The 122,818-nt window shown below is 42.5% G+C and overlaps 3 protein-coding genes and 2 pseudogenes across 6 annotated transcripts; 4 read left to right on the top strand and 1 right to left on the bottom strand.

Moving 5' to 3' along the window:
- Nucleotides 1-2,570: 2,570 nt before the first annotated feature.
- LOC139422861 (S-phase kinase-associated protein 2-like) lies at nt 2,571-6,972 on the bottom strand. Of its 2 annotated transcripts, XM_071174283.1 has the most exons (10): nt 6,825-6,972; nt 5,931-6,175; nt 5,678-5,789; nt 5,223-5,366; nt 4,975-5,109; nt 4,775-4,873; nt 4,480-4,607; nt 4,329-4,380; nt 4,074-4,181; nt 2,571-3,971 (listed from the first exon to the last, which is right to left on the bottom strand). In XM_071174283.1, exons 1-10 carry the CDS (start codon nt 6,836-6,838, stop codon nt 3,770-3,772), a joined length of 1,239 nt encoding a protein of 412 aa, XP_071030384.1. In that variant the 5' UTR covers nt 6,839-6,972; the 3' UTR covers nt 2,571-3,769. The 2 variants fall into 2 exon arrangements, with proteins under 2 accessions (XP_071030384.1, XP_071030385.1); XM_071174284.1 differs by lacking the exon at nt 6,825-6,972 and having other exon boundaries at nt 3,724-3,971; nt 5,678-5,724; nt 5,931-6,030.
- A 2,024-nt stretch (nt 6,973-8,996) lies between these two features.
- LOC139422860 (rapamycin-insensitive companion of mTOR-like) lies at nt 8,997-24,630 on the top strand. Of its 3 annotated transcripts, none has more exons than XM_071174281.1 (37): nt 8,997-9,753; nt 9,890-9,937; nt 11,156-11,253; nt 11,876-11,940; nt 12,120-12,251; nt 12,343-12,406; nt 12,588-12,714; nt 12,795-12,964; nt 13,082-13,149; nt 13,273-13,340; nt 13,482-13,564; nt 13,811-13,898; nt 14,031-14,121; nt 14,212-14,278; nt 14,420-14,500; nt 14,670-14,770; nt 15,453-15,618; nt 15,710-15,811; nt 15,916-15,962; nt 16,080-16,215; nt 16,435-16,634; nt 16,866-16,992; nt 17,206-17,370; nt 17,512-17,588; nt 17,675-17,753; nt 17,857-18,054; nt 18,148-18,240; nt 19,228-19,334; nt 19,469-19,707; nt 19,830-20,931; nt 22,351-22,528; nt 22,724-22,808; nt 22,990-23,184; nt 23,321-23,479; nt 23,602-23,725; nt 23,814-23,952; nt 24,030-24,630. In XM_071174281.1, exons 1-37 carry the CDS (start codon nt 9,705-9,707, stop codon nt 24,102-24,104), a joined length of 5,193 nt encoding a protein of 1,730 aa, XP_071030382.1. In that variant the 5' UTR covers nt 8,997-9,704; the 3' UTR covers nt 24,105-24,630. The 3 variants fall into 3 exon arrangements, with proteins under 3 accessions (XP_071030382.1, XP_071030381.1, XP_071030380.1); XM_071174280.1 differs by having other exon boundaries at nt 19,469-19,722; XM_071174279.1 differs by having other exon boundaries at nt 8,997-9,937.
- Nucleotides 24,631-28,750: 4,120 nt separating this feature from the next.
- Nucleotides 28,751-36,086, top strand: LOC139422398 (leukemia inhibitory factor receptor-like; annotated as a pseudogene).
- A 1,332-nt stretch (nt 36,087-37,418) lies between these two features.
- Nucleotides 37,419-43,096, top strand: LOC139422397 (cilia- and flagella-associated protein 53-like; annotated as a pseudogene).
- Nucleotides 43,097-46,256: 3,160 nt separating this feature from the next.
- On the top strand, nt 46,257-122,551 carry LOC139422858 (unconventional myosin-Vb-like). Its single transcript, XM_071174276.1, has 39 exons — nt 46,257-46,511; nt 67,499-67,609; nt 68,318-68,489; nt 73,331-73,475; nt 74,038-74,194; nt 75,618-75,761; nt 76,534-76,615; nt 76,830-76,937; nt 77,114-77,223; nt 77,351-77,616; nt 78,640-78,721; nt 80,079-80,219; nt 80,739-80,861; nt 86,236-86,319; nt 88,371-88,523; nt 88,747-88,844; nt 90,492-90,578; nt 91,461-91,572; nt 92,177-92,388; nt 92,559-92,715; nt 94,976-95,215; nt 95,489-95,725; nt 96,728-96,821; nt 101,905-102,038; nt 102,122-102,241; nt 102,349-102,483; nt 102,742-102,804; nt 106,019-106,261; nt 108,932-109,026; nt 113,796-113,994; nt 114,209-114,302; nt 115,701-115,850; nt 116,020-116,171; nt 116,338-116,427; nt 116,694-116,844; nt 117,171-117,459; nt 118,138-118,312; nt 119,211-119,291; nt 119,396-122,551. The coding sequence occupies exons 1-39, from the start codon at nt 46,434-46,436 to the stop codon at nt 119,546-119,548; spliced, it is 5,517 nt and encodes a 1,838-aa protein (XP_071030377.1). The 5' UTR covers nt 46,257-46,433; the 3' UTR covers nt 119,549-122,551.
- Nucleotides 122,552-122,818: the final 267 nt, after the last annotated feature.

The following is a 122,818-nucleotide window of genomic DNA, read 5'->3' as shown; positions in this document are numbered from 1 at the left end:
GCGTTCATACAGTGCTCAGAGAAGGGTCAACTCAATCCACGAATAGGCCAATTTCACCCTGAGACCTTGTTGACCTCCCATTCCTTCTGTTAGGGGATGGGACCATACGACTACTTGTTGCCAGTAAGGTTTTCAATAAAGACCAATCGGTTCTTGGGGTTAACACAGACCCTGAAAGGTAATAACTCACAACAAAATTGGTTAGTGAATATAAAGTGGTGATATGGGTTTGGGCAGGTGGTAAGTTTCCTTGGTTCTTTCCTTGGTTCTTAGCTAGTTTAGAAGACAGGTTGGGGAATTCATTGTTGTGAATTTCAGCATTTTTGGTATAGAATGAGAGGAGATAAAGTTATTTATCTAGTTTGATGAAAAAAGTGCTCATATTACAAGTGTCTTTTTTTCTTCTTTTTTTTTTGTTGCATGAAGGTCAGAGGGACATCTGTGCCTTCCTGTGTGTTACACACATGCCTTCCCTGAGGCACTACAGAAACTCCGTTGTGGTCAGTTCAGGTGGGATTTTCCCTTTCACTTCCCTGACCAGAATACTGCTGTTAGGAAGGCTATGTTTATGTTAGAGGTCGACCGAATATGATTTTTCGATACCGATTATTGGAGGACCAAAAAAAGCCGATATCGATTAATCGGACGATTTTAATAAAAATGTAGAATAATAATAAAATTATAATAATATGTATTTGTAATAATGACAATTACAACAATACTGAATTAACACTTATTTTAACTTGACATAATACATCAATAAAATAAATTTAGCCTCAAATAAAATGAAACATGTTCAATTTGGTTTAAATAATGCAAAAACAAAGTGTTGGAGAAGAAAGGAAAAGTGCAATATGTGCCATGTAAAAAAGCTAACGTTTAAGTTCCTTGCTCAGAACATGAGAATATATGAAAGCTAGTGGTTCCTTTTAACATGAGTCTTTAATATTCCCAGGTAAGAAGTTTTAGGTTGTAGTTATAGGACTTATAGGACAATTTCTCTCTATACGATTTGTATTTCATATACCTTTGACTATTGGATGTTCTTATAGGCACTTTAGTATTGTCAGTGTAACAGTATAGCTTCCGTCCCTCTCCTCGCCCCTACCTGGGCTCGAACCAGGAACACATCGACAACAGCCACCCTCAAAGCAGTGTTACCCATCGCTCCACAAAAGCCGCGGAGCAAGGGGAACAACTACTTCAAGGTCTCAGAGCGAGTGACGTTTAAAACGCTATTAGCCCGCACTACCTAGCCATTTCACATCAGTTACACCAGCCTAATCTCGGTAGTTGATAGGCTTGAAGTCATAAACAGCTCAATGCTTGATGCACAGTGACGAGCTGCTGGCATAACTCACGAAAGTGCTGTTTGAATGAATGCTTACGAGCCTGCTGGTGCCTACCATCGCTCAGTCAGACTGCTCTATCAAATCATAGACTTAGTTATAACATAACACACAAATGCGAGCCTTAGGTCATTAATATGGTCGAATCCGGAAACTATCATCTCGAAAACAAGACGTTTATTCTTTCAGTGAAATACGGAACCGTTACGTATTTTATTTAACAGGTGGCATCCATCAGTCTAAATATTCCTGTCACATTGCACAACCTTCAATGTTATGTCATAATTACGTACAATTCTGTCAAATTAGGGAGCCCAAACTGTTGCGTATACACTGACTCTGCGTGCAATGAACGCAAGAGAAGTGACACAATTTCACCTGGTTAATATTGCCTGCTAACCTGGATTTCTTTTAGCAAAATATGCAGGTTTAAAAATATACTTCTGTGTATTGATTTTAAGAAAGGCATTGATGTTTATGGTTAGGTACACATTGGAGCAAGACTCCTTTTTCGCGAATACGCACCGCATCGATTATATGCAACGCAGGACACGCTAGATAAACGAGTAATATCTTCAACCATGTGTAGTTAACTAGTGATTATAATTGATTGATATTCATTCAGTATTGTTGTAATAGTCATTACCAATTAATAGGCTGATTTATGTATTTGTATCATCTTTTTTTGATCCAATAATCAGTATCGGTGTTAAAAAAATCATAATCAGTCGACCTAATTACAGTACATTCAATTTAGCTGATTTCAACAACAAATTGCATTATTGAGCAGCTTGGCTTTAACCAGACTAGAGGACAATATGAAACTGAAGGCATTGTATTGCACCGAAAAGGCCAGGGCCTCATCAAAACAGAATGTGCCTGGACCAATCTGACACTTTAGGAAACAGAGTTAAATATAGTTGGTTCCAGCCTTCACCATGGGGTCTTTTGAAAAACATCCTGGAGTTAACAGGAATGGTTATTTAGAATTCTGTGTAATAAGATTAATATGCCAAAGGGGGCAATGTAACTAAATCCCTATTGTTTTGTGAATTCTTCCATGTTTACTATATATGGACTACTTTGTGGTTCCATTTCTACAGCTGAAGTGACATAACTGATGTGTATACTCCTTATGGTGCCAGGTCCTGAAACGATGACACATGAGGCATGTCTGATTATTAAATGGTGTGAAAACAAAGTTGGCAAATCAACTCATGATCACAACTTTAAATAAAACATTTATTTACATAAAATTGGCAAGTTTCACATGAGTATTTAACATAGTAAATCTTATTTTTTAAACGCATGAATAGAAAAAAGTTTCTCAAACAAATGTGAGCACGAACAGGAAACATACCAAACATGGCACCGATACATAGCTACTGCCCCCTTGTGGCGAATGCTACCATTTACTACATAGGTGTAGTGCACATTCTCATATCGTACCTAATTTAGGGACAAGATTAAAATGTTAATTTCCACAAAAATGCCAACGATTCTAGCATATTTTATGTTAGAGCCGCCTCAGCTTTCATTCAGTCAAAACGTAATACGAACAACATGGCTTCATTGATTTCTTATTGTCTCCAACTTTAAAATACAAAACAAAATATATCAAGTAAATTACATTGTTAATTAGAATTTTATAAAACACTGCATTGTGGAGGGAAAGATGTCAACTGCTAATGGCAGTGCACCTATGCATTAGTCTAACAGACCAATCTTCCTAGCTTGTCTTTCTGGCAAACCCACCTTACAGTTGATAGACCTGAACTGAAATTAACTTTACTATATCCAGCTAATGAAACGTTACAGAATGAACCAACATTATCAAGATTTTTTTTTGTTTGGCTAGCTTTACTACAGACCCTTTTTCCAACAGATCTGTCTCTGGAATGTTCGAAAGTCAAGATATTGGACAGATCATAGAATCCTGATAACGTATCCTATAAATCAGAATGTATTATTATAGCAAGTAAAAAAATAAAAGGCATTTCCCTTACGACTACACGCCCAGTCTTCAACATTATCAGGGTTAAATGGTCTAAAACAGGTACCCCTTTAAAATCTTAATTCAGTTGCATGTTATTCAAGTAAGATTACTGTGGAGAAATGCAACCTACCAACATTTAGAATTCCCACTACTGTGCATATGAAGGCCATGTCCTATTACTGACCTTAGAGTAACTTTGAACCAATGCCCACCATTATAAAAAAAGTGTTGCCAAAAACACAACAAAACAGAAATCTTCATCAGCAGTGAAAACAATTGGTGTCAGTGTACCACAAATTGTGTACGGCTCAAATTAATGTGCATACACACAATGGCAGACACAAAAATAGCTTACATTCCATGTATAGAATGCCCGCATCAGACAGAAATAAGTTATGACAGGTTAGTGACAGCGTTAGGAAGACTAGGACCTGAACACCAGTCGACAGGTCATACCCCACATGGCGCGGTCCCGCCGGGTGGCCTCGGTGGGACGGGCCACACCCGAGAATGGCCGGGTGTTGATTTGTAGACGGGGCAAACTTTTACTCAGGATTGGCAGGTAAGTGTCCTGGACCAGCCCATACACCTCTAACGTCTGCAGCTCTGGAAACTTCTCAAAGTCACTGAAATAAACAGGTTTAGTTAGTACTGCACAAATTATAAAGAGGAACATTTGCAGCTAAGAAGCATTCCTGTTATCACATTAAAAAATAAGTGTGACTTACGCTAAGGCAGCAGGGTGGATCTGGTAGCAACGGCTCAACGCTAAGTGTCTAAGAGACTGCAGCTGCTGCAGGATGGGGAAACTTGAGGTCGTCATCAGAACACTGTCACTGTAACACAAATAGTCAGTTATCATAATGAGATGATGGGATAGAACACAGTAGTTTCACAGTATCCATGTCAAATCACATCAGTCAAAGCAATCATCTGGATCCACAGTTCAGCCCAGGTCATGACCTGCATTAGGAATTCCTCACCTTAAATCCAGATTTACAAGGTGAGGACATCTCTCCACCAAGTCTTTCAGATCTGAAAAGAGGCCATTGGTAAGTTTAACATCAATAGATATGTAAACATTCAATACAAATATGGGCAGAGGGAAATGTTCAATGCCTCAGGCTTCCTCACCTTCCATAGTAAGGTTCTGTCTGTAGCCACTAAGGTTGAGCTGAGTGATATTGGAGGGGATGTTACTGACAACAGCCTTCACATGATCAGTACTGAAGTCACACCATGACAAGTTCAGCTCTTCAAGCCTTGGCGTAGGAATGGAAAAGGGACATTTCTGCATTAGTTTACCAATGCAACAGATGGTTTAAACAGTGAGTTAAATGCAATGATTATGCTGTCATTCAGAAATAGACATAGGACTTCAAAACAGTCAAACAAAACAGAAATACAATTTGACAGACCCCAAGCTTACCGTGAGCAGGATTTGAGCATCTCACCAAGCGAGTTGGGTGAGAAGCCAGAGCAGCCACACAGGTTGAGCCGTACCAGCTCAGTATTCTGGGATAGGGACCTGTAGAGTAACAATGTTAAGAATCGTGCCGAATGTTGTCTAAAATGGCTGGTAACATCACTTGACAGATCATTGCAACAGAGCATGTCTTCTTTACTCACTGAATGATCCAGTCAGAGAGCTCCAGTCCCTCCAAGCTTAGATTCTCTAGTCGCCTGCAGCGGGAGATGATGTCATCTAGAAATGGGGTTGAGACAGTGCAGCTGGAGAGATCCATGTGCTGGACACGCAGGTGTCTGAAAAAAAAGGAACATACAGCACCACAACCTAAGTTGTCTGGGTTCACCTTCAACAGTTGGAAAAGAAAGCTCTGTATCCCCATAATAGGCATGTATGTATGAGGACTCACTGTGTGTGGGTGAAATGTGGTTCTCCAATGCAGGTACAGGGGCAGCGCAGTCCCAGTACTCCAGCCATAAGCACCTGCCCAAGAGCTTGATCCAGCTGGGGGTTCCCTACAAGATCCACACTATGCCACAGAGACTCGTCAAACCTGACAGGCACAAAGGCATGCATTGACTTAATGACAGGTTTTGTTGACCCATTTGACTGTGTTAGGAGATATCTGAGTGCGATATCTAATATGCAGAAATACTGCAATGTAGTAATACATTTGAGTCATTTAGCAGATGCTCTTATCCAGAGCAACTTACAGTAGTGAGCGCATACATATTTTATACTTTTTCATACTGGTCCACCATAGGAATCAACCCACAACCCTGGCATTGCAAGCACCATGTTCTACCAACTGAGCCCCACGGGACTAAGTACTTTACAAGCATGATTGAATTGTCGCAGACTTACGCCAAGCGATGCCAGCGCTTGCAGACCCGGGACATCCGGAGGAGGTCCTGCAGGGGAAGGCAGGAAAGGATTCCCAACAGTAACTCATCTGGTAGTGTGTCCCAGGACAAGCCTATCATAAAAACATCATCAATAACTCAAAAAAAGTGTGACTTCTCTTGAAACATAATTCCAGATATATTTCTACAAGTAGTAAGCAAGTGTACTTCTGAGCTTATTGTATTCCTTCCAACACATGTATATCTATACACACCTGAGAACTCTCTCCTTTTCCTTGGTCGCCTGGCAAGCACAAACTGGTTCTCCCCATTCTCTTTGCCCTTGCAGACCACCCGCTGCTTGTGAGGTGGTGACCACTGGTGAATGAGCTCGTGAGGGGTGTTCTCTGTGTCCAGACCGTCTCCGATGCGTTCTCTTTTTCCCCGTTTGCTCTTCTGGGATATGGACAGCATTGATCCCTCCAAATACTCATTCAGGCAGGGCAACTCCTGCAGAGGCCTAATACAAAAAAAGGGGGACAATCCTTGTGTGTGTGTACGCATGTTGTATTACCCGGGATGTAACGACTGATGTAATTAAAACAAAACCTATTTTAATTCCCATCCTTACATGAAGTAAGAATTAGCAAGCCAAATTAGTTAACGTTAGCTAGCTACAATGGATGGCCCGCCATAATGTTTGCAGGCGTTCCATTTTAGTAATCTCCAAAAAGATCGCGCCATACCACACCAACAAAGAAGCGTTTAAATAGATAGGTATGTATGCAATGCAAATAATACATTAGCTAGCGTTCCTACTACCTATCAATAAAAAAAGTGTTTTCTGTATAAATTATCGAATGCTGATGTGCTAGCCACCTCCTTGTGTTGGGCGCGCGCGGTTTCGATTGCTCTGTCTGCCAATGCATTTGTGGTATTATTTGTTCGAACAGTACTTGTGTTCTCATCATCGTAATTAAAAATCAATAATTACTATTTTAATTTGAGGCTTGCATAGCACGACGAATCGACCAAATATGACTAGTAATAATAATATGTTGGGTAAATTCAGGCTGGAACCATCCGCACTGCATTTTAGAATGCTTCCACCCACACAATGCAATCAATAGCTTAAAAATGTAAAAATGGTTGTGCATTTTAAAACATACCCTTCGTGTGACATCTTCCCGGGTATTTGCTGAAATAGGAAACCTAAAAATCCGTGTTAGAAATCAATAAAAAATAAGTAACCAGACAACTTTACTCCTCTGAACCGAAACCAGACTGTTTAAACCTCACGCGTGATCGCCCGCCCTCAGCTCTGCAGCGTGCTGTGATTGGCTGAAAATCTTCGTGCAAGAGGAAGTGACGCAAACGTCCTCTTGAACAAATCTTCTTTTTAATGTTTGAAGATTCGATTTACTGTCCCGGGTTGCCGCGACGGTAGGAGTTTTTTTCGGGTGAAAATTATTGGTTTTGGAACACTGGGCTGCCTCCCAGGCGTAAACCAGGTGCCCCGCTCTGGCCGACGGCGAAATGGTCTCAAACCAAAAGTGACGTACTTTAAGCACATGGAGTAATGAGTAGGATTCTGTGTTTTCAAATGCAAAAGTGATTGCTTTTGATACAATTACTTTGCCTGCCTTTCCACTGAAAACGAATTTGAAAAGTCGAACATATAATTGTACTGAAAATATATTTATCTTTTATCTGAACGATGCACCATTATTGCCTTGTTGATAACGTTATCGAGAGGCGCAGATTACGGTTCGATTTGAGAAGATCACTCCTCTCATCACCGCTTTGCCGTACACGTCACGGCCCATACACCGGTCCACCGGCGTTTAATTTTATTTGAACAACTCAATTTTTTTATGAGACTGCTAAGGAACAATAGCTCACGGGGTTCATATCATAGAGATAGATAGAGGACTCTGGTACCCAAAAGCCTATTTTAGCATGGACAGCGGCATTGATGACTTGCACCATTTTGAAGTAGCATAAGTATTTCTGGAAGTAGTCCATAGGTTGGAATCGGAATTGAACCAACCAATAAGAGAGCTTGAACATTAAATATACATTTATTTAGAGGCAAGTGGAAACATTCCCAACCCTGGTCTAAACCTGATGTATTAGGCGCATGTTACAAATAAAACATGATTCGATTAGCTTTTGATTTGAGAAGCTGTTTTAGCAAAATAAGTCACTCATAGCAATGCGCACACACAGCCAGAGAAGCATAAGGGAAGGGGCTGTGCGGCAGCAAGGAAAATTGGTGCGGTGACATCATCCCAGCAACGGCAAATTGTAATCTAGCGACAAATCAAAAAGACAATATCAATTCTCATCAGTGATGTAGGGGTAAAACAATTGGTCGCTAAACTCTGATCGCCGGTCGCGGTGAAAAAAACGCTTCATATTCTTTCAATATATTTTCCCTCAAAGGTGGGTAGTCTGTTAGGCGATATACACCACTGATTCTCACTGAAAATCTGGTTGGCAACACTAGTGGCAGAATGCACATTTTAAGCGAAGATACTGTTAACTAACCCAAGATATCTCATTGGCATCGTTTCCAATGGGAGCAAATTAAGTATAGTGGGCAGAACAAGCAACGACGTTTTATCACAGCGGACAATTTTAGGACTAATTATTGTAGTCCGTATAAAAATGTGGGATGGAACTCTCTGTCTGTAAAAAGAGAGCTGCATTCTCTTTTATTTATTTACAAAGCAATCTTAGCATTCAAACACCCTTCATATGTAACTTAATTAATAAAGTTAAGAATCATAAATAAAATAAAATTGTATTTGTCACATGTGCCGAATGAATGCTTACTTACAAGTAGAACAATCTGCAGAGTTCATGATTGATTATGGACCTCTTTGTAGTTGAATGTGAATGTTTTTATTAAATATGTTTATTTTGTTATTGTGTGCTGAATTATATTTTTTATTGTAATGTATAGAGGGCTCTCTTGTAAAATAGATGTTTAATCTCAATGGCACTCCCTGTTTAAATAAAGGTTAAATAAAATAAATACAAATAAATAAATGAGATGGGCAGAGTCAACCAAAAGCTAGTGAGATCCTATTGGTGCATTTTAGCATTATTTGCATATTTCCGTTAGGGAATGCCTTCTCTGTTAAGTGCATGAACAGGCAGTTAACCCACTGTTCCCAGGCCGTCATTGAAAATAAGAATTTGTTCTTAACTGACTTGCCTGGCTAAATAAAGGTAAAATAAAAAAATAAAATAAAATGTATGCAGTCAAGCAATTCACCCTTGCATTCCTTATAAGCACATTTTTTTTAAATGGCAAAGGGTCAAGAAAACAATATTTTAGTTTTGGGAACAGAAACATTTCCAGAACTTTGTTCAATTTTCATCTAGCTCCATCTATCTTCTCACACTGCCTGCCACTGGACTTCCTCTCATCACCATATTTGGTGGCGAGTGGAAGTTCTAAATGGATGCTTCGGAGTTATACGTCCTTTGAGACTCATAAAAGTAGTGGAATAAGAAAATGTATTACTTCAAAATGGAGATTGCGCTGCCCTGCTCTTACAGTCACCATAATGGGGCCTATACAATGATGCGACATCTATCTAAGTCTATGGTTAATATACCTCAGTGGCGCAACGTCGCATCACACTGTGGAAGTAGGGAAGTACTCCTAACAACTTCCAAATGTAAACTTGCGTCTTTGGCTGTACGTAGGACAGGAGACACATTTCCAGGTACCAAAATCATACAATACATTTCAGAGAATTACGGGACAGACAGAAACACAACAAAAACTTGCCGAATTCCGGCTGTCATAAATCCACACTGTCCTCAAATAATGAATACACGAAATGTCTGGATTGCAAGGTGCAGACAGAGAGCACATATGCAAAACACATAAACACATCATGTATATATTTGCTGCAAAAAATAGTTTTTCTTTCATGAGACAACTGTGGTTGGGCAAGAGGCAATGAGTGCGGGATTTCTCGCGATAATCCCTGTTGATTCCGATCCGGTTAGTGCTGAATGATTCTGGAAAGATGGCGGTCAGCATCCGAGGCCGTCCGAGCCGAAGCGTTCGGATGCGAGGTGAGACAAGAGATATTTCAATCTGGACCAGAGATTAGCAATCCTCCAAAACATAAAGCTGAACTTTCATTGTGCCTGTTAGTTGTGGTCTCACTACTAACCTTTATTGGTTGTTGTGCTTGCTTTGCTTTGACAGGTCGGAATGACAGTGGGGAGGAAAATGTACCACTCGATCTTTCCAGAGGTGGGTGAATCAGATTAGAAATTGGATATTCAGCATCCCATTTATTGAATCGTAGATAGCTATCCTATTATTAAAATACTGCTAGCTAGCTAATAAATGGCCGAATATCCTAATGTATCTGCATACAACATCCTTGTTACTAACAGGGTTTCTTTCCCCTTTATTTACATTTAGCTAGTTAGCATAGCTAGCAGTAATTCATAACATTATCATCACATTGTTTTTTGGATGAATCTGATTTGCAGTAATAGCTAACAGTGATAGCGAAATAGATAGGATTCTAGCTAATGTCATTCATTGTTTCTATCTTCCTGAATATGGCTTGTATAGCTACAATTCAACGCTAATTCAATGCCACTGGTTTTCAACTTGAGAAATGTGTCCCAGTCCGTTCCTTGATTTTTGTAGAATAGGCCCATGCCTTGTATTGAAGCTTAATACCAGCAGTTAGGACTGTCCTACCTTATCATCATGATCCAAATGCTAAGGACCTTTATGCAGTGTTTATGTTTTTACATCATGGGAGAAAATGTAACTGTCCTTTTTACAGAAATACACTGTCCCTGTGATAGCCTATATTTCCTCGGGGACACTTTACACTAATTCACTTCATGCTCCAAAATTGAAGTCACTTGTCTGAAGCATAGAATAATACATTCTGGCCATTGAAGAATTGTAATGTTTTAATCATTTATAGCTCTAATTTGTCTATTGCTACCCTCACTCTGAAGAATCGTTTACCCCAGGATATAATAAACATGGCATGGTTGTTTTCAAACAGACAAACTACAGTGCTAACATTCTGAATTTTAGTTGAATATATTTGATTAAACCCTGTTCCTCAAACACATGTTTTGCATTTATCCCAAGTAGTGTTGACATCACAACATGGTACAATTTGTTGAACAGGGACCTTCAAATAACACCCTACCATGTATATAGAACCTGTGGGTACTTTTATTCACACCAGACTTTACAGTATTGTGTCATTACAAACTCTTCTTTCGGTGGGGCTACCTTTTTATTTAGGTGTGCCCTGATCCCAAATGTCTTTCTGTTTCCAGTTTATTGCTGGTCACATTCACTAATGAGGCTTTGTCATGCTCATGCTGGTCTCACCTGAACACTGTGTGTTTTGTTACTGTCATGTTTTGGAACAGAGTTGAGCCAGGTGAATAAACTTACTGACCACTTATTGACCTTGATGAATCATTTCAGATCCTTCAGACAACCTCCGGGAAATCCTACAGAATGTTGCCAAGCAACAAGGAGTCTCCAACATGCGCAAACTCGGTCACCTGAACAACTTCATAAAGGTTTGTGGGGCAACATCTCAGCAGACCATTAAAGCAGTGTTTCCAAAACTCAGTCCTGGGGACCCCAAGTGTTCACGTTTTGGTTGTTGCCCTAGTACTACACAGCTGATTCAAATAATCATCTCATCATTAAGCTTTGATTATTTGAATCAGCTGTGTAGTGCTAGGGCAAAAACAAAAACGTGCACACCTTGGGGTCCCAAGGACCGAGTGTTGGAAAGACTGCAAAGGGATACTTTAGGATTTTGGCAATGAGTCCCTTTATCTACTTCCCCAGAGTCAGATGAACTCACAGATACCGTTTTTATATGTTTACGTGAAGTTTGAAGGAAGTTACTAACGAGTGCTAGCTCAACTTCTACCTAGCATTAGTGAAATGACTGGAAGTCTATGGTGTCTGCTAGCATGCCATTCAGATGCCCATAGACAACCAGTCATTGCGTTAACTCTAATTACTATTGGCTTGTGAAACTAGTTCTAACTTCCTTCATACTGGACACATAGACCTAAAAATGGTATCCACGAGTCCTCATTCCCAAAATCGCAAATAATCCCTTTAAGTGGATGTAATGTTTGTGTTTGGATGTGTTCTTATCAGTTAGTTTTTTTCCATCTGTCACAGCTTCTCTGCAAGGTCGGCCACTCAGAAGAGAAGCTTGGGTTTACACATGAAGAGATCATAATTTGGTGAGTCTTTTGAGAAATGAATCTTCACCAGTGCTACATGTACAGTACTAGCTGTTTCTCTGGGTTGATTTAGGGATGTTTCCACTATACCATGATTTAAAATGCAGATTCATTGTTCCTCATTCTATCTCTCTCTATATATATATATATATATACTTTCCATCCTTCCCCTGTTCTAGTCTCCGGTTAGCGCTGTTGAACGAGGCTAAGGAAGTGCGAGCTGCAGGGCTGAGGGCTCTACGCTACCTGATCAGAGACAGCACTATTCTCCAGAAGGTCCTCCGTCTTCAGGTGGACTACCTGATCGCCAGGTGAGTGCTACATCTATGCTGTGTGTGTGTCTTATGCCAATGTTGAGCCCACTTAACCTTTCAACCACTAATTGTGTATTTTTCTCTCCAGGTGCATAGACATCCAGCAAAGCAATGAGGTGGAGAGGACACAGGCTCTCAGGCTGGTGCGAAAGGTGAGACACCCCAGCCTCTCCCTAACTAAATTGATATTCGTAATGTACCGTTCGGTAATATGTAGAGATGTGACCAGTTAGATGTTTATCTGGTAAACATAAACATCCCTCTATCACCCGAGTACTACTATGTGAGATGAGTGTGAGACACATCTGTCCCCTCTCTTCTGTCCCTCTACAGATGATCACTGTGAATGCACTGCTCTTCCCCTCGTCTGTCACGAACTCCCTCATTGCCGTGGGCAACGATGGGCTACAGGAGCGAGACCGCATGGTTCGCGCCTGTATCGCCATCATCTGTGAACTTGGTAGGTGACGAGCAAACACACACACTTATCTATACTATAGGTGGTATGGTTAAACCCTGTGTGATTCATTTGTTCTGCAGCTGTGAAGAACCCTGTGGTGGTGGCCCAGAGGCGTGGTCTCAGTACCATTCTGAAGAACGTGATCGACTGTCAGCTGAGCCGCATCAACGAGGCACTCATCACTACCATCCTACACCTCCTCAACCACCCACACACACGCCAGTATGTGCACTCGGATGTGGAGCTCGAGGTACTGACAACACACATACACTCTTGCACACAAAGAGCAGCATTCATTAACAGGAATTTGATGAATTTGATTATTTCCTCATTGAATGAGATTGTTCTTTTTCTGTTTCTCTTCCAGCAAATCCTGGCCCCTTACACTGACTTCCACTACAGACACAATGCAGACACGGCAGAGGGGCAGCTCAAGTCAGTGTGCATGATAGTGCAGTATATTTAATTATGTCCTATGCAGTGTATTTTATGGAGTGTTGTATTGACTGTTTCAATAATTTGGGAGATTTTAATCATGCATTTTGATGTCCACCCCAGGGAAGACAGGGAGGCTCGTTTCCTGGCAAGTAAAATGTCCATAGTTGCTTCCTTTCGCTCCTGGTCAGGTAAACTTTACCCCTTCATATTCAATGATATCTAAGTTTGAGTGTGTATATACCCTGATAGCTCTTATGTGATATTAGTGGTGTGGTATAAACAGGATGAACATGTTCCTATCTGACCCTACTCTCTACATCTCACTCCAGGCATCATTAACCTGTGCAAATCAGGCAACTCTGGGATCCAGTCTCTTATTGGCCTGCTCTGTATACCAAATATGGAAGTAAGGGTAAGTATAGCATCAAATAAACATTATCAGCACCTGACAACTGAGGTGAAAGAGAATGCAGTGTCCTCCAGTTTACCTCAAGATTACTTTATGGTTGTGCTCAATAACATCGATAACAATGTTACTCAGTTTAATGTAAGAATGATGTAGGGCACACCCCTAAAACTCATTATTTTCTGTCTTGTCATAAAATGAATGAAGTCTCTATTAATGTGTGTAAACCTGGTTCCTCTCGACCTCCCACAGAAAGGCTTGTTAGAGGTGATATATGATATATTTCGGCTCCCCATGCCAGTTGCGACTGCAGACTTTATTGAAGCACTTATCAGTGTGGGTGGGTACAATGTCACTTTTTTTCACTTTTTGTGTCTTTATTCAAGTTAAGAGCCTTTCTTTTCTTATCATATATCTCATGTACCATGTATTATTAGGTAACAAAGTATACTTGTCTATATTCCTCCTGTAGACCCTAGCAGGTTCCAAGACAATTGGAGGTTATCAGATGGCTTTGTGGCTTCTGAAGCTAAAGTTATCCTTCCACATCGAGCTCGATCAAGGTAAGAACCATCACTTATTTGAACTCTTTAACTCATGATTGAGGAAAACATTGTCTGCATAAACTCCATTTGCTCTCTTACTGCCCTTAGGCCTGACTTAATGGATAATTACCTGGCGTTGGTACTGTCTGCCTTCATCAAGAGTGGACTTCTTGAGGTGTGGTCATCAATATCAGGATCGATAAGTTTGTGTATATTCAACCAAAAATGCCAGTTGCATATCTGTCTATTGGTACCTAAAGATCCCACACACAAACCGCTATTGTCTGTCGTGTAAAGCCTGTGTACCTCTCAACAGGGTCTCGTTGAGGTTATCACAAGCACTGATGACCCCATCTCTGTGCGAGCCATCATTCTACTGGGAGAACTGCTTCACATGGTAACTCAACTCCCTGTTTGCTCAGCTGTTAACATTGTGAGGTCAGCGAGCTGGTCCAGAGGAGGATATGCTCTAGGAGTTTTTGACATGTTTTTATGGTCCCAATTTTGAATTTGTTTTGCATGGTCCCCATTGTTGTTGTAACTGTTTATTTCTGTTTCCCTCCCAGGCCAACACCATCCTCCCCCACTCCCACAGCCACCACCTGCACTGTCTACCCACACTCATCAACAAGGCTGCCTCCTTCGACATCGCCCAGGAGAAGAGACTGTGAGTGACAACTACCTTATAACTAACTACTACCCCTATTTCTTGGGGTCACTATAGACAGGGACCATTGTGAGGAATTTACTCTCTCGCAGGAGAAAAGACTATGACTAGTTACATGAAACTCTCTAACCTAATCCTCATTTAACAATATACACTGAGTGTACAAAACATTAGAAACAGCTGCTCTTTCCATGACAGACTGACCAGGTGAATTCAGCTGAAAGCTATGATCCCTTATTGATGTCACTTGTTAAATCCACTTCAATCAGTGTAGATGAAGGGGAGCAGACAAGTTAAAGAAAGATTTTTAAGGACATGGATTGTGTATGTGTGTCATTCAGAGGGTGACTGGGCAAGACAAAATATTGAAGTGCCTTTGAATGGACTTTGAGTGTGTCAACAACTTAAATGTTGCTGGGTTTTTCACTCTCAACAGTTTCCCGTGTGTATCAAGAATGGTCCACCACCCAAAGGACATCCAGCCAACTTGACACAACCGTGGGAAGCATTGTAGTCAACATGGGCCAGCATCCCTGTGGAATGCTTTCGACCCCTTGTAGAGTCCATGCAACTCAAATTAGGAAGGTGTTCCTAATGTTTTGTACATCCAATGCATGTGCTACAAGAGTTTCATATTATTAACACGGACACTGACACAACAGCTGTTTTCATAATTTTTCAGACGGGCGAGTGCAGCGGTCAACTACCTGAAACGTTTCCACGAGAAGAAGAAGAGAGGACCCAAACCCAACAGCCTGTACCTGGACCACATCATCCGTAAATCGAAGGCTTCTCACTACTGTAGAGATCAGCACTTTAGACCACAGAGAGATATCTTTGTCATTAAGGTACATATCAAACCATGCCCCTGTGTTGCAACACAAGCTTCTTGGTTTTCTTGGAGTGGTATTTGTAATGCTGTCCTTGTTTGCATTGAAGGACACTGAGGATGCTCTTATGATGAACCTGAGAGACAGCCACATCCTCAACCACAAAGAGAACCTGGACTGGAACTGGGTTCTCATCGCAACAATATTGAAGGTGAGTGGACTACAACTGCAATAAATACTTATTCCAGTTAGTATCTTTTACAATACTGTCCTTTTATTTTAAAAAAAATTAATGTTTCCTTTTCCCATCTGTAGTGGCCAAACGTTAACCTGCGGAGCAATAAAGATGAACAAATGCACAGGTAAGTACCATTATAACCACTTCTTTCACCTGCTGTTTGTAACTGTAGCAAACCAAATGTTCTCTCTGTCTGACACCGGGTTCCCCCTCTGTCTGACCCCGGGTTCTGTTTCTGCAGGTTTGTACGCAGGCTGCAGTTCTTCTATAAGCCCAGCAGTAAGCTGTACGCCAGCCTGGAGCTGGACCACAGTAAGGCCAGGCAGCTCACTGTGGTAGGATGTCAGTTCATCGAGTTCCTCCTGGAGTCTGAGGAGGTGAGAGGGTTTACTATGAGGCAAAATTTGAATAGACTACTGATATTTACCCACAGCAGACTAGAATTGCACTATCCAGACCTATTAATGATACGTACACAAAGTTAAACAATTTTATATTGGAACTCTATTGATAATAAAAAATGAGTTACATGACTTTACGTGACCTCTCTATCAATGTCCAACATTACCTAAACATTACCCCTGTCTGTGTGTCAGGATGGGCAGGCATACCTGGAGGACCTGGTGAAGGACATAGTCCAATGGCTCTCCTCTTCCTCTGGGCTCAAGCCTGACCGCGGTCTCCAGAGCAACGGGTTGCTCACCACTCTCAGCCAGCACTACTTCCTGTTCCTGGGCACTCTTTCCTCACACCCGCACGGCGTCAAGATGCTGGAGAAGTGCAGTGTCTTCCAGTGGTCAGTCTCTCACCGTCCACTAGTCTGTTTTTCCAAACATGTACTCTGATCGTACCTCTTCGGAGATCCCTAATATCTTGGAAACTGTCCCATTTAAAGATGCCTTTTTAAGCTGCTGAAGAGAGTTTCCTTTGTCCTGTTTCACACTCACTTCATCTTCACTCAAGTCATTGTGTTGGAGTGTGTATGGAGCAGTACATTGATTATCTGTATCCTGTGCTCTCCTACTAGCCTGTTGAACATCTGTACTCTGAAAAATCAGGACCACCTGCTGAAACTCACTGTATCCATACTGGACTACAGCCGTGACGGGCTGTCCAGGGTCATCCTGTCCAAGATCCTCACTGCTGCCACTGACGTAAGAACCCCACCACTAACACAGAAAACACACAGATGGAATTCAAACATTAATTGATAAACCTTGGTTTCCTAGAGGTGGTCGGAGTAGCTTGCACAGGTGTTTGGAAAGCAACATTATGAGCAATTTGGTTTGTTGTGTTTTCAGTGGAGCATATGTTAGTGTTTTTGAATGACAGTCTGTCCTCTTCCGCCCTCTGTTGGTGTGCCACAGAACTGCAGGTTGTATGCCACTAAACACCTGCGAGTGTTGCTTCGTGCCAATGTGGAGTTCTTCAGTAACTGGGGCATCGAGCTGCTGGTCACCCAGCTCCACGACCGCAACAAGACCATCTCCATGGAGGCGTTGGACATACTGGACGAGGCCTGTGAGGACAAGGTGAGGGATGAGGGGCCTGAGTGTCTGTTGTGGTACCTTGCTATGTGCTGTTTCCTGGGCACTGTTATACCTTAGTCTTGTACTTTAGTCCAGCAGCTTTTGAGTCCAGAAGTGTATTAGCTGGTGTTTTTTTCCCTCCAGGCAAACCTCCATGCTCTGATCCAGATGAAGCCAGCTCTCACACACCTGGGGGACAAGGGTGTCCTGCTGCTGCTACGGTAAGCTGCTGGGAGAAAACTGAGCTATTGTTTGCTTTTCTGTATTAGGTCCCTTTGTCTCTGACCGCTGTGATTCTTATCTCCAGGTTCTTGTCCATTCCAAAGGGCTTCTCCTACCTAAGTGAGAGGGGCTACGTCACCAAGCAGCTAGAGAAATGGCAGAAGGTACATTTATACTCAACCAACAATGCCATAAATGATGATTTGCATCTTTTCGCTGTCACATGAAAGCATAGAAAACTCATGTTTATATCACTGTGTTTTGCAGGACTATAACCTGAAGTATGTGGACATGATAGAGGAGCAGCTGAACGAGGCTCTCACCACGTACCGCAAGCCTGTCGATGGAGACAACTATGTACGCCGAAGCAACCAAAGGTTACAGAGGCCAAACGTTTATCTTCCTGTTCATCTGTATGGCCAGCTTGTCCATGATAAGACAGGCTGCCATCTACTGGAAGTCCAGGTAACTGCATCTACTTGAACCATTCACTATTACACTAGTCGAGGAGCAATTACAAGCATAATGCGTATAAACCCTTTTCGTCTTTCTCTTCAGAATGTGGTTCCTGACCTAAGCTACACTGTCCGTTCCCCAATGCTGGACAAGTGGGAGGGCATTAAACAGCTAAAGGCAGCACTTTGGGCCTTGGTCAGTATAATTAAGTAATAAGGCCCGAGGGGGTGTAGTATATGGTCAATATACCACAGCTAAGGGCTGTTCTTATGCACGACGCATCGCGGAGTGCCTATATACAGCCATTAGCCATGGTATATTGGCCATATACCACAAACCCCTAAAGTGCCTTATTGCTATTATAAACTGGTTATTAAAGCAATAAAAACAAATGTTTTGTCATTCCCATGCTATACGCTCTCATATACCACGGCTGTCAGCCAATCTGCATTCAGGGCTGGAATAATGGAGAATAATAACTAACATAACTGTGGAACTCTGATGATGACAACAGATATGTGCCAATTATTGATAAGATTCTCACATAGTTTTCATAATTGTTATGCACGTGAGTGAGGACCCAAAAGCGGTTTAACAAAAACAGAGTCCTTTAATGTCAAAACACAGGGAAGACATAGATCCTCTTCAGATGTATATAATGGCAAAATAGACAACCCGCAGAGAGGGCGACAAATGAATCATAAAGTCCCTCTGATATTTACAGAAGAGTCCCCCTTCTTAGCAGCAGAGGAGAATAGCTGGGTTAGCGGCGACAGACTGCTGGTCTCTCTGGGTAGGCGCGGGTCGTAGAGGACAGAGGTACCTGATCACACGTAGCATCAGATGAACAGGCAGATTCCGACAGGACAAGGGTGAAGCAAACGAGACGATAGTTTGGTTCTGGCATGAGAAACTCAAACGAGAATCTGACAAAGACAGAAGCAGGAACAGAGAGAGAAATAGAGACCTAATCAGAGGTAAAAAGGGAACAGGTGGGAAAAGGGTGAACGAGGTAGTTAGAGAAGATGAGGAACAGCTGGGGGAAGGAGAGGAAGAGAAGGTAACCTAATACGACCAGCAGAGGGAGACGGAGTGAAGAGAAAGAACAGGAACAAGACATAATATGACAATACATGACAATAATAACATGAGTATTAATGTTGTTAAACTGTTTGTTTCCAGGGTAACATAGGGTCATCAAACTGGGGGTTGAACCTCTTACAGGAGGAGGGGGTGATCCCTGACATAGTGGTTCTGGCCCAGCACTGTGAGGTTCTCTCCATCAGGGGGTAAGGCACATTGATATTTGCAACTCCAATATTCAAGGTGCTTCTAACGAAGCAGCATGCTTGTACTGTCCGAAAAGAGTACTATATCTCTGTCCAGGATCTCCATATAATGTCTGTCTGCTGTCTCTGTGTAGGACGTGTCTGTACGTGTTGGGGCTGATCTCAAAGACACGTCAGGGCTGTGACATGCTGAAGCAGCACGGCTGGGACGCTGTAAGACACAGCCGGCGGACGCTGTGGCCCGTTGTCCCAGACGACATGGAGCCCTCCCCCAACCCGCCCAGCCTGCTGTCCTCTGTCCCTTCCACCCTCAGCCTCGCCTCTGACTCCACCAGCTCTAGACACAACAGTGAGAGTGACTCCACACAGCCCAGTAAGTCTCAGCCCAGTAAGTCTGTAATCATAGTACTGGTATTAATTTGTTTTTAACCTGTACAGTATCGCCAAATGTTTACTCCATACTACTAAGAGTTAACCTTGAGTGGTCATTTCCAGGTATGTACATCATGGACGATGAGCGGCTGGAGAACTGTGACCTGTCGGACGATCCTCCCATGTACATGAGACCCAAGTACAAGGACCGCAGCCCCTTCACCCTCCTGGCTTCCAGCCACTTCCGTAACCGCCTCCTCCACTCTCTGTCGCTCTCCGGGAAGATGCTGCGCAGCACCAGCGACCCCAAGGGCACCACCAGGGACCACGGAGGAGGGATGGAAGAGGATCAGGGGCGCAAACGCACCGTTACTGAACCCAGCTACACCTTTGGATCTTCAGATGTCTTCCCAATCTATAATGACGGCCACCTGCCCAAAAGCCCCTCTGTCAACCTAGAAACTTCCATCGTGGGCAGCAAGACCCCTGAAAACCAGGGCAGCACCCCCAACTTCGGTGAGGGAGATGGGGAGGGGAGGCTGCCAGGCCGGTCAGTGGGGGTAGGAGGGTCAGGGGTGGGGGTGGGGGAGAACCAGAGAGAGCAGACTAGCCGGGAACGCCTGGCCGGGGATGGCCCGTCCGGAGGGGGCGGGGGGGCTCAGTTTAAATCGCGCAGTCAGAGCTTCAACACGGACACGACCACCAGCGGCATCAGCTCTATGAGCTCCAGCCCCTCCAGGGAGACCCTGCCCTCCACCATCGACACGGACGGTGTCAGCCTCAACAGTGTGATCAGCGCCCAGACCATCCAAACCCTGACCTCCCTCACCCCCCAGCCCCACACCGCCCACCTCTCCTTCCTGTCCAAATCTAGCTCTACCTCCCTGGTGCCCCCCGGCTCCTCCCACACCCTCCCCCGCCGCGCCCAGTCTCTCAAGTCGCCTTCGTTGACCACCCTGAGCGGCCTGACGGACTGCAGCCTCATGTACTCCAACTCCCGCGACGCGCTGGGCTACGCCACGCTGAAGTACGCCACTTCCTGTGACACGTACGCCAGTCAGCGTGATGCGCTGGGCTATGCTACTCTGAAGAGGCTGCAGCAGCAGAGGATCCACTCGTCCCTGTCCCACAGCGAGGCTCTGGCCTCCCCAGCCAAAGACGTGCTCTTCACTGATACCATCACCATGAAGACAGCCAGCCTGGACTCCAGACTCACCCCACGGCGGTAACACACACATACACACTCACTCAGTCCCCCTTGACTCGTACTTGTCCACACACACACTCCCTTAAGAACTCCTTCCCTAGAATCTCCCATGACTAGTACTGACTACTACTTCTCTGAATACTCCCACCTCCCTCTTTCTCAGATCTTCAGTTGCCCTTTCTCTTACTTCCTCTTGTTGCTCCTCTTTCTCTTTAGAGGCTTCTCATTCTTTGATGACAAGATCAACTGAGTTTGACCTCTGCTCTGGCTTGAATTAGGTTTTCCTTCTGTAATCTCCTGAAATATTGAGTGTTGTTTTCCTGAAACAGGAAAGGGCCTTGCCCAAACTGTTGCGACAAACTTGTAAGCACAGAATCGTATAGAATATCATTGTATGCTGTAGTGTTAAGATTTCCCTTTTTTTTTCACTGGAACTAAGGGGCCTAGCCCGAACCATGAAAAACAGCCCTAGACTATTATTCCTCCTCCACCAAACTTTACAGTTGGCACTGTGCATTGGGGCAGGTAGCGTTTTCCTGGCATCTGCCAAATCCAGATTGGTCCGTCGGACTTCCAGAAGGTGAATCGTGATTCATCACTCCAGAGAAGGCGTTTCCACTGCTCCAGAGTCCAGTGGCGGCGAGCTTTACACCACTCCAGCCGACGCTTGGCATTGCGCATGGTGATCTTAGGCTTGTGTGCGTCTGCTCGGCCATGGAAATCCATTTCATGAAGCTCCCGACGAACAGTTATTGTGCGGACGTTGCTTCCAAAGGCAGTTTGGAACTCGGTAGTAAGTGTTGTAACCGAGGACAGACGATTTTTACGCGCTTCAGCACTCTGCTGTTCCGGTCTGTGAGCTTTTGTGGCCTACCACTTCATGGTTTAACCGTTGTTGCTCCTAAACGCTTCCACTTCAACAGCACTTATAGTTTACCGGGACAGCTCTAGCAGGGTAGAAATTTGATGAACTGACTTGTTGGAAAGTGGCAACCAATGACAGTGCCACATTGAACGTCACTGAACTCTTTAGTACGGGCCATTATACTGCCAATATTTGTCTATGAAGATTGTATGGCTGTGTACTCGATTTTATACACCTGTCAGCAACAGGTCTGGCTGAAACAGCTGAATCCAATCATTTGAAGGGGTGTCCACATAATTTTAAATGTGTAGTGTATTTGTTTTTTTGCATGGGCTGTGTCTCAATCCACTGCATCTTCCTATGTCAGCCTAGTGCATAGCGGTGGAAGGTTGCTGAGCTACAGTGGTGATTATTAGACCACAAGACACAGGAAAATTGGTCTTCTCACAAAAAATGTCTGTAGTGTCAGAATGGTTTGTCCCACAAACTAATATGATTTTGGAATGAGGTGTAAGACGAGCAGGTGGACCTTTCCTGCCTCCTAACTCACTGAATGTTTATTTTATCTCCAGGTTCCTGAAGGCTCTGAGTTTTGCCTCCCTGGACAAGGAGGATCTGCTGAGCCCCATCAGCCAGAACACTCTGCAGCGGTCCTCCTCAGTGAGATCCATGATGTCCAGCGCCACCTACGGCAGCTCTGATGACTTCATCGGCCTGGCGCTGCCAGTGGACATTAACAACATGTTCCAGGTACTGACCATCGTATGACCCCTCTCTCTGAACCCTCTTTCCCCTCTCATCCCTCATCTATCCTTTTATTTTACTTCTATTCTAGATATTTTACAATAAATGTAATTTGTTTACCAAGCTATTTAAGAGCTCTATTTAAAGTTGTGTCATAACTCCATGTTAATATTTGGATAAAGCTGAGTGTTTGGTTCCTAGATAAAAGAAACACCATATTTCCTGAAGAGGACCAGCCCTCCCTCTGAGGACAGATCTGCCAAATTCTTCTCTGGAGACTCAGATGGTAAGAAACAGCCCGGGGCCAACACAATCTGTTTTCTTCAGTTAGGAGTTGTATAACACTGAGTTTAGCACATGAGGAATGATGGCTCTGCTACTGATAAAGGAGGCCCACTGAGGACCAACAGGCTTGAATAAAAAGGGGGGAAATGCCTGATCATGTGGATATGTGCCCCTTCTCCCAGGCCCCAGCCCTCACTCCAGGCATGCAGTGCTTCGCTCCCAGCTGAGCATCACAGAGCTGATGGGGGTGAGCCGGGCGGAGCAGCAGAAGTTGCTGGGCTCAGAGGAGACTGGTCTACAAGAACACAACGATGACAACTGCCTCTACTGCACTGGGCTCTCTGTGCTCGGCTTCAGCGCTTCCAATAGCAGCCCAGGTCAGCGGCAGATACAAACACAGAACATTATGCTGTTTGTCAATTCGTGCCGTTTGCATCCTTGTACTTCCTTGTATGTTGATATTATTAGCAGTCAGAAACCGATAAACAACCTAAACTCACGTTTCTCCATCAGACTTGACAGAGGAACCCCCTTTCTCAGAATGGTGCGGTCCACCTGTGCAGAACCACCTGGAGGTCATGGGCCAAACCAAACTGTCAGGTGTGTCCGGGTGCAGTGATGCTGTGTCTCAGGGCTCCCCAGGAAGCACCCGCAGCACTGAACTGATTTTGGGTAAATGTCATGTTTTTGTTTTCTCTCATATCATGCTTTTGTCCAAGTGAAGGGTTTTCTTTTGTTGTTGAAGATGGATGGACTAAACCTACTGGCTCTCTGCGGTCTATCTTCCCCCTCAGGAGTGAAGTCCATTCCAGAGGAATCTCCAGCCGGCAGGGTTCTCCTCAGGAAGGAGGTCCTGCGTCTCGTGGTCAACCTCAGCTCCTCTGTGGGGATCAAAGGCCACGAGACTAACCTGCTAACGTAAGAGACCCACACACACACACACACACACACACACACACACACTCTCAAACCGAGGTTGATATCCCTGTGTCTGTTGTCTTGACAGGATCAAGGAGAAATTCCCATATGCATTCGATGACATCTGTCTCTATTCTGAGGTGTCTTACCTGCTTGCCCACTGCATGTTCCGTCTGTCCGCACGCCGCTTCATCCAGGAGCTCTTTCAAGACGTGCCATTCATTCCGGTAAACAACACACACATTCAAAAATAATAAACATTTCATGTTGGCTGTTCTTCTAGTCACTTCTGTCTCTTCCTCAGATGTACGAAGAGGCAGAGGCCATCCTCTCCAAGCCCCCAAAGAATGGACCGGTCGACCCTCCCACTGAGCCCTGAGTCAACCCTACTGCCCTTCCCTTCTGTCTCACAGCCTGTCAAACCCTGAGTCACCCCTACTGATCTTCCAGTCAACCACAACCCCTAAAGCCTGAATCACACCCCACCCCCAGAACCTTCAGCTTACCCTCAAACCTCAACCCTTAGAACCTTCATTTAACCCTCAACCCCCACCCCCGGAACCTTCAGCTAACCCTCAAACGTCAACCCCACCCCCGGAACCTTCAGCTTACCCTCAAACCCCCACCCCCGGAACCTTCATTTAACCCTCAACCCCCACCCCCGGAACCTTCAGCTAACCCTCAAACCTTAACCCCCGGAACCTTCATTTAACCCTCAACCCACACCCCCCTGAACCTTGGACTTTGTAACCCTCAAACTTCAGTCAACCCACAACCCTAACCCCTCAACCACAAATGCTTGAGTCACTACCAACCACAGCTCTGTAGGGCCTGAGTCACCTTCCACCCCCACATCCTCCCTTACCTTTCCATACCAGAGTGCACTCACTGTATGTCCTCCTGGGATTTGGGATATGTTCTTCCTATTGACTAAGTTTTAGATATGATGGATGATAATGCAGGATGAACAAATATTCCGTTTTTTTTATTTATCTGATCAAATGATGGCAGCCAGCTATGAGTGTTTTTAACAGAGCTCATTTTTTGGGAAAATCTTCACAAACTGAGCTTGGATCACAATCAAATCCAAATGACTTAAAACGGTCCATCATTCCTGAGGGCTTCCTCAGTTATTTTTAATATATGACTGCATCCCAACCACTGGTGTGAAATACCACAGCATGTTGTTTTTGGCTTGGCTTCTCCCAAAGTGGATCCATTGACTTTGACTAAAACACTAAAGAGTAGGGTTCTTCTGCATAACACTAAAACCTCTCTGCATCTGGAGAGAGGACCATGCCATTGTGAAAATCATTGCGCCTGAACAAAGAACAGTGAAGGAGAATAGTGATAAATACTTTTGGTATTGCTCTATTTAATGACGGCAGATACAGGTCAGCCAAATGATCATCATTCACTGATGCAGTTTGGTGGTTGTCTCTTATTTGTTGATGTGCTAAAGAGGAAATGTTCCTCCTTGCCCTTTGCTGGATTTTGTTTTGTTATTTTGTTTAGGACTTTGTCTGTGTTTTTAAGCATTTATATTAAGAACTGAACAACTACATGTAGGAGTGAAATCTACCAAAACATTGCCATTGAACATCTGTCTGTGTGTTTCAGCACAGAGGAGTTATTAATGGTCAGTTACTCAACTGATGATTTAAACTACGGCTGCATTTTATTTTTGTTTACGACCTAGAAATTGAAACCCTAAAATATAAGTGCTGGGTTGGTTGAAACAAGAGATTTGGTTCTCATCAAAGTGGAGGAAGACATGTATGATTGCTACCCCCTCTGTCATAAATTTCTTCAGAACATGGTTCATGAAAACAGTCACTATTTGATGGCCATGTAGAGTTGCTGCTTCATTCCACAGTCATTCAGTAGCCATTCCCATCAGTTTCCATTCATTTCTGTCAGTTGCCATTCCACAGTCAGAAGCCATTCCTGTCCGTTTCCATTTCTCAGTCAGTTGCCATTAATTCCTGTGTTAGTTGCTGTTCCTTACACACTGTCTACTTGTTCTTAATCTGGTAAAACTGGGGAATAATGAAACTGGAGTAAACGTTTTGAAGTGGAGCTCAGGTACTGCCTGAACATGTCCAATAAGAACACTCGTTTAATTGGAAAACTCAGCCACTTCCGGGTCGAAATCTAGCTACATGTTTGTAAAATGACGGTTTAAAACAGTTACTGTACTGGGGTTTTTTTGCTATGCAAGATGCCTGTTAATTGTGAGCCCAAATGTACATGTATAGGTTATTAACTGGTTTGATATATTTCAGCTTTTGTTTGAATTTTGTTTAGCTATTGACTCATTGTTTCATTACTGTTTTAAAGAAGTGGTGGCTACCATTGTGCGGTCCTTTCCAACATGATTCACTTTGACTGAAGATGGTACTTGCTGCACTGAATCCTTCAACATGCACATATGACTTATGACAATGGAAGTGTTTAGGCCTACTGTTGAAAATGGCCTTGGTTAAGTGATGAATTGGTTAGAGAAATGGACTGGTGAAAATAGGATTGGGGTGCACTGCAATTGCACTTAGCAATCAACATGAACTAAGTATGCAATTACTACAGAAAATATTTTTCTGTATAAATGCGTAATGTTGAAAAGTTAGGTCCTCTGCGAGCAGAGAATTGTATAGTTGCAGCCCACAATGTGCATAGTGGATCACTGCTCTAAATGAAAAAGAAATATGGATATTTAATATCGCAGATTCCCACTCAACTATACCTTCATATAACCTTATTTTGCACGTTTGCATTCTAAGAGACCTCAGTTCACCTTTTCAACAAACTGCAAAATTCTAAATAGTGGTTAAATGTTGTTTTTTTGTCAAGTCTACAGTACATTTCATAGTTAGACACATTTGAACATAATACTGATGTTTCAGATATATATTGAATAAGGTCAATTATTTGGGAACATAATTGTACTACTTTCTGTTGGGGACCAAAAAGCTAAACTGAAAAGCCAATAATTATTTGTTATCTAGCAATTGTTTGAAACAACAGGAAGTAGTAACTTAAATATTTAACTTTGTCTACATTTGAGTGATTTGAAGTGGACTTTTGCTGATAAAGCACTGTATGGGGATGTGAAAACAAAGCCTTCATTGTACCTGGACCGTTTAGGAACAGAGAGACAAAGATAAGAGAAGTGTTATTTATATTTTTCCTCAAGTGAAAACATTTTCAAGAAGATGTATATAAGTCTGTGTCTCCCCCCAATTTGTGGTTTTCCTTGTACAGAACCATGTATGTTTTTGGCATTTTATATAGGCCATTAGAATCATTCTTATTAAAGGGATGCATTGATAATAAAAACATAATCTACTCACTTATATGTCACTGTATTTTATTATATCAATGTGTCTTCAACTATGACTTTAGATTTTGGTATGGAGTTGGATCATCCAAAACCAGTGTGTGGGAGTTAACTTGTTTTATGTGAAATTTAAGCAGTCTGGCCCATGACTTCCAGGGCTGTTTTCATGTGTTGCATAATTTCTTCAACTTCTCACCAGGAAAAACATCCTTTTGTTTCAACACCGCTTTACAGGAAAGACCTCCCCTAGCAACGCCTCACATCTCCAGTTCCAAAAACATTACCGCTCTTTGTAAGTATACTGTGTCACGCCCTGACCCTTGGTTCTCTATGGTGTTGTTGTGCAATTATGGGAGGTTGTAAAGACCCTTCCTTGGAAGGAGACACCAAGGAAAGTGGAAGGATAGAAACGACGCCGGGGACTGCGGCCACAGAAACCCCAAGATTCTTTTTGGGGGGGGGGGGGGCATGAGGGAGGTTGGCGGAGCAGCAGAGAGTGGAAGAGTTAACTCAGTCCTGTGCCATCTGTGCCAGCGTACTCACCCTGAAGAGCCAGATACCGTCAGGGAGGCGATGGAGAAGTTGGGAGAGAGAGCTGAGAGAAATGTTATGTAGGTGTTCTGCACGGCATCTGACCTGAAGAGCCTGTCAGCAGTCTGAGTCCTGTGCCAGCTCTCCGCACCCTTCCTGAAGTGCGTGTCACCAGTCCAGTGCCACCTGTGCCGGCTCCACGCACCAGGCCTCCAGTGCGCCTCCCCAGTCCGGTACGTCTTGTGCCAGCTCCCCGCACTCGCCCTGAAGTGAGTGTCACCAGTCCGGTGCCACCTGTGCCAGCTGCATGCACCAGGCCTCCAGTGCGTCTCCCCACTCCAAGGCCGGGGCCTTCCTCTGCGCCGATGCCCAGTCCAGGTACGGCGTTCAGCCCGGCGCCATGGCCGAAGCCTTCCTCTGCGCTGGTGCCCAGTCCGGGCACGGCGTCCAACCCAGCTCCTAGGTCGGAGCCTTCCTCTGCGCCGGTGCCCAGTCCAGGCACGGCTTTCAGCCCAGTGCCATGGTCGGGTCTGGGGGGTGCTACGACCCGCTCCGGAGCCGCCAGCGCTACTAGTCAACCCCCCCCCCCTCCCCCAAACCTCCCCATTTGGTTTCAGGTTTTGCGGCCGGAGTCCGCACCTTTTGGGGGGGGGGGCTACTGTCACGCCCTGACCATAGAGAGCCCTTGGTCCTCTATGGTGTAGTAGGTCAGGGTGTAACTAGGGGGTGTTCTAGCTCAATATTTATATGTTGGTCTTTTGTATGGTTCCCAATTAGAGGCATCTGGTAATCGTTGCCTATAATTGGGGATCATATTTAGGGAGCCATTTTTCCCACCTGTGTTTGTGGGATCTTGTTTTGTGTTTGCATGTGCACCACTACTTTCACGTTTCGTTATTGGTTTATTGTTTTTTGTTTAAAGTTTCACCGTAATAAAGATGTGGAACTCTACACACGCTGCGCCTTGGTCCCGTCCTTATTACGAACGTGACATACTGCCTATCTTGGTCAGCCTAAATGAACCACGCTTTAATTTAGATTTTAATTCTGAAACAAAACTCATAGTATAGGCAAATCAAACAATTACAATTACCAGAGACTACTGAGGCTATCTCTATAAACCAACACCTCACCAAAATATATATTATGGGATTAACATGTTGGATTTCCTGCTGTGGGCTTCACTGTTCCTCTCAAGCATCCAAGAACAGAACTGTCAGGATGGTGAGTCCAAAACTTTATCGTTACAATACTTTTGACTGATACAGTACTGTATGTCATGTTGAATTGTATTTTGAGATAACTATGTAGCTCCAGGGGTCCTGCTGTCTGGACCTCTGAATGTGAGGGTGGATTACAACCTACAACACCAGAGGATCTCTGTAACATGGGAAGATGACCCTCCTACCTACAGAGTACCGGACAAACGGATTTATGATGTGGAGGTTCTCTTAACACACAATATGAAAGAAGTATACAATGTGAGTGTTTGTTAAATCAAGGAATACTATGCACATTACAACAATGGACCTTCTTACTACAACTGGTTGCTATTTCAAGGTTATTATATAGTAGCAAGTATAGTACCAGTGACTGGGTGTGAGTGCCCTCAGGAAGCTGTGGATGTCACACCAGACCAGGTTGGCAGTAAACATCACTGGAATTGGACCTCTGCTTTACCCCTAGAGTGCACCTCCCACTCAGTCAGGCTCTGCTCCTGATACCAGAGCTATACCAGTCAATGGAGCCCCCTACAGAACATCACTGGTTAGTGTTTGTATTTCACGTCACAGACACACACAAGCACACACACGATGTTGGTCATTCACATCAGTAACATTATTTTCTACAGGGATAGCCTTGTCATCACACCCACAGGTTTACCCAAAGAGCAGAGTGGTTAAAGTCGATAGCAACTTCACCTTCTGCTGTATTCTTGGGCTGGGACAGAGACTTGAATATATGAAATACAACATTGCAATGAACACCACTCACGTCAGTGACCAGAGTTATGCCATGGTTGTGCACATGAAGTCTCCCTCTCCATCCAGTTGCATCAATGTCTACTGTAATTCATTTCTGTATGGCACCTGTGTTTACGTGGGACGTAAGTATAAACTGCTTGTAAGCCTCCCTCTTACCAATCAAAGCTCATCTAACAGGTAAACAACTCTAGTCCCTTGCGTTACTGTGCAGTTTACTGAATCATTTGAGTGTGATCATTGAGGAAATTACATGTTTAAAAGTAGAGATCTGTAATTCACTTCACAATTGTAGGATCTAAATGGCTGCATTTACACAAGCAGCCCAATTCTGACCTTTTGCCCAATTAATGATATTATTATATATCTTTTTTTATAGTTCAAAGACCTATGAGTGAAAAAAATATCTGAATTGGGCTGCCTCTGTAAACGCAGTCTATGTGTTCAAACCTCATCCTCTCTGAAGGCCCCCCTGGTGACAGGAATCTCGTGTGTGAAACCCGGGACCTGGAGTCAGTGGAGTGTCACTGGGACACAGGGGGGGCCACCAGTCTGACTAAACAGAGGAAGACTTTTTATCACCTACATGGAAGGTACAGTACTATTACAGATACAATCATTTATTCACCAACATTTCGACAGCAAGCTGTCTTCGTTAGGGTGGGGCGGCAGGTAGCCTTGTGGTTAGAGCGTTGGACTTGTGACAAAGGTTGCAAGCTCGAATCCCCGAGCTGACAATGTAAAAATCTGTCGTTTTGCCCCTGAACAAGGCAGTTAACCCACTGTTCCTAGGTCATCATTGAAAATAAGAATTTGTTCTTAACTGACTTGCCTAGTTAAATAAAGACAAAATGAAAGGCCAAAGCACTACCCTGCTATCATTGTGCAGTAATCACTTGAGGTGACATTCTCCGTCCATGTACTTTTCAGAACTTGTCCACACGATACAGTCTCAAACTGCTACCAAACAGTACGCGTCCATCAGGGGGAGAGGAATTGGACATTGGCTGCCAGAAACCCGCTCAGAGACACAGCTGACCTGAAGAAGAGAGGTAGAGTAGTGTGACAGCTACTCCTCACACTGCATACAAATCTGTTCTTTACTCTGTCTATTTATTTACAATGTTGTGTGGTTCTACATTCAAGTGAGTTTACTGGCTCCCATGGAAGTGGTAGCTTCAGATAAGAATGCCAGAAATGCCCGTGTTCAGTGGAGCTGGGATAGGCAGCAGTACAATATGCTGTTAATGGTTTGTAAAGTACAGCTGAACCACAGTGGACACATATGCATGGTGAGTTACAGTAGGACACCTACAGTAGAATGGTTCACCCATTCACAAAGTCTGAACAATAGAGTTATTAACTAGGCATTACTAATGCCACACCCATTTACACTCTATTCACAGAGGAGATATTCTGGCATAGGTGTTACGTCAGTAGTTTTACACAATCTAGCACCTGCCCAGACATAAAGTGCAGGTGCTTTGTGGATTAAAACAGAACCTCTGGAAATGAGGCGACTGGAGTAGAGAGAGTACCTTCCAAACCACGGAGGACAGCGAGTATCAAATCCCTATGCAACTACATACACACACCTTTTCAAATAAGAGTAAAAAGGAAGACGGATTACACACACAAAGATTTCAGTGTGCATTGTATTTGAATACATACAGTTCACCATTTTTATGTCATTGTGTGTTTTTTAATGGGGAGTGTTACTGCACAGCTATTTTCAGGTCTCTCTAGAGATGTTCGATCAGGCTCTGACTGGGCCACTCAAGGACATTCAGAGATTTGTCCCGAAGCCACTCCTGCACTGTCTTGGCTGTGTGCTTAGAGTGGTGGTCCTGTTGGAAGGTGAACCTTCACTCCAGTCTGAGGTCCTGAGGATTCTGGAGCAGGTCTTTTAATACATTAGCAAAAATGTCAAAAACCTGTTTTCAATATGTCAGGTGTGGCATATCAAGAAGCTGATTAAACAGCATTATCATTATTACACAGGTGCACCTTGTACTGTGGACAATAAAAGGTAATTCTAAAATGTGCAGTTATGTCACACAACACAATGCCACAGATGTCTCAAGTTTTGAGGGAGCATGCAATTGACATGCTCACTGCAGGAATGTCCACCTGAGCTGTTGCCAAATAATTAAATGTTAATTTCTCTACCATGACCAACCTCGTTTTAGAGAATTGTGTGGGAGAGCAGTTTGATAATATCAACATTTGCCCCGTGGTGGCGGTGGGGTTATGGCAGGCATAAGCTACAGACAAAAAACACAATTGCATTTTATTGTTGGCCATCTGAATGCACAGCGATACCGTGGCGAGATCCTGAGGCCCATTGTTGTGCCATTCATCCACCGCCATCAACTCATGTTTCAGCATGATAATGCACGGCCCATGTCACAAGGATCTGTAGACAATTCTGAAAACGTCCCAGTTCTTCTATTGCCTGCATATATATTTTAAAAAAAATATATAACCTTTATTTAACTAGGCAAGTCAGTTAAGAACAAATTGTTATTTACAATGACGGCCTACCGGGGAACAGTTGTCACGACTTCCGCCGAAGTTGGCTCCCCTGCCTGTTCGGGTGGTGCTCGGCGGTTGTCGTCACCGTCCTACTAGCCGCTACCGATCCCCTTTTCGTTTGTCTGTTGGTTTTGTCTTATTAGTTTCACCTGTGTGTATTTTGGTTTAATTAGCTTCCCTATATGTAGTAGTTTTACCCGCCCTTGTTTTGTGCGAGATTGTCTTTTGTTACGTGTGTACATATTAGGTCATGGTGTATTTTGTTTTCTATACTGGACACCCTGTGGTTTTGGGTTGTCTGGTATAGTGTCCTGCGCCCTGTATTTTATTGGGCTTATCAGTTTGGTGTGCAATAGTAAAGCACTTTACTCCGTTACTCTCTGTCTGCGTCTGATTCCTGCACACACACCTAGTCCCGCGTGACAATAGTGGGTTAACTGACTTGTTCAGGGGCAGAACGACAGATTTTTACCTTGTCAGCTCGGGGATTCGATCCAGCAACCTTTCGGTTACTGGCCCAACGTTCTAACCACTAGGCTACCTGCCCCCCACATACTCACCAGACATGTCACCCATTAAGCATGTTTGAGATGCTCTGGATCAACAATGTGTTCCAGTTCCCGCCAATATCCAGCAACTTCGCAGAGCCAACAACATTCCACAGGTCACAATCAACAGCCTGATCAACTCTATGTGAAGGACATGTGTCACACTGCCTGAGGAAAATGGTAGTCACACTAGATACTTACTGGTTTTCTGATCCACACCCCTACCTTTTTTAAAAGGTATCTGTGACCAACAGATGCATATCTGTATTCCCTGTCATGTAAAATTCATAGGTTGGGGCCTCATGAATTTATTTACATTGACTGATTTCCTGATATGAACTGTAACTTAGTAAAATACCCCCCCATCTATCTTCGGCGTTCGTACTGTTAGGTGACTTAAACTGGGACATGTTTAACACCTCGGCCATTTTTACAATCTAAACTAGATGCCCTCAATCTCACACAAATTATCAAGGAACCTACCAAGTACAACGCTAAATCTGTAACCATGGGCACCCTCTTGGATATCATCCTGACCAACTTTCCCTCTAAATACACCTCTGCTGTCTTCAACCAGAATCTCAGTGATCACTGCCTCATTGCCTGCTTGCATAATGGGTCCACGGTCAAACGGCCACCCCTCATCACTGTCAAACGCTCCCTAAAACACTTCAGCGAGCAGGCCTTTCTAATCGACCTGGCCCGAGTATCCTGGAAGGATATTGACCTCCTCCCATCAGTAGAGGATGCCTGGTTGCTCTTCACCCAGTAGAGAATGCCTGGTTGCTCTTCACCTCAGACTTGACTGCCCTTGACCAGCACAAAAAACATACTGTGGCGTTCTGCATTAGCATCGAATAGCCCCCGCGATATACAACTTTTCAGGGAAGTCAGGAACCAATATACTCAGTCAGTTAGGAAAGCTAAGGCTAGCTTTTTCAAACAGAAATTTTATTTCCATAGCACTAATTCCAAAAAGTTTAGGGACACTGTAAAGTCCATGGAGAATAAGAGCACCTCCTCCCAGATGTCCACTGCACTGACCATAGGAAATATTGTCACCTCCGATAAATCCACAATAATCGATAATTTTAATAAGCATTTTGTTTACGGCTGGCCATGTTTTCCACCTGGCTACCCCTACCCCGGCCAACATCTCAGCACCCCCTGAAGCAACTTTCCCAAGCCCCCCTCCCTCCGCTTCTCCATCACCCAAATCCAGACAGCTGATGTTCTGAAAGAGATGCAAAATCTGGATCCCTACAAATCAGCTGGGCTAGACAATCTGGACCCTCTCTTTCTAAAATTATCCGCCGAAACCCCCATTACTAGCCTGTTCAACCTCTCTTTCGTATCGGCTGAGATTCCCAAAGATTGGAAAACTGCCGCGGTCATCCCCCTCTTCAAAGGGGAAGACACTCTAGACCCAAACTGTTATAGACCTATATCCATCCTGCCCTGCCCTTCTAAAATCTTCAAAAGCCAAGTGAAAAAACAGATCACTGACCATTTCGAATCCCACCTTACCTTCTCCACTATGCAATCTGGTTTCCGAGCTGGTCATGGGTGCACCTCAGCCACGCTCAAGGTCCTAAACGATATCATAACCGCCATCGATAAATGACAGTACTGTGCAGCCGTCTTCATCGACCTGGCCAAGGCTTTTGACTCTGTCAATCACCGCATTCTTATTGGCAGACTCAATAGCCTTGGCTTCTCAAATGACTGTCTCACCTGGTTCACATTCTACTTCTCAGATCGAGTTCAGTGTTTCGAATCGGAGGGCCTGTTGTCCGGACCTCTAGCAGTCTCCATGGGGGTGTCACACTGTTCAATTCTCGGGCCAACTCTTTTCTCTGTATATATCAATGATGTCGCTCTTGCTGCTGGTGATTCTCTGATCCACCTCTGCGCAGACGACACCATTCTGTATACATCTGGCCCTTCTTTGGACACTGTGCTAACAAACCTCGAAACGAGCTTCAATGCCATACAACACTCCTCCCGTTGCCTCAAACTGCTTTTAAAAGTGCATGCTCTTCAACTGATTGCTGCCCGCACCCTCCCGCCCGACTAGCATCACTACTCTGGACGGTTCTGACCTAGAATATATGGACAACTACAAATACCTAGGTGTCTGGTTAGACTGTAAACTCTCCTTGCAGACTCACATTAAGCTTCTCCAATCCAAATTTAAATCTAGAATCTTCTTCCTATCGCAACAAAGCCTCCTTCGCTCATGCTGCCAAACATAGCCTCGTAAAACTGACAATCCTACCGATCCTTGACTTTGGCGATGTCATTTACAAAATAGCCCCCAACACTACTCAGCAAACTGGATGTAGTCTATCACAGTACCATCCTTTTTGTCACCAAAGCCCCATATACTACCCACCACTGCGACCTGTATGCTCTCGTTGGCTGTCCCTCACTACATATCCTTCACCAAACCCACTGGCTCCAGGTCATCTATAAGACGGGACTTTACCTAGCAAAGACTTATCTCAGCACACTGGTCACCATAGCAACACCCACCCGTAGCACACGCTCCAGCAGGTATATTGCACTGGTCATCCCCAAAGCCAACACTTCCTTTGGCCGCCTTTCCTTCCAGTTCTCTGCTGCTAATGACTGGAACAAATTGAAAAGATCACTGTCTTATATCTCCCCCTCTAACTTTAGTATCAGCTGTCAGAGCACTGTACCTGTACACAGCCAATCTGTTAAATGCACACCCAACTACCTCATCCCCATTTTATTACTTACCCTCTTGCTCTTTTGCACCCCAGTATCTCTACTTGCACATCATCATCTGCACATCTATCACTCCAGTATTAATGCTAAATTGCAATTATTTCACCTCTATAGCCTATTTATTGTCTACCTCCGTCCTCCTCTACATTTGCACACACTGTACATAGATTTTTCTGTTTTTCTTTTCTATTGTGTTTTTGACTGTACGTTTGTTTATATGTAACTCTGTGTTGTTGTTTTTGTCACACTGTTTTGCTTTATCTTGGCCAGGTCGCAGTTGTAAATGAGAACTTGTTCTCAACTGGCGTAACTGGTTAAATAAAGGTGAAATAAAAATAAATAAATACAAATTGTTGCATTTACATTTTTGTTCAGTATAGAACCCTGCACTAGAAAGCAGTTCTTGCTGCAGTTATATCCTGATTGGGGTTGCAAAATTCCGGTAACTTTTCTCGCAGGTTTTCCAAAAATCCTTGTTGGAGGATTCTTGGATTTTTTTCCTTATTTCCTCTTAATTCCAGTCATCTTCCAACCAGGATTTCCTGGAAAACCAGGGAATTTTGGGAAAGTTACCGGAATTTTGCAACCCTGTCTTTCTTTACCTGTTTTCCAGGTGGACCATGGCCACCAAATCCTCTATGTGGATCATTGTCATCACAGTGAGATTGATATAGTGCGTGACCCAGGGCAGTCTGGTGAAGCTGCACCAGAGAATGATGCTGGAAACTAGATGGAGGAGGGTGCCATATCCAGCATATACTCCGATGTCCCAGCTCCTCGTGTATACTACAACCAGCAACCAAGCAAAACCCCTCCAGTACACTCCACCACATCCTCTCCTCACACAACGGGGTCTCCATCCTCTCCAAGCTCTGGCACAGCAATCCAGAAACCCTCATACAACCTAGCAGTACAGACTGTTTTAGATATGGGACAGCCTGTGATATATGATGAGCCGTATATTAACTGTCCCTCCTGTCCAAACCCTGTACCACACAATGCCACATCTTATGTGCCCTGTGAGATATACTTCAGGGGTTTCAGTGTCACATAGAAACCAGTTCTCCATGCAGTCTCATTTCCATCAGCTCCACTCACTTCTTGCTATCAGATTCATGAACTTAGTACATACAGTCAATCCACATTTTTGTTCCAACGAGCACTAACACACCTAAGAGGACATCATGATTTTGATTGGGCCATGATAGCACTGCTGCCTGAAAGAAAATGGGCTTATTAAACCAAAATAATAAACAACTGTACTTTAATTTATTTAAATGCACTTCTCTCTGCTTACTTGATATGTTGCCATTATGTGAAATATTTAGATGACAGAGAAAATGTTTTGATAGGTAATGTACAGCATGAGCAAATGCCTAAGCACTAAACCTCCAGTAGAGGTCTCTCGAGATCAAAGAATCTTCTCCTATCCACTTCTGCAGTAGTTGTCATGGTAACATTTTACTAGTTCCATCAACAAACCCGACCGAGACTTCTCGTCAAGGTCCATATGAAACAGTTCCAAAACTTTTTTATTTTATTTAACATTTATTTAACTAGGCAAGTCAGCTAAGAACAAATTCTTATTTACAATGATGGCCTACCAGCGTCGCCAAACCCGGACGACGCTGGACCAATCGTGCGCCGCCCTATGGTTCTTCCAATCACGGCCGGATGTGATGCAGCCTGGATTCAAACCAGGGACTGCAGTGACCCCTCTTGCACTGAGATGCAGTGCCTTAGGCTGCTGCACCACTTGAGAGCCCAGATGTTTTAGTTAAAGCAAATAACTAGGGCTTGGAGGATTCCTTGGCCAGGTCACTTGTTCAGGAGAAACAGCTGGCCCACAACCATGATTACTAAACCTCACTACATGTTCCAGAGGGCGATGTTAATGTTCGTCTATGGAGATAGTATGGCTGTGTGCTCGATTTTATACACCTGTCAGCCAATAGCCAAATCCATTAATTTGAAGGGGTGATCACATACTTTTGTATATATAGTGTATGTTGGAGGCAGAGGAGAAGGAGCTCCTGAGAGTGCTGGAGAGACAAGCCAAGATGCGTGAGAGAGCCAAGTTACTGCAAGAGAGAAGGCAGAGTAAAAGGTAGAGAGTGGTGGAAAACAAGCTAGAACAGCTATTCGGGTAGAGGGAACACCTTAATGTTTTTATAGTTGCCAATCTTGCAGTTTTTTAAATCCAGGTAAATACCTCCATACCGAAAGGTTCTAATTTTAAATGGAAAATGTTCAGAGAGCAGAGTGAGGAGCTGCTGACTGAACAGACTCAACGCAGACAGGACAAGGTTGGTAGAGAGTGGGCTGTGCAGCTACGACAGGAGGCGCAGCAGCAGAAAGAGGAGGTGGAAGAGTAACCTGCAGCAGCTGGCCAACCTGCGTGTTTAGATGGAGGCCTCTGAGCAGCGGAGAGAACAAGCCAAGCAGCTCAAAGAGGAGGAGGCCCAGCTACTCGTAGGCTAATTCAGCCGGTAGCTGAGATGTTTCTCTCTGAATCTGTGTATTTCTGCTCTGTGATCACTAATTGGGCCCTCTGTATCTTGCTCTGTGATCACTAATTGGGCTCTCTGTATCTTGCTCTGTGATCACTAATTGTATCTTGCTCTGTGATCACTAATTGGGCCCTCTGTATCTTGCTCTGTGATCCCCAATTGGGCCTTCTGTACCTTGCTCTGTGATCACTATTTGGGCCCTCAGTATATTGCTCTGTGATCACACTAATTTGGGCCCACTGTATCTTGCTCTGTGATCACTAATTGGGGCCATCTGTATTTTGCTCTGTGATCACTGATTGGGCCCTCTGAATCTTGCTCTTTGTGTGTGCCAGGGGGAGCAGAGAGATATGCTGCGTTTGGAGGAACAAAGAGAATACCATCAGAAGCTCCAGGTTCAGGAGAACCGACGCAGGCTGCTGAACCACTTTCTGAAGCTGGAGATGAAGCTCCTGGCCAGAGAGCAGCAGGACGAGCTGGCCCTGACATGAGCATCTGACTGAGTGTGTGTTTTTACAGCTTGAGCTGCGAGTGGAGCAGAGTAGGTACCAGCAGTACCTGGCCAATCAGCTTGAGGAGCAGAAGAGACAGGAGGTGTAGACAGAGAAGCTGATAGAGCTGAAGCAGACCTCGGTCCGTAGGCCAGGGATAGGCTGATGAAGGACGTGATGGACAGGCCACCTGCAGATCCAGGAGAAATGTAAGGAAAGGGATGAAAGGAGAGCGGTCTGTAGATCTGTCCCTTTCAAGTTCAACTTTCAACTTTTAATGAAATGCCTTTCTTGCAAACTCAAAACCCAACAATGCAATAGTCAATAACAATGTATTACTTGACAAAACACAAAATAAATAAGAATAAGGCCCTGTGAGTGTGCATAGAGAGAGTGCAAGTAGGTCAATATAAATAAGAATAAGGCCCTGTGAGTGTGCATAGAGAGAGTGCAAGTAGGTCAATATAAATAAGAATAAGGCCCTGTGAGTGTGCATAGAGAGAGTGCAAGTAGGTCAATATAAATAAGAATAAGGCCCTGTGAGTGTGCATAGAGAGAGTGCAAGTAGGTCAATATAAATAAGAATAAGGCCCTGTGAGTGTGCATAGAGAGAGTGCAAGTAGGTCAATATAAATAAGAATAAGGCCCTGTGAGTGTGCATAGAGAGAGTGCAAGTAGGCCAATATAAATAAGAATAAGGCCCTGTGAGTGTGCATAGAGAGAGTGCAAGTAGGTCAAAATAAATAAGAATAAGGCCCTGTGAGTGTGCATAGAGAGAGTGCAAGTAGGTCAATATAAATAAGAATAAGGCCCTGTGAGTGTGCATAGAGAGAGTGCAAGTAGGTCAATATAAATAAGAATAAGGCCCTGTGAGTGTGCATAGAGAGAGTGCAAGTAGGTCAATATAAATAAGAATAAGGCCCTGTGACTGTGCATAGAGAGAGTGCAAGTAGGTCAACAAAGATACAAATTAAACTCGGACCGTGTAACTATTTTGTTAGCTACAATGTATTCAGAAAGTATTCAGACCCCTTCACTTTTTCCACATTCTGTTACGTTACAGCCTGATTCAAAAATGTATTCAATTGTTTTTTCCCCCCTCATCAATCTACACACAATACCCCACAATGACAAAGCAAAAACTGCTTTTTAGACATTGTTGCTAATGTATTAAAAATAAAAAACTGAAATATCACATTTACATAAGTATTCAGACCATTTACTCAGTACTTTGTTGAAGCACCTTTGGCAGCGATTACAGCCTCGAGTCTTCTTGGGTATGACGCTACAAGCTTGTCACACATGTATTTGGGGAGTTTCTCCCATTCTTCTCTGCAGATCCTCTTATGCGCTGTCAGGTTGGATGGGAAGCATAGCTGCACAGCTATTTTCAGGTCTCCAGAGATGTTCGACTGGGTTCAAGTCCAGGTTCTGGCTGGGCCCCTCAAGGACATTCAGAGACTTGTCCCAAAGCCAGTCCTGCATTGTCTTGGCTGTGTGCTTAGGGTCGTTGTCCTGTTGGATGGTGAACCCTCGCCCAAGTCTCAGGTCCTGAGCGCTCTGGAGCAGGTTTTCATCAAGGATCTCTCAGTACTTTGCTCCATTCATCTTTGCCTCGATACTGACTAGTCTCCCAGTCCCTGCTGCTGAAAAACATCCCCGCAGCATTATGCTGCCACCACATGCTTCACCGCAGGGATGGTGCCAGGTTTCCTCCAGACGTAACACTTGGCATTCAGGTCAAAGAGTTCAGTCTTGGTTTCATCAGACCAAAGACATTCAGAGACTTGGTCTGAGAGTCCTTCAGGTGCCTTTTGGCAAACTCCAAATGTGCTTTTTACTGAGGGGTGGCTTCCGTCTGACCACTCTACCATAAAGGCCTGATTGGTGGAGTGCTGCAGAGATGGTTGTCCTTCTGGAAGGTTCTCCAATCTCCACAGAGGAACTTTGGAGCTCTGTCAGAGTAACAATTGGGTTCTTGGTCACCTCCATGACCAAGACCCTTCTCCAAGACCCTTCTCCCCAGATTGCTCTGTTTGGTCAGGCGGCCAGCTCTAGGAAGAGTCTTGGTGGTTCCAAACTTCTTCCATTTAAGAATGATGGAGGCCACTGTGTTCTTGGGGACCTTCAATGCTTCAGAAATGTTTTGGTACCCTTCCCCAGATCTATGCCTCGGCACAATCCTGTCACTGAGCTCTACGGACATTTCCTTTGACCTCATGGCTTGGATTTTGCTCTGACATGCACTGTCAACTGTGGGACCTTATATAGACAGGTGTGTGCCTTTCCAAATAGTGTCCAATCAATTGAAATTACCACAGTTGGACTCCAATCAAGTTGTAGAAACATCTCAAGGATGATCAATAGAATAGAGTTCAATTTCAATTCTCATAGCAAAGGGTCTGAATACTTATGTAAATCAGGTATTTCTGTTTTTTTTATTTTTATACATTTGCTAAAATGTATAAAAACCTGTTTTCGCTTTGTCATTATGGGGTATGGTGTGTAGATTTATGAGGAAAAACGTTTCTTTAATCCATTTTAGAATTAGGTTGTAATGTAACAAAATGCAGAAAAAGGGAAGGGTTCTGAATACTTTCAGAATGCATTGTATTTAATGGTCGTATTGCTTGAGAATAGAAGCTGTTCAAGAGCCTGTTGGTGTCAGACTTGATGCACTGGCACCTCTTGACGTGCGGCAGCAGAGAAAATAGTCTATAGTTGGTAGGTGGTTGGGGTCTTTGATGATTTTCCGGGACTTCTTTTCACACCGCCTGATATTGAGGTCCTGGATGGCAGGGAGCTTGGCCCCAGTAATGTACTGGGGCTGTCCGCAAAAATCAAATCAATCAAATCAAATGTATTTATATAGCCCTTCGTACATCAGCTGATATCTCAAAGTGCTGTACAGAAACCCAGCCTAAAACCCCAAACAGCAAGCAATGCAGGTGTAGAAGCAAAACCCTCTGTAGCGCCACGCGATCAAGGGCGGTGCTATTGCCATACCAAGCAGTGATGCAACCAGTCAATATGCTGTCAATGGTACAGCTGTAGAACCTTTCCAGGATTTGAGGGCCCATGCCTAACTTTTCTAACCTCCTGAGGAGGAAGAAGCACTGTTGTGCCTTCTTCACAACTGCGTGTGTTTGGACCATTTTAAGTCTTTAGTGATTTGGACACCGATAAACTTGAAGCTGTCTATCTGGTCCACTGTCGCACCGTCGATGTGGATGGGGGCGTACTCACCCCCTTGTAGTCCACGGTCTTGCTGACATTGAGGGAGCAGTTGTTGCTCTGGCACCACACTGCCAGGTCACTGGCCTCCTCCCTGTAGGCTGACTGATCGTCACCGGTGATCAGGTCTACCCCCGTTGTGTTGTCAGCAAACTTCATAATGGTGTTGGAATCGTGTGTGGCCACACAGTCATGGGTGAACAGGGAGTACAGGACGGCACTAAGCACACACCCTTGCGGGGCCCCTGTGTTAAGAATACGCATGGTGGAGGTGTTGTTGCCTACCCTCACCACCTGGGTCAGCCTATCAGGAAATCCAGGATCCAGTTGCAGAGGGAGGGGTTCAGTCCCAGGGTCCTAAGCTTGATGACGAGCTTAGAGGGGGCAATGGTGTTGAACGCTGAGCTGTAGTCAATCAACAACATTCTCACATAGATATTCCTCTTATCTAGGTGGGTGAGGTCAGTGTGGAGAGAAATTTAGATTGTGTCATCTATGGATCTGTTGGGGCGATATGCAAATTGGAGTGGGTCTAGGATGTCTGGGATGGTGGAGTTAATGTGTGCCATAACCAGCCTCTCAAAGCACTTCATGATTACAGAAGTAAGCTCTACAGGGCGGTAGTCATTGTGGTATGAAGCCTTAGTTCTTGGGGACAGGGAAGGTTGCGGTCATCTTAAAACGTGGGGATTACAGACTGGGACAAGGAGAGGTTGAAAATGATCGTGAATATGCCTGCCAGCTGTTCTGCGCATGCTCTGAGAATGTGCCCTGGAATGTGGTATCATGGTGTGTGTGCTTGTGTGTTTGTGCTTTTACCTTAGTGGATCTGAACATGCAGAAACAAGCCCAGCTGGCCAGGGAGAGAGTAGAGCTGAACAAACTGCTAGATGATGAAGAGAAAAATATTCTGAAAGTTGTCCTCTCACAGCAATACACATACATTTTTTTTCCTCTATATATCCAACCCTCTTTTATACACAGCAAAAGTCTTCCCAATCAATACTTCTTCCCGGTCTGAGACAGGGCTGTCAGGGGTTCCAAGCAGACCTGCTGGCCCAGCAGCAATTGAGTGATGAGGGAAGGGTTCAGACAGAGCAGGAGCGCCAGCATGGCCTGGTCTACCAGGAGCACCGGCAGGGCCTGGTCTACCAGGAGCACCGGCAGGGCCTGGTCTACCAGGAGCACCGGCAGGGCCTGGTCTACCAGGAGCACCGGCAGGGCCTGGTCTACCAGGAGCACCGGCAGGGCCTGGTCTACCAGGAGCACCGGCAGGGCCTGGTCTACCAGGAGCACCGGCAGGGCCTGGTCTACCAGGAGCATCGGCAGGGCCTGGTCTACCAGGAGCACCGGCAGGGCCTGGTCTACCAGGAGCACCGGCAGGGCCAGGCGCAGTACAACAGGAAGATGCAGGAGATCTTTCCCATGCTTACTTGGAACAACCTGTGAAGTAAAGCAAATGTATTTTATTTATTTTACCTTTATTTAACTAGGCAAGTCAGTTAAGAACAAATTCTTATTTTCAATGACGGCCTAGGAACAGTGGGTTAACTGCCTGTTCAGGGGCAGAACGACAGATTCGTACCTTGTCAGCTCAGGGATTTCAACTTGCAACCTTCCTGTTACTAGTCCAACGCTCTAACCACTAGGCTACCCTGCCGCCCCAAATCCATTTAAGGCCTGGCTCGGCAGCGAACACATACTCAGATACACATTACATGCACACACATCATTCGTAACTCAGCTAAAGTACACAAACACTTATTTCTAACTATCACACACCCACATGCACACACACCTAACCCTGTTTAACTATGTCTAACCTCATAAAAACACATCTCTGGCAAACGCGTTACGCTGTAATCCTCTTAAGACAAATTAGCTGTCTATGTTTCTCTGAAAATGGTATAGTGATATAAAATAAGTTTGCTCATTATGCTTACTCATGAGTTCAGGAAATAAATGTTCTATTTTGCTCGTTGGCAGAGTGCTATTGCATTCATTGATGGACGATTTGCCCAGGAATTAAGCTGTTTATATTTTGTCCAGGAACTAGAGCTGTAAATAAAAAATGCCAATGGTAAATTTTAAAAACTCCTATTTGAGCACATTGTTGGAATATTAAATTGACCTATTTAAGGATAAATCAATTTGCAATTGCATAATCATACAAATTAGATTTGTCACATGCGCCGAATACAACCGGTAGACCTTAACGTGAAACGCTTACTTACAAGCCCTTAACCAACAATGCAGTTATATTTACTAAATAAACTAAAGTAAAGAAAAGTAACACAATAAAATAACAGTGAAGAGGCTATATACAGGGGGTACCGGCACCGAGTTGGTGTGCGGCGTTATATTACTGTGGAGTTGGAGGCCTGCCTGTATGTACATGAATAAAGGAGTGTCTCTGGATGTCATTGTACTGTAATGTAATCTCACTTGATGATGGCAACCAAAACATTGTTGGGTAATACAGGGATAAAGTGTGTGACATACATTGTGTCATGAGCTTAAGTGCTCTTGTGTTTAAATTGCATTCTCTGGATATAGCAACAGCGAGTGAAAGCAGAGAAAGAAAGACAATCTTGTAGAGTGTGTGAGATATTTAAGATAATGCATCATGTGCTAATCCAGTGCATTCAGAAAGTATTCAGACCCCTTCCCTTTTCCCACAATTTGTTACGTTACAGCCTTACTCTAAAATGGACAGTTCCCCCCCCCCCCCCCCCCACCCCCCTCATCAATCTACACACAATACCCCATAATGCAAATGTATCAAAAATAAAAAAAAAACGGAAATATCACATTTACATAAGAATTCAGACACTTCACTCAGTACTTTGTTGAAGCACCTTTGGCAGTGATTATAGCCTCAAGTCTTATTGGGTATGATGCTACAAGCTTGGCACACCTGTATTTGGGGAGTTTCTCCCATTATTCTCTGCAGATCCTCTTAAGCTCTGTCAAGTTGGATGGGGAGCGTTGCTGCACAGTTATTTTCAAGTCTTTCCAGATATGTTCAATCAGGTTCAAGTCCGGGCTCTGGCTGAGCCACTCAAGGACATTAAGGGACTTGTCCAGAAGCCATTCCTGTGTTGTTTTGACTGTGTGCTTAGGGTCGTTGTCCTGTTGGAATTGTAACCTTCGCCCCAGTTTTCATCAAGGATCTCTCTGTACTTTGCTCCATTCATCTTTCCCTCCATCCTGACTAGTCTCACAGTCTATGCAGCTGAAAAACAACCCCACTGCATGATGGTGCCACCACCATGCTTCACTGTAGGGATGGTGCCAGGATTCCTCCAGATGTGACGCTTGCCATTCAGGCCAAACAGTTCAATCTTAGTTTCATTAGACCATAGAATCTTGTTCCTCATGGTCTGAGTCCTTTAGGTGCCTTTTGGCAAACTCCAAGCAGGCTGTCATGTGTATTTTACTGAGGAGTGACGTCTGTCTGGCCACTCTACCATAAAGGCCTGATTGGTAGAGTGCTGCAGAGATGGTTGCCCTTCTGGAAGGTTCTCCCATCTCCACAGAGGAACTCTAGAGCTCTGTCAGAGTGACCATCTGGTTCTTGGTCACCTCCCTGACCAATGCCCTTCTCCCCAGTTTGGCCAGGCTGAACCTGAGCTCAAGTTCAAGTCTCATAGCAAAGGGTCTGAATACTTATGTAAATAAAGTATTTCCGTTTTTTTTATACATTTGCAAAAATGTCTTATGAGGTATTGTGTGTTTATTGATTTTATTTAATCCATTTTAGAATAAGGCTGTAACGTAACAAAGTGTGGAAAAAGTCAAGGGGTCTGATGTGCCAGTACTTAGCATGTTAATTAAGGTGTGAAACAGTGGTGCCAGAAATAAGAATTGGACTAAAAGCTTATTGTATCACCCAACTAGACTGACTGAATTTTAGTGCCATACTGCCATTGAGGCTATTATTATGCTTAGACTCATCACATGACACATACCTTTTATGAAATACCAGTAGGCAGTTGAGCAGATGATAGGACTTCAGCGGTCAGTCTGACCTATCAGAACATGCTGTTAGTGGCATGATCAGGAAACACCCTTTCAAAGCATTGAGTCATACTAATTATCAGTGACGTTTCCCAAAGCAACCCATGGTGTTAGCCCCAACATTAGGATCACCTGCTGTTGCTGTGGAACGAGTTTTGTATACACACACCTCTCCAAATGGATTGATGTGGAAAACATTTCACAAGTACTGACTGAGTAATATCTATCCATCTTGGTAACTAACTGTTTTAGGCCTTTTCCATAATAACACAAACCCTTGTCCTTATAAGTACGAGTTATGTATACCAGTTCATTATGAACTTCAGTAGAATGCATACAAATTGTAGAACGTAAAAAAAAAAAATACGTATTCCGATACAAGACCTGGATTGAATTCTTGGAAACCACATTGACAAATAACATGTTTTCCTTTTGACCATCTGTGATCTTATCTGTTCTCTTTAATGATTTTGATGGGTGGAATGTATTTTGTCTAATTCCAGGTGAAGCCAGTCAACACCCCATACCTGCAGAAGGAGTGGTTTGGGAGTGGAGGAGTCATGGCCTGCTATTGGAACAAAGTGTTTTGTTCTGTCTTCTGCTCAGGCAGGCTTGAAATATTGCTCAAGCAAAGCTTCAACTCCCAGATAGCCTACTGGCAAGAATGCATTGAGAACAGTATGACCTGGAACATGGAATAATCACAGCTAACTCTGAATAGAGTAGCAGAATCTTCTAGTACATATCTAAGGAATATAACACCATCATGAAAAGGCAACAGAAAGAACCTAACACCATAGCGAAAAAACAAGAGGAGAAGATTGACTATGAAGTTTATTGCCAGGTAACATACTACTTTAGACCTACATTACATGTTGTATTTTGTGATGTTGTTGATCATAGTGGGACTAAATGCGGGAGAGGAGGTATCAATTATGCTGTGTTTTATAAAGTCTAATGTCCCCAAATGTGTGTAATCTTTCAACTGTCACTAATATCAAAGTTCAAGCATTACATTTTCATAGGCTTCAGGAATCAGCCTAGTTCAAGTCACATATTGTACTACAATCAATTAGATAACACTTAGGACTTGTCAATGCTAGCCTTGAACTAAGTTACTGTCCACTGAGTTCAGGAAATATCTAATTAGATAAAATTATGGCATGAACTAAGGCTATATGAAGATGTTTCATTATTAGTTACCCCTCTCCAACTAACTAACTATAGGCACATCATGTTTATTAAGATTTTGTGGAGGAAAAAGGTTACATTTAATTAAGATTCATTATTAGGAACAACCCCCCCACTGTGTCCCGGTTATCCCCCCACTGTGTCCCGGTTATCCCCCCACTGTGTCCCGGTTATCCCCCCACTGGTCTTTCTAATTTAGTGTCGAATACATTGTAGTGCGCTGATGAGCCAGATGGGGTCTCGTGCGGACTCTGAACGTGCATGCGGCTCTGTAAATTGCCAGTCAACATGACTGAGTCCATGGGTTTAACGGCGATTAACTAAAGGCAAGCTATTATTAAACTATTTATAGTTTATGTATTTGCACTTGTAGCCTACATTGGGCTGGGTAGCATATCCATATCAAGTCGTAAATCTTTGGCGTTTTTCATTTTTGAGGAATATGAGGGTGATCAAGCAAAACTGAGTTGTTCGACAACTCATCCAAGGGAAGACACTTGCGGTCACCAGGAAAGGGGTCAGAAGTGGCAAACACATTTAGCTCAACTCTGGAATTCGGGAATATGACAATTCTAATTATATGAAAAAACTTTGAGATTATCAACAATGATGAGATATTATCGTTTATAAATAGTGCGGTGCTTCTCCATGCTCCCGTAGTTTCGGTGATATTGTTGGAGAGTGCTCTTGTTGTTGGACCATGTCCGTAAACGAGTTATATTCAAAGGTGAGTGATTTGTACAGTCATTGGCTCTCTATACATTTGTTATCCTATTGCTATAGCTACAGTTTGATTCATTGTTACATCATTGATACATAATTGTAACATTTTGGGCCATCATATCTATAGTGACAATATGATTGAATTGTAGAATTCGCCATTGTAGCGAATTCCCCGCTGCGATGTCATGAATTTCAATGCAGGTGAAATGACAAGTGTTAAATTAGAAATCGAGCCTCGAGCGCAGTCCCAGTGAGTCTTTCCTCTTATGTGTCATTACAGCTTGATTGACAGGTGTACGAGCAAGTTTCGTTCTGGTATCGGGCTGTAGTCATTAATCAAACAGGTTTACACCTAAAACGAGCGTTTCTATTGGACAAATGCAGATCGGTCTCTCCCTGTTTCGTTCCGCATGCTCCCGTTTAAGAAACGTTTAGCAACAGAATTGGCGTCATGAATACGCCCCTGTTGTACTGGCTTATCTTCTAGCCCTGTGGACTACTGTATGACCTAGTTGTGTCCATAATAGTAAAATAAATATTTTTTTAATACTGACAAGTCTTTTGCTAGAATAACTACATTTGATTATTTTCTGAAAGGAAAAATGAGCAAGCTAAACCATTCATAATCTGTGATTTGATCTCTCAGGCAACAGTGAGCCTTGAACATTGGGATAATTGCAATTTTTGCTGAAGTTGCTTTGTGAAGAAATGGGGTTGTGGTAATCATGAATTATGTGGATATTCTATTTCTGGAGGTAGTATACTGTATGCAGTAACACATTAGACAACACTAGTTATCCAAACATGGGGCCCCCCCACAGTTGAATGAACATGCAACAATTACTTGAGCTGACACCAATACACAAATGTGGTCCTTTCATATTCCCACTTTTCACTCCTAGTACTTACCCATTTCATGCATCTTTGGCTATCCTTGATTTTCATTGAGATTGAATTAAGCATCTCCTGTTGATATACTCAAAAGCATAGAGCCTTTAGGACAAATGCTGACTGAAAACTGCTGAAACCCTTTGTGGAATTTGTGATGTTTACAGTACAGACAATAGATATGCTACCGGCATACTATTTGACTTTGATTGATGTGTTTAAAATAAGTATTATGAATATTATGCCTAAGCAAAGAAATTGTATTTGGTTACCATTGTTATTATAATTCCTTGTGGTGTAGGCCTCTGCATTGATTAACCTAGGATATTTGTGTGCAGCATCACCGGAATTACTTGTCTTTGAAGTTATTGGATTGAGAAGAACAGAATCAGGTTACATACATTATTTGTCACTAATCCTCTAGTCTACATGACTCAAAATCCAGTTCCACATTCCACTGCAGAAATTACAAAAATAGCTTTTGTTTTCTTTAGAACTCTTTAGAAACTTTTTACTTGTTGAGGAAATGGCTTTTTCAGTTACGTCTATTGTCTAAACATGCAGGTTACACCTATTCCTCAATATTGTTCTACTTATGTAGTAGTTACTTCCAATGTTCCCTCTCTGGGACACTGGAAGTAGTTAACACTATCTACGTTTCCCTTTACTGTGGGAATTGTGATCGAATCAATGCAATATTAGCCACTTTCAATGCAACATACCAAAACAAAACGATCTATGCAAGATATTTTCTTATAGGCAGAGCGCATTGGAGAAAGATTCTATTGCATTGACAGGCACGACTCAGGCCCATACTCTACACAGACCAGTGCACCATAACCAGTCAGAGCTGCTGTGTCCCTATCTGTAAATAGACCATTGCCATATGGATCTGTGCCATTCACTTTGAACTGGACTGTGTTACAGCAGGCGTGGTCGTGAGTAGATGCGCTTGTTTTGAGATGAGTGAGAGCTGCATGTAGCCACGTGCACATTTGTTCATAATCTTTGCTATTAAGTGAGTTATTAGCCGAGTTAAAGCAAATTTCTAGTTAGCAATGGGGGAGTGGTTGCTTCCTACAAGAGCACAAAATGTGTGCGTCTAGCCATCTTTGAAAAACAAGTCCGGTAAAGAGCTTTTTTTATTTCTTAAAGGGACAGTGTTGTATTTGGAGATGGGCTTGAATAAACTAAGTAGCCAATAAATAGGCAGAGGGTAGCGTAATTTGTCTGATTCTCTGTAATAATGGTATGGGAAGAATAATGCATTTTATTTTGTAAAGTGGTTTCTTGCATCAAACAACAGCATTTTCAGTCACAACCTTGTCTGAAGGACAAGTGTACAGGTGAATGTCAATCCCTACTGTACATGTTTTTGTGTTTTTTTTTAAATCTCATGGATTGTAGGCCTACATTGAACACCTCACATTGGCAGCTACTGTAGGCTAAATGATAGAACAGCTATTTCCATGTTAAAATGTTATGGGATGCATTTTCTCCATTGTTTTGTATGGTAAGCCACTCTGATAGACCTACATTATGATCAAATAACCACAGTAGTACTTGGACACTGTGTTATAACTAACTTCAAGCATAACAGCCTCAGTGTTCAAAGTAAATGCGCACCATGTGCATGAGAAGGATGAAATCATACCTTGAATGCAGAACTCAGTGTGTCAGAGTGAGTAATGAGCTGTCGCCCACTCTTAGCTATGATGTGGGCGTGCCCCAAGGGTCAATACTGTGGCCCCTCCTGTTCAGCCTGTACATTAATGATCTGCCTTCTGCTGTCTGTACTGGGTCTGAAGTTGAAATGTATGCAGATTATACAGTGATATATGTGCATGCAAAGAGCAAACAACAAGCTGCACAAGAACTCACTACTGTAATGGTCCAGGTTACAAAGTGGCTCAGTGACTCTTGTTTGCATTTCAATGTGAAAAAAACTGTCTGCATGTTCTTCACAAAGAGGGCAACAGATGCTACTGAGCCAGATGTCTATGTGTCAGGGGAGAAGCTCCAGGTGGTATCTGATTTTAAGTACCTTGGCATCATACTTGATTCCAACCCCTCTTTTAAAAAGCAGGTGAAAAAGGTAATTCAAATAACCAAATTCAACCTAGCTCATTTCCGATTTTGTTTGACTACAGAGATAGCAAAACTGTACTTCAAATCTATGATACTCCCCCACTTAACATACTGCTTGACTAGTTGGGCCCAAGCTTGCTGTACAACATTAAATCCCATTCAGTCTGTCTACAAACAGGCTCTCAAAGTGCTTGATTGGAATCCCAGTAGCCATCATCACTGTTACATCCTCAGAAAGCATGAGCTCCTGAGTTGGGAAAATCTTGTGCAATACACCTACGCATGTCTTGTATTCAAGATCCTAAATGGCCTGGCTCCCCCTCCACTCAGTATTTTTTTTTAAACAGAAAACCCAAACACATGGCAGCAGATCCACAAGGTCTGCCATGAGAGGTGACTGTATAGTTCCCTTAAGGAAAAACACCTTTAGTAAATCCGCTTTCTCTGTGAGAGCTTCCCATGTCTGGAATACACTGCCATCAGACACACATAACTGAACCACCTATCACACTTTCACAAAAAACATGAAGACATGGTTAAAGGTCAATCAGATTTGTGAACATAATCCCTAGCTGTGTATTGCCGATTTCCATGTTGTCTGTTGTCTGTAGCTTGTTAGGTGTGGAAACACTGTTGCTTTTTTGGATTTTGTCTTGTTGCTTTTTGTGTTATGTTGCTCTGTCTGTATGCTATGTCTTGCTTGTCCTATGTTGCTCTGTCTGTATGCTATGTCTTGCTTGTCCTATGTTGCTCTGCTTGTGCACTTTGTTGTCCTTAAGCCATTTTGCCACAACTTTGGAAGTATGCTTGGGGTTATTGTCCATTTGGAAGACCCATTTGCAACCAAGCTTTAACTTCCTGACTGATGTCTTGAGATGTTGCTTCAATGTATCCACATAATTTTCCTGCATCATGAAGCCATCTATTTTGAGAAGTGTACCAGTCCCTTCTGCAGCAAAGCACCCCCACAACATGATGCTGCCATCCCCGTGCTTCACGGTTGAGATGGTGTTCTTCGGCTTGCAAGCCTCCCCATTTTTCCTCCAAACATAACGATCGTCATTATGGCCAAACAGTTCTATTTTTCTTTCATCAAACCAGAGGACATTTCTCAAAAATGACAATCTTTGTCCCCATGTGCAGTTGCAAACCGTAGTCTGGCTTTTTTTATGGCGGTTTTGGAGCAGTGGCTTCCTCCGTGCTGAGTGGCCTTTCAGGTTATATCTATATAGGACTCGCTTTACTGTGGATATAGATACTTTTGTACCTGTTTCCTCCAGCATCTTCACAAGGTCCTTTGTTGTTGTTCTGGGATTGATTTGCACTGGGATTGATTTGCACATCTCTAGGAGACAGAACGCGTCTCCTTCCTGAGTGGTATAACAGCTTAGTGGTCCCATGGTGTTCATACTTGCGTACTATTGTTTGTACAGATGAACGTGGTACCTTCAGCCATTTGGAAATTGCTCCCAATGATGAACCAGACTTGTGGAGGTCTACAATTTTTTTTTCCTGAGGTCTTGGCTGATTTCTTCTGATTTTCACATGATGTCAAGCAAAGAGGCACTGAGTTTGAAGGTAGGCCTTGAAATACATCCACAGGTACACCTCCAATTGACTCAAATGATGTCAATTAGCCTATCAGAAGCTTCTAAAGCCATGACATAATTTTCTGGAATTTTCCAAGCTGTTTAAAGGCACAGTCAACTTAGTGGATGTAAACTTCTGACCCACTGAAATTGTGATACAGTGAATTATACGATGAATATTCTGTCTGTTAACAATTGTTGGAAAAATTACTTGTCATACAAAGTAGATGTCCTAACCGACTTGCCAAAACTATAGTTTGTTAACAAGAAATTTGTGGAGTGGTTGAAAAACAAGTTATAATGACTCCAACCTAAGTGTATGTAAACTTCCGACTTCAACTGTAGATCATTTACTTACATTCAGTAATCTTGTTCTGATTTGTCATCCTGAGGGTCTCAGAGATAACATGTAGCATAGTTGTGTTTGATAAAATTATATTCAAATGTAGGAACTGGCTTCTACAGTTTGAACCCCTGCTGTCTTTTTGTCATTTTGCAGATTCTTTTATCCAGAGTTGCTTACAGTTGCAAGATGTCGAAAGCTATGAGATAATGCTGTAATGCTGCTCCATACATTATTTATTAGACATGCCAGCAGTACTTTCCTGTCAAAATTGGTAATAGGGTGGCTGTCAATGAGCCACTTGCTTCCAGAGCCAACTTAGAGACTTGTATATTGTAAAGGCTCTTTCATACTCACACACATTTCATTGTAGACACCAGAAGACAGTGTTTTGGTCCGATGTGCATCGTAGCTGAAGGGAAGTTAACCATAAATGTACAGTGAGCCACATTAAAAAAGCAGTGAAGAATTTTGCCATGAAGCAGACACTTAAATAATAATTAGTTGGGTACTTACATTTTTCCTATTTCACACATGAACAAATTGGAAATTCGTTTTTTGCATATCCCACTCCCCCTGAGAGGGAGGAGGCAAGATCAGATAGGACCATTCTAGCCAATGAAAGGGCAGATACACGTGTGAACAGCATAGTTGTGTTTGATAAAATGCATTTTATAAGTGGCCATTCCATTTTTTCGTTGACCATATTCAACACTCACATTGACCTCCATACAAAAACTCCTTATTTTTTAAATAAGGAAAAACGCCACCTGCTGGAGAAAACAGATTTTGGGCCCTCTCAGGTACTAGTCATTGTGCTGACACACATCATAGCAGGGCGGGATATTAGCAGCACTAGAACGGGGTTTTCATCTTACCTGTGTGTGTTTACTTCACCAGTTATAAAGTGTATTTTAATGAACCCGGAGAGTAGTCTGTTCAGGTTAACCTTCTCTCTCTACTCACGTCTGATTTTCATTACCAGTTCTCTCATTTACTACCCTCAGAGTCCAACTTATCCCATAGATAAGATGATTTTCACCTACTGTACTGTTACAAAACACATTCATAATTCACAGAAAAGGCATAATGAAAAAATATTGTTTTAGCAATGAAAGTTTGAGTCCAAATGTTTGTCAACAGCCCAAAGGTTAGCCTAGCTGATTTTTAAAAATTAAATCATAAGTGACATGTTTGTAATAATATGATGGCAAAATATCCAGTGTTATATTCGCTGGTGTGTTGGGGGGTAAACACACAAACGGCAATTACGCACTATTTTTATTTTGAGCGAGTGTTTACCCACCTTTTGCAGAAAAATGCATTGAAAGTATAGGTAGCGTTACTTTACTCACCGCGAATAGCAATGAGCGTTTACCAACATATTTATTTTACCACTAGTAGGGTTATAGTAGTGTTATAACCTCTCAATCTCATGAGTTTAATCAGTGTTACTGTCAGTGTTGCTGTTGAAGTCCAGGTTGGTTGACTGACATGGATACCGGTAGTATCAAAAAGGCAAATCCATTTTAAAACACTCATTGTTAGACGTTACACAAAAAATATTACTTCATCAGGGTCACAAGGGAAACCGGTAGTGCAACTTTTTCTCACTGTTATTCTCTGCTTCTCCTCCCCCCTATTTCCCTCCCTTCACCCACCTATACAGGTGGAGCCTACTTCCAGAAACGTACCACCTATCTGGCTGTTGTTTTAAAAGGTTGTTTGTTTTATGTCTCTCTTTAGATTATCAGTATTCGTTGGAGAAGGCTGCCTGAATTGATGTGATAACAATAAATAGAACAATACATTTGTAACATTAATGTGCACCAGTTTAAAATGATAATTTCAACTACTACTATTTTGATTGTTGAAGCCATCAATTGTCCCATTAACAATCACCCATATTAGCAAATGTATTTAATTTCAAACTTCACATTTCTCTAGTATAGGCTTCTTATTGTTCTGAACGTTATCAGCAAAATGCCTGCGATAAGTGATCGGTAGGGTCAGTGTTTTCCGGTTTATCATCCCGGCTCTACTACTATTACATCCAGTGTGTTATTGAATATTCTCACTGTTATGAATCAGATGTCTGACGTTCAGCTCTGATCTATGGCTGTGTGTTAGTTTTTCTGTCTCTTCTGTTCTGCATATTTAGCACAGCATACACATCCTGACGACAATTCTGTCAGTCCATGGCCATGCGTGAGCGTAAACACACGCACACACACATTAGAATAATGAAGTTAAAAGACGGATCATCCATGTTTCCTTGTAGAGATCATAAACATCCTTGTGTATCTCTTCTGTGTTTTCGGACACCTACAAAGCAAGCAGGACCAACTCTTGCTTGATTGTATCGACCCAGTGCAGCAGCCGATGGTAATAATAAAAAAAGCAATTTCATTAAGTCTGCTGGAAGTGTGATGAAGTGATCAGAAGGAGAAGGAGAGAAAGAGGCAGGAAGAGAGTAGGGCTCAGCTAATTAGTAGTCAAAGCCATTACTAAGTGAATGGATGCAGGGTTATAATCTTATTCTATCCTATCCTCATTGAGCCTGTGTTTTGTACTCAACAATAAGCAATGGCATCACTCTTTCATGACCATGGGCTACATTGTCAGTTTGCTAAATAGCACTGATTGCGTGTATTACTCACAACAACAGCTGTTGGTGGATAGCAAATATACCAGTATTGCAATATTTTTTTCCATGGCAAAAATTAAAAAACGAAGCAGACCTCACCCTTTGGTTCTTTTAAAAGCTGCTGTATATAAAATATTGTGTGCTATAGCTTGGAAAATAAATACATTTGATTCTAGATGACAACATAATGATGATTGATGTCTGTTTGCGACATTAGGGCTGTTTTCCTAAATACCTCATCTGCTTTGTGTTTTGTTTCTTTGCCACGATACTAACGAGTATCACAATAATGCTATCGTCCCGGCCCTACAATCACTCCAGGTAATGCTTTGACTACCCTCTCTGTTCCTCATGTCATCATGACAAGATGAGCTTTTAGCTATTGTGTCTCTACTAGGAAGAATCATGGTGGTACTATGTCCTTGTTTTGTTGATGTCTCCTATTATTTAGGCTGATGTCTGAGTGCAGAATCCCTTCTTTTTTGCTGAGCTAACTGCGTCTTTGTGATTGAATTCTGATGAACTGTAGTAATGTGGTCTGTGATGCAAAACATACTGCAAGTCATGGGAGTTTCATTACCATATATGGTCCTATTTTTTTTATAAAACATTTTTTACTTAACTAGGCAAGTCAGTTTAGAACAAATGCTTATTTACAATGACGGCCTACCCCGGCCAAACTCGGACGACCCTAGGCCAGTTGTATGTATTTTATAAAAATTGGGAACAATATTTCTAGGATAAACTTCTTTCCGCCCAATATGCAGTTGGGTTTCTTTTTGTTTCACAGTGGAAAAGGAAGAACTGGAAGAGAGGAGCGTAGAGGTACACATACTCAGCTGAGTGTAATTTAAAAACGTGTCATTAAGAGACGTGCTTGGGGCTCATTACGATCAGTCTTCACTAAAGTTTCACCACGGCAGCGTCTGACATGGCAGAACAGACCAAATTTAAACAACTGCCTCCAAAATGAAATTCTCCCCAAATATGGTCACATTCATTGACAGCATACAATTTAGAAAAGACCTATAGGCCCATATCTGTAATGTATTCTATCTGAACACCACCACAATATCCTATCAACAAGGGTTAGTTGTTGTTGATTGTGATTCTGATGACTTCTGTGTGAACCACATCTAAGGGCAGAGAGGATAGATTGGCTTGGTTTAGGAGGGTGATGTATATGTTGAGACTAGAGGTCCACCGATTAATCGGAATGGCCGATTAATTAGGGCTGACTTCAAGTTTTCATAACAATCGTAAATCAATATTTTGGGGCGCCGATTTCCAATTATTAAAATATATATTTTTTGTTGTTTTTTTATACCTTTTATTTAACTAGGCAAGTCAGTTAAGAACATTCTTATTTTCAATGACTGCCTAGGAACTGTGGGTTAACTGCCTTGTTCAGGGGCAGAATGACAGATTTTCACCTTGTCAGCTCAGGGGTTCCAATCTTGCAACTGCACAGTTAACTAGTCCAACGCTTTAACCATTGCACTGCACGAGTAGCCTGCCTATTACGCGAACGCAGTAGAAGCCAAGGTAAATTGCTAGCTAGCATTAAACTTATTTTATAAAAAACAATCAATCATAATCACTAGTTATAACTACTAATCCAGTTTACCAGGCAATATTAACCAGGTGAAATTGTGTAATTTCTCTTGCGTTCATTGCACGCAGAGTCAGGGTATATGCAACAGTTTGGGCTGCCTGGCTCATTGCGTACTAATTTGCCAGAATTTTACGTAATTATGACATACATTGAAGGTTGTGCAATGTAACAAGAATATTTAGACTTAGGGATGCCACGCGTTAGATAAAATACCGAACGGTTCCGTATTTCATTGAAATAATAAATGTTTTGTTTTCGAAATGATAGTTTCCGGATTCGATCATATTAATGACCAAAGGCTCGTATTTCTGTGTGTTATTATGTTATAATTAAGTCTGATTTGATAGAGCAATCTGACTGAGCAGCAGCAGGCCCGTAATAATTCATTCAAATTGTGCGTTTTGCCAGCAGCTCTTCGCAAGCACATCACTGTTTATGACTTCAAGCCTAATGGCTGGTGTAACCAATGTGAAATGGCTAGCTAGTTAGCTGGGTGTGCGCTAATACTGTTTCAAACTTTACTCGCTTTTAGATTTGGAGTAGTTATTCCCCTTGCTTTGCAAGGGCCACGGCTTTTGTGGAGTGATGGGTAACAATGCTTCGAGTGTGGCGGTAGTCGATGTGTTCCTGGTTCAAGCCCAGGTAGGGGCGAGGAGGGGGACGGAAGCTATACTGTTACACTGGCAAAACTATAGTGCCTATAAGAACATCCAATAGTCAAAGGTATATGAAATACAAATGGTATAGAGAGAAATAGTCCTATAAATACTATATTAACTACAACCTAAAACCTCTTACCTTGGAATATTGAAGTCTCATGTTAAAAGGAACCACCAACTTTCATATGTTCTGAGCAAGGAACTTAAACGTTAGCTTTCTTACATGGCACATATTTTTACATGGCACATATTACTTTCTTCTCCAACACTTTGTTTTTGCATTATTTAAACCAAATTGAACATGTTTCATTATTTATTTGCTAAATTGGCTAAATTGATTTTATTTATATTTTATATTAAGTTAAAATAAGTGTTAATTCAGTATTGTTGTAATTGTCTTCATTACAACAACAAACAAAAAATTGGCCGAATAATCAGTAGCGGCTTTTTTGGTCCTCCAATAATCGGTATCGGTCGACCTCTAGTTGAGACAGAGGAAAGGAGTGGCGTAATGGGTCTATGGGAGGTCACTTCAGGGTAAATGATGCTCGTGCATTCAGGTTTGATGTTGGTTTCTCAGGTGAAGAATGGCTTGGCAAAGTGTGTGGGTAGGCTATTGTATGTATACTGGTGTGTTTTTAGGGGGTGGGTGGGACAGGGTGTGGCATCAGAACAGAAGTCTTAAGCAAAAAGACATCTTCAAATCTGTCACAAAGCCACTGCAACTTTCCATCCATCTAGGTTCCGCATTCATTTAGCACGGTCTCCTTGTCCTCACTTCATATGGCGATGGGCCGACATTAGATTGCTAACGGACGGCACTAATTATAAAGTTCTTCATTTTGCATTTCAACTCGTTTTTTGAAGAGTTTGAAATCTGGAGAATGGTTAATCATGTCCATGTTTAACCAGAACCACAGATTCTAACTAATCCCAGTTTAATCAGTGTGGAAATGGATCTGATGTAGGCCGTCTTTTGTTCACATTGGCAGAGGAACTTGTCTTTCCCCCTGCTGTGTTTGGGCTATCAGTGTTGGTCCATAATTAAAGATGGTTTGATCGGGAACTAGCAAGGACAACTTGCAATGCCTCAGCACACCATCTGAGAAACATGATTTGGAGAGAACCAACTGCAGAGAGAACACCTGCCATTCAGTGTCCTCACTGCTCTAGCATCAAAATAGATTTTTCGCCAAGTGAGCTCCCCTTAGGCTTTTATATAAGTCAGGGAAGAAATGATTACTTGCATAAATATGTTCTAAAATCCCTAATGTTCAATATTTCCCTAAATGCCTTAGCTTATGAAACAAACTCATAATTCAAATTTGAGTGTCAGCTCATAACTCATAATTTTTCTTAGCTCTGGGCTAAGCACCAGGCTTCTTAATAAAGGCATACACTACAGCACTAGTGTGGCAGTTAGCCTCGTGGTTAGAGCGTTGGGCCAGTAACCGAAAGGTTGCTAGATCGAATCCCTGAGCTGACAAGGTATCTGTTCCTAGGCCGTCATTGTAAATAAGAATTTGTTCTTAACTGACTTGCCTAGTTAAATTAAAATAAAAAAAGTACTACTACAGTACTCAGTAAGCATAACTTACATACCATAACCAGTATGTTTTGGTTGCTTTGTTTTGTTGTTTTTTTCTAAGCCATTCCGTGGGTCGTGGGACATGTAGAGGTCCATTGTGATGCTAATTGAATGAGACGGGAGCAGTCAGGGGGCCAGTCCCACCCCCCCCCCCCCCCTCAAAATAAAAAAATGTACTTATCAGGAGGTGTATCAGCCAAATCAAATCACATCTAATTGTATTAGTCACATGTGCCGAATACAACAGGTAGACCTTACAGTGAAATGCTTACTTATGAGACCCTAACCAACAATGCAGTTAAAAAAAATATGGATAAGAAATTAAAGATCAGGCTGTTGATTGTGGCCTGTGGAATGTTGTCCCACTCCTCTTCAATGGCTGTGCGAAGTTGCTGAATATTGTCAGGAACTGGAGCACTCCGTCGATCCAGAGCATCCCAAACGCAATGGGTGACATGTCTGGTGAGTATGCAGGCCAAGGAAGAACTGGGACATTTTCAGCTTCCGGCAATTGTTCCCCATCCTTGCATCGTGGGGCCATGCATTATCATGCTGAAACATGAGGTGATGTCGGAAAATTAATGGCACGACAATGGGCCTCAGGATCTCGTTATGGTATCTCTGTGCTATCGATAAAATGCATTTGTGTTCGTTGTCTGTAGCTTGTGCCTGCCCATACCATAACCCCACCGCCACCATCAGGCACTCTGTTCACAACTTTGATATCAGCAAACCGCTCGCCCACACAACGCCATATACGCCGTCTGCCATCTGCCCGGTGCAGTTGAAACCGGGATTCGTATGCAAAGAGCACACTTCTCCAGCGTGCCAGTGGTCATCGAAGGTAAGCATTGTCCTCAATGAAGTCGGTTACGACACTGAACTGCAGTCAGGTCAAGACCTTGGTGAGGATGACGAGCACTTTCTGCAAAACAACAGTTTGTGCAAAATATTTTTGGTTGTGGAAATCCACAGTTTCATCAGCTGTTCAGGTCGTCGGATGTGGAGGTCCTAGGCTGGCGTGGTTACATGTGGTCTGCGGTGGTGAGGCCGGCTGGACGTAGTGCCAAAATCTCAAAAACAACGTTGGTATAGAAATGAACATTGTAATTCTCTGGCAACAGCTCTGGTAGCCATTCCTGCAGTCAGCAAGCCAATTGTATGCTCCCTCAAACTGAGACATCTGTGGCCTTGTATTGTATGACAGAACTGCACTATTTAAGAGTGGTTCTTTATTGTCCCCCAGCACAAGGTGCACCTGTGTAATGATCATACTGTTTAATTGGTTTCTTGATATGCCACACCTGTCAGGTGGATGGATTATCCTGGCAAAAGATAAATGCTCAATGACAGGGATATAAACAAATTTGTGCACAAAATTTGAGGAGAATAAGCTTTTTGTGCATGTGGAATATTTAGGGATCTTTTATTTTAGCTGATGTTGCATTTATATTTTTGTTCAGTATATTTCAAATTTCTTAAAATGTCCAGGCCTGCAAGAATAAATTATAGACTCAAATGGGCACAGGGAGGAGTTGACTTAGGATGACCCTGTTGCACCCTTAAACTATTTCTCAGTCCGATGTTCCATCTATGACATTTGAGAGGCAATTGTGAATATTGTCACAATTAGACTGTGGAATTGTTGTTTCTCTTCCTATCTAACTAAGGCATGCTGTGATAACTGTGAACATTCATTCTCACTGTGCTTGTAATTCTCTGAAAGGATTTTGGCTACTTGATTAATGATGTTTGTCCAAACTTACAATAAGCATTTGGAAATAAAGTGTTGTGATGGACTGTTTGGTAAGATAGACTAATGGTCCAGTTTGATGCAAAAGCTGCATGCATACTGTTGTTGCCTCTGTGGAAGATGATTTATGCCATGTTACAGGGCTTTCATCTTGTTTGTTGTTATTCTCTAAATGCTTTCGACCTGAAGAAAATCACATAGCAAAAAGCGGAGCGAAGGAAGGAAAATGCCGGAATGCCAGTACCAGAAATGGAATGTAACGAGTGAGAGAAAGAGGAGGAGTAGAGGGTAAAGGGAGTTTTACAGTACAAATCAAGTTAGTCTCAATCAATGCAGCTGATTTACTTCAGCACCAGTGAGCTCTACTTATAAAGGTAGCTACTGCTGTTATTCCTAAGCATTACTGTTGCTTACACTGCTACAACAGGGGCTGCTGTCATGGCTGGCACAATTATTGTATTATGGATGAAAACCATCATAAAAATAGAATAGCCATCTTAACAGTTTTTTGGGGGGTGGAATGGACAGCTGACTGAAGACAGGACAGCAGCAGTGTCACGTCATCTGGTTTGATGGCAAACAGTTGTGGCGCTGCAGCAGCCCAGTTAGTCTCTCTCAGCAGTGTAAACATGACAGTCACATACAGTATGGTGTCCGCCCCTAGAATGTTGCCCAGTCTGGGTAAAGGCAAATACCACTGAGAGAGACTCACTGGGCTGCTGCAGAGCTACAACTGTATGCCATCAAACCAGATTACATGACTCTGGTCTGACACTGCTGCTGTGTGATTGGCCCGAGCAGCCAGAGGCCGAGGGAGGTGAAAAGGGCCACCAGCAAGTTTGAGGTTTTGATCATTTTTATTATGCGTTTCCGTAATTTCATGCAGACAGCTGACTAATGGATTGGTAGTGGTGGAAGGATGTACCGATAAAGGCAGAGTAGATTAGGTGATGGGTGATTATACTGTACATTCACAGTCAAATTAATTTATTCAGGAAGGGAGGTGATTTCAGAAATGTATTTTACAGTAAGGGTCAGTGTTCCCACAATTACTGTAAGATCAAACCGTGATGACACAGCAGGCATCTAGGCAGTTACCTGATAAATCAAATCTCCCCTCTAAAGTAATTATGTTCCCAAGAGGCTGTGAAGACTGAAATGGATGGACCCAGCATTGGTTTTGTGGAGTCAGAGTTGTGTCCTTGAACTCTGTTAGTCTGTGTCCTCCTGTAGGCCTCATGTCCTGCCGTAGGCCTCATGGCAAGTTTCTTGACTCAAAGCAAAAGACAATTTACAGAGTTCTATATATGACATAGCTCCCAAACCTTCCATTGTGGCTCGTCATCACCAACCTATCTTAAACGCAACTGACTTTGAGGTTTGAACAGTAAATTGTTAAAAGTTTCTCCCCCCAGTATAGACTAACCATTGATCAAATAGTAACGTTAGTAGGTTGGGTTGTGCTTTGGAAAATGTGACATTTAGAAGTCATCAGTGATGCAGTAGTAGTCTCTCTAGAGTCCAAACAGACTGGTTGCATCCCATAATGTGCCAATGTGGTCTGGGATTTCAGAGAATAATACAGTAGTTGAAGGAAGCCACTGAGGCAGAGCGTTTAAAGACTCTTGTTAGGATCAAAGTGAAATGACCTGAAATACCTTGTGGTCTTTGAAAGGGTCTGTAACCTGGAGCTCCGGGCCTGATGATGACTCTCCTCCGGGCAGATCCATCCTCTAGTCTACACCATCCTTAACTGGACTTAGAGAGGCTCTGAACTCTGAATCACGTCCTCATTGTGTCAGTCTGAATCTCACACACGCTCCTGGTGATGAGCTGAGTGGAGCATTCGGCTGTCTCAACCCAAACCCACAGAGGCAGAGCCAGGAATAACTGCAGCAACCGCTGTTGACTGTATGTCTGCTCTGTTTTATAATCACATGGTCCAAACGTTCAGGTCTTCATCGAATCTGTAGGATTGTCAAATTGCCAGTTCAGTGGCACTTTGTCAAAATCCAGAGAGGGACTGAGCCTTTTCGTTCATCCTTTCACTTAGCATCATCGTGCTATTTATAAATTATTCTATTTAGTCTATTTTGTAGGGCTACTGTAGTCACTCAAGACTATGTAGTGGTGGATTCTTGCATTTCAGTGACAGACAAGTGTGATTTGGATTAGGAGGTTCATATGCACATTAATGCTGAAGTAAGTTATTTGCATCAATGAGTGACTGAGATGGGGTGCTTCAGTTCCGCTTTGTAATTATTTGTCAGTTTTAGATATTGTTTATATCTAATTTCATGGAAAATGATCTTACTTCCAATAGATGGGGTTTTGGAAAGAGGCTTTCAGACAACAAAGGCCTACTAAGGACGAGCACTTAGTGAAAGTTTGCCATGGGATTTGAAATATGGGACTATATCTCTAGGTACTTTGTTCTTTTTCAAAGAAATAACTTAATGGCGATCTAGCTTTTAATTCAACAGTATCAGAACAGGACTTATGCAGTAGCCTAAAGTCCTGCTCTGATACGTCATTCAATTGAGCTAATAAGTAACACTGACATTTGAAACCCAACCTTAGGGAATGGCACTGCACAGTTACCCTTTCCAAATCCTTTCTTTTCTTGATGTGCAATTAGTGTAATAGCCTCTCATATGAAGAAACAGTGTATGAAAATAGTAGGCTTGTAAGAATTTCTCTTGCAGTATATGCCTACAGTGGTGCCCAAAATCTCCTCAATCATTCTGCCAATAATGATTCAATGGACAAGTGTCAGGGTGTCACAAATGCTTACAAACATCTTGCATTGACTAAACATCTCCCCCTTCCTCCCTCCCTATCTCTCCCATCCGTCTTGTGCTCTTCTACCCTAGCTCCATCCCTCTTATGTTTCCTCTATTGACTCCTCCCCTGGAGATGTTATGTGACTGAGGAAATATTTTCTCACAAATTAACATTTGTTGGAGCAGACTGGGACTGTAGTATTGTCATTTAAATGCCAAATTTGTGTATCTTCCGGTGTTTAGTTGCACATCAGCATGGGTCATGGTTTCTTAGCAGTGAGCCAGTTTGTTTCCTTCTCTGATGTGTCCACCTGGGGCCTGAGGCTGGCACTGGGATGTAAATAATGTACTGTATGAGTTCTGTTGTTCTGTCAGTCTGTGTGGAGGAACATTTCACAGATTGTTGCAGCTCTGCTGGATACTCTTTCCAAGGACTCTGTTCTTGAAAATAAGAACTCTGAGGAAAGGAGATGTATTGTAACACATGAGCTTGCAATCAGGAGACAAAAGAAAGCACCTTTGTGAAATGTCATCAATCTCTATAAAGTCAAGGTGTGTGAATCATTTTTATGTCCCAATACACAGCTAAATGGACTGTTGGTGAGTGAGTGCTGTCCCTATTGGTTGCCGTCTTTATTGGGCTACTATCTATGTAGCCTAATAGCTTAGTAATAAATACGGTATTGATCAAGTCAAATAAGTTAAAATATGTCCTACTACTGGAAGCTGCAAAATAGTTATCCCAGTAGAATAAGAGCTAGGGTTGTGTGAGAAAGTTTCAGACTTTCAGACAAACCTTCACGTGTGCCTAGAGTCGAAGCCCATGTGACCCTTGCTGAAATGTGGGTAATATTACTGATGGCACAGTTGATTGCAGCACAACACAAGGTTATTTTATATCGCTACATCTCCCCCCCAGTTATCTGCCCGCCCACTGCCTCCTTATTAAAGTGGATTAAGCTCGCCTGCCGTGATATGCTGTGACTCTGTGTTGCCTGGGGGAAAGACAGCCAGCGCTCAAAGTTGAATCTCTCAGCCTCCCAGTCAGAGCATGGCTAGCATCAGTAGGTGTCTAATCTATAATGCATTCCTACAGGGGAGTTGGCCCACCACTTGGTTAGGGGGTGTGACGCCTATGCTTACTGCTGTTTAAACATGAATGGGCCCTCTGTGACTGAGTCTAAATGCCAGGTTTAACCTCCTGGGGAGAGTGTCCTCTGCCAACTCACTGTGTTGATATCAGGCTGAGATTCTAATGTGAAGAGCACAGACTCATGATGACACCAATCTGAGATAGCCGGGCCCTCCTGTAACAGTAAACACAGACAACTTGTTAAGAAGTTTCCTATGAAGTTGTGAAGGTCGTACAAAAAAGAGTTTGTTCTCCATTTTGAGACACACAGAGCTCAGCTGTTGAAAATCCACTTGACTTACACACAGAGGACATTGCAGAGTACAGGGCTGATAACACTGTATAAACTGCATCCCCCTGACTGCTTTTATTCAGTCTGCTGATGATATGTGAACCATAGCCTACACATTATTCCATCCTCTCACCTTTTCAAATGTGGCCCAATGGAGGGAAGATGGTGAGTCAGAGCATTCATTAACATTTCGGATTTAGTTATTTTTCCCACCCTTCCCCCCTCCGTGGTGTTTTCTCTGGGGTGATATAAAGGAGATGATGCAGTTATGCACTGGAGGGATGTTGCTGATTAGCCCAAATCCTGTGCCGAGTCAGCTGCTTTATGACTCACAGCCCTCTGCCCTTCTGTTCCCTCAGCACCTCATGCTTTGTTTTGGCACTCTTCATCTGCTAGCAGCAAATTGACATGAATCAACCTGCGATCTGGTGTACTTATGTATGTACACATCAATCTTTCTTGGTGGTCAGTCACCCACAGTGAACCCTATGTAGTTTAGCTGTCTGAGGTCGGCCTACTCTACTGTACTATGTTTCAATGGTCTGTAGTTTTAGCCTGGCCTGTCTCGTAGATTTCAGAGAAAATATAGCTATGTTTTTGATGAGCTAATACATCTCAACAGTAAGTTTCCTTTTCTCTTTTGTCTGTTATTTCCCCCACATTCAATGCACTGCTACAAAGTAATAGGGAGTAAGGCTGCTTCATATCTTTTGAGGAATGGGAAATCAGGAGGACTGTTTGGATAATTTGTTGAGCAGACCACTGCTTTTATTTTTTGCCATCAAGGACACAGAAAAATAAACTGTTTTTCTTTTGTTCTGTGGTGCAGTCATTTGCATCTCCAGAATAGGCCTAAACGTCAGTGAAGTGACACGTATGTGCTGAGAAGTCCAATAGTAAACAAAAAATATTGTTCTGATCTTGAATTAAATTGATAATGCCTCATTTCATGCGATTTTTCAAATTTTCTGAAACTTTGTATCTGTATTTTCAGAATGCAATTAGTGGTAGCCTAATGGTGTGTATAATTAATCACATGCAGGAACTCCCCGAATTGGGGGCCACAATTGCACCCTTCTCTAGAAAGCTAGCTAATATAGAAACATGGGATTGTCTTTTTCTTTCCTTTTTAACATTACAAGTAACAATGGAAATCGACAACTGTCTCCATCTGTTTCTTTCTTGTAAGTATTTTCCCATCCTAGAGTCTGAGATGTTGTGGTAATCTGTGGTAGAGAAGAAGAATGTATGACCATTTAGCATAGACATTTTACATTGCCCCTAGTTATCATAAATCATGACTTCTATAGTTTAGGCATATAGCTAGCTAAGCATAGCTAGATAGTTGTTGTGTTATCCAGCTAACAATAATAGTGATTGTGTTGACACAGCTAGCTCGTTAACATCCTGGGTATGTCTCACTTAATACCCTTGGGGTATGGATACCCTGAGAACAAGGTTCAGGGAATATAAGACCATCCACCCCAGCTAACGTTACTGTAGTTAGATTGCTAGCGAGTAACGACCATAGCATATTTTCCAGCTTTAGGTAGCTAGCTAGTCAACGTGAGGAAACTAGCTACTTAGCGTGCTAGCTAATACCAAAAAAACGAAACAGATTGCATGGCAAGTATTTTCTGTAGATGGTAACTAGCTAGCCTAGTTGGAACCCCCAACAAAAATGCCAACTAGCTGGCTAGAGTTAGCTTGCCAACGCTAGCTAACTACCTATGCAAATCGTCCAGCAGAATTCGTGTATCCAATAAAGAAAAACATATTGCATGTGAAACATACTTTCTCTCTCGTGTGTTGATGTTTTTGACCTACAACACTGTTTCTTTCGCGGCAATCTTTCATGTCTGGATTTTGCACACTGACTTTGACCCTGTTCTTTGCACACATGATGTCAGAGTGGTAGCCTAATAGTGTGTATAATTCATCACATGGAGTAATTACTCCCACCATCCCGATAATAGGTAGACAAATAAAAGCTTTATCTACAACATCAGGCCAAACTTCTCTCATAGTAATTCCATAAAGTTATTCAATTATCTTTAAAAAATGTTAGAAAGGTGCAATTAATACTTTTAGAAGATGGAATAAGTTGCTGAAGGTCTCTTCAGGATAGGATTTGGGATCCCATTAGAGTAAATGTCATTAACACTAAAATAATCTTGAAGTAAATTTGGATGTGATCCTAAGTTATGTAATCAAAAAGGTAGGCCTAAATAAGAGTTAAGAAATTATCTGTCAGCATTTTCACCTCAATATAGACCTATCTGGGATATCTCAAGGCTGGTTGTGTCACAAACACAACATTGCCACTGTGCCACATCAACCTATTGGCACTGCATTTCTTAATTTAAGCATTTGTTGAAACAATTACTACTTTTTTCTATTGACAATAAGTTACACAACATCGTCTATGAACTTGGGCAAATGGGGGAGGAATGTTATCTAACTATGCAAACAATAATCAGAGTAATTGATGAGTTAAAAAAGTTAAATTAAATATATTTGTATGTGTTCTTGTTTTCCAGTACACTCGGGTGTGGATCCCAGACCCAGAGGATGTGTGGAGAGCTGCAGAGATCATCAAAGATTACACGGAGGGAGAGGCCATCCTGTACCTCAAACTTGAAGATGAAACGGTAATATACTACCCACTGGATCAGGCCACAGTTATTAAATCCATATCCTTTTTTTGGATAATATAGCCTTGGCCTCAGGACTCAATATGCTTTGGTCTATTTTGCTGTGCTGTTGTACATTTAGCGTTTTACATCATGCTGTATTAAAGCAGTTAGTGTGTGTGTGTGTGCGTGCGTGCGTGCGTGCGTGCGTGCGTGCGTGTGTGCGTGCCCGCCCGCCCGCCCGCCCAAGACACATTCATAAACTTAAGTGCCATAAATCATTAATTGTGTTTTTTAAGGGAAGACTGCAAACTTTGAGAGTAAAATATACAGCTATTAAATTACAGTGCACTGTGTCAAGAGTAATTTGAATACGTAAGCATATGATGAGATTTTCATATCACCTCATGTAGCAGCAGTATATTCCCCTACATACATACTCATGATCACAATTCCTATTTAATACTCCTCGCAGGGTGGGATTGTCAGGTATGATTCATACACACCTAGATGACGTCACCCTTTAACATAAAAACATGATTATTTCTCTTCTCAATAATTCAATAAGCTGTGTGGATTGTAATATTTGTAATATTCTTATGGATGGTGCTGCAATATGATTTAAACTGATAAAGGGAAAAGGGTCTTACCCTTACAACAGGTGTAGGTGCAAACACTTGGCTGTAATCATTTTTTGTGACATTTTTGCTTGAACATCTGTCCCAGCCGCTGGAGTACCGCATCGGACCCAAAGACAACGCTCTTCCCTTCCTCCGGAACCCTGATATCCTGGTGGGGGAGAATGACCTCACAGCTCTCAGCTACCTGCACGAGCCTGCTGTCCTGCACAACCTCAAAGTGCGCTTCACCGAGTCCAATCACATCTACACATACTGTGGTAAGTCTCTATACCACCTCTCTAAACAGGCAACATACGATGGGGTGAATCTACATACGATGGGGTGAATCTACACTACCGTTCAGAAGTTTGGGGTCACTGAGAAATGTCCTTGTTTTTTTGTCCATTTAAAATAACATTAAATTGATCAGAAATACAATGTAGACATTGTTAATGTTGTAAATGACTATTGTAGCTGGAAACGGCAGATTTTTAATGGAATATCTACAGAGGCCCATTATCAGCAACCATCACTCCTGTGTTCCAATGGCACGTTGTGTAAGCTAATCTAAGTTCATAATTTGAAAAGGCTAATTGATCATTAGAAAGCCCTCCTGCAATTATGTTAGCACAGCTGAAAACTGTTGTTCTGATTAAATCAAATAAAATCAAATCAAATAAAATGTATTTATATAGCCCTTCGTACATCAGCTGATATCTCAAAGTGCTGTACAGAAACCCAGCCTAAAACCCCAAACAGCAAGCAATGCAGGTGTAGAAGCACGGTGGCTAGGAAAAACTCCCTAGAAAGGCCAAAACCTAGGAAGAAACCTAGAGAGGAACCAGGCTATGTGGGGTGGCCAGTCCTCTTCTGGCTGTGCCGGGTGGAGATTATAACAGAACATGGTCAAGATGTTCAAATGTTCATAAATGACCAGCATGGTCGAATAATAATAAGGCAGAACAGTTGAAACTGGAGCAGCAGCACAGTCAGGTGGACTGGGGACAGCAAGGAGTCATCATGTCAGGTATTCCTGGGGCATGGTCCTAGGGCTCAGGTCCTCCGAGAGAGAGAAAGAAAGAGAGAATTAGAGAGAGCATATGTGGGATGGCCAGTCCTCTTCTGGCTGTGCCGGGTGGAGATTATAACAGAACATGGCCAAGATGTTCAAATGTTCATAAATGACCAGCATGGTCGAATAATAATAAGGCAGAACAGTTGAAAGAAACTGGAGCAGCAGCACGGCCAGGTGGACTGGTGACAGCAAGGAGTCATCATGTCAGGTAGTCCTGGGGCATGGTCCTAGGGCTCAGGTCCTCCGAGAGAGAGAAAGAGAGAATTAGAGAACGCACACTTAGATTCACACAGGACACCGAATAGGACAGGAGAAGTACTCCAGATATAACAAACTGACCCTAGCCCCCCGACACATAAACTACTGCAGCATAAATACTGGAGGCTGAGACAGGAGGGGTCAGGAGACACTGTGGCCCCATCCGAGGACACCCCCGGACAGGGCCAAACAGGAAGGATATAACCCCACCCACTTTGCCAAAGCACAGCCCCCACACCACTAGAGGGATATCTTCAACCACCAACTTACCATCCTGAGACAAGGCTGAGTATAGCCCACAAAGACCTCCGCCACGGCACAACCCAAGGGGGGGGGGGGGGGAGCCAACCCAGACAGGATGACCACATCAGTGACTCAACCCACTCAGGTGACGCACCCCCTCCAGGGACGGCATGAGAGAGCCCCAGTAAGCCAGTGACTCAGCCCCTGTAATAGGGTTAGAGGCAGAGAATCCCAGTGGAAAGAGGGGAACCGGCCAGGCAGAGACAGCAAGGGCGGTTCGTTGCTCCAGAGCCTTTCCGTTCACCCTCCCACTCCTGGGCCAGACTACACTCAATCATATGACCCACTGAAGAGATGAGTCTTCAGTAGAGACTTAAAGGTTGAGACCGAGTTTGCGTCTCTGACATGGGTAGGCAGACAGTTCCATAAAAATGGAGCTCTATAGGAGAAAGCCCTGCTTCCAGCTGTTTGCTTAGAAATTCTAGGGACAATTAGGAGGCCTGCGTCTTGTGACCGTAGCGTACGTGTAGGTATGTACGGCAGGACCAAATCAGAGAGATAGGTAGGAGCAAGCCCATGTAATGCTTTGTAGGTTAGCAGTAAAACCTTGAAATCAGCCCTTGCTTTGACAGGAAGCCAGTGTAGAGAGGCTAGCACTGGAGTAATATGATCACATTTTTTGGTTCTAGTCAGGATTCTAGCAGCCGTATTTAGCACTAACTGAAGTTTATTTAGTGCTTTATCCGGGTAGCCGGAAAGTAGAGCATTGCAGTAGTCTAACCTAGAAGTGACAAAAGCATGGGTTAATTTTTCTGCATCATTTTTGGACAGAAAGTTTCTGATTTTTGCAATGTTACGTAGATGGAAAAAAGCTGTCCTTGAAATGGTCTTGATATGTTCTTCAAAAGAGAGATCAGGGTCCAGAGTAACGCCGAGGTCCTTCACAGTTTTATTTGAGACGACTGTACAACCATTAAGATTAATTGTCAGATTCAACAGAAGATCTCTTTGTTTCTTGGGACCTAGAACAAGCATCTCTGTTTTGTCCGAGTTTAAAAGTAGAAAGTTTGCAGCCATCCACTTCCTTATGTCTGAAACACATTCTTCTAGCAAGGGCAATTTTGGGGCTTCACCATGTTTCATTGAAATGTACAGCTGTGTGTCATCCGCATAGCAGTGAAAGTTAACATTATGTTTTCGAATAACATCCCCAAGAGGTAAAATATATAGTGAAAACAATAGTGGTCCTAAAACGGAACCTATTAAAGAAGCAATAAAACTGGCCTTCTTTAGACTAATTGAGTATCTGGAGCATCAGCATACTTTCTTCTGAAACTCGTCAGTCTATTCTTGTTCTGAGAAATGAAGGCTATTTCATGCGAGAAATTGCCAAGAAACTGAAGCTCTCGTACAACGCTGTGTACTACTCCCTTCTCGGGAAAGGCGGAAACTGGCTCTAACCAGAATAGAAAGAGGAGAGGGAGGCCCCGGTGAACAACTGAGCAAGAGGACAAGTATATTAGTGTCTAATTTGAGAAACTGACGCCTCACAAGTCCTCAACTGGCAGCTTTATTAAATAGTACCTGCAAAATACCAGTCTCAACGTCAACAGTGAAGAGGCGACTCCGGGATGCTGGCCTTCTAGGCAGAGTTGCAAAGAAAAAGCCATATCTCAGACTGGCCAATAAAAAATAAATATTAAGATGGGCAAAAGAACACAGACACTGGACAGAGGAAGATTGGAAAAAAGTGTTATGGACAGACGAATCTAAGTTTGAGGTGTTCGGATCACAAAGAAGAACATTCGTGAGACGCAGATTTTTTTTAAAAAGATGCTGGAGGAGTGCTTGACGCCATCTGTCAAGCATGGTGGAGGCAATGTGACGGTCTGGAGGGGATTTGGTGGTGATAAAGTGGGGGATTTGTACAGGGTAAAAGGGTTCTTGTAAAAAAGGAAGGCTACCACTCCATTTTGCAGCACCATGCCATACCCTGTGGATGGTGCTTAATTGGAGACAATTTCCTCCTACAACAAGACAATGACCCAAAGCACAGCTCCAAACTATGCAATAACTATTTAGGGAAGAAACAGTCAGCTGGTATTCTGTCTATAATGGAGTGGCCAGCACAGTCACCGGATCTCAACCCTAATGAGCTGTGGGAGCAGCTTGACCGTATGGTACGTAAGAAGTGCCCATCAAGCCAATCCAACTTGTGGGAGGTGCTTCAGGAAGCATGGGGAGAAATCTCTTCAGATGACCTCAACAAATTGACAACTAGAATGCCAAAGGTCTGCAAGGCTGTAATTGCTGCAAATGGAGGATTCTTTGACGAAAGCAAAGTTTGAAGGATTACTATTTCAATTACACAATTACTATTTCAATTAAAAATCATTATTTATAACCTTGTCAACGTCTTGATTATATTTCCTATTCATTTTGCAACAAATTTCATGTATGTTTTCATGGAAAACAATGACATTTCTAAGTGACCCCCAAACTTTTGAACGGAAGTGTACATATGATGGGGTGAATCTACATAAAGTCTTCAAATCTTATCTTGCCATTTATTACACTGGTTTATACAGCGCCAACTAACATCAATTAGATTTATCCAATGTGGCCTGTGTTGCTTCTCTTCCAAAAGCCCTTGGCCTGACCTTTTGCTACAAAGTCCTCCATGTTTACTAGTGTAGCTGGTCTATTATACACCATGTAGGATTGAGGCTTTTATTGACCTTACTGGTTGACTTGTCCCAACTTTTACAAACCTGTCCTCCCAATCCCTAATCAACTTGGCTAAAGCATTGACTAAAGCAACAAATGCTTGCTCTGTAGCCATGTGTGGAATTCATCCTAAACAAAGCAGACAAAAGGTAATGAGCAAAGACAATCTGTTGAGTATACATACACTGGCCATAGATATCACCACCATCTTTTAGGCAGATCTAGATCATAGTAACCCTGCCAGGGCATGCTTGGGTAAACCTTCTACATTCCTCTGGCCATCTGGATGTTGTGATATGGTTTATTTATTTATTTTAAATTTTACTAGGCAAGTCAGTTAAGAACAAATTTTTATTTTCAATGACGGCCTAGGAACAGTGGGTTAACTGCCTGTTAAGGGGCAGAACGACAGATGACCTTGTCAGCTCAGGGGTTTGAACTTGCAACCTTCCGGTTACTAGTCCAACGCCCTAACCGCTAGGCTACCCTGCCGCCCCATGTAGTATTTACATACCAAAGGTAGTAGTTAAAACGACTAAGGGTTGTTATCAATGTGGTTTTAATTACAATAGTATTTTGTTCTGTACGTACAGTATGATAGGATTAATAAGAAGATTAGTTTATCACAGGACAAACAGAGATGAGTCTTTTTGCTTTATCCCAACCCCCGGAGACACACAAATACACACACCCATATAGGATTAAGTAACTACCGGTTACAGTATCACTGTGAGATATAGTGATTTTAGAGAGTTGAACGTTTTACTTGACTGGCTCTACTGTCCTCCCTTCCCTCACTCCATCTTCCCTCCAAAGGCATTGTGCTGGTGGCCATCAACCCCTACGAGCAGCTGCAAATCTATGGAGAGGAGGTCATCAATGCCTACAGTGGGCAGAACATGGGAGACATGGACCCACACATCTTTGCTGTTGCTGAGGAGGCATACAAACAGATGGCCAGGTGCTGTATGAGGCTCTGGGTACAGCTAATTGGTTATAACCCAGGATCGGGATTCTGTTACTGTATCAGACCTGGTACAGTTGCCAGTTTCATAAGCACATTTTATGTATTAGTCTGCTTTGGGAGGCAATTGATTTGTTACTGTGTGACACATAGCTGCATATCAAGCACTTGATTAGACCCCTAATTCAATTTGCTATGTAATTTGATAGTGTTGGTGTGGGACTGAGGGTCTAAATAAGCAGTCCAGGCAGAGACGGTGTCTTCAATGGAAGGTGCGGGTGGATAATAACAGTGCTCAGGTCCACATTAACTGTCACCCTCCTCAATACCATGTCCACATTAAGTTGTAGTCGCTGCCTACGTAAAGGTCCACTGCTATATTGTCCTGGCAACTCCAGTCATGCAGAGTTGATTAGCATTGTGCAACTATAGGATTGATCCACTGTATTACTGTAGCGTTATTGCAATATCTGATATTGTCTGATGGTCAGTTACCTTTTTAACTGTAAATAACTTACAAAATGTCTCCAATGTCGATCTCAATCGCTTCTTCCTGTAGAGATGAGAGGAACCAATCCATCATAGTAAGTGGAGAGTCAGGGGCAGGGAAGACCGTCTCTGCTAAGTACGCCATGCGGTTCTTCGCCACTGTGGGAGGGTCAGCTAACGACACCAATGTTGAGGAGAAGGTGCTGGCCTCCAGCCCCATCATGGAGGTGAGGATGGGCTGATGATCCCATACTGTCAACCAGCCCAGGCCAGCTATATGGCATACTAGTAAGAGAAATCGAGTGCAAACCGGAAGTAGTCTAAGTATATCCACATCCACAAAGTCAAAACCCCGCCTATTTCTACAATTTCTCTTCTTAAAATTTTATTTTAAACTTAACTCTAACCTTAACCACACTGCTAACCTTATGCCTAACTTAAAAAAAAACAACATTTTAATCATTTTTGTTTACGAGATTTTTTACGATAATATTGCCAATTTTGACTTTGAAAATCGTCACGTTTTATGAGCGCATTTCACATTACTTTTGGGTTGTAATCCTATTATAATGCTCACATGAATGTCATGCTGAATATATGTTCATGTCATCACAAAACAAGTATTCAAATTTAGTTGCTAGTAGAATAACGTTACAATGCAAGTATTATGTGTAAAATAGTTGTTTATGTTGTTTTGGAGCTAAACCTCCCTTGCACTGCACTCCATTCTAGCACCTTTTGCTTAGTTGTTTCCGTGGGCTGGCCCTCATTTGATCTGTAAGCAAAGTATTCCCATAGTTTGCTTCTGCAGCACAATTAGCCTGGATAGCTACGGCCCCCCTGAAAAGATTCAGAAAAATGACTTGACAGACTCGATCCTCTCAATCCGTATATAACGTGAGACGCATTTGACAGAAGTACCGAAAGTAACACAAATTCTAGTACCGAACCACTTTTCATGTTCTAGTATTGAAAAAGTACAGGAGTTTTGGTATAGCGTGCAACGCTATTAGGTTGGTTCTTGTTAAAACGTGATTGTGTTAACTTTCTCGGCACACAAAAAGTATAATGAACTCCACATCTTCAGTTGTAACTTTGGAGAGTTCAGGCTACAGAAAAGTACTTGTATGGGGAATCATTATGAAAACTGTATGTGAAGAAGCCTAGCAAGCACAGCAGGAGTCCATTACCCTCTCTCGTGTTCTGAATCAGCAGAAACCTTCCTAACAGCAAAGTCCCTCAGCCTGTGTGGAACGATAAGACCAGGAAAGGCTGCTAGCTAGAAAGTTATCCGTCTGTTGTTCAGGAAGTTCAGGAGAAGGGCGGTCAGACATTTCTGTCTGATCTAGCTGACGTGAGGCTGGTAATGGACTCAGAGTGAAGAAACAGAAACAGGACTGATCTGTATGCAAGGACCGACTGGCTCAAGCCCCATCTTGGCAGGTGTCACAGCTCAGAATTAGGAGCATTATGACTGTCAATGTATATTACAAGCAGTAAGCAGACTCTAAAGTTTTTTTTGTGTGGTATGAATTACAATATGAGAGGATAGAAATATATATTTTACAGTGGTTATGATTTTCCTTTGATCTCTTGTGAAGATTTTCTTTTGAAACTCACACTTTTTCCGCCCCGTTCTTCTCTTTATAGGCTATTGGAAATGCGAAAACCACTCGCAACGACAACAGCAGTCGTTTTGGGAAGTACATCCAGATTGGTTTTGACAGGAGTTATCACATCATAGGAGCCAACATGCGCACGTATCTGCTGGAGAAGTCAAGGGTAGTCTTTCAGGTACGTGTAACTCCATGTTGTTCAGTCTGGGAAGAAATTGGTTTCACTCTGTATTACTACTGCAAGTCCATGCTTCCTTCACATTTACTTTCCTTAGTTTAAATAAGCATTTGATTAAGCCCTAACTTGACACATTTTTCCAGACAATCAAATATCATTATGAATTTATCTAAGTAATTTTAAAAAATGAATAGAGCTACAAGATTAAATTGCAGCCCAGGGGAACTCCTGATCTAACAAAACTACCCAAGTCTTTCATTCACTCAGAAGATATTATTGATAAAGAGTTAACGAGGCAGTGCAGGCAAAAATATGATTTTCCTGTATATTATATATATTTCCACAGGTTGAAATAATACTGTGAAATTGTGAAAATTCTGATAATGTCCTTTTATTGTAAGAGCTGTTGGAAAAGACTGAAATTGAAGCTTGTTTTGCAAAGATGATGTTTTGGACTATCTGGTGACATCACCAGGCGGAATAAGTTAATATACCAATAACAAAGTGATTTTGCCCTCCTTTCTACCAATAACAGCTAGTTTTTTAGGTTATATGTCTCTCCCATTAGACTCCTCCAATTAGGACCCTCGCTCAGACCACTCCCAGACAGTTGTAGCAACATTTTTGCTTGAGAAATTGCTTTTTAACAGTTTAATTGAAAACAATCACAGTAAAGTACTTAATTGTTACCCAGAAATGATTTAATATTGAGGTAAAAATGGCTACATTGGTCCTTTAAGTGATACAATATCTGTATATTTCTTCTTTTTAGGCAGAGGATGAGAGGAATTACCACATCTTCTACCAGCTGTGTGCCTCGGCTAGCTTGCCAGAGTTCAAAGACCTAGCCTTGAGTAAGTGTCACAGATGAAGACAATATTCCACTATCTATCTGTTTCATAAGCAATTTATTCTCTTTATGTCATGTTTACTAGAGGCAATTATTTCTCATACTAAAGGATTCAGAGAATAATGGATGCCTATCATGCCTGTCAGGGCCTCCTAATAAGAACACCGGTCTTATACATTAATGTATATCTCTACTTAACTGCTGCTTTCATTCTGAAGCCAGTGCAGAGGACTTCATCTTCACATCACAAGGAGAGAACATCTTCATTGAGGGGGTTAATGATGCTGAGGACTTTGAGAAGACGAGAGAAGCCTTTACGTTACTGGGTAAGTGTCTGACTGCATGGGTACGTTCTAAGCTAGCAACACACCTACATTAGAATAGGCGTAAAGACTGATTGGGATTTTATTCTAATCACACAAAAGAGAAATAGAAACATGTTATTTTTCAATCTCCCGATGGAACAACTGTTAACATGCACCTTACTCTGGTTGTTTGACAGGTGTTAATGACAGCAATCAAAGCAGCATATTCAGAATCATAGCTTCCATCCTGCATCTGGGAAATGTGGAGATCTGCTCGGAGAGAGACGGAGACTCCTGCCACATATTAGTATGTCTCTATCCAGTCTTATCTAGCTTAATTCTGTTTGAGTTACTAGTTCCACATCACAACCCCAAACCATGTATCTTCTCTATACCTCATACCTAATTTGTTGATTCAATGTGTGTGTTTGTAGAAGAACGACCCTCACTTGGCGCATTTTTGCCAGTTGCTGGGGGTGGAGCTGGAGCAGATGGAGCACTGGCTATGTCACAGGAAGCTGGTTACCACGTCAGAGACCTACGTCAAGAACATGTCTCGCAAACAGGCAGCTAATGCACGCGACGCACTCGCCAAGCACATCTACGCCCACATGTTTGACTGGATCGTGGAGTACGTCAACAAGTCCCTGCACACCTCCTCCAAACAACACTCTTTCATTGGTGTTCTGGACATCTACGGGTAAGGCTGTCCACCTGTGCTCCCCAAAACCTCTAAAACAAAGCTCAACAGTGGTTCGGTTTGAATTGTGAGAGGAACTTGACTGTGTGAGAACTGATTTTCTTGCCAGCGCCAGGAGTGAAATCTCAGCCATGGTGAATGGTAAAATAATCCTAGGCTTGCAGTAAATGAATACACTGTGACAGCAGGCACACAGAACAACATCATCTCAATCCCACATTCTTAATTTTGCCTCACAGTTCTGTCACACCATGTTCTTTGTACTAGAATACGAAGAAGCTTGTATTTGATGAGTAGATTTCATAACTACTCAGTGTGTGTGCCCTCGAGTCTGCAGATGTGCCTCTGTGTCGACGCATATGTGTGAGCGCTCTGTGTTTCTCCAGCTAAATATCTCCATCCACTGTGTTTTAAGTGCGTCTTCTCATTACAGTATTCTAAGTGTATAGAACCATATTGACTGGGGGAGCTGTGCTCTTCCTCTGCTTGACCCTGTCTGACTGAAGGCCTAATTGGTTCCCTGCTGTGAGTTAGATTATTGATAAGGCTGGCTGCTGGGGCAGGGAGGGGAGAGATACTGAGCTACAGTGGAAACCTCTCCCCAAATAAGACATTCAGCAGATACAGCAGCCTGTTCACTATTTTACATGCTTTTCACAAGCAGTGACTCAGAAGACCAGTTTTCCATGGCCTCTGTATATTCAGCTATCACGCCAGGCATACATTTACATTTACATTTTAGTCATTTAGTAGATGCTCTTATCGGAGCAGTTAAGGTGAAGTGCCTTGCTCAAGGGCACATTGACAGATTATTCACCTCCCTACATCAGTGGGATCAATAAACATCTCAGTCCTGAAGTCCTGGATTTTAATGACAACTCTAGCCTTGAATGAGTGTTGATTGTTTGGTGCAGTTTTCCTCTCAGACCATGATTTAGAATCACTGTCCACAACACAGGATGACAGGAGACCAGAGACTTCTGACTCATTAAACACTTGAATGTTTTCTCTTCATCTGAACAGATTTGAGACCTTTGAAATAAACAGCTTTGAGCAGTTCTGCATCAACTACGCCAATGAGAAACTTCAGCAGCAGTTCAACCAGGTGAGTTTGAGACTAGATTGTAATCTAGCTACCTACCTTTTTTACTTGTATTTTTTTTTGGGGGGGGTAGATCAGCTTTGATATTGTAGCTTCCATAAATGTAATTGTCTGCATCATTTCCAATCCCCTTATATATGTTTTTGGAAATACATATACAGTACCAGTCTAAAGTTTAGACACCAGCTCTGTCAGGAGGAATGGGCCAAAATTCACTCAACTTATTGTGGGAAGCTTGTGGAAGGCTACCCGAAACACTTGACCCAAGTTAAACAATTTAAAGGCAATGCTCCCAAATACTAATTGAGTGTATGTAAACTTCTGACCCACTGGGAATGTGATGAAAGAAATAAAAGTTGAAATAATTAATTCTCTCTACTATTATTCTGACATTTCTCATTCTTAAAATAAAGTGGTGATCCTAACTGACCTAAAACAGGGAATTTTTACTAGGATTCATTAAAAATCCTACAATGTGATTTTCTGGATTTTTTTTCTAATTTTGTCTGTCATAGTTGAAGTGTACCTATGATGAAAATTACAGGCCTCTCTCATCTTTTTAAGTGGGAGAACTTGCACAATTGGTGGCTGACTAAATACTTTTTGCCCCACTGTATGTATGTATGTATGTATGTATGTATGTGTCTTTAAACAAACAATTTTTTTAAAAATTATTTTCCACTAACCCTTCCACGCCTCCCCTAATTGGAGTAAACTAATTAGCAACACCACTTAGGCTTCTACTTCCAGCTTATACATACTATATACATTTGACGGACAATTTATTTGACAATAGTTCTATTTTGTTTGTTTTTAGACCTGTTCTTCCTCGACCCTCAACCTCTCCCATCTATTTCTGATGTCCACCCAGTTTGATTTATTTTTGCCATATATTTTTAACTGTGCTGTTTTACAAACGTTCTGAACCCATTTACATTTTACGGACACCGTATATTTTACATTGTTTATCTTGTTATTATTCCCACCCTTCAACTCCATTCAACCCCTCCCATCTATCTCTTAACACCATCCATATTGGATTTCTATTTGCCATATATTTTTCATCACCCAGTAGTGCTATCTGCAGAGTTAGCTCCAGATAAATGTTGCAGTTCTTCAGCCAATCCTGGACCTGTGACCAAAAACAAGCTACAGTACCAAAATAAATGATCTAATGACTCTGTCTACCTACCCTTTACCTTAGTTTCCAATGTTCTGTAGAGGAGACGTGAGAACTTGTCGCTGTGAACCTCATGACTCAACATGTATTTATTGAAGTGAAATAATTCGTGACTTAGTCTAACTGATAACCTGCTGGGCTGTAGCTCACTGTGTAGTTGTCTCCTCTCTGTGTCCTCAGCATGTGTTCAAGCTGGAGCAGGAGGAGTACGTGAAGGAGCAGATCCCCTGGACGCTCATCGACTTCTATGACAACCAGCCTTGTATCGATGTCATAGAGGCCAAGTTGGGAATCCTGGACCTGCTGGATGAGGAGTGCAAGGTGGAGCACCCTGTCTTACATATATTGTCTTAGTCCTAAATCAACACTGTCTTTACTCCAGAGCTCCAGAGTACATAGTTCTTAACTTATTAGTGAGGAGGTTTATAGGGACGATTGGCCATGGGAGGAGTTATAGTGCAGGATGCACTTGAGTAGTCTCAGGGGTTGAAGTGGGGAGCAGAGCAGAGCGTACTGCTGATCCCAGCATTTTAAACGTCTTGCCTCAGTTAATGGGATTCATCCTGCTGTAATGTACACACCGTGGCCTGCTTCTGTTTCCCCTGCCTGCATCCAGATCTTTATGAGTTAAGGCCTTTGGAACAAAACAGATTACTTATTTATTTCACTCAACCTGTCCCATCCCGCAGCCCTTTGAAGTTATTGACGATAATTTGGGACAACCTCAAAATAATGAGGATTCTGAGCACAGGTAACGTGGGTAGAACGTTTTGGTTTCCTCCATGGTTTTATATCATCTCTCTCTCTTTCCTTCTTTTCCTCCATCCGCTGCTGCTACAGGTGCCAAAAGGGACAGATCAGAACTGGTGCCAGAAGCTGTACGATCGCCTATCAAGCAGCGTCCATTTCCAGAAACCACGGATGTCCAACACATCTTTCATTGTCATTCACTTTGCTGATAAGGTGGGTAGACCTGTATGTATGACTCTTCAGTTAGGTGAACATTTGATGACCCCAAGGTTGTTGGTTGAGGTCATCATTGGCCTTAAACTGTCAATCTGCGATTGCTAAATCCATTTTTTACTTTTAAATCCATGATACAGTGCCTTGCGAAAGTATTCGGCCCCCTTGAACTTTGCGACCTTTTGCCACATTTCAGGCTTCAAACATAAAGATATAAAACTGTATTTTTTTGTGAAGAATCAACAACAAGTGGGACACAATCATGAAGTGGAACGACATTTATTGGATATTTCAAACTTTTTTAACAAATCAAAAACTGAAAAATTGGGCGTGCAAAATTATTCAGCCCCTTTACTTTCAGTGCAGCAAACTCTCTCCAGAAGTTCAGTGAGGATCTCTGAATAATCCAATGTTGACCTAAATGACTAATGATGATAAATACAATCCGCCTGTGTGTAATCAAGTCTCCATATAAATGCACCTGCACTGTGATAGTCTCAGAGGTCCGTTAAAAGCGCAGAGAGCATCATGAAGAACAAGGAACACACCAGGCAGGTCCGAGATACTGTTGTGAAGAAGTTTAAAGCCGGATTTGGATACAAAAAGATTTCCCAAGCTTTAAACATCCCAAGGAGCACTGTGCAAGCGATAATATTGAAATGGAAGGAGTATCAGACCACTGCAAATCTACCAAGACCTGGCCGTCCCTCTAAATTTTCAGCTCATACAAGGAGAAGACTGATCAGAGATGCAGCCAAGAGGCCCATGATCACTCTGGATGAACTTCAGAAATCTACAGCTGAGGTGGGAGACTGTGTCCATAGGACAACAATCAGTCGTATATTGCACAAATCTGGCCTTTATGGAAGAGTGGCAAGAAGAAAGCCATTTCTTAAAGATATCCATAAAAAGTGTCGTTTAAAGTTTGCCACAAGCCACCTGGGCGACACACCAAATATGTGGAAGAAGGTGCTCTGGTCAGGTGAAACCAAAATTGAACTTTTTGGCAACAATGCAAAACGTTATGTTTGGCGTAAAAGCAACACAGCTGAACACACCATCCCCACTGTCAAACATGGTGGTGGCAGCATCATGGTTTGGGCCTGCTTTTCTTCAGCAGGGACAGGGAAGATGGTTAAAATTGATGGGAAGATGGATGGAGCCAAATACAGGACCATTCTGGAAGAAAACCTGATGGAGTCTGCAAAAGACCTGAGACTGGGACGGAGATTTGTCTTCCAACAAGACAATGATCCAAAACATAAAGCAAAATCTACAATGGAATGGTTCAAAAATGAACATATCCAGGTGTTAGAATGGCCAAGTCAAAGTCCAGACCTGAATCCAATCGAGAATCTGTGGAAAGAACTGAAAACTGCTGTTCACAAATGCTCTCCATCCAACCTCACTGAGCTCGAGCTGTTTTGCAAGGAGGAATGGGAAAAAATGTCAGTCTCTCGATGTGCAAAACTGATAGAGACGTACCCCAAGCGACTTACAGCTGTAATCGCAGCAAAAGGTGGCGCTACAAAGTAAAGGGGGCTGAATAATTTTGCACGCCCAATTTTTCAGTTTTTGATTTGTTAAAAAAGTTTGAAATATCCAATAAATGTCGTTCCACTTCATGATTGTGTCCCACTTGTTGTTGATTCTTCACAAAAAAATACAGTTTTATATCTTTATGTTTGAAGCCTGAAATGTGGCAAAAGGTCGCAAAGTTCAAGGGGGCCGAATACTTTCGCAAGGCACTGTATATACCCATTGATCTTGAAGAGTATAATTTATACATGCCTCATGAGCTTAGTCCAACTGTCTTACCCCATCAGAACCCAAAATAGAAGCTTGTTTATCCCTTTGTTTGTAAACAATGCAATTGTTAACACTGTATTGCGTCAAAACATGGTTAAAACTAGAACATCCAATCTCATGGATGGTCAGTCCTTGCATCCATAGCTCTGTCTATTAATCTGAGAGTGATTACATTTCTCCAGCCCCATCCCTCAGTTATTTACCAAATCAGTGGCGGCGTGGCGGTTTGTTATTGTTTCAACTGCAGATTGACCCTTTAAGCAAGGTAACATATTTAAACCAAACTGCTTCAGTGTTGGTGTGAGTATAGTGTAGGTGTGAGTACTGTGTAGTGTGGGTGTGAGTACTGTATAGTGTTTGTGTAATATAGTGTGGGTGTGAGTACTGTTTAGTGTTCATTTAATATATTTTTGGTGTGAGTACTGTGTAGTGTTGGTGTAATATAGTGTTGGTGTGATTACTGTATAGCGTTGGTTTGAGTACTGTATAGTGTTGGTGTAATATAATGTTGGTGTAAGTACTGTATAGTGTTGGTGTAATATAGTGTTGGTGTGATTACTGTATAGTGTTGGTGTAATATAGTGTTGGTGTGAGTACTGTATAGTATTGGTGTAATATCGTGTTGGTGTGAGTACTGTATAGTGTTGGTGTGAGTACTGTATAGTGTTGGTGTAATATAGTTTTGGTGTGAGTACTGTATAGTATTGGTGTAATATAGTGTTGGTGTGACTACTGTGTAGTGTTGGTGTGAGTACTATATAGCGTTGGTGTGAGTACTGTATAGTGTTGGTGTAACTACTGTGTAGTGTTGGTGTGACTACTGTGTAGTGTTGGTGTAATATAGTGTTGGTGTGACTACTGTGTAGTGTTGGTGTAACTACTGTGTAGTGTTGGTGTGACTACTGTGTAGTGTTGGTTTAATATAGTGTTGGTGTGACTACTGTGTAGTGTTGGTGTGAGTACTATATAGTGTTGGTGTGAGTACTGTATAGTGTTGGTGTAAGTATATTGTTGGTGTGAGTACTGTATAGTGTTGGTTTAATATAGTGTTGGTGTGAGTACTGTATAGTGTTGGTGTAATATAGTGTTGGTGTGACTACTGTGTAGTGTTGGTGTGACTACTGTGTAGTGATGGTGTAATATAGTGTTGGTGTGACTACTGTGTAGTGATGGTGTAATATAGTGTTGGTGTGACTACTGTGTAGTGTTGGTGTAAGTATAGTGTTGGTGTGAGTACTATATAGTGTTGGTGTGAGTACTATATAGTGTTGGTGTGACTACTGTGTAGTGTTGGTTTAATATAGTGTTGGTGTGAGTACTGTATAGTGTTGGTGTAAGTATATTGTTGGTGTGAGTACTATATAATGTTGGTGTGAGTACTGTATAGTGTTGGTTTAATATAGTGTTGGTGTGAGTACTGTATAGTGTTGGTGTAATATAGTGTTGGTGTGAGTACTGTATAGTGTTAGTGTAAGTATATTGTTGGTGTGAGTGAGCTCAGTGGCCCTACAGTGTCTCCGCTCCTCATTATAACACAAGCTCTAATTAACTCAGAGAGCAACACTAGCTCCTACTTAGAGGAGCTAGCACTTTAAATACTGACTTCCCCAGTGAAGTGCTGCCTGTGTATCTGATGCCAAATGTGGGTCGAGTAAATAGATGAAAGGCAGGCAGCCATAGCGTTGTCCTTTATTTAATATGGTAATTTCCATGACAAACAAGGTATATGAGAGTCCTGTTAATGTAGAGAGGATGTCCCCAGCTCTCCTCTGTTAAGATGACGTTAAACCGATTCCCTTAGGGTGTTTCTCTTCCTCTAACTCTCTCTCCAAGTGAAAACGTGTAGGACCTACCTTCACTCACTGCTCTTTCTATCTCACATCCTGGTATAATGAGAACAACCTGCAACCCTATCTGTGAGAAAGAGGAGAGAGCTAGGGTAAAGTGTTAGACCGGACTGGGCTGGAGGCTGGGGCTGCTGATGGACAGACAAATGGGAACAAAAATAGACTCTGACTGAGAGGGATCTCCTTCCAATCAATGCCTGCACTCATTTCCCCATGTTACTCAACATCTGAATGAATACTTTCATAAACTCAGAATATAAACTAATCTGGTTCATAATTTTCTGTTCTCAGCAAATGCTTCTGTTTAAACTGCATCATACATTAAATAATTTGATATACAGCTGGTTGTTTAGTTAGTTAAGCAATTACAGTTCCTGTAAGTGGCTTGCTGAAGGGCCCAACAGCAGGATTGTGTGGCTCTTTTGCGATTTGACCCAACAACCATCCAGAGTCCATAATTGTACAAATGGTGCCTTCAGAAAGTATTCACACGCCTTCTCTATTTCCACATTTTGTTGTGTTACAGCCTGAATTTAATATGGATTAAATGTTGATTTTGTGTCACTGGCCTACATATAATACTCCATAATGTCAAAGTGGAATTATGTTTTTAGAAATGTTTACAAATGAATGACAATTTAAAACCTGACATTTCTTGAGTCAAAAAGTGTTCAATCGTTATGTCAAGCCTAAATAAGTTCAGGAGTAAAAATGTGCTTCAAACGTCACAAAATAAGAGGCCAATGGTGACTTTAAAACAGTAACAGAGTTTAATGGCTGTGATATAAAACTGAGGATGGATCAACAACATTGTAGTTACTCCACAATACTAACCTAAATGACAGAGTGAAAGAAGGAAGCCTGTACAGAATAAAAATATTCCAAAACATGCCTCCTGTTTGCAATGAGGCACTAAAGTAAAACTGCAACAAATAAAATTGCCTTTTCATGTCCTGAATTTGTTTGGGGCAAATCCAACACAACACATCCCTGTGTACCGCACTTCACATTTTCAAGTATGGTGGTGGCTGCATCATGTTATGGGTATGCTTGTCATTGGCAAGGACTAGGGATTTTGGGGGGGATAAAAAGAAATTGAATAGAGCTAAGCACAGGCACAGTCCTAGAGGAAAATCGAATTAAGTCTGCTTTTCAACAGACACTGAGAGACAAATTCACCTTTCAGCAGGAACATAACCTAAAACTTGAAAATCTATGGCAAGACTTGAAAATGGCTGTCCAGCTATTATCAACAACCAATTTGACAGAGCTTGAAGAATTTAAAAAATAATAATGTGCAAATATTGTACAATCCAGGTGTTCAAAGCTCTTAGAGTTATCCAGAAAGTCTCACAGCTGTAATCACTGCCAGAGATTATTCTAACATGTATTGACTCAGGGGTGGGAATACTTATGTAAATGAGATATTTCTGTATTTAATTTAATACATTTGCAAACATTTCTAAAAAACAAGTTTTCACTTTGTCATTATGGGGTATTGTGTGCAGATGGGTGATGGAAAACAAATATTTGATCAATTTTGAATTCAGGCTGTAACACAACGAAATGTGAAGTAAGTCAGGGGTATGAATACTTTTTGAAGGCACTGTAATTACCATAGTTGATTAAAGGTTTGCTTATTTAGTTGTCGCTGTATTTAGATGTACTGTATATTTCTATAAGTGCAGTCCATTATGTCTACCTCTGTCCCCTGGCAGGTTGAGTACCAGTGTGACGGGTTCCTGGAGAAGAACAGAGACACTGTCTACGAGGAACAGATTAACATTCTGAAGGCCAGCAAGGTGAGAGAGAATAATATCCTTACGCACAATATCACAGCCATAATAATACTCCTGCTTATTTCCTATATCATATAGTGGACACCTCTCACACTAAACACACTGCCCACTTAACTGGAGAAAGAAGTCTATTTTTAAGCTTTACCTGATTTAACATCCAACCCTTTGGCTTTTACTGCATTTATGGACTTCTTTCTTGGAAAAGCAACGCTGTAAAGCTTTTACCAAATGAGTTTACTGCTTAAAGAGGCTTCAGTTTTGGGACAGAGTGTAACTACGCAAATAAGTTACATGATTTAGAAAGAAGCAAATTGAAAGCATTTCACAGGTTCCTATTCTGGGAAGTATAGGTCCTATCAGATAGAGTTGTTGTTTAAAGCCAGGCTGACAACTTGTCAACACTTCACATGAATCATAGTTTTAAATCCTGCTTTACATTCTAATTTGAAATACATTGAATGTTAATTAAGCAGTTATATCAACATTCTACTATATTGCAGATGAACTGTCACAATCACAACACACATACACACACTCTTTCTGATGTCCTCTGACTCCTGCCTCTCCAAGCCAAACTCAAACTGCTGGATTGGAACCTAACTTCAGCATATGTTCTCTGCATGACCTTCGCGATATAAACCAAGTGTGCATTGGCTTTCTCATTCATTTGAGTTCAGTTAATTTCAGTTAACTTTCCCACTGCCACTCACTCTCTTTGGGACAAATACCAACTTTAGTTCCCTTCATCTGGTGTTAGTATTCAGCCCTTTCACTTTCTTCCATCTTGACTTCCTCTCTCCTAATGTCCTCTCCTCAGCATTACTAATGAAACAGCCATTAAGAGCATGTAAATGAGAGGGAATATTGAGAGGCAAGGAGAGATTTCATGTTCTGCCTAAAAGCATATTGTCTGTGGAAACAAATCAATTTTCTATCAGAAAGACACCAAGCTCTGTTGAACAGCACGGAGGAGTATCAGAAGGACTGAATAGAACAAATACATTTCAGATGCAGTCAATTTTTGCTAAACAAAAGCAGTGATGAAGACATAATAGGTCCACCCCTGGTGATGGCAGTCTCAATATTGTAAAATATCCTGTACTGCATTTCTGTCTCTATACCTGTCATTTCAGTTATCTTTCTTGTGTGAGTTTTGCGCCATAGTTGTCTCTGAGGCCCTTGCTCATTAAACCCTTGTATCTAGCTGAGGATGACAGTGACAGAAAAACCTGTCAACAGAGTGGAGCCTTAGAGGACTCGTGAGGGTCATGAAACTTCCTCCAGCTGATAATACTTTCCACAATTGACCATTACTGTAATATCTCACAGCCTGACAGCCCTGCTAACTCAAGCCCCAAGCCTGAGGAGAAGGATGGAGCAAGGAATCTCCATGAATCTTCATAGAAGGACCATAAATACAATCCAGCTTGCAGAGAGCTTCTTTTTTTTACAAAGCTATGAAGGAAACATTTTCCTGAAGAACGTTAATGTTCATGTCAGAATGAAACACTCTTGGCAAGTTTGGCAGAGAGGAGTATGAGAGAATAGTTATCAGTATGTATGGTGGGACTGGATTGTATCATTAGTCTTGTCACACCAGCCGTATCTGTGACAGGAATATGTATGTGCCATTATCAGTATTCCCTCTGCGTACACCTCTATCTGTCATGATCAGATGTGATGCTGCTGCTTGGTTGGTCCCCTTCACTGGTTCTGCTGAGGAGATGTGATTACAGAATGGTCCTAATTGAACACTTGAACGCTGGTTTATTGACGTTCCGTCCATTCATGCTCTTCACTACTGTTGTCTCATCAGTGTTCTTTAGCACACACTGCTATTTCACTGGATCCTGCAGTATAGCACGATTTGTATCTTATGAAAAAGACGTTTGTAGAAATTTCACACCACTTTTGGTGTGGTTTGGGGATTTGATGTTGTTATCCAGCTGTAAAATGGGTTATAATATAATCTGTTTTATGATAAGTTGTTTGGATGAAACCCGCTGCTAAACATATGAATGATTCATGTGATTAACTTGTCCCCCATCTCCCAGTTCCAGCTCATGGCAGATCTGTTCCAGGACACTAATAAAGACAGCAGCATTTCCACATCTTCCTCCAGCAAGTCCTCCAGGGTCAACGTGCGGGCGTCCAAACCAACACCCAAAGTCCCCAACAAGGAGCATAGGAAAACCGTGGGCCACCAGGTTAGCATCCCCTCTGACACTATGAGTCCTGAGTTCAATCAACGTGCCTTTGGGCAGGAGTCTGTCTGTGCCATTGTCATAGTGCATTTCTAAAGAGTGTATTGAACCTTTCAATAGAAAGCAATGACATAACAAGTCTGTATTTAGAACATTTTGGGGGGAGTATGAACTTTCCCCATCGTAGATGTTTAACTCGTTCCCCTTCTGTGTTTGTTTACTGTAGTTCCGTAGCTCCCTGCAGCTTCTCATGGAGACCCTGAATGCCACCACCCCCCACTATGTGCGTTGCATCAAGCCTAATGATGAGAAGGAGGCATTCTCGTGAGTAAATATTCATACCTTGACTCCCTTCCCTAATCAGATCTATAAGCCTGTGGTCTCCCACAGCTTAAGAAACGTGGTACGGTCATGGTGAGGTAACATTTCCATATGTAATATAACTCTAAAGAACATGCATGTAGTCAGGTGGAAAGATAGTCAGGAGAGAGTATTGTATGGGAGAGACAGAGCGACATCACCTGGGTGTGCATGCTGTGTTTTTTCTTTGGTTGCCTTCGCCCTAGTGTAGCCTGAGGTACTGATTCTCTCTTGTTGAATAACTCTCAAGTCCCCTTCAGCACTGTGCAAACCCTGGGGTGGCAGGTAGCCTAGCAGTTAGAGGGGTGAGCCAGTAAACAGAGGGTTGTCAGATTGAATCCCGGGTCCGACGGGGAAAACCTGTTGAAGTGAGCTAGCAACCAGAGGGTATCTGATATCAAAGATGCCATTGCCTGTCGTTGTGCCCCCCACAACAACTGCTCCATGGGCACCTGGTGTGTCAGCCCCCCCCCCAAGACTTTGCTCTCACACAGTCACACACAGTATCTGCACATGTGCACAGGTTCGCTTCATGCTGTTCACAGTGTGGTAGCTACTGGACCCAAAACAGCTGAGAAGTTGAGCATCACGCTTCAAAGCTCTTAGTTGTTGTGGAAATTGGCCCGCAATGCTGTTTACTTTCTGCATCTATGCCATATCGCTGAGTCTACCTTTAATCTTAATCATACATGTTTCTCTTGCTCACCTTGGCACAAACATGTTGACTATTACTGGAAACTCTCATTCAAAATAAAGACTCAATAATCAATGTTGTCTTGATAAGCAGTGTAGAATGGGACATTTAAACCAGCACACTAGATATCCTCACTAGAACACTAGAACTCCTGAGAAAACACTAAATATAACAAATGCAATGACCTATGTAAAATGGGATGTTGTCAATGCAGATACTCACAGGCTTTTGATTTGAGATGTTCGGTTTAGGAAGTGTATCAGTCTTAAACAGCACACATTGTAGACAGAATGTTTACTTCAGAATAACAAGAAAGAAGCAGAGGTCAGATTATGTTGGCATCTTCTTGACGCATTCTTCAGCACAAGGGCCTATTGAAGGTCTCTAAATCAAATGGTGTGCCTGCGTGAGTCACATGCTGTAGCTGGACTGTAGCAAACATACTGAAGGCTGTATGTAAGGAAACACAGTCAGTCTGCCAAGGCAGCACCGAGCCGACTAACATTTACATCCTCTCAATGTCTCTGTCTTCTACCTAATGGAGATGTGCACAATGCTGAAAGAGAAGTTTAAGCTCAGGTAGGAAGAGAGGAACAGCTTTTACTTGTCTGTGTATTGTAACTAACCCTCTTCCCAGAATGCAAGTGGGTTTTCATTGTGATGGTGGAACAATCTAGAAACTTTGTATAAGTGTTCTTTGTGTTAGTGTTCGCTGCATACCGTGTAAAACCGTTTTGCTGATCTTGCCGAGCCATCTTGTCACAAGAGGATCACAATGGAAATAATACTTTATTGTGTTATCCTTGATGATTTTACTCATTTACATTTTTTTAAATGTATGTGCTTGTTTTTAAAATGGTTCAATTAATAAATCTAAACTGAAAACAAAACTTATTTTGTCCCCGTCTTTGTTGCAGGTTTGAGTCTAGGAGAGCTGTGCAGCAACTGAGAGCATGTGGAGTCCTGGAGACCATCCGCATCAGTGCTGCTGGGTACCCATCAAGGTAAGATGCTTCTCATACACAGAGCACTACTGTTACGCTCTCTGCTGTGTGCGATAGTCGAAGCACAGAAATGAGTTGTAGTGCTTTGTGGCTCAGTTGGTAGAGCATGGCTCTTGCAATGCCAAGGGGTGTGGGTTTGATTCCCGCTGGGGCCACCCCCCAAAAATGATGCACGCAAGTCTGTAAGTCGCTTTAGATAAAAGTGTTTGCTAAATGGCATATATTATTATTCTATATATTACAATAGAATAGAATGTGATTGTTAAGGTACTCCTCTGTGATGTAATGGGCTTTCTCAATCTCCTAAGCAGGGGTGAAATTGAATTCCGTCTCTCCTGAGATGCGTGCTTCCCTGAGAGAGAACAGGAGGAGAGCAATGCGCCACTGGGATTTATAAAACTAGCATATATAATTTTTTAAGATGGTCATACCATGGATCAGTTGAAAAATGATTTGATAAAATATAGAATTTTACTACTATAACCTACGCATTGACTAAGATGTTCATAAATGGCAAAACAGACAGTGAAAAAATGTATCATAAGAAATAAGGTTTTGAAGTATCTGTCCTATTCTTAGGAGTTATAAGAAAGCTGATGAAATATAGACTTTTTTTGGACACACATTTAACCCCTTTTTTTGTTGGTACAAAACTACTTTCATACATTTTTTTAAACCGGTACCAGGTTACCTTCAGATGAGGCCCGTGACACTTGTGGGGTGTTGTAGAGCAAAACGGAAATCACCCTCGTGTTAGTGAGAGACTGATTTTGATGGAGACGTTTTTATTATCTTAATTCGATTGTCAATTGACTCCTAAGGATTTTAAAACAGATATTTTTCTGATATATTTGATTCTCAGCCAGTCCTATGTGATTCCAGGTGGACGTACCCAGACTTCTTCAACAGATACAGAGTCCTCATGAAGAAGTCAGATATGACCGTTGGAGACAAGAAGCTGGTGTGCAGGAACCTGCTGGAGACCCTGGTCAAGGTAAGAAAGAGTTGTTTCAGCCCCCAGAAGCCCCAATCAAGATGGGAGAGCAAATGTATGAATGTCTGAAGATATCTCTCTTGGATGACTTTTGTTCCTCCCCTGGTTGAAGGATGTTGTTCTTTTCAACAGAGCTCCCTAACTCCTTCAGGAGCCGTCCATCGTTATATTATAGAGCCTACGGCATGTCTGTTCTGATACAGTATATGTTAACCTATCCAGTGTTGGGAGGAAACAGCTTTGAATGTATAACCTGGGGAATGGAGATGTAAAAAGGCAGACCATGAGTTTCAGTCCTGATGGAGGAATAGTGCTGTGCTCTTTAGGAATGATGGAGAATTAAGTATGCGCAGTCTGGGAGGTATTCTCTTGGCTTCTTGCTTTTCTCCATCTCAGTACATGAGCAAGAGAATATGGAGTTTATTCAGGTTAATAAATGTGTTGAATCTCTGGACAGTATGTAATGGATTTCTTAGCTGGGTGGAAACTAATTAACCTTGTGTTTGGTCATGCCCACTGATGTAACTGCCTTGATGCTCCGTTGATTGAACTGAAGTTAATGAATTCATGGGAACAAAATGGAGCTGTCTTTCTCTCTCACCAGGACCCAGACAAGTTTCAGTTTGGTAAGACCAAGATCTTCTTCAGAGCAGGCCAAGTGGCCTACCTGGAGAAGCTGAGGGCAGACAAGTTCCGCTCCGCCTGCATCAAGATCCAGAAGACGGTGCGAGGCTGGCTGCAGAGGGTCCGCTACCAGAAGATCCGGAAGTCCGCCATCAACCTGCAGAGATATGGCCGTGGATACATGGCCCGCAGGTGAGAGGAGAAACACTACATTCTGTTACACTAACAAAGCAGCAAATAATTGTATTTTTCTTGATAAATCACACAAAAAGCGTCATGAATCACTTATCCCAAATGGCAATATCAGTGCCAGTAACTTATTTCCTCCTCTTTTTGCCGTCTTTCTCTCCCGTCTGTCTCAGGTATGCGGAGCAGCTGCGTCTAACCCGCGCTGCTCTGATCTTCCAGAAGCAGTATCGTATGGTCAGAGAGCGGAGGGACTATCTAAGAGTGAGACAGGCTGTTGTCACCATCCAGGCCTTTACCAGGGGCATGTTAACGCGCAGGATCTTCCAGGAGGTACTACAACCACAACACTACCTGTCATGTCACTGGCTCACCTTTTCACCTTTTTTTTCCTGGGTTTTGTATGGGCAATTCCACCGTAAAATAATGATGCAGATACAATTTTTCACTTTAAAATGTACAGTTGAAGTCGGAAGTTTACATACACTTAGGTTGGAGTCATTAAAACTCGTTTTCAACCATTCCACAAATTTCTTGTTAACAAACTATAGTTTTGGCAAGTCGGTTTAGGACATCTACTTTCTGCATGACACAAGTAATTTTTCCAACAATTGTTTACAGACAGAATATTTTACTGATAATTAATTGTATCATAATTCCAGTGGGTCAGAAGTTTACATACACTAAGTTGACTGTGCCTATAAACAGCTTGGAAAATTCCAGAAAATGATGTCATGGCTTTAGAAGCTTCTGATAGGCTAATTGACATAATTTGAGTCAATTGGAGGTGTACCTGTGGATGTATTTCAATGCCTACCTTCAAACTCAGTGCCTCTTTGCTTGACATCATGGGAAAATCAAAAGAAATCTGAAAATTGTAGACCTCCAAGTCTGGTTCATCCTTGGGAGCAATCTCCAAACGCCTGAAAGTACCACGTTCATCTGTACAAGCAATCGTACACAAGTATAAACACCATGGGACCACATAGCCGTCATATCGCTCAGGAAGGAGACGTGTTCTGTCTCCTAGAGATTAGCGTACTTTGGTGCGAAAAGTGCAAATCAATCCCAGAACAACAGCAAAGGACCTTGTGAAGATGCTGGAGGAAACAGGTACAAAAGTATCTATATCCACAATAAAACGAGTCCTATATCGGCATAACTTGGAAAGGTCGCTCTGCAAGGAAGAAGCCACTGCTCCAAAACCGCCAAAAAAAAAGCCAGACGGTTTGCAACTGCACATGAGGACAAAGATCATACTTTTTGAATAAATGTTCTCTGGTCTGATGAAACAAAAATAGAACTGTTTGGCCATAATGACCATCGTTATGTTTGGAGGAAAAAGGGGGAGGCTTGCAAGCCGAAGATCACCATCCCAACCGTGAAGCACGGAGGTGCCAGCATCATGTTGTGGGGGTGCTTTGCTCCAGGAGGGACTGGTGCACTTCACAAAATAGATGGCATCATGAGGAAGGACAATTATGTGCATTGGTGCACTTCACAAAAAAGATGGCATCATGAGGAAGGACAATTATGTGCAGATACACTAGAAGCAACATCTCAAATCAGCCAGGGAGTTAAAGCTTGGTTGCAAATGGGTCTTCCAAATGGACAATGACCCCAAGCATACTTCCAAAGTCGTGGCAAAATGGCTTAAGGACAACAAAGTCAAGGTATTGGAATGGCCATCACAAAGCCCTGACCTCAATCCCATTGAAAATTTTGGGGCAGAACTGAAATAGTGTGTGCGAGCAAGGAGGCCTACAAACCTGACTCAGTTACACCAGCTCTGTCAGGAGGAATGGGCCAACATTCACCCAATTTATTGTGGGAAGCTTGTGGAAGGCTACCTGAATTGGTTGACTCAAGTTAAACAATTTAAATTCAATGCTACCAAATACTAATTGAGTGTATGTAAACTTCTGACCCACTGGGAATGTGATGAAAGAAATAAAAGCTGAAATAAATAAATCTCTCTACTATTGTTGTGACATTTCACATTCTTAAAATAAAGTGGCGATCCTAACTGACCTAAGACAGGGAATTAAATGTCAGGAATTGTGAAAAACTGAGTTTAAGTGTATTTGGCTAAGGTGTATGTAAACTTCCGACTTCAACTGTATACCAAACAAAAACCAATGATTGCAAAGTTAAACAAATCATTCAACTCTTTTCACAAGGACTACTTTTAATAAATCCACTGAAAATTGGACAAAAACACTTTAAGAACATTGCAGATGCAAAGTTTGGTAACAGAATGACGGTTTGTTGAAACATATTAGCGATCTATCAGGAGTAAAGTGTTCATTGAGAAGATGACTCAGTGTTGGACTTGTTGTCCAGTTTGTGTATCTTGAAAATTGGAGACGAAGTGCCTCCGATTTGAAATGGAATGTGATCAGGCGGACCTTGCAGAAATACTGCCTTCTATGGTGCCTTCTCAGATACACTAGATTCCCTTTGGATTGAGATCTCTAGAATTTCTCCGACTGGGAATTCTGAAGTTACCCACATATTTCCCATCACATTGATTGTACAGTATAATAAATGGTTCCTTGTCTCTGCTATCTACCTCCCTTCTCCACCTCCCCAGTTCCTTCTGCACCACAAAGCCATGATCATCCAGAAGCATGTCCGAGGCTGGCTCACCAGGAGGAAGTTCAGGCGGGCACGGAACGCCGCCATCACCATCCAGTGTGCCTACCGCCTCATGCGAGCCAAGCGGGAGCTGAAACAGCTGAAGATTGAAGCGAGGTCCGCTCAACATCTGAAGAAGCTCAACACGGGCATGGAGAACAAGATCGTCCAGCTGCAGAGGAAGATGGATGACCAGGTACAGTCAAAGAACCATGGTTCTACCCACGTTGTAGAAGTACACTGTTCTATAAGGCTAGTAGCCTACACAATGAGTGCTATAATGCAAAGAAGGCTCAATGAAAGGACAATATTTTGGCACAATATTCATTTCCATTTGCAGTCATATTTTTGCACAGCTAAAACCATTTAGCTAGACTAAACTGTCTGTAAATTATGTTAAAAAGTGATTGATTTGAAATTGATGTCCCATATTAGTAACCAGAGCTCTCTCTCCTGTCTCACTGTGTAGACCAGCGATCTGAAGACTCAGAATGAGCAGCTGATGGTGGCCAAAGCCTCCCTGGGCTCAGAGGTGAACAAGCTGCAGAAGGAGCTGGAGATGATGCGCAGTCGCCAGGGTGACGGCAGTCAGCTGACCTCTCTTCAGGATGAGCTGGAGAAGCTCAGGGCTGAGCTCCAGGAAGCACACACCCACATGAAGAAGCTGGAGGAGAAGCACAGCAACGAGAAGATGGGACTGGAACAGGTGAGCTATCAATCACTAAAGGGGCGAAAGTACATTTTCTTTTTACAAGGCTGTCACTGTTTCATCTTTTGTTTTACATGTAATGTAAGGGTTTTAACGTGTTTGAACCCCAGGAAGAGTAGATGTTGCCTTGGCAGCAGCTAATGGGGATCCCTAATAAATACAAATAGTTGGGATGCTGTTAACAAAGTGCTGAAGAGAGCAATCCTCTACATCCACATGAACTAGGATGAATGGCAGTTGTGCAGTACCTCAAGCTAGGACAGACTTCTTTTCTGATTAGCAGACAGGTTGCCATCTTTCTCTGTTCATTTACATCATTCAGAGTTATTGGACTACTGAACCTTCTGTTGAATGAACAAAACCTTCCTGTCTGAAACGCGTTGGTGAAAACAGCCGTTAAGTGCCTGAGTAGCTCCAGAAAATGCTTGTAGCAGCGTTTTTACTGAATGTAAAACACCTGATTCTCAAGGGATTTCCTCTAACAATCTCACAATGGATTTAATTGGACTGTATCAGTGTTCTCCTACTGACCTGAAAGTGATACAATGCATATATTTTTGTATTGTTTTGGCCCCCTGACAGGAATTAAGAAAGCCATTGTTATGTACATTGGGTGTGGGCTTTTGCAGTGCCCCAGTGGTAATGGACGCCCCTCTTTGGCCCTTTGATTCTCTTCTCTTCGAGTCGGCCATTTTGTCACAATGCAGGGGCTGTCCCTGGCTCTCTAGCTCTGTCTGACATCACTATGAGAGCCTCACACACAGGAACTACAGATTCAAGTCACTTAAAGTGAAACAAACAAAATACTTTTTGGTCACTTGTAGAGGACCTTTAAAGTATGTAGCATCTATTGTGTTTCAAGGTTCTCCACGGATTTAAGTAGCAAATGAAAATAGGTCAAACAAAATCAATTGCTCTTGAACTGGCCAACCAGCTCCTTCTAATGTCTCTATTTCTTTATTTTATTCAAGCTCTTGTTCTTTTTTGTCTATTTCTTAGAGAGTGGAGGAACTGGACAGGGAGAATTCTATGCTGAAGAGTGAAAAGGAGGAGATGAACCGAAGGATTCTGCACCACTCCAAGAGCACGGAAGGTGAGTGCTTTTTATATGTCCTACACTCTTCAAACCCCTAAAAGGGAAACAATAGCGCCACAGTGATTAGCTGATGTACAGGAGTGGTTGAAGGTAAAATAGTAGACTCACAGTTAGCCCTGCAGACTGCTAACCCTGCCCTGAAGGGAGGGATGGCTTGTTTCCCCACACAAGAGGGGTTTCTGTTTGGAAGTAGGACGAGAGAAGCAGAAACTGCATCAAGTTACGCAGCAGCAATGTGAGACTTAAAAAATAAACTGTTTAACCTGAGACTGGAGTCAGCCATTGTTTATCACTGGGTGCACGTGGGGAAGTGTCACCTATTAGCTTTGAAATATCTATCTGTATATGTGCTAAATCTAAAGTCAGGTAGTATAGGTAGACTATTGATAGTTAATTTAAAATCCTTTGTCAATGGACTTCTTTTTGTCAATAACAAGTTACTTATGGTTTACAGCATCATCATCTCTGAACATTTTCACTGCCCTCTCTTATCTGAAGGCCATGTGCAATACTTCAACCAGGAGATTTTATCACAGAGCAGTTAATGAAAGGAGATCATTTTCCGTAATAATGTCACCAGGACAGTCTTCTCTGGTGGAAATTGAAATAGCTAGCCAGAGGCAGAGTAGAGTTATTGGTCTGATCTGCTCTCTTTATCTGCAGTGTTACTAATAGGTTCTCTGGGGTCCCCTTGGGTTGAGCGCTAGCACTGTGTACTTTAACACTATTGTGCTTTTTCTTTTCTACTAGCAGTTAGAGCAGCATGTTGTCCAGGCTGGTGTAATGATATTGAGCTAGGGATGTTACATACCAGAGAACCCCTGTTATTAATGTCTCACATTATCAGTTCAGTAGCAACATACTATGATCCCAGTCATTTTGCCTTTTTATTCAATCCCTCATAGTGTGATATGGGGATGAAGAGTCATCAGACCGCCCACCAGAGCATATAAAGATGAAACATATATTCAAATAACGCATGCAAGGGTAGGTTTCAGATCATGAAACTAATAGAGCCTCTTCAATCTGTGTTTAATTCCCCTGTCATATTTTATTGCGGCCATATCTTCAGAGAGAGAGAGGCTGTGTGATATGGAGCTGAGCCGTGGGGGGACGGGGGGGGCAGATAGAAAAGACTGCATCAGCAGTTATTTGGAATCATGGCAATACAATCATCTATCCCTAAAATGAACACATGAAATGGTGGTGAGTTGATATTCAATACCTCTAATGGAGTGTATTGTAACTTAGCGATGGCTTGTTTTCTGGTCACTGCCTTAACTGAATTGTAGGCTCATCTAAAGGACAGCAATTGAGCAATAGTACACTGCAAAAAATCTAAACGCAACGTGTAAAGTGTTGGTCCCATGTTTCATACACTGAAATAAAATATCCCGAAAAATGTCCCTATGCCCACAAAGCACAAATTTGTTTACATCCCTGTTTGTGAACATTTCTCCTTTGCCAAGATAATCCATCCACCTGCGCCAAATACAACAGGTGTAGACCGTACTGTGAAATGCTTACTTTCAAACCCCCGAGCTGACAAGGTACAAATCTGTTGTTCTGCCCCTGAACAGGTAGTTAACCCACTGTTCCTAGGCCGTCATTGAAAATAAGAATTTGTTCATAACTGACTTGCCTAGTTAAATAAAGGTTAAAAAAATATATTATAAAAAGCCCTTAATGCAGTTCAAGAAATAGTTAAGAAAATATTTACAAAATAAACTTAAGTTAAAAAAAAAAAATGTAATAAGTAACACAATAAAATGACAATATTGAGGCTATATACAGGGGGTACCGGTACTGAGTCAATGTGCAGGGGTACAATGTGCAGATGGCAGACCGGGTGTATTGCGTCGTGTGGGTGAGCAGTTTGCTGATGTCAACAAACAGAGTGCCCCATGGTGGGGTTATGGTATGGGCAGGCATAAGCTGCAGAAAACAAACACAATTCCATTTCATCGATGGCAATTTGAATGCACAGAGATACCGTGACAAGATCCTGAGGCCCATTCATCCACCACCATCACCTCATGTTTCAGCATGATCATGCACGTCGCTAGGATCTGTACACAATTCCTGGATGCTGAAAATGTCCCAGTTCTTCCATATCCTGCATACTCACCAGACATGTCACTCATTGAGCATGTTCAGGATGCTCTGGATTAGAAGTGTTCATTCAGTATTGTTGTAATTGTCATTATTACAAATTTAAAAAATGATTTTTTAAAATTATTTTTAAATCGTCCGATTAATCGGTATCAGCTTTTTTGGTCCTCCAATAAATCGGTATCAGTGTTGAAAAATCATAATACATCAATAAAATCAATTTAGCCTCAAATAAATAATGAAACATGTTCAATTTGGTTTAAATAATGCAAAAACAAAGTGTTGGAGAAGAAAGTAAAAGTGCAATATGTGCCATGTAAGAAAGCTTACGTTTAAGTTCCTTGCTCAGAACATAAGAATAGATGAAAGCTGGTGGTTCCTTTTAACATGAGACTTCAATATTCCCAGATAAGAAGTTTTAGGTTGTAGTTATTTTAGGAATCATAGGACTATTTCCCTCTATACCATTTGTATTTCATTAACCTTTGACTATTGGATGTTCTTATAGGCACTTTAGTATTGCCAGTGTAACAGTATAGATTCCGTCCCTCTCCTCGCCCCTACCTGGGCTCGAACCAGGAACACAACGACAGCAGCCACCCTCGAAGCAGTGTTACCCATGCAGAGCAAGGGAAACAACCACTCCAAGGCTCAGAGCGAGTGACATTTGAAACGCTATTATAGCGCGCGCTAACTAGCCAGCCATTTCACTTCGGTTACACCAGCCTCATCTCGGGAGTTGATAGGCTTGAAATAAAAAACAGCGCAATGCTTGACGAAGAGCTGCTGGCAAAACGCAAAGAAAGTGCTGTTTGAATGAATGTTTACGCGCCTGCTTCTGCCTACCACCGCTCAGTTAGATACCTAGATACTTGTATGCTCAGTCAGATTAGGACACGATAGATAATATCTAGTAGGCAGAATGATTGATTGTTTTTATAAGATAAGTTTAATGCTAGCTTACTGCAAGTTTACCTTGGCTTACTGCATTCGCGTAACAGGCAGTCTCCTTGTGGAGTGCAACGAGAGAGAGGCAGGTCGTTATAGCGTTGGACTAGTTAACTGTAAGGTTGCAAGATTGAATCCCCCGAGCTGACAATGTGAAAATCTGTCGTTCTGCCCCTGAACGAGGCAGTTAACCCACCGTTCCTAGGCCACCATTGAAAATAAGAATGTGTTCTTAACTGACTTGCCTAGTTAAATAAAGATTAAATAAAGCTGTAACAAAAACAAAAAAATCGGCCAAATCGGTGCCCAAAAATACTGATTTCCGATTGTTATGAAAACTTGAAATCAGCCCTAATTAATCGGCCATTCCGATTAATCGGTCGACCTCCACTCTGGATTGATGTGTATGACGCGTGTTCCAGTTCCCGCATATATCCAGCAACTTCACACAGTCATTGAAGAGGAGTGGGACAACATTCCACAGGCCACAATCACCAGCCTAATCAACTCTATGTGGAGGAGATGTGTCGTGCTACATGAGGGAAATGGTGGTCACACCAGATCACACTGGTTCTCCGATCCACGCCCCTACCTTTTTTTTAAAGCTACACTATATATACAAAAGTATGTGGACACCGCTTAAAATTAGTGGATCCGGCTATTTCAGCCAGACCTGTTACTGACAGGTCTATAAAATCGAGCACACAGCCATGCAATCTCCATAGACAAACATTCACAGTAGAATGGGCTTACTGAGGAGCTCAGTAACTTTCAGTGTGGCACCATCATAGGATGCCACCTTTCCAACAAGTCAGTTCATCAAATTCCTGCCCTGCTAGAGCTGCCCCGGTAAACTGTAAGTGCTGTTATTGTGAAGTGGAAACGTCTAGGAGCAACAACGGCTCAGCCACGAAGTGATAGGCCGCACAAGCTCACAGAACAGGACCACCGAGTTCTGAAACGCATAGCGTGTAAAAATCGTCTGTCCTTGGCAGCAACACTCAATACCAAGTTCCAAACTGCCTTCGGAAGCAACGTCGGCACAAGAACTGTTCGTCGGGAGCTTCACTAAATGTGTTTCCTTGGCTGAGCAGCCGCACACAAGCCTAAGATCACCATGCGCAATGCCAAGCGTCGGCTGGTGTAAAGCTTGCCGCCATTGGAGTGATGATTTGACAGTCAGACGGATGAATCTGGGTTTGGCGGATGCCAGGAGAATGCTACCTTCACCGATACACAGTGCTAACTGTAAAGTTTGGTGGAGGAGGAATAATGGTCTGGGGCTGTTTTTCATGGTTCGGGCTAGGCCCCTTTGTTCCAGTGAAGGGAAATCTTAACGCTACTGCATACAATGACATTCTAGACAATTCTGTGCTACTAACTTTGTGGCAACAGTTTGAGGAAGGCCCTTTCCTGTTTCAACACAACAATGCCCCTGTGCACAAAGATAGGTCCATACAGAAATGGTTTGTCGAGATAGGTGTGGAAGAACTTGACTGGCCTGCACAGAGCCCTGACCTCAACCCCATCGAACACCTTTGGTATAATTGGAACGCCAACTGCGAGCCAGGCCTAATTGCCCAACATCATTGCCGACCTCACTAATGCTCTTGTGGTTGAATGGAAGCAAGTCCCCGCAGCAATGTTCCAACATCTAATGGAAAGCCTTCACAGACAAGTGGAGGCTATTATAGCAGCAAAGGGGGGACCAACTCCAAATTACTGCCCATGATTTTGGAATGAGATGTTCGACGAGCAGGTGGCCACATACTTTTGGTCATATAGTGTCTATAGTGACCAACAGATGCACGTCTGTATTCCCAGTCTTGTGAAATCCATAGATTAGGGCCTAATGTATTTATTTAAATTGACTGATTTCCTTATATGAACTGTAACTCAGTAAAATAGTTGAAATTGTTGTGTGTTGCGTTTATATTTTTGTTCAGTGTAAAAGAAGAGACTCAGTTGGAAGTGAATGAAAATGATTGATGTGGACTGGTCCTGTGTGTCTGTGTTTCAGACCAGGAGAGCAGTGCATCCCAGAGTGTGGGTCGGGTCCAGGCAGAGCTGGATGAGGAGAGGCAGCGCTACCAGAACCTGCTCAGGGAGTTCTCCAGACTGGAGCAGAGATATGACAACCTACAGGAGGCCAAGGTATGTGTGTGCCTGTGTATGTATGTAAGTGTCTTATGCCAAGATAGATGTCCAATGGTTCCCTGTCTCCTCCTACCCTTCAGTTCCAACCTGGTCACAAGAGAAACAATTCTACTCAGAGCAGCCTGGAGTCTGACTCCAACTATCCTTCCATTTCTACCTCGGAGTTGGGAGACACTGACGATGCAATCCAGCTCGTAGAGGTAAGACCCTCTTAACTAGTATGAACCAGTCTTATACAGCCTTATACCGTCTGTTCATAGTTACTTGTGCCAGTTTTTTGTTGTGACCTGATATTGTCACCCTGCAGGAGATGGGAGTGGAGAAGGCAGCAATGGACATTGGTGTGTTCATGAAGCTGCAGAAGCGTGTTCGAGAGCTGGAACAGGAGAGGAAGAGACTGCAAGTCAACCTGGAAAAGATGGAGGACCAGGTTAACTGCAAGGTGGGCCCATGTCTCAGTCTAGTGTAGTTATTTTCTTGCTTATTTTTGTATACTTCTAAAATACCTACACAGAAGTTTCTGCTTTTACTGCAGGTTGAACTTTTGACCTTAAAAAGATTTTGTCTTGAATACCTTTAAGTTTAAGATTAGGATCGTGATCCTCAAACTTGGTGCTTGGGTAATAACATTGCACAATAATGGCCTGCCTCCGCCTTATCAACCTGAAGTGGAATGATTACGATTTACAATCTCTCTTAGGGAATTGAGCCAAAGACTACGTCGGAGCAAGAGAGTGAGGACCTGGCCTACAACAGTCTCAAGGTACAGATCCATCCACCACCACACAGATACACACACACATACACGGACAGTGTGCAGTACTAGTCTGCAGTGGGATGTCTCTATTTGTGGTGTTTGATTTCTTCTTCACTCTGGCTGTTCTGCTGTCTTTGGCCGTCCTGCCTATGAAACTGTGGGTGAGTGGAACTTCCAGAGGATAGAGAGAGATACTGGCAGGCAGGGCATGGGTACATGGTAGGATAAAGCGCGATACTGGCAGGCAGGCACGGCATGGGTACATGGTAGGATAAAGCGAGATACTGGCAGGCAGGCACGGCATGGGCACATGGTAAGATAGAGAGAGAGAGATACTGGCAGGCATGCTCGGCATGGGTACATGGTAAGATAGAGAGAGAGATACTGGCAGGCATGCTCGGCATGGGTACATGGTAAGATAAAGCGAGATACTGGCAGGCAGGCACGGCATGGGCACATGGTAAGATAGAGAGAGAGAGATACTGGCAGGCATGCTCGGCATGGGTACATAGTAGAATTTAGACAAAATAGAGCGGTTTGTGGAGAGAGTTGGGTAGAGATGCCGGTGGGACAAGCAGGATTTGGGTGAGAGCGAGAGAGAGGTAAGTGGGAATAGCGTGACAGGGTTCCAGCAGGGATGCTCTGATGGGAGGGTGCCATGTATAGAGAGAGGGCACCCCAGGGGCAGGATTTGATGTTCAGGTAATGTGTAAAGGGAAAGAACACACAAACATTTATTTGATTTAATAACTCATGTTCAGCATATGTGCCTTGGTGAGAGAGAACCACTCTTGCTTTTGGCATGGATAAATCATTAACTTCCATGGCACAGTTGAGATCAACAGTGTGATTAAGTCTAATGCATTACAATATTATCAGAAGAGTCCATCTCAAGGTGCTTTTGAATTTAATCAAAAGTACAAGAGTTCAAAGTACAGGAGAATCCAATTTGAACATTTTAGAATATTTCTTTAATGTACAACATAGATAGATATATGGAAAATAATAAATAAAATGTGATATGAACTGAATATATGAAATTATTTTCATTTAAAGATTGTAACTTTAACCCCCCAAATGGAAAAATGACAAAATAAATACAAATTTGGTCACCCACAAAATTGGCAAATCTATACAGGGGGCTTGCTTTTTGCATCTCGGTCAATAGCACCATAATACCACACAACACAGGGTTTAGATTTGATTGGCAGTAAAAATATGTGTGTTATGGTTTGAGTCATGGGTCCTATTGTCGCTGAGCAAAATGTTGCCCATTGGAACTTGAAGTCTGTAGAAGAGAACCTTATAACTACTATTGGTGCCTTTATTTATGCTGAGGGACTCACTGCAGAGAGAGAGTTGAGCACAATTAGTCACTGGTACGGTATCTTAGAATATGAATAATCTTGTGAGTCTATCCATTTATCAACTGCAGTAGTCTGAAAGCTATGGCTGGCTTTTACCTACATTCCTTAGCTCAGAGTTTGGTAACAGGAGGCTTCGGGCCAAAACCGGCCTGCAAGTTAAAAAGAACGTTTTTTTGGGGCCCCCAGCATTTGCAGGAATCACTAGGAATTCCGCTGAAAATGTGTTTAATTTAGGAGATCTGTTTCCAAGTATTCCCACAAATAAAACAGACGTGATTGTGTCTCAATGTAATCAAGGTATGAAATGTTATTTCAAATACAATCTCTTTATTGGCTTAGTTGTGGTCACTTTGCAGTGTACAAATTATTATCATTATTTTCCGGTCCCCCGACCATTCGCTCAGACAAAAATCGGCTTGCGGCTGAATCAAATTGCCTACCCCTGCCATACTGTAGATAAATAGCTACTTGCCATAGCTAAAATGAAAATCAAGGACAAATAGTTTTGATGTCTCTACAAGGATTTACTTACTAAGCTACTCACAATGAGCACAGTTGCATCCACACAATAATATGATTATTGTGGATAGTCAGATTACTATAATAGATCATCTAAAATGTTTACATGCTTTGCAAGAAGAATGATTTCCCTAATAATCCTGTTTACATGGACACATCTCAAGTCAGGCTACCTAAAGGGACTTTCATAAATGCAGAAAATCAGCAATCAAAAAAAAAATGTACCACGGTGACCATGTTGTTTTTGCGAAGGCAATTTCATTCTGAGTTTGGATCTATAAAGTCTGTATGTGAAAATTATTTGTAAGATGCATACTTTCAGTTTTTCCGAACTCCGCCCGTGCATAAGAGGGAGGCTTGCGCTACCAGTGCTGGCACATGTGCACATCAAATACACAACTGGAACGCTAATTAAGCTGTTTACATGTCTTAATCATTTTAAAGATTGTTCAGAAAACCAGTGTTTTAATCAGCGTATGCTTACTTCGATTATGACCGTATGCCGATTTAAGATGAGTAGAGTAAGGCGTTTAACTATTTCTATACTCGGCCTACTGCCATAATCAGTTTAATATCAAATGATTGGCGTGCATGTAAACATACTCAATGTGGCAGCAATCACATATTATTCTGCTCTACACTGAGTGTACAAAATATTAAGAACACCTTCCTAATATTGAGTTGTACCCCTCCCCCCTTTGTCCTCAGAACAGCCTCCATTTGTCAGGGCGTGGACTCTACAAGGTGTCGAAAGCATTCCACACGGATGCTGGCCCATGTTAACGCCAATGCTTCCCACAGTGGTCAAGGTGGCTGGATGTCCTTTGGGTGGTGGACTATTCTTGATAAACATGGGGAAACTTTTGAGCATGAAACTCAGCAGCATTGCAGTTCTTGACACAAACAGGTGTGCATGGCACCTACTACCATACCCCGTTCAAAGAGACTTAAATATTTTGTCTTGCCCATTCACCCTCTGAATGGCACACATACAGAAGCCATTGCTCAGTTGTCTCGAGGCTTTAAAAATCCTTCTTTAACCTGTCTCCTCCCCTTCATCTACACTGATTGAAGTGGATTTAACAAGTGATATCAATAGGGGATCATAGCTTTCACCTGGATTCACGTTGTCAGTCTGTCATGGAAAGAGCAGGTGTTCTTAATGTTTTGTACACTCAGTGTATATTACTTTATTACTTTTATTGCTATCAATCACTGTCATTCTTTCCAACATTGAGCCTTGGTATTTAATCACTTTGATAACCAATGATTACATAAACTCAATTTTAGATTGCCAATAAATCTCTTTGTACTTTGGCCGTGTGTTTCCACAGAGGCAGGAGCTGGAGTCTGAGAACAAAAAGCTGAAGAACGACCTGAACGAACTGAGGAAGGCCATTGCTGACCGCGCCTCCCAGAACAGCTCCTCCAATGAGCTGCAGGATGGCTACAACCTGCTGCTTGGCCAGCTCAAAGCAGCCAATGAGGAACTGGAAGTGCGCAAGGAGGAGGTCCTCATCCTCAGGACTCAAATTGTCAGTGAAGCCCATCAGAAAGCGGAGACAACCAATCAGATCGTAAGTTGACAAACTGGGAGTTAAATTGACATGGCTTTGGTTGCCTGTACTTGGGAAATGCAGCATTGATTGTCCACTTTATATGTCCCTGTTTGCTTAGCAAAAGGTACAGGCACATTAATATACTTTAATATACACATTAATATACACAGATTATATACTTTTCTTGTTTGTGACTCTGGGTTGATGGGCAAAATGACTACAATGTGCTGAAACTTTATTGGGTCAAATCAGCCAGATTAAAAACACCAAGCTTTAAGCACCAGCTGTCAGAGCAGCTCACAGATGACTGCACCTGTATTCTATTCCCATCTATAATTTAGCCCAAACAACTACTTCTTCACCTACTGTATTTATTTATTTTGCTCCTTTGCACCCCATTATTTGTATTTCTACTTTGCACAATCTTCCACTGCAAATCAACCATTCCAGTGTTTTACTTGCTATATTGTATTTACTTCGCCACCATGGCCTTTTTTTTGCCTTTACCTTCCTTATCTCACCTCACTTGCTCACATCGTATATAGACTCATCTTTCTACTGTATTATTGACTGTATGTTTTGTTCATTCCATGTGTAACTCTGTGTTGTTGTATGTGTTGAACTGCTTTGCTTTATCTTGGCCAGGTCGCAATTGTAAATGAGAACTTGTTCTCAACTAGCCTACATGGTTAAGACTACAGTCTTCAACTTCTTACACAAAACAAAACAGTGGAATAAGAAACATTTGATCAAATGTTACATTCTAGTTGGGTTCAGACAACGGTACAGCCACACTACATTTAAAAATATATATATTTTAGTTATATAGCAGACACTCTTATACAGAGCTGCTTACTGTAGTGAGTGCATACATTTTCATACTTTTATTTACTGCTCCCCTGTGGGAATCGAACCCACAACCCTGGCGTTACAAGCTCCATGCTCTACCAACTGAGCCCCACAGATCATTAGTATGTATAGACTAGACTTATGACAGAGACTGGCCTCCAACAGAGATGGGACTAGGAGTGTAAAAGACTGGGAGTCGATGGCAGATCAGTCCTAACATGGTAATGTTCCTACAGTGTATTAACCTGATCTTATGTCCCAATGAAGAGCATTGTTAATGCGATCTCCCCATGCTGTTAAGCCGACTCAAGGACAGGAGAGCAGAAAGGATGATGGTGTGGAAGGCAGCAGAACAAACAGTCTTTAATCACGAGGCGTATCTCTCCAATTCTCACTCCTCCTCATGCCTCACAAAGACGTTTCCCTAACAGAGAGAGAGATGTGGCAGAAAGAGGAAGAGATCACTGTCAGTATCATGACTCTCTTTATGTGGCTGTCTAGTTAATATATCAGACTACTGAGCGGCTCTCTCCCAGTCCCACCTTCTAGGTTAGTCGAGGATATGCTTGGCGTGTCATACTCCTTAGAAGGATTTTTAATTAAAAATATATAAATAAAAAATAATTTCACCTTTATTTAACCAGGTAGGCCAGTTGAGAACAACTTCTCATTTACAACTGCGACCTGTCCAACATAAAGCAAAGCTGTGTGACAAACAACAACACAGAGTTACACATGGAATAAACAAACATACAGTCAATACCACAATAGAGAAAAACAAAATATATATACAGTGTGTGCAAATGGTGTGAGGAGGGAAGGCAATAAATAGGCCATAGTGGCAAAGTAATTACAATTTAGCAAATTAACACTGGAGTGATAGATGTGCAGATGATGATGTGCAAGTAGAAATACTGGTGTGCAAAAGAGCAAAAAAGTAAATAAAAACAATATGGGGATGAGGTAGGTAGATTGGATGGGTTATTTACAGATGGGCTGTGTACAGCTGCAGTGATCGGTAAGCTGCTCAGATAGCTGATGTTTAAAGTTAGTCAGGGAGATATAAGTCTCCAACATCAGCGATTTTTACAATTCATTCCAGTCATTGGCAGCAGAGAACTGGAAGGAAAGGCGGCCAAAGGAGGTGTTGGCTTTGGGGATGACCCGTGAGAAATGCCTGCTGGAGCGTGTGCTACGGGTGGGTGTTGTTATCGTGACCAGTGAGCTGAGATCAAGCGGAGCTTTACCTAGCAAAGACTTATAGATGACCTGGAGCCAGTGGGTCTGGTGACGAATATGTAGCGAGGGCCAGCCGACGAGAGCATACAGGTCGCAGTGGTGGGTGGTATATGGGGCTTTGGTGACAAAACGGATGGCACTGTGATAGACTGCATCCAATTTGCTGAGTAGAGTGTTGGAGGCTATTTGTGATTATGATTGACATGTCTTGCCCTCAGAGATGATGGCCTGTCTCCCTGATTATTCCTTCCCCAACTGATTGGTTCAGATGCAGACTTAGACAGGCGCTGGCCTGTAGTATGAAAGTGCGTTGAGGACAGTTTTACTACAATAAATGGGAAAGGAAAGGGGGATACCTAGTCAGTTGTACAACTGAAATGTGTCTTCCACATTTAACCGAACCCCTCATACTGTATGACTGAGGTTTATGAGTGAGTATTAAACACTGATTGGGTTTGATCTAAAGAGGGAAATAGATTAATCGATAAATGTCTGCATTATTCATTACCTTATAAAGCAGTTGTATCCACCAACTCTCTCCCAATGTCTTTACTACGGGTCTGATGGTATCGTAAATTTATCTCCCTCTCCTCTCCATAGGAAACCAATAACGTGCCTGAATGGACCAACAGCAAGAAGCCCATAGACAAGGAGGAGGCTGTGAGGGCCTACCATGGACTCTGTGAGTCTAAGAAGTAAGTTTGTCTTTCTGTACCTACTATTGTGAGTGCAGTAATGGAAAACAAACAGGCCTGTGATGAATATGGATGTTTCTGTTTTTTCTCTCATACCCACTGGTGCACAGAATGGGCAGCAATGTTTTTAAATGTAAATATCACATGGTTACTTATGGATTGGATTGAAAATTTGTCACACTGGTGGTTCAGCTTTCATTCTATGTAACTGCAGACAATTACATAAGTGTTGCCTACTGTAGTTTTGTCCAACTGGAGATTGCCTAGAGACGTTCACTACTGTACCTCTATGCCCAGCTTTCAGTTCTACTACCAACATCAGTCAGTTGTAGTCCAACAGACCCAGTTTAGCTACAGAATGTTCAAGAGAAGAGAATGACTTTATTATCCCTATGGGGACATTTTTTATTTATTTCACCTTTATTTAACCAGGTATGCTAGTTGAGAACAAGTTCTCATTTACAACTGTGACCTGGCCAAGATAAAGCAAAGCAGTTTGAAACATACAACAACACAGAGTTACTCATGGAGTAAACACACATACAGTCAATAATACAGCAGAAAAAATCTATATACAGTGTGTACAAATGAGGTAAGATAAGAGAGGTAAAGGCAATAAATAGGCCATGGTGGCGAAGTAATTACAATATAGCAATTAAACACTGGAATGGTAGATGTGCAGAAGATGAATGTGCAAGTAGAGATACTGGGGTGCAAAGGAGCAAGATAAATAAATAAATACATTATGGGGATGAGGTAGTTGGATGGGCTATTTACAGATGGGCTATGTACTTGTGCAGGGATCTGTGAGCTGCTCTGACAGCTGGTGCTTAAAGCTAGTGAGGGAGATATGAGTCTCCAGCTTCAGTGATTTTTGCAGTTTGTTCCAGTCATTGGCAGCAGAGAACTGGAAGGAAAGGTGGCTAAAGGAGGGATTGGCTTTGGGGGTGACTAGTGAGATATACCTGCTGGAGTGTGTGCAATTGGTGGGTGCTGCTATGGTGACCAGTGAGCTGAGACTTGTAGATGACCTGGAGCCAGTGGGTTTGGCGATGAGTATGAAGCGAGGGCCAGCCAACGAGAGCGTACAGGTCGCAGTGGTGGGTAGTATTTCGGGCTTTGGTGACAAAACGGATGGCACTGTGATAGACTGCATCCAATTTGTTGAGTAGAGTGTTGGAGGCTATTTTGTAAATGACATCGCCGAAGTCGAGGATTGGTAGGATGGTCAGTTTTACGAGGGTATGTTTAGCAGCATGAGTGAAGGATGCTTTGTTGCGAATAAAGGAAGCCAATTCTAGAGTTAATTTTGGATTGGAGATGCTTAATGTGAGTCTGGAAGGAGAGTCTACAGAGAGTTTACAGTCTAGCCAGACACCTAGGTATTGTGGTTGCGGCTCTGTGCGTACAGTGCCTTGAAAAGGTAGTCATCCCCCTTGCCGTTTTTTCTATTTTGTTGCATTACAACCTGTAATTTAAATAGATTTTTATTTGGATTTCATGTAATGGACATACACAAAATAGTCCAAATTGATTAAGTGAAATGAGAAAAAACCCAGAAAAGTGGTATGTATTCACCCCCTTTGCTATGAAGTCCCTAGATAAGACTTCATAGCCAACCAATTACCTTCAGAAGTCACATAATTAGTTAGATTGCACACAGGTGGACTTTATTTAAGTGTCACATGATCAGTCACATGATCTCAGTATATATACACCTGTTCTGAAAGGTCCCCGTGTCTGCAACACCGCTAAGCAAGGGTCACCACCAAGCAAGCGGCACCATGAAGACCAAGGAGCTCTCCAAACAGGTCAGGGACAAAATTGTGGAGAAGTACAGATCAGGGTTGGGTTCTAACAAAATATTAGAAACTTGGAACATCCCACGAAGCACCACTGAAATCCATTATTTAAAAAATGGAAAGAATATGTCACCTCAACAAACCTGCCAAGAGAGGGCCGCCCACCAAAACTCCCGGACCAGGCAAGGAGGGCATTTATCAGAGAGGCAGCAAAGAGACCAAAGATACCCTGAGGTAGCTACAAAGCTCCACAGCGGAGATTGGAGTATCTGCCCATAGGACCACTTTAAGCCGTACACTCCACAGAGCTGGGCTTTACAGAAGATTGGCCAGAAAAAAATAAGCAAACACGTTTGGTGTTCACCAAAAGGCATGTGGGAGACTCCCTATACATATGGAGGAAGGTACTCTGATCAGATGAGACTAAAATTAATTTTTTTGGCCATCATGGAAAACGCTATGTCTGGCGCAAACCCAACACCTCCCATCACCCCGAGAACATCATCCCCACAGTGAAGCATGGTGGTGGCAGCATCATGCTGTGGGAATGTTTTCATCGGCAGGGACTGGGAAACTGGTCAGAATTAAAAGAATGCTAGATAGCGCTAAATACAGGGAAATTCTTGAGGGAAACCTGTTTCAGTCTTCCAGAGATTTGAGACTGGGACGGAGGTTCACCTTCCAGCAGGACAATGACCCTAAGCATACTGCTAAAGCATCACTCGAGTGGTTTAAGGGGAAACATTTAAATGTCTTGGAATGGCCTAGTCAAAGCCCAGACCTCAATCCAATTGAGAATCTGTGGTATGACTTAAAGATTGCTGTACACCAGCGGAACCCATCACACTTGAAGGAGCTGGAGCAGTTTTGCCTTGAAGAATGGGCAAAAATCCCAGTGGCTAGATGTGTTAAGCTTATTGAGACAAACCCCAAGAGACTTGCAGCTGTAATTGCTGCAAAAGGTGGCTCTACAAAGTATTGACTATGGGAGGGTGAATAGTTATGTTATGTTATTGTTATTAGTTATGTCAAGTTTTCAGTTTTTTGTCTTATTTCTTGTTTGTTTCACAAGAAAAAATATTTTGCATCGTCAGTGGTAGGCATGTTGTGTAAATCAAATGATACAAACCCACAAAACATCTATTTTATTCCAGGTTGTAAGGCAACAAAATAGGAAAAATGCTAAGGGGGGTGAATACTTTCGCAAGGCACTGTACATTAAAAATACAATCCGAAATAGACAGAAGACACACACAGACAATATAAAGTGCAGTTCATGAGCGATTAATGATCATCTGTACTCTACAGTATATACACTATACACGATAGAACATTCTGTCAACTGCAATGTTAGTTGTAGGCCAGTCCGCTGGTCCTACTGGTGGTTTTAGACGTTCAGGAACCTTACTGCCCCTGGGACAAAGAATCGTTTGACTCTATTCCTCTAGTGACCTGTAACATTTTCCAGAGGAGAGTATCTCAAAACTCCTGCTGAAAGGGATGTTTGGGGTGCGTCAGTCCCTGACAGACAGACAGATAAACCAAAAAGCTATTTCAGTGCAACTTTTCCCAAATTAACATTTTAACTAGGCTAGACCCGAGAGACAGTTCTGAATTATCACATTGTCGGTTGGCATTTTCCTCTCAGAGTAACATCAGGTCATCTTTCTAATCAAAACTGTCCCCATCATTCTGATGTTCTGGTGAAATACTGATGGCAAACTGCACACTGATTTTGATTCCACCCCATTGTGGTTGACACAGTGGTATTGTAGATGGCTCTCAGATTACCAGGGAGGGAAGACATTTTTGTTACTCATGATGAACCCCTCGAAGCACACAGATTCATCTCGACCCAGACCAATCTTCCATTCCCTCGTCATCTATTCCTGTCCTTTTTATATTTATCTTTCATTCTGTGTCCTAGCCCGGCTGGAGGAATCTAGCCTAGACATCGGGGTTATTTAGCACCTCTGTTGTATCTGGAGAGCAGAACCTTTTAACCTAGAGGGAAGTGTTAGACATCATCGTTATGGCAACATGACCCAGCAGTAATGAGAGGCAGGTGGCCATATAATGACACCCTCTCACCCTGCAGGAATGGTCTGGTTTTAAAAGGGTAAACATCCCTGTGAGTGTAGGTGCATATAGAAGCTTTTGCTTGGAGAGAGGTCCTTCACTGTGCTTTAGAGGAGATGATAGTCTGTGTCTGTCTGTCTCTGTCTGTCTGTACCTCTTTTGTGTGTGTGTGTGTGTGTGTGTGTGTGTGTGTGTGTGTGTGTGTGTGTGTGTGTGTGTGTGTGTGTGTGTGTGTGTGTGTGTGAGGGCTTTTTGCTAAGTCAGTTATAAGATTTTAACTGCAAAATCTCTGGTTCCTCTTGAGGTTTCTGCTCTAACTCTCTGTGGTGCTAACTCCTCTTGCTCTGTTCTGTTTTCATCTGTCCATTTTCTTTCACTTCCTCCTCCTCTTTCTTCCTTTCTTTGTCTCTCTCTGTCTCTGTCTGTCTCTCTCTCCTGCCTTGCCGGCGGCAGCAAAGCTTCAGACTGGGGTTATTTGAATGAAGATGGCGAGCTGGGCCTGGCATACCAGGGTCTAAAGCAAGTGGCCAGGTTGTCGTCTTCTGCTTTCCTGCTCCACTTACTGTCTTCCTGCTTACTGCCTTCTCTACTTACTGCCTTCCTGCTTAATCTCCTACCCCCTTCCTATGTCTGTGGTAAAATAGAACATTTAATGGGACAAAAATAATCTCAAACTGTGGCGGTTATGATGTTAATGACATATGAAGCCATATTTAATAGTCTCCACACTATGGTACAGGAATTCTACAAGGTAGAAGTTTGAAGGTTTGGTCAGCTTTAGGCTTATTGTAACCACCCCCCCCTCTCCTTCTTCTTCTCCCTGTCTCCCTCAACCCCTCTCTCCTTTTTCTTCTTCTCCCTGTCTCCCCCTCAACCCCTCTCTCCCAGGCTGCTGGAGGCCCAGCTTCAGTCTCAGGCCAGGAAGCACGAGGATGAGCTGGCAGCGTTCAACACCCAGATTGAGCTGCTGAAGGACGACATAGAGAAGAAACAGGAGATGCTGAACCACACTATGTCTCTGTCCCCTGAGGCCCAGGTGGAATACAGCGTCCAGCAGGAGATCACCCGCCTCACCAACGACAACCTGGTGAGAACACTGCAACCTCCTACCCCCTACACAATCATCCATATAATCATATTATTCATTATGAGCCAGAAGGCTAAACTACTCCTATATCAGCACTCCTCCTTTGAGACTCTTTGTGCATACGGACCCAAGGACACCTATTGGAATGGAACAGCCCAGAGCTCTGAAAGTTATAGTGTTGTGTCGACCTTCTTGAATGTTTCTGCTACTACAGGACTTAAAAGAGCTTGTGGAGAAACTGGAGAAGAACGAGAGGAAGCTGAAGAAGCAGCTGAGGATCTACATGAAGAAAGTTCCAGATATGGAAGGTGAGAGAGCTTGAAGTCCTAATGAATGCTGTCTGTATTGGTCTCACTAAGCTGTAATACAGGCCCAGTGAATACTGTCTGTATTGGTCTCACTAAGCTGTAATACAGGCCCAGTGAATACTGTCTGTATTGGTCTCACTGAGCTGTAATACAGGCCCAGTGAATACTGTCTCTATTGGTCTCACTGAGCTGTAATACAGGCCCAGTGAATACTGTCTGTATTGGTCTCACTGAGCTGTAATGAAGGCCCAGTGAATACTGTCTGTATTGGTCTCAACTGAGCTGTAATACAGGCCCAATGAATACTGTCTGTATTGGTCTCAGTAAGCTGTAATACAGGCCCAGTGAATACTGTCTGTATTGGTCTCACTAAGCTGTAATACAGGCCCAGTGAATACTGTCTGTATTTGTCTCACTAAGCTGTAATACAGGCCCAGTGAATACTGTCTGTATTGGTCTCACTAAGCTGTAATACAGGTCTAATGAATACTGTCTGTATTGGTCTCACTAAGCTGTAATACAGGCCCAGTGAATACTGTCTGTATTGGTCTCACTAAGCTGTAATACAGGCCCAGTGAATACTGTCTGTATTGGTCTCACTAAGCTGTAATACAGGCCTAATGAATACTGTCTGTATTGGTCTCACTAAGCTGTAATACAGGCCCAGTGAATACTGTCTGTATTGGTCTCACTAAGCTGTAATACAGGCCCAGTGAATACTGTCTGTATTGGTCTCACTGAGCTGTAATACAGGCCTAGTGAATACTGTCTGTATTGGTCTCACTGAGCTGTAATACAGGCCCAGTGAATACTGTCTGTATTGGTCTCACTGAGCTGTAATGAAGGCCTAGTGAATACTGTCTCTATTGGTCTCACTGAGCTGTAATACAGGCCTAGTGAATACTGTCTGTATTGGTCTCACTGAGCTGTAATACTGGCCTAGTGAATACTGTCTGTATTGGTCTCACTGAGCTGTAATACAGGCCTAGTGAATACTGTCTGTATTGGTCTCACTGAGCTGTAATACAGGCCTAGTGAATACTGTCTGTATTGGTCTCACTGAGCTGTAATACAGGCCTAGTGAATACTGTCTGTATTGGTCTCACTGAGCTGTAATACAGGCCCAGTGAATACTGTCTGTATTGGTCTCACTGAGCTGTAATACAGGCCCAGTGAATACTGTCTGTATTGGTCTCACTGAGCTGTAATGAAGGCCCAGTGAATATTGTCTGTATTGGTCTCACTGAGCTGTAATACAGGCCCAGTGAATACTGTCTGTATTGGTCTCACTGAGCTGTAATGAAGGCCTAGTGATGGACCTACAGTATGATGGTTAATATGTATTACTATGATGATTATGGCAATATAAGTGACCACTTTGTCTTCTGCCCTTTCCAGTGTCTTTGACTGCAGCATCATCCCAGCCCACCAAGGCCAAACCACAGTTGACCCGTCAGGTGACTGTCCAGCGCAGAGAGAAGGACTTTGAGGGCATGCTGGAGTACTACAAGGAGGACGAGGCTCTGCTGGTCAAAACACTCATCACTGGTACGACATTGCAGCTCAAATCAGCTACGATATGACCGCATCACAAGTACAACACCTGTCCAGTCCAGAACGTAACATTATATTCTCAAATCCACACGATTACTACAATGATCACTGAAATTGTGGATGAACTTGTTTCAGTGTTATTATGTTCTGTTTGGTGTTCCAGACATGAAGCCCAATGCTGTATCAGCAACAGTGCCCTGCCTACCTGCCTACATCCTCTTCATGTGCATCCGCCATGCGGACTACATCAACGATGATCAGAAGGTCCACTCTCTGCTCACCTCCACCATCAACGCCATTAAGAAGGTCCTCAAGGTACAGATACAGAGTTCTACTCACACATATGGATTGAGATTTCATACATATTTTAATGTCTGTTTGCGATGGATCTTTGGAAGTCAGTTGCAAGAAAAGATTGGTCAGAAATAAAGTACAGCGATTCTGGTATTTAACACACTTTCATTTTGCAATTCCAATGCAGAAAAACAATAATGACTTTGAGATGACCTCCTTCTGGCTGGCCAACACGAGTCGTCTGCTGCACTGTCTCAAGCAGTACAGTGGAGATGAGGTGAGACTTACTTTGATGTCTCAGAGATCATTCTGCTCATTAAAGACTGTCAAGAGATGCTAGATGTTCAGTACCTGAGCTCATTGAAATAAGAGGTAGATTGTCAGACATTTTATGCAATCGGATTACTCCTTGATCTCTCTCCATACACAATGCATTTTAAAGATGTACAGACTTTTGTAAATACAACATCAATACACTTGTTGTAAACTCTACAAATTGTAACTCTCTACAACTGTCATCCCTGTCTTGTTGTGTGTTCCCAGGCGTTTATGACTCAGAACACAGCCAAACAGAATGAGCACTGCCTGAAGAACTTTGACCTGGCAGAGTACCGCCAGGTGCTGAGTGATCTCTCCATTCAGATCTACCAGCAGCTCATCAAGGTGGCAGAGCACATGATGCAGCCCATGATCGGTGAGGAGCTGGGGGAGCTAGGGGCCAAGAGCTGTATGGTCCAAAGATTAGGGACAATGGAATTGGAAAGGGACTAACTTTTTCTTAATTCTGGGTTGATTTTACCGCTGTTTTCACATTGATATATTTACTTACATGATATTTGGCTTTTATACTGTATGTTTATTCCCTTCTATTACTGATCTACGTTTACACAGTTCAGTACTTATAGTTCAGTACTTATGTTTCCTAAAATTAGATGAGTAAACAATCAAACCTATAGAAATGTATTAATTAATTAATGAATCAGTTGCATGAACGACTATCTCCTTCCTTCCCCCGGACAGTGTCGGCCATGTTGGAGAGTGAGAGCATCCCCAGCCTGGCGGGAGTAAAGCCCATGGGTTACAGGAACCGCTCCTCCAGTATGGACGGGGAGGGCCCGGGAAGCTACACCCTAGAGGCCCTGATCAGACAGCTGGGCCAGTTCCACAGTGTGATGGGCGAGCACGGCCTGGACCCAGAGATAGCAGGCCAGGTAGTCCGGCAGCTGTTCTACAGCATCAACGCTGTCACCCTCAACAACCTGCTGCTCAGGAAAGACGTCTGTTCCTGGAGCACTGGCATGCAGCTCAGGTATGTTTACATATATACAGAACCTTGCTGGGGATGTTCTATATTACTAGGGCTTGTTTTTTTTAATAAGAGCTGACCATGAAGAACTCCAGGTTCTTAAAGGGAAACTCCACCCAAAAACTATGTTTTGGTATTTGTTTCATTATTCCACTGTTGATATAGTCCCAACATGTTTTGCATGTCAGCAATCAAGTTTTCAAGATATTGGACTTTCATGATGTAAAGTGTCACCGGCCACATCAACATGATGATGCAAAATGGGACTGTATGTCTTTAATTATTTGTTATTTTTATCTCTTACTTTTTTTTAGGTATATTTTTTTGATGAAGCCTCAGACTCGAGTGAGGAAGTCTAAGCTTAGGTTGGCAGGGATGTGCAGGGTCTCCAGGCTGAGGGCAGAAGGGATGTTGGGGAACCTGTTGTATTCGGCACATGTGACAAATACAATTAGATTTGATATGAACAGTGGACTAATGAAACAAAATATATACATATCATTTTTGGGTGGAGTTTCCCTTTAACGGTACATACTGTATTGCTGAGAGGACAGGAGCACACAGTACTGTTACAGAGAGGGAGAAGAACTGTAGCTCATTACAGTAGCATAATGGGTTTGATGAAGGCTATTCACTTAACAGGTGGCTCTGTACTAAGTGTGTTTCACTGTGATTGGTCAGGTACAACATCAGTCAGATGGAGGAGTGGCTGAGGGGGAAGAACCTTCACCAGAGCGGGGCGGTGGTTAACATAGAGCCCGTTATCCAGGCCGCCCAGCTGCTGCAGGTCAAGAAGAAGACGTCCCAGGATGCCGAGGCGATCTGCTCCCTGTGCACCTCTCTCACCATGCAGCAGGTACACTTAAACACCTATTACACAAACCTGTTACAAATCTGTTGCACATCACCAATCTTAATGCATCCAGCACACAGAGCTCCACTCTCATCATCACATCACCAATCTTACTGCATCTAGCACACAGAGCTCCACTCTCATCATCACATCACCAATCTTACTGCATCTAGCACACAGAGCTCCACTCTCATCATCACATCACCAATCCTACTGCATCCAGCACACAGAGCTTCACTCTCATCATCACATCACCAATCTTACTGCATCCAGCACACAGAGCTCCACTCTCATCATCACATCACCAATCTTACTGCATCCAGCACACAGAGCTCCACTCTCATCATCACATCACCAATCTTACTGCATCCAGCACACAGAGCTCCACTCTCATCATCACATCACCAATCTTACTGCATCCGGCACACAGAGCTCCACTCTCATCATCACATCACCAATCCTACTGCATCCGGCACACAGAGCTCCACTCTCATCATCACATCACCAATCTTACTGCATCCAGCACACAGAGCTCCACTCTCATCATCACATCACCAATCCTACTGCATCCAGCACACAGAGCTCCACTCTCATCATCACATCACCAATCTTACTGCATCCGGCACACAGAGCTCCACTCTCATTATCACATCACCAATCCTACTGCATCCGGCACACAGAGCTCCACTCTCATCATCACATCACCAATCTTACTGCATCCAGCACACAGAGCTCCACTCTCATCATCACATCACCAATCTTACTGCATCCAGCACACAGAGCTCCACTCTCATCATCACATCACCAATCCTACTGCATCCGGCACACAGAGCTCTACTAACAACTCTATGTCTCAAAGTTCACAGGAAGAGTATTAACCAGTGTCTTGTTTGTCGTACAGATCGTAAAAATTCTCAACCTCTACACCCCACTCAACGAGTTTGAGGAAAGAGTCACTGTGTCCTTTATCCGAAACATCCAGGTAACAATACTTAATCTATTTAATCATTTATTTTCGGTCAATTTTTATATTTTTTCTTTTATATATATTTTTGAACCAAATGTTGTCTATCTTGTTGTCCTCAGAATCGTCTGCAGGATAGGAACGATGTCCCAATGCTCCTGGTGGACACCAAGCACACCTTCCCTGTCCTGTTCCCCTACACCCCTTCCGCCCTCAGCCTGGAGACCCTGCACATCCCTGCCAACCTAAGCCTAGACTTCCTCACTCGAGTCTGAGGCTTCAGCAAGGCCTACCACAGGCCTGGTTCTTAGCAAAGAAGAGCAGAGCCTAAAAGAGCTCCCTCTAACCTGGGTAACTTACTTCCAGCTGTTGATCTCAACAGCAGAGGGCGACAAGACTCCAGGACTCACTGGAAGACAAAGAACCTTCCAACTGACCAACAATGGAGTCTGTCAAGTCTCTGTCTGTGTCTGTGTAAATCCAGCAGAATGTGGTATTAAGTCATCCTTTTTACCTGTCCACAACTGCAGCCTCCCTTGGTGTCTTCTACAGCTGACTATTGAGATGCTGCGCTTCAATGATTAACCATCAGTTCTGTCCCATGCAGTAATTTATTTTATTCATTGTAAGAAGTCTTTATGGTAAGCCCACTGTAATTAATTCCTCTCACAGATGAAATGAATCTGTCTAAATGTGTGCACTCACACTTCCATTGACAAAGCATTCATTTCCAGTTAGCCACTCTGCCTAGCATTCAAGGTGTCTTGTTCTACTGTGTAACTGTCTGTCTTCCTCATGATGAGTTAATTCTCTATGTCTCAGCCGTACTCCTCTTTAGGAGCAGACAGGAGCAGCACTGCATTGCAGTGGCTCTGCTGCACACAGCCCTGTAGCTCTGCTTCTCTCTATCTTACCTACGCCTTGAGGAATCCTCAGTATTCTGAGGCTCAAGTTTTATTTGGTATCTTAAAAATAGTTTCTTCTGTCTTTAGATAAGAGCACACTGTTTCCTGCATGATCCAGGAAGTCTGAAGCTCTCAGCAGAGAGATGTGTTGTTGTTTTTACTCTGAATTCAATTTATCTGACTCTGCTATCTCATTGAAACGTTCGGTATCGTCTCAGAATAAGGAGAAACAAAGCCAAGCTTTATGTAAGTGAGGATTAAGTAAGTCCGATAGATGCATGTGTCGGTGAACTTGAGTAGAGAGGGCAGGAGAAAGTGCATTTTAAAATGGAACTAGAGAGGTGTAATACACAAGACATTGAGTGTAAAGTGCGGAGTAAGATGACAGAAATTCCAGCAGGACAGTCTTAGCCTGGTTCCAGATCTGTTTGTGCTGTCTTGCCAACTCCTGCATGGCATGACGATGACTGGCAGGTGTTGGTAAGACGGCACCAACAGATTTGTGGCCATGCCAGGACAGTCTGCTGCAGGACAGAGCGATTCAATGGAAGTGAGAGACTGTTTATTAGTAAGTGAGACCAGAGAAAATGAGAAGTACCACCAGACAGGTAGAGGAAGAGCCACCCAGCTATCAAAGACTACTGATGAGAGGACTAATGAAACCTGACAGTACATTTTGATCCCAAGTAATCGAGAGCGACATTTGTCTGATTTCTCAAAGGATGTCTTCTTTGTTGCCGTTTCCTTGGACTGCCGTTACAGTTGTGATGCAGAGAGTATGTGGAAGGTCGAGGTAACTTCATTATGATACTCCGACACCCTCGGTCTTCACTTGAGATAAAGTGCCCTCAGCTCCATGAAACTGGAGTAAATAATAAAAGATCATGTCTGCAACTCCACTGTGTTTCTGCTTCGTTCTGCCAATCCTATTGGTTAGAAAACACTAATACTGGTGTTGCTCCTCTGTGGAGTTGTAAGCGCCTTTTCAGATCCCAGAACCATTAGTGAGCAGTTCCCCTAGCCTCCTTTCAGAGATATCAGAGCAGCTTTTACTAGAGCAAAGCCGGTGTGTGGAAGGTCTCTAGCTACTAACAATGCCAGTAATGTGTACAGGAGCATCCCTGATTCACCTCGTGTTTTGTTTGGAATATGTTAATTGGTCCTGTTTCTTTTTGAATACAATGGGAGTTTTTATGGTAAAGGGGGACAGAGTTGTTCTAACGCTACTACTCGCCCACTTTGAGTGTCATTCCTTTTCCTCTGTATGTTTCGCACAGTGTGTTTTTATAACTTAGTCCTCTGTGGATTGTGGGACATTATAGCAGAGAGTTTGACTCTCTTGTGGGACATTATAGCAGAGAGTTTGACTCTCTTGTGGGACATTATAGCAGAGAGTTTGACTCTCTTGTGGGACATTATAGCAGAGAGTTTGACTCTCTTGTGGGACATTATAGCAGAGAGTTTGACTCTCTTGTGGGACATTATAGTAGAGTTCCAATAACACCCTCTCTGCTGCTCTCTGTCAGTTATAAAGAATTTGGTATTGCTTATGTTAAGACTGGAAGAGTGATGCCGTAACGTTGGTGGTATACCCAATACATTACTGGGAGCTTGTATATAGTGTGTGACTCTTTATTTTTATAGCCTACAGTTTACTCACCATTAGTCAGCACCTCCTACACAACATTTTGTGAGTGTGAGCCAACACATGCTTTTTTATACGACTGGAAGTTCACCACTTTTCACTGCATTCCACACTATATGTCAAAACTCACGATCATATACCCATTATATCATGTTATACACACAATAATATATTTCACATGGGCCACACCCCCAGAGAGGCCTTTAGTCTATGGGCCCTGTGTGCCATAAACGTTTGATAAATGTATACATTGTTTGTGTTTTCTATGTCATAAGTTTCATTGCTGAAATTGAACAGGAGTAAATGAACTGGTGTGTGATTTAGAGTATGGATGCAAGCATTGATACATTGATATGTTGTCCTTAATTGTTGATGTGTTTTATTGAAGTGTGTTGCATGTATGCAGAATAGTACATGTTGCACAATATCAATTTGGTGACATGGTGAATTTATGTACTTAAATTAATAGATGTTACATGACGCATTGAAAACTCCCAATGATCTGGTTTTGTGGATGAGTAAATGATAAGTACATTCATATGCCAGTGGTTTGATGGTCGGGGTGAAGTATAGTTTTTCTCTTATATCTCTATAATTAGGAAACTTATTTAGTCAGTGGGTGAAAATAATATACAATGTATTGACTCAGTTTGAACAAAATGTAACCTCACAATCTTTCTTAGAAAAAAATGGTATTACAAAAGGCCAAATAAAAAATAGAAAATGTTGAATACATGTTGTGTTGTGAATTATGTACTGAAAATACTTTGGGGGTTTTGATAGAATACCAAAAACCAACTTCAGAATTGCATTATAAGCTGTGTGGAGTTCCCCTGGGGAAGTTTTAAACTACTCAGAAGGACAGCTCACTCTGTCCTAAAGACCTGCCAGTATACTTTAACAGCACTGTATAGGCACGGCAGCATGGTGCATCTGCATTGGTGTTGTGTGAGATCTCACTATACTCTTAGCTAATAGCACAACTACAGATGGGG

Source organism: Oncorhynchus clarkii, chromosome 12 (assembly GCF_045791955.1).
Source record: "Oncorhynchus clarkii lewisi isolate Uvic-CL-2024 chromosome 12, UVic_Ocla_1.0, whole genome shotgun sequence".
Lineage (NCBI taxonomy): Eukaryota > Metazoa > Chordata > Actinopteri > Salmoniformes > Salmonidae > Oncorhynchus > Oncorhynchus clarkii.
Note: the sequence above shows the minus strand (reverse complement) of the source record. Positions and strands in the feature narration are given on the sequence as shown.

Coding starts and splice junctions, on each gene's coding strand:
- LOC139422860 (XM_071174279.1), top strand. CDS start 9,691: ATGATTCTGGAAAGATGGCGGTCAGCATCCGAGGCCGTCCGAGCCGAA. Junction 12,715..12,794: donor CGCCATCATCTGTGAACTTG/GTAGGTGACGAG, acceptor TTTGTTCTGCAG/CTGTGAAGAACCCTGTGGTG. Junction 13,150..13,272: donor ACGGCAGAGGGGCAGCTCAA/GTCAGTGTGCAT, acceptor TGTCCACCCCAG/GGAAGACAGGGAGGCTCGTT.
- LOC139422858 (XM_071174276.1), top strand. CDS start 46,434: ATGAAAAGGCAACAGAAAGAACCTAACACCATAGCGAAAAAACAAGAG. Junction 78,722..80,078: donor TTCAGCAGCAGTTCAACCAG/GTGAGTTTGAGA, acceptor CTGTGTCCTCAG/CATGTGTTCAAGCTGGAGCA. Junction 102,039..102,121: donor ACAACCTACAGGAGGCCAAG/GTATGTGTGTGC, acceptor CCTACCCTTCAG/TTCCAACCTGGTCACAAGAG.
- LOC139422861 (XM_071174283.1), bottom strand. Junction 5,110..5,222: donor CCACATTTCACCCACACACA/GTGAGTCCTCAT, acceptor CTTTTTTTTCAG/ACACCTGCGTGTCCAGCACA. Junction 4,182..4,328: donor CTTGTAAATCTGGATTTAAG/GTGAGGAATTCC, acceptor TTTGTGTTACAG/TGACAGTGTTCTGATGACGA.